The 130,702-nt window shown below is 55.9% G+C and overlaps 6 protein-coding genes across 11 annotated transcripts; 4 read left to right on the forward strand and 2 right to left on the reverse strand.

Annotated features, from left to right (window-relative positions):
- Positions 1 to 15,822: 15,822 nt before the first annotated feature.
- On the reverse strand, positions 15,823 to 19,728 carry LOC129784283 (translation initiation factor IF-2-like). Its single transcript, XM_055801421.1, has 2 exons — positions 19,002 to 19,728; positions 15,823 to 18,073 (listed from the first exon to the last, which is right to left on the reverse strand). The coding sequence occupies exons 1-2, from the start codon at positions 19,610 to 19,612 to the stop codon at positions 17,851 to 17,853; spliced, it is 834 nt and encodes a 277-aa protein (XP_055657396.1). The 5' UTR covers positions 19,613 to 19,728; the 3' UTR covers positions 15,823 to 17,850.
- On the forward strand, positions 19,333 to 75,063 carry DCHS1 (dachsous cadherin-related 1). Its single transcript, XM_055801420.1, has 21 exons — positions 19,333 to 19,468; positions 23,784 to 25,594; positions 45,368 to 45,556; positions 45,670 to 45,901; positions 46,968 to 47,204; positions 47,576 to 48,595; positions 48,802 to 48,989; positions 53,902 to 53,998; positions 54,175 to 54,332; positions 56,365 to 57,199; positions 57,514 to 57,753; positions 58,236 to 58,361; positions 58,653 to 58,862; positions 59,430 to 60,293; positions 60,786 to 60,899; positions 65,836 to 66,047; positions 66,214 to 66,368; positions 67,637 to 67,767; positions 68,284 to 68,570; positions 69,430 to 69,568; positions 69,818 to 75,063. The coding sequence occupies exons 2-21, from the start codon at positions 23,843 to 23,845 to the stop codon at positions 72,430 to 72,432; spliced, it is 9,801 nt and encodes a 3,266-aa protein (XP_055657395.1). The 5' UTR covers positions 19,333 to 19,468; positions 23,784 to 23,842; the 3' UTR covers positions 72,433 to 75,063.
- A 5,198-nt stretch (positions 75,064 to 80,261) lies between these two features.
- Positions 80,262 to 86,500, forward strand: TPP1 (tripeptidyl peptidase 1). The gene is made up of 13 exons (XM_055801832.1): positions 80,262 to 80,381; positions 80,569 to 80,658; positions 80,728 to 80,867; positions 80,948 to 81,098; positions 81,680 to 81,801; positions 82,606 to 82,805; positions 83,024 to 83,222; positions 84,498 to 84,686; positions 84,911 to 84,983; positions 85,294 to 85,414; positions 85,603 to 85,761; positions 85,835 to 85,972; positions 86,317 to 86,500. Exons 1-13 carry the CDS (start codon positions 80,371 to 80,373, stop codon positions 86,458 to 86,460), a joined length of 1,737 nt encoding a protein of 578 aa, XP_055657807.1. The 5' UTR covers positions 80,262 to 80,370; the 3' UTR covers positions 86,461 to 86,500.
- Positions 86,501 to 86,572: 72 nt separating this feature from the next.
- Positions 86,573 to 88,483, forward strand: TAF10 (TATA-box binding protein associated factor 10). Its single transcript, XM_055801838.1, has 5 exons — positions 86,573 to 86,870; positions 87,110 to 87,267; positions 87,335 to 87,399; positions 87,535 to 87,649; positions 88,312 to 88,483. Exons 1-5 carry the CDS (start codon positions 86,588 to 86,590, stop codon positions 88,399 to 88,401), a joined length of 711 nt encoding a protein of 236 aa, XP_055657813.1. The 5' UTR covers positions 86,573 to 86,587; the 3' UTR covers positions 88,402 to 88,483.
- Positions 88,484 to 89,019: 536 nt separating this feature from the next.
- On the reverse strand, positions 89,020 to 95,979 carry ILK (integrin linked kinase). 4 transcript variants are annotated; one of them, XM_055801833.1, is made up of 13 exons: positions 95,721 to 95,945; positions 94,068 to 94,167; positions 92,645 to 92,810; positions 92,196 to 92,291; positions 91,942 to 92,038; positions 91,757 to 91,840; positions 91,504 to 91,589; positions 91,062 to 91,171; positions 90,693 to 90,820; positions 90,296 to 90,417; positions 90,117 to 90,216; positions 89,897 to 90,027; positions 89,020 to 89,707 (listed from the first exon to the last, which is right to left on the reverse strand). In XM_055801833.1, the coding sequence occupies exons 2-13, from the start codon at positions 94,154 to 94,156 to the stop codon at positions 89,558 to 89,560; spliced, it is 1,359 nt and encodes a 452-aa protein (XP_055657808.1). In that variant the 5' UTR covers positions 94,157 to 94,167; positions 95,721 to 95,945; the 3' UTR covers positions 89,020 to 89,557. The 4 variants fall into 4 exon arrangements, with proteins under 4 accessions (XP_055657808.1, XP_005230838.3, XP_055657812.1 ...); XM_005230781.4 differs by lacking the exon at positions 95,721 to 95,945 and adding an exon at positions 94,410 to 94,852; XM_055801837.1 differs by lacking the exon at positions 94,068 to 94,167 and having other exon boundaries at positions 95,721 to 95,979.
- An 83-nt stretch (positions 95,980 to 96,062) lies between these two features.
- Positions 96,063 to 112,785, forward strand: RRP8 (ribosomal RNA processing 8). Of its 3 annotated transcripts, none has more exons than XM_055801830.1 (18): positions 96,063 to 96,285; positions 96,388 to 96,592; positions 96,709 to 97,165; positions 97,279 to 97,408; positions 97,722 to 97,828; positions 97,964 to 98,060; positions 101,592 to 101,717; positions 104,857 to 105,159; positions 106,422 to 106,504; positions 106,915 to 107,053; positions 107,545 to 107,679; positions 107,778 to 107,901; positions 108,058 to 108,194; positions 110,023 to 110,136; positions 110,858 to 111,039; positions 111,303 to 111,528; positions 111,890 to 112,100; positions 112,280 to 112,785. In XM_055801830.1, the coding sequence occupies exons 1-18, from the start codon at positions 96,235 to 96,237 to the stop codon at positions 112,546 to 112,548; spliced, it is 3,096 nt and encodes a 1,031-aa protein (XP_055657805.1). In that variant the 5' UTR covers positions 96,063 to 96,234; the 3' UTR covers positions 112,549 to 112,785. The 3 variants fall into 3 exon arrangements, with proteins under 3 accessions (XP_055657805.1, XP_055657804.1, XP_055657806.1); XM_055801829.1 differs by having other exon boundaries at positions 96,064 to 96,285; positions 101,592 to 101,762; XM_055801831.1 differs by lacking the exons at positions 96,063 to 96,285; positions 96,388 to 96,592; positions 96,709 to 97,165; ... (1 more) ...; positions 97,722 to 97,828; positions 97,964 to 98,060 and adding an exon at positions 99,428 to 99,690 and having other exon boundaries at positions 101,592 to 101,762.
- The last annotated feature ends 17,917 nt before the right edge of the window (positions 112,786 to 130,702 follow it).

Here is a 130,702-nt window from a genome sequence, read left to right on the forward strand (position 1 = left end):
GAGCTGCAGTCAACAGCTCGATGTCCAAGTGGAGACCAGTGACGAGTGGCATTCCTCAGGGGTCAGTGTTGGGACTGGCACTGTTTAACATCTTCGTTGGAGATATGGTCACTGGGATCGAGCGCACCCTCAGCAAGTTTGCTGACAACACCAAGCTGAGTGGTGCGGTTCACACACTGGAGGGAAGGGATGCCATCCAGAGGGATCTTGACAGGCTGGAGTGATGGGCCCGAGTGAACCTCATGAAGTTCACCAAGGCCAAGTGCGAGGTCCTGCACATGGGTTGGGGCAATCCCAAGCACAAACACAGGCTGGATGGAGAATGGATTGAGAGCAGCCCTGAGGAGAAGGACATCAGGGTGCTGGTGGATGAAAGGATGACATAGGGTCAACATGAACTGGCAATGTGCATTTGCAGCCCAGAAAGCCAACCATATCCTGGAATTATGTCACTTAAAAATTACCTATTTCCCCTTCCCAATTGCCTCATTTTCTATTTGCAGGATACAGATTTGACTTATGCCAGAAGCAGACCCCATAATCAAAGCTTTTTTTTGCAGGGGGGAACCCATGGTAACATAACACTGAATATTCTTATCCTTGAAAACCTCCAACCTTGTTGACCCTTCTGTTTAATTGTGTCTTGCAATTGTAAGATCTACAGTCTAATTGCATGTGTAACTGTGGGTTTTATCTTCAGAACAGTAGGATTCAAATTAATCTGGGATACAGCTACTAGCATTCATAAATCATAAAACCACAAAAAGAGTACTGTCAATCAGTCTGTCATCTTGTAAAACACATGCCATAGAACTTTCCTGAATTACCTTTTCCTTCACTTACTGACATACATTTCAGGGTGAAACCAAAAAAAGGAAAGCAAAACCACACACAAACATGCTTTGATTCAGCAGTCACTGATCAGCAGAAATTCACAACGTCATTAGTTAAGTTGTTCATATTGTTAATTACTTCGGGTGTTAAAAGTTTGTATCTTGCTTTTGAGCTGAATTGGCCTGTTTTATAAGATTGCATCCAGGACAGTGCATTCTGTTACAATCAAACTAACAGACCTGTAATTGTTCAAACTAATTTTTAAGAAATCTCTTCCTAAATAGAGGCATTGCATCAGATATTTACTAAATATTTCATCTCCAATGTGGTAGAATTGCTTAAAAGTTGCTTACATTATCAATCGCTGCACTATGAATGCCCATTCTTTCCATTCTGGGATGCAGAGGCAATGTAAGAACCAAATTAAAATTGAATTCTAATTGATTCCATCAGAGAAATTAACACTTCCATATCTTTATTACTACTAGCACCTGTGCTTTTGACATCATGCTTCTCAGGTGTAGAAATCAGCTGCTTTTCCACTTTCATAGATTCTAAGTTTATCTCTATTACCTTTTAAAAGTAGTTATTCGTACAGGGAAGTCTGGTGCCTTAGCCAATGAAAGCATGATATTGGGCCTCAGTTCAACAACAGCAACAACAAAACAAACAAAAAAACTGATTGAAATTTTAGACTGTTAAAACATTGAATGGGATTCAGAGTGCTGAAGTACTCTAACACCACATTAAAGAGTGCTGTAGCTTCAAAGGGAATACCAAGAGACACCTTAGCCAATGTGCCAAAATCCACCAAGAATGTGAAAACTTGCAGTGTTTGAGAGGGCAGTACTGCCTGTAAGATGGCTGTTGTAAGTGTTGCAGTGATCTTTCAGTTATTCTGTATGTGATATGAGGAGGAAGCTGGAAATCAAGAACACGTTGTATAGATAATGGGAATAATGGGATTTATGTGGGATGATGTTGTCTGCTAATGGTCCCAAGTAGAAACAGTTAGTGATTCCTGAGAGCACTCTTCATGCACAAGTAGCAGTTCAAGCTAGTATTACCAATTTGCATTGCTGCAGGGTGAAATGCAAAGGCTGCATATATTTGGAGTTTCAGATCAATCCAGATTGTGTATATCCTCTACTTTATATTGGGCCATCAGTTCAGGAAAACCATTTCTGTTTTGTTTGGTCAGTTGTCAGGGTCTGATACTCTCTGTCGAGGTTCTTTTAGAAATTCTGCATGAGGAGGGTTTAATGTTTGGTAGCAGATTTACTTATTTGAAGAAACATGGCATTACATGGGATTTAATTTAGTGTAGTGTTACAGCATTATACTGAAGTCACAACACAAGCATAATATAGGAATTGCAATATACAGTTGAATCTCAATACAAACATGATTTCCATTACCAGTCTCTATATGCTTACTGTCAAGATGCTGGTCATCCCCAGTTGGGGAAGGGATACATGGGTTGAAGCTAGCTCAAGCCCATTGCTCTCTTCAAAGTTCACTTTGTTGGGCTAAGCCATGCATATATTTAGCCCATGCTGGTCTGGCTAGCTCAGGAAGACGTTCACACCTGTGGATGGGAGCCACCTGAGGGTACCGAGGGAGCTGGTGGATGAGCTTGCCAAGCCAGCCTCCATCATTTATGAACAGTCCTGGCTAACTGGGGAGGTCCCAGCTGACTGGAGGTTAGCCAGTGTGACACCCATCTACAAGAAGGGCAGGAAAGAAGATGGGGGAAGCTACAGGCTTGTCAGCCTGACCTGGGTGCTGGGCCCTGGTGCGGCCGCCCCTCGAGCCCTGGGCTCAGCGTTGGGCCCCTCACCCCCAGACAGACCCGGAGGGGCTGGAGCGTGTCCAGAGCCAGGCAGGGGCTGGGGAAGGGGCTGGGGCACAGCTCTGGGGGGGGCGGGGGGAGCTGGGGGGGCTCAGCCCAGAGAGGAAGAGGCTGAGGAGAGGCCTTGCCACTCCCTACGACTACCAGACAGGAGGCTGTAGGCAGGTGGGGGTCGATCTCTTTTCCCAGGTAACAAGTGATAGAAGGAAAGGAAAGGGCCTCAGGTTGCACCAGGGGAGGTTTAGGTTGGATATTAGGAAAAATTTCTTCCCTGAAAGAGTTGTCAAGTATTGGAACTTGATAAATGACTGGCCTGGCAGATGAAGTCAAGCAGTGGATATTGTCTATGAGGACTTCAGTAAGGCCTTGACACTGTCTCCCATAAGATCTCAGTGATCTAGCTGTCAGTGAATGGGCTGGATGAGCAGACAGTGAGGTTGACTGAAACAACATCTACTGTTCTCCCCTTGTCTACCCAGCCAGTCATTCCACCATCGAAAACTATCATATTGGTCAGGCGTGATTTCCCATCGGTGAATCCATGTTGACTACTCCTGATAACATTCTTTTCCTCCACATGCTTAGAAATGACACCCAGGATGAGCTGTTCCATCATCTTTCCAGGCTTGGAACCAGTCTGTAGTTCCCTGGGTCCCCCTTCTTGCCCTTTTTGAAGACTGGAGTGACACTGGCTTTCCTCCAGTCCTCAGGCACTTATCCTGTCCTCCATGACCTTTCAGAGATTATGGAGCATGGCTTAGCAATACCTGCCAGCAACCTTTGCACTCGGGGGTACATCCCATCAGGGCACATGTATTTGTGGGTGTCAAGTTTGCCTAAATGATCTCTAACCCAATCCTCCTCAATCAAGGGAAAGTCTTCCTTTCTTCAGGCTTTCTCTCTTGCCTCCAGGGTCTGGGATTCCTGAGGGGTGGCCTTAGCAATAGACTGAAGGAAAAGCAGCAGTCAGTAACTCCACCCTCTCTGTATCCTTCATGCCTACCTCATCCAGCAGCAGTCCCACTTTTTCCCTAGTCATCCTTTTCCTGCTGATGTGCTTGAAAGGTTTGGGTTGGAAGGGTCCAATTCCCCTTTCCATGGGGAGGGACATCTTTCACTAGAATAGGTTGCTCAAAGCCCCATCCAACCTGACCTTGAACACTCTCGGTAACAGGACAGGTTAAACACTTCTCACATCACTTTAAAGAACACCTTCACGGGATGTTTTTTCCTCCTTCCATTTAACTTGCATGATACTTTCTGTAACTGCAGAGAATGTTAGTCCCACAGCTATTGCATGGAGTCACAGATTTTAGAGCCAGAGTGTTAGTTTCCCCTTCAAAGTTTTTATTATTTATTTTTATGAGCTCCAGTGTGATTTTAAATTTAACTTTTCAAAGTTTATTATCCTTTTCTCCTCTATGATATTTCCTTTGATGAATATGAACAGGGAAGGATGCTATCTGTGATTAATGATGGAAGACTTCGGCAGCCACTAAATTGCCTTCAGGTCACAGGCACACAAAGCAGAAAAGGTACAATTTCCAGTTCATAGTGTTTATAATTGTATTCCTTACAAAAATCTAAACACCTTCCAGAGGTTTATTAGGCAATATTACAAAACCTCTCAGATGTGCTCTGCTGATAGTGTCCACAACGTGGGGGATGCAATAAGGAAAGGCGGAAAAAATGGGCTATGTCTATGTAATAGACAGATAATACATAGTAGTAGCAGAAGGCAAAGAGGACTACAAGAACAAAGAACCACACACTGTAGGAGACGATCAGATTTGAGACCACCTATGGAACCTGAAGGTGCACAAGTCCATTGGGACGTGATGAGACGCATCTGCAGGCCCTCAGGGAACTGGTGGATGAAGTGGCTAAGCCACTATCCATCATATTTGAGAACTCATGGCAGTCTGGTCAACTTTACACAGGCTGGAAAAGGGGGGAAAGTAACCCCGATTTGTAAAAAAGGAAAAAAGGAAGACCTGGGAAACTACAGGCCGGTCAATCTCACCTCAGTGCCTGGCAAGATCACAGAGCAGATCCTCCTGGAAACTATGTTAAAGCACACAGAAAATAAGGAGGTGACTAGTGACAGCCAACGTTGCTTCACTAAGGGCAAATGTTGCCTGACAAATGTCATGGTCTGTCACAGCACTCTCAAAACCTAGCCAGCTGCAACAAGGTCTTTTACCATCTCATACCAACATACTCTTCGTGCCAGTCCCTCTGCTGTCTTCTCCTGATCTCTCCTCACCCAGGGCACTCATTCTCTCTGCTTCTTCCTCCTCTCTCTTCCTTGGCTGCCCAAACTCTTAACAGAACCAGCCACAGCTGCACCTTATCTACATCAGCCAACCCGCTGACCCTGAAGCCAACCCACAGCTGTATATTATCAATGATAATTAACTCAGCTTCATTCTTCTACAGTGGCCTTCTATGATGAGGTTACAGTGCTGACAGATGAGGGAAAAGCAACTGACATCATCTAGCTGGACTTGTGCAAAGCATTTGACACTGTCCTGCACAACATCCTTGTCTCTAATTAGAGAGACATGGATTTGACAGATGGACCACTCAGTGGATAAGGAATTGGCTGGATGGTCGCACTCAAAGAGCTGCAGTCAACAGCTCGATGTCCAAGTGGAGACCAGTGACGAGTGGCATTCCTCAGGGGTCAGTGTTGGGACTGGCACTGTTTAACATCTTCGTTGGAGATATGGTCACTGGGATCGAGCGCACCCTCAGCAAGTTTGCCGACAACACCAAGCTGAGTGGTGCGGTTCACACACTGGAGGGAAGGGATGCCATCCAGAGGGATCTTGACAGGCTGGAGTGATGGGCCTGAGTGAACCTCACGAAGTTCAACAAGGCCAAGTGCAAGGTCCTGCACATGGGTTGGGGCAATCCCAAGCACAAATACAGGCTGGATGGAGAATGGATTGAGAGCAGCCCTGAGGAGAAGGACTTTGGGGTGTTGGTTGGTGAGAAGTTCAACACGGCCTAACAATGTGTGTTTGCAACCTAGAAAGCCAACCATGTCCTGGGCTGCACCACCAGCAGTGTGGCCAGCAGGTTGAGGCGGGTGATTCTCCCCCTCAGCTCTGCTCTGGTGAGGTGTCCCCACGGCACTGCATCCAGCTCTGGGGCCCCCAACATGAGAAGGACATGCACTTGTTGGACCAGGTCTAGCAGAGGGCCACAAAGACGGTCAGAGGGCTGAGGCCCCTCTGCTATGGAGACAGGCTGAGAGAGTTGGGATTGGGGGAGAAGGCGGCTCCGGGGAGACCTTAGAGCAACTCCCAGTACCTAAAGAGGGACTGCAAGAAAGCTGGGGATGAACTTTGGACAAGGGCATGTAGTGATAGGACAAGAGGGAGTGGCTTTATACCTAAAGAGGGTAGGTTTAGGTTAGATATTAGGAAGAATTTTTTTTCTGTGGGGGTGGTGAGACATGGGAACAGGCTGCCCAGAGCAGCTGTGGGTGCCCTGTCCCTGGCAGGGCTCAAGGCCAGGCGGGATGGGGCTGGGAGCACCCTGGGCTGGTGGAAGGTGTCCCTGCCAATGGCAAATGGGGTTGGAACTAGATGGTCTTCAAGGTCCCTTCCAATCCAAACCATTCTGATTCTATGATATTTCTCTCTCTTTCATAAAATGAGGTGAGACTGACTGGCCTGTAGTTCCCTGGATACTCCTTTTTTGAAGATCGGAGTGATATTTGCTTTCTTCCAGTCCTCAGGAGCCTCCCCGAGTCACCAGACCTTTCAAAGATAATCAAGAGTGTCCTCACAGTGATGCCATCCAGCTCCCTCACTACTTGTGAGGTCCCAGGGACTTCTGTAAGCCCAGTCCACTAAAAGCGGTCCCTAACCTTACCCTCCTCCACTGAGGGTAAGTCTTCCTTGCTCCGGAGTTTCCCTTTGGTCTTAGGGGCCTGGGATTCCTGAAGGCTGCTTTTCCATGTCCTTTGTCACCAAGGTGCTTGCCCCAGTGGGCCCACATTTTCCTTAGTCTTCCTGTTGCTGCAGATATACCTGCAGAAGCCTCTCTTGTTGCACTTCACATCTCTTGCCAGATTTGACTCCAGCAGGGCTTTGGTTTTCCCTAACCCATATCTGCTTGCTTGGATAACATCTCTGTATTCCTCCTGGGTTACCTGTCTTTTCTTCCATCTCACAGTGGCCCGAGTTATTTTTAGATATTTAAGAATCATTAAGTTGACTCTGAAACCAAACTTACTTTCTTCCTTCTGCAAGGTCAGTTATGGCCATTAAGGGTTATGCAAGGCAGAATCACCCAAGTGGCTGTTTATAGCCTGGCTCTGCTATTGGAGGAGCTACACAGCTGTGATATAACCTGGAGGTCTGAGTAACTTTTTCAAATGTGTGATAGGCTTGTATGTGTGTTTTATCCCATGGGATATTTTTGGATTGTGACTTGGACTAGAGCATTTGATGTTACCTAAAGGCAGCATCTTTGTCAAGTTATGTGCATCACAGCAACTCAAACTGCAAGTTATTTTATTTATTTTTTTCGTTTTTTCAAATAAGGTAAACACCGTAAGTGTAGCACAGCTACTGATCTGTACCTGGGACCCAAGCAGTGCTCCAGCACGGATAACTCATCCCCACGGCGCCGCTTGTGCAATACGCAAGCGCCCGCTAGATGGCGCTGTGCCCCGCCAGTTCGGGGGCGGGGAGGCAGCGGGGTGCGCCTGTGGCTGCGTGTCGCCCTCCAGTTTAAGAGCCACAGCTTCCTGCGTCTATTTATGGCAGGTATATTTAGTGCATTTCAGCCCTCATAGATGCATGCAGCATATTTAGCACGGACTGTTTGGTCACAGGGCACACGCAGCATAGTGTATTGGGGAATAACGCTGCATGCCGGGGTGCATTGGTTGTGGATGATAAACTTAATTTGTCGAAGGCAAAAAAGAAGGTCAGGCCATCTCGGGTTTTCTTTTTCCTGGAGGAATCATCTGATCTTACTTCAGAACCTGCCCCTCTGTGACAGACTAGAGCTTGAACCCAAGCTCTTTGGGTGAGGAGACCACAGGTAGCCAGATGGGTGTTCCCGGGCAGCCACACTGCCCCTCCAGCCTCCTCCCAGTTCCCTGCTGCTAGGCAGAAGAGTCCACTGGAGTCGACAGCATGTGGGTGAGACTTGACTGCTGATCTCAGAGCCTTTCCTTCCTGAACAAACATTTTCCATTCTGAAATAATCACTTCACTATATATAGAAAGCTCCTCCAAAGCAAAAGCCGTGTTCTTTGGGAAGGGATAGACCTCAAAATGCTTTCTGCCTTTTACAAAACAGCCGCAGGCCCTTTGCCTTCAGGCTTGTATCTGTCTGTGAACACTGTCAATCAAAGGCACGTGTTCACCTCACGAAAATAATCTGGATTCCCCATGCAGCTCCTGTGCTCCCCACCCCCACCCCACGGATTCAGAGACTATGTCTGTAATCACAATCCACAGTGTTTCGGAAACCACCTCCCCATCTCACTTCCTCCCAGCTGATTTTCAGGGGAACAGAAGGAGACTTGTTTGCTACCAGGGAGGAAGTCCAGACCTTAGTGAGCAGCTTTCTAAGAGGCACCTATGAGAATGGTGCACTTCAGTCAGCGTACGCTTGCAGAGGCTGCTGCCAAATGAGGTCACCCTGCTGCAGAAACGTGGATGAAGAGATTCCAGAAGAGGAGGATGGAGGAAGCCAGGACAGGAAGTAGAGCAGTCAGTAGCACCGGGCTCAGCTCCGTCAACTCCCCTCTCTGGAAATGTTGATTTCAGTTTTGTCTCGGCTCACAGACAAGAAAGTATTAGATGGTTTCCTTCTCATTGTTCTCTCATTCCCTTTTCTCATCATAAAAATCATTCCTTGGTTTGACACAGTTCAGCCATCTCTTTGGGAAGAGATTAATGGGGCGAGCAGCGCACAGATTCAGAGGACAGTTCAGGCACGAGGACTGGGTGACACTGTCTGTGACTTTTGAAAATCACAAAGCTCACAGAACTCGAAGGAGAGGCTCCTCTTTCAAGCCCTGTAACTTCTGCTGAGCTAGCACATCTCTTGCAAAAGATCATAGAATACCACATCGGAAGGGACCTCAAGGATCATCTGGTCCAACCTTTCTTGGCAAAAGCACGGTCTAGTCAAGATGACCCAGCCCCCTGTCCAGCCAGAGATGGACAACCTTGACCAGGAATCTGTTACACATTTTTCTTAGTTTATTCTAGTAATTGATTCCTCCTTCCATTGAACTATTGCTCTTTGTTTTCAGTTTGTATAACTGCAGTTCCACCCCATTGCTCCTGTTCTGCCTTCATTCACTAGACTGAAACATTATACACAATTTAAAAAGTTTTTTCTTGCAGATCCTTAGAAATCACTTATTTTTTTAATCTTTCTGACGGTCTCCATGCAGAAACTTGTTCTACAGATGTTGACTTACTGTCACAACTCTGACCGCTGTGAGTTTTCTACAGTCTTTATAAATATTGACCATTAAATTTACATTCCTAAAGCTGCAGTAATATAATTATCTTACCAATGTACACAAATATCTTGAGAGCAGCTGTCCAGAGGACCAGGCCAAGCTCTTTTCAGTGGTGCCCAGTGACAAGACAAGGGGCAGTGGCCACAAACTGCAACATAGGAAACTCCATCTGAGCATGAGGAAAAGCTTCTTTACCTTGAGGGTGGCAGAGCGCTGGGACAGGCTGCCCAGAGAGGCTGTGGGGTCTCCTGCCCTGGAGACATTCAAACCCGCCTGGACACGGCTCTGTGCAACCTGCTCTGGGAGAGCTGCTTCAGCAGGGGGGTGGGCTGGGTGGGCTCCTTAGGTCCCTTCTGACCCTGACCACGCTGTGATTCTGCGATTCCCTATTGTTCTGTGTGTTCCTGTTTAGTCAGTCCATACTTCCTTGCAGATTATTAGTCAAGATACTAAACAAAATTGATAGAAATATTAAAATTATTGTTATTATTCCTTGGTAGGAGGATTATCTGCTTGATAGATAATAATAAGCTGTGCAGATAGGGACTAGGAAACAACAATCTGTACAGTAGTTCTGTGTGTTTATAGTCACCTGTAGGCTGAATGTGAATCAGCTGAGGGTATGTTGTTGCAAAACCAAAACAACATCATATGAGACGGTATAAACAGGAATATGACTTGCAGGGCTATGATAAGGCCCTTAGCTGCAGTACCATGCCTAGTCTCAGTCTGTGCACTTCAGACAAATCTGACACAGTCCAGAGGACATGATTAGAGGTTAGGAAAATACAATATGGAAAGATTAAATGCTCTTGGGCAGTTTAGTTTAAAGAAGAGTGAGAAGATACGATAACCACCTTGATTTGTAAAAGACAGTTGCAAAGCAAACAATTTCCAGTATTCGTGACAGATAGTACAAGAACTAATGTGTTTAAATAATAGCAAAGAAAATTTAACACTGAATAGATTGAGTGGCAGGTTTATGAAGTCTTCATTATGGGAAGACTTTAAGAACTAGTTAAGCGCTCATCCGCTGAGCATGACAGGGGCTTCTGGGTTCAATTGAACCCTCTCTGAGGAATGGGAATGAAGCAGCTGACAGCCCTAGATTTTTTCCTACTGTTTATAATCTGCCTATGCTATGCTGTTTAGAAAGTACCAGCAAAGAATATAGTTGCTATTTATCTTACTTGTAGCCTTATCCTTCCATGATCTTTGTGGTATCTACCTACTTGTTTTGACTTTAAATTATTTTGCCTTCTGCACATGAATTGTCTTATTGCTGCACTTGAAGTCTTAACCTTTAGATGCTGCTATAACTTAAAATAATATCAAAAGAGCGGCCTGAGAAGTCCCAAGCTGAATTACAAGAGAACCGATAATTGGGAGTACAAGGAACTGGCATAATTAAGAGCAAGTCCAGGTAAAACAATGAGCAGGGGGACTCCCAGCCTGCAAGATGCATGGTATAATGTAAGTTCAAAACAAGGAGGTAGCAAGGAGCAACATTTTAAGACCATCTATTTCACAGGTCTTGCTGTGCTAAAAGATTTGTCTAAAAAAGTAGGCAAGGTTGAAAATGAAGCATTCAGGGCATTTAGGGCTGTGCTAGATAGACCCCTAGAAAACAGACTGTAGGAGTCCTTACCAGGTTACCATGAGAAACACAGGAAGCAAGAGGAAGTGATGGCTGGGTATCCTTACTTCAAACATGATGGAGTGTCACAGCACTCTCCAACCTATCAAGCTGCAACAAGGTCTTTTACCATCTCATACCAGCACACTCTTCACACCTGTCCCTCTGCTGCCTTCTCCTCATCCTAGGCACGCATTCTCTCTGCTTCTTCCTCAGCAGCTCTCTCTTCATTGGCTCTCAACCACTTAACTTAACCAGCCACACCTGCACCTTATCTACATTGGCCAAACAACAGCCCCTGAAGCCAACCCACAGTTGTATATTGTCAGTGCTAATTAACCCAGCTTCATTCCTCTATAATGGAGCATAAGTGTGATGATAAGACCACTGCTAAATCCAGCTGCTCCCAACACTGACAGAGCTTCCCCAAATTTCCAAGATTGTAAATGTGCATATAAACAAATTAACACAAGCCATGAACTTTGCCTGCTCTACCCTAAAACCATGCATCACATGCAGCCCAGGGAGAGCAGCTTACATTCAGGGCTCCAGGCTGCTCATGAACAAACCCTATGGCACAGAAATATGCCTGTTGCAAGAACTTTATGTGATTTGTGGCCATCTAGACAAGCAGGAGATGCAGAAGAACTCTTCCACTGCAAGGTTCAAAGCTACCTAGTCAAGTTACATCCAGCAGCAGTGCACTAGCAGCATTTCCCTTTGACCAGGATGTGAATATAGAGCCGCAAAGCCGAGGTACCAGCTCCATTTGCTGGGTGAAATGATCTTGCAACTCTTTCTTGGATCTCAAGGGCATTCCAAATGACAGAGGCAAACTTCAGATCTCAGCCAAAAAAACTTACTCCTGTCTTGGGGAGAGTTATCCACTCACTTCTGTCCCCATCCCTGCCCTGGCTATGTATGTTTCTAGCAGGTGCCTGGCTTCTTTTATTTTTAACCTTCACTCTGAATGCAGGAAGTCTTTTTTTTTTGCTGTGAACATCCGGGAATCAGAGCCTAAGCACATCCTAGAAGGATTTCCTGTTTGGGACTTTTGAGCCAGACTCCAGCTTGCAAGAATGGAAGCCTCTGAGCAATTTGCTCAGTCCTGCTGGGCTACCTGCCAGATTGCTCCCATCCGGTTCAGGAGCAAGTTGCCATCTAGCAGGAAGGTGCTAAACTGCCAGACTACTTCCCACCTGCTATGGATGAGGGTGAGAGCATGCAAAGTCCAGTCTGGGTGGGGACATGCATGGCTCCAGGATCAGGGTCATTGTGGTGGCAGAACAGCAACATAAGAGATAGCACGACTTCCCATTACATTGCAGTATTTGCCTGTAGGTCTAGGGAAACACAAAGCATGCAGAAAGCACATTTTCTGTGCTGCCTACCAGCTATGCTTTGGTCAGCACTGACTCCAGTTTGCCATGTTTCACTAGCTCTTGCATTATTTCAATTTCAGAAGTTCAGCAAAGCACTGATTCACTCATCTTCAAATTTTGCTCCCTTCTCCATAGTCTGATCTCTATATCATTAATAATTCTACCCAAAGGCATGACACAGCTGGGAGCCTTGCAGTCCTGTCTCAACCTTTACTACTAGCAGTAACCTTCTGCCCTGAATAGCTGAATAACATATTTCTGCTCATTTCTGTGTCTTAGTTGCTCTTACAAGGCATACCTTGACTTAAATTTTTCTACCAGTCTACATACAGCTCCAAAGATGCTTGCTTATCAGAAAGACTGTCCAAGATCTCTCTGAATGTGCAAGCACATCATATGGATCTGTTCTTCCCTCTCTTGCCATGGGGCTCCAAGAATATATAGTAAATTATAATTTACTAGGAGACCAAAAGGAATCCACTAATTTCCATCTCTAAGTAGAGGCAGCACTCGTGTACAAATTGCAAGTCTGACAGAAGGGTTGTTTAATGATCTGGGGTAATGCCATGGGGCTGAAGAATAACAAACATTACAGAGACTGAAGAAAGGAGGACTGAAGTGAGTGACCTAGGGAAATTCAGATTGCTTGCAATAGTATAAAGATTTCAAAGCAGATTTTAAAGGGAAATGATTATTTGAAAACATGACAATAAATGGCAAATGTGATCAAATGCACCAAGTCTGCCAAATCATGCCAGACGAGCACATTAAACAACTCACTTTATAAGTGTTTTTTGGGGGGACCAAGAAAAAAAGTTGGTCAGACTACAGTAACACATGAGAAATTATTTATTCAAATGGAGAAGACAGAAATTAATACAAAAATTGTAAGATGGGGAAGACGGAAAAAAAAAAATTACCAGTAAATCAAGATTTTTATGCTTGAAGAAATGCACCGTCTTTTCAAGGATCAGTTTTGGAGCTCATCTATTTAATTTTTTTCAGTAAAGATCTCAGAAAAAAAAAAAAAGAAGTATACTGATAAGGTTGATCAGTGACACAAATTAAAGAGGCATTGTGAGTATAGAGGATGACCAAAACATCATAAAAGTGAAAAGCTACTATTAAGGAGCAGCATAACAGAAATGGAATGAAATTCATAGATTCATAGTAGACAGTCCTTCATGGTTAAAAAAGGATGTCCAGAGACGCATATTCCAACCTCTTATTTGAAGATAGACTGTCGATAGGTCAGATCAGCCTTGAAAACTTGCAAGGAGCCAAGATTCACAGCTCAAAAGCAGCTTTTTCCAGTGCTACACTACTCTCCGGGTGAAAAGAAGTTTTCCTAATGCTCACTCTGAATCTCTCAAGCTGTAATTGTGGCCATTGTTACTGTTCTGTTGTCTGCTGCTATGAAGACACATTTAGTACCATCATCTCTTTAACCTGTCCTTTAAGTAGCAGTAGGATGCCATTAAAAAGCCTCTTAGCCTACTCATCACCAGACTGAGCAAGCCCAGCTTCTTCAGTGTCTCTTTATAAATCAGCCCCCTACCTATCTCCTACAGTTTTCCATATCCCTCACAAACAGGGGGAGCCAAACGTACACAGGATTCCAAGTGTGGCTTCACCACCTCCCAAGTCAAGGGGGATACCTATTTCCCTTGATCTGCTGCTCACCCTTCTCCTTATGTAGTGCAGTAAAGGTGTTTGCTTTATTTGCAATGCAAGCATATGCAACGAGAGCATATTATTGCCTCTTAATTCAGTGTCCACCCCTGCCTTCACATTCATTTCAGCAGGACTGCAACTCAGCCAGTTGGTTCCCAACCTTGTACCAACTACGGCATTATTCCGCCTCAGGTGCGGAACTTTATACTTCTCTTTATTGAGCTTCATGAGGTTTCTGCTAATCCAATTCTTGGAGTTTCTAGATCTCTCTGGACCAAAGTTCTGCCATGCAACATATTGGCCACCCCTCCTAATGCCATCTGCAAACTTACACTGTGTCATCTTGGAATATTACTGAATAATGTCTCCCAAATCAATGCTTGGTGTACTTTGTTGGCTGCCAGGCACCAACCTCATATTGAGTCATTGATCACTACCCTTCAAGCCCAGAGGGGCAGCCATTTTTCAGCCCACCTAATGCTCCATTCATTCAGCCCATATTTCCTCAGGTTAAAAATGAAAATTCACTGTCAAGGCACTTTGCATCCACTGCTTTCCCTTCATCCATATAGCCAGTCATTTTTCAGAGAAGTTAACCGGGCTGCTCAAGCACAATTTGTGCTTGCTAAATCTATGCTGACTGTTCCTGATTGCCTCCTTGTTCTCCATATGTTCAAAAATGGATTCCAAGAGAATGGGGTCAATGAGTCTTCTGGGAATGGAGATGACCCTGACAAACTGATGGTACTCTGAGTTCCTCCTTGCCTTTCTTAAAGGCGAGTGTAATGTTAAATTCACACAATCACAGAACAGTTTGCGTCAGAAGGGACCTTTAAATGCCATTTAGTCCAACCCGCTTGCAATGATCGGGGGGACATCTTCAACTAGATAAGATTTCTCAGAGCCCCATCCAACCTGGCCTTGAATACTTCCAGGGATGGGGTACCTACCACCTCTCTGGGCAACCTGTGCCAGTGTGTCACCACCCTTACAGTAAAAAATTTCCTCCTTATATCTAGCCTGAAACTACTCTCCTTTAGTTTCAAAGCACCCCCCTTGTCCTACCACTACAGGCCCTACTAAAAAATCTGTCCCCATCTTTCTTACAAGCCCCATTTAAGTACTGAAAGGCTGCTCTAAGGTCTCCCCGGAGCCTTCTCTTCTCCAGGCTGAACAGCCCCAACTTTCTCAGCCTGTCCTCACAGGAGAGGTGTTCCAAGCCTCTGATCATCTTTGTGACCTCCTCTGGACTTGCTCCAACAGGTCCATGCCTGTCCTGTGCTGAGGACTCCAGAGCTGGACACCGTATACCAGGTGGCATCTCTCCAGAGTGGGGCAGAGGGGCAGAATTACTTTCCTCAACCTGCTGGCCACACTGCTGGGGATGCAGTCCAGCATTCTGTTGGCTTTCTGGGCTGTGAGCGCACATTGCTGGGCCATGTTGAGCTTCTCACCTACCAGTACCCCCAGGTCCTTCTCTGCAGGGCTGCTTTCAACCCCTTCGTCCCCCAGCCTGTATTGATACCAGGACTGGCCCTTACCCAGGCGCAGAACGTTGCACTTGGCACTGTTGAACCTCACAAGGTTCACAGGGCCCCACTTCTCAAGCTTGTCAAGGTCCCTCTGAACAGCATCCTGTCCCTCAGGCATGTCAACCACACCATTCAGCTTGGTGTCATCTGAAGACTTGCTGAGGGTGCACTTGATCCCACTGGCTGTGTCACGTCCTAATACAGACCCCTCAGGGACACCACTGGTCACTGATCTCAATCCAAACATTGAGCTGTTGACTGCTGCCCTCTGGATGCAACCATCCAACCAATTCCTCATCCACTGAACAGTCCACCCATCAAATCTGTCTCTCTCCAGTTTAGAGAGAAGGATGTTGGGGGAGGGGGGGGGGGGGCGGTGCGGTGTCAAAGGCTTTACAGAAGTCTGGGTAGATGACATCTGTAGCTCTTCCCTTGTCCACTGATGCAGTCACTCCATCATAGAAGGCCACTAGGTTGGTCAGGCAGGACTTGCCCTTGGTGGAGCCATGCTGGGTGTGTTGAATCACCTCCCTGTCCTCCATGTGCCTTAACATAGCTTCTAGGACAATCTGTTCCATGACTTTCCCAGGCACAGAGGTGAGGCTGCCAGGTCGGTAGTTCCTTTCTACCCTTTTTAGAACTGGGTGCAATGTTTCCCTTTTTCCAGTCACTGGAGACTTTACCTGACTGCCATGACTTTTCAGTTATCATGGAAAGTGGCTTCGCAACTGCATCAGCCAACTCCCTCAGGCCTCTGGGATGCATCTCATCAGGTCCCACAGACTCATGTATGTTCAGGTTGCTCAGGTGGTTTCAAACCTGACCTTCTCTTATAGTGGGAGGGACTTTGCTCCCCCAGTCCCTGCCCTGACATCCATCCACTTGGGAGGTGTGGGAAGAGAGGCCGTCAGTGAAGACTGAGGCAAAAAAGTTGTTGAGTACCTCAGCCTTCTCATCCCTTGTTACCAATTTGCCAGTTGTGTGCATCGAGGGGGTACGCTTTCTTCGACCTTCCTTTTCTGGCTGGCATACCTGTAGAAGACCTTCTTGTTCTTTGCATCCCTTGCCAAGTTCAGCTCCAGCTCCACCTTAGCCTTCCTGACCCCATCCCTACACACCGGGCAAGGTCCCTATACTCTTCCCAGGACACCTGCCCCACTTCCACTGCCTGTGCATTTCCTTCTTGCCCTTTAGTTTGACCAGCAGGTCTGTACTCAGCCATGTCAGTCTCTTGCCTTCCTTTCCTGATTTCTTACACATAGGATTCAAGAGCTGTTGCCCTCTATGTGAAGTGTCATTAAAGATCTGCCAGCTTTATTAACTTGTTTCTAATCAGCAAGGACCTCTCCAAAGGCACAAATGTTTATATAGACAGCAGCCTTGTGATCACATCAACATCTTTCAGCACCGTCAGCCCCATATATTTGATTAATGTATCAAAAAGTAAAAGTTAATGCATTTGAACCCGTATCTATAAAGGTGTTGCCACCAAGGTATTAGAAACCATAGAGAGTATATGCCTAAATCACGTTGTGGATCTTGGTCTTAGCAATGTATTGGAAAATATTTGGCCAGAAGATGGAAATGACCCTAGTTAGAAACCACAGAAGGGGAAGAATACCTGCATGTGTCACATGTAAGATAGTAAGATGACGCAACCATGAAAAAGCAAATGTCATCCTGAAGTACAGTAAACAAGACATTTCCAGTAAAGAAGCCTTCCCTTAAATACTTTTCTGTAAGGTGCAGATGATATTTTTTCAGAACACAGTGGGAACTCTGATCTGCTATACTAAAGATACACTAATTTAAACTAGAAGACATACATATGGAAGAGCAACTAGGATAACACCAATGGATAGCTGATCGTAAAATAAGAGCACAAAGTTTGTTCCATTTAGAAGAAGAGATGCTGAATGATAAGCTTACTGCTGTTTCTGAAAATATCTGGGAGGGAATAAGGTAATGTAAGGAAAAAAAATTGTAGACAAAAATAAAGAGAGATAAAGACAGAATAGCTAAATCAAGGCTGAAATGTTGTTGTTAAAACTGGGACAGACACAAGATTATAGGGACCATCTCATTGGGAGTCAGCTCAAGACTCCCTCTAGCCCAGGCTCCAACAGTGTCTACGAGTGGATGCACAGGAAGGTGTGGGAAGAGCAGGAGAAGCATACACAATATGTCACCTCGAGTACACCTCCAGACCCAACTCTTCGTGACTCACACGACGTTATGAGCTGGAGGTGGTTTCCTCTATTCAGGACCCATCAAAGAATTTCTCTTCTGTGAACTAATTCAGACACCACCTGGGCCAATGTGAATTTTGAGCATCCACAGCATGTTATGGCAAGAAGTTCCCTGGGTCCACAGCCACTCACATGAAGTATCACCTTCTTTTGTTTGTTTCGATCTTGGCTTCTGTTGGCCTCATTTCATGCCGCTTTTATATTGGAAGATGCAGTGAACAAAATCAGCTCCACAGAGCTGAACAAAATCAACCCCCAGAGACCATTCATAATTTCATTGTCCTCTTCCTCATTCCCCTTGTTTGCCTCCTTTCCAAAATGGAAACTAAATTGTTCCATGCATCGAAGATGATGGACCTTTATCATCCTTGCTCCCTTCTTCTGAACTTCTTTCCTGTCTTCCTGTGACCTGCAGAAGATAGATGTAGGAGGAAATAAACTGAATATATTATAGCTTGGTGAATTTATGTTAAGAATTGTAAGATGTGCTGTTCAGGGTCCAGAGTATTTGGTTTCTCCAAGGTACCTTTAGATCAGTAAAAGTAATCCAGAGTTAGTTACTTCTTGTTTCTAAATCCAGCTGAGCCTATAAGGTATTTGGGAAGGGGTGCAGACACGCAAATTTTGAAGGGTTCTTTCTCTATGAAACTAGTCTGAAGGTCCACATTCTCTGTTTGAATTGATCGTCACTGATGGAAGACCCTAGACAGTTTCCTGATGAAGCAGACTGAGCTGTGGCCTTTATAGCACACGATCTTAGCAATGGACTGTCACAGCCCTCAGTCGATGGCAATTTCTCTGCTAAGAAATAAAAGAAGGCCCAGTAGTGATGATTGTCCTGAAAGCTGAGTGGCCCCCAACAGACGCACCAACACTGCTGTGGCCTGGCCCGTCTGGAGCAGTGAAAACCAGTCTGAGGGGTCAAGACAAGCCAGAGAGCCAGCCACTGGTGGAGCAGCCTAGACAGTCACGCAGCAGATTCTTGGTTTGTCGCTTTATGAAGACTTGGTGGGGCCCCAGTCGCTCACAGCGCAGGCACTACAGGTGAGACCTTCCAGCCTGGACACTGGAAGCCCTGATGTGAGTCAAGGTGTTGGCAGGTTACACGTGCTCAGGCTCTGGGCTCTGTGCTGAGGACGGGACTGCGGTAGAGAGCAGAGAACAGGCTGTGCCTCCTCGATCGTGCCCCCACAGGCCCCCGGTGTCACCCACTGCCTCCCTGCATCTCCTGCCCAGCCCTGTCCCGGCCCACCACAGCCCTGCCTCTCGCTCCTGCCGACCCCTTCCCATTTGCCCGGGCTCCCGTCACCCGTTGCTTTCCCCTCAGCCCTCCTTACCCCGGGGCTCCAGCCCTTCCTCCCGCTCCGCACCGACCACCTTCTCCCCGCCGCTGCTCCCTGGCCCCTCCGTACCCGGGGCTGCTGCGGGGCCGCGCTCTGCCGCGCGCTCCGGTGGCGGGGCGGGGATGGGGGCGGCGGGGGGAGCGGGGGGCTGAGGGCGGCGCTGGGTCGGGTTTCAGCAGGAGCCGCCGCGCCGAGCCAGCGCCGACCCGCCGCCTGCCGCCGAGCGCTCCGCGGGGCGACCGCGGCACCGGGGCGGCCGCCGCACCGGGAAGGCCGGCACGCCGGAACACCGGGGCGGCCGCGGCACGGCAGGGCACCGGAGAGCTGCGGGTACCGGAGAGGCCAGCGGTGGCGAAGCGACCGCGGTATCGGAGCGCACCGGGGTACCGGCGCGGCTGCGGGGCGTCTCGGCGGGGCCGGGTCCTGCGGGATGTGAGCGCCGCCGGCGCGGGACGCACGGTGTAAGTGCCAGCAGCGCCGGGCACCGGCCCGCTCCGGCTGCCCCGCCGCCCGCGCCCGGTCCGCCGCACGTCGGCAGCGCCGCACGGCGGGCCGGTCCGCACACGAACCGGGACCGGGACCGGGACCGGGACCAGAACCGGCATCGGAACGGGGACTGAGACCGGGACCGGGCGCTTTGTTCTGCCTCCGCTGCGCAGACAATGGGGCGGGGGGGGGGCGGGCGGGGGGGGGGCGCGCCCACGGCGGCGCAGCACCACGGATCCGCGGCCGGACCGGCCTCGCCCCTGGCGCGACGGCAGCGGGGCCGCTGGCAGCGGGCGAGCGGGACGGGGCGGGCGCGGGACCGGACCGGCGCCGCCGGTGCCGCCGCAGGGGCAGCGCCGCCGAGGGGCGGGCGCGCAGTGGTCGCCGCGGAGGCGCCGGGCGGGGGCTGGGGGGGCCGAGCGTAGCGGGGGCCCGGGGCTGGCAGGGCTCCGGCACGGCGGCCGCACCGTGCCGGAGCTCCCCCCGGGGCCGGGCTGTGCGGGGGGACGGGGAGCAGCAGCAGGCGGTGGGCCCGGCGGCTGGGGAGCCCGAGGCGGGGCGGGGAACCCCGTGAGCCTGGGGGGCCGGGCTGCCTGGGAGCTCTGGGGCAGAGAAAACCCCGACAGCCTGGGGGCACCGGTGGACAGGGAGCAGAGAGAGCCTTGAGGCACCTCAGCGATGGGCATGCGGGATGGCAGGGGCCAGGTCAGCGCTGAGATGCATGTAGGCTGGGATTGTGGGAACTGGCTGATGCATGAGGAAATTTTATTAGAGCTTCCTTTGTGGGGGAAGCGTTTTCAGAGACATGACAGCCTGCGGGAAGCTCCAGTGTGGCACAGAAATGGGATGCACAGGGATGCAGTGGAGCTTGACTGCATCCTCATGAGAGGATGGTCACCGCCGTTGGCCACCACTCAGACCTGTTGTCAGAGGGAGCTGAGGCTGTGTGGCAGGGCTAGGAGTGAGCAATAGAGTGCTGGTCCTGAAGGCCTGGGTGGGAGGTGGTAGGAGGGCTAGGCGGCATGGAGATTGACTGTAGATAGCAGGGGTTGAAAGTGAGTCGTTAGCCTGAGGCTGCACTGGAGGCAAGCCTGGGCTGTGTCTGGTTCTGAGGGCAGATAATCTGAAACTCCAGAGACAGACATCTGTGTGGATGTAGGAGAGAAAAGCATAGTCCAGGTCAGTGACTGGTGCTCAGCAAAGATTAAAAAGGCTTCTGAATCCTTCCTCATCTGGACTGAAGTCTCAAAAAGATCATTATGTGAGTCATGGCCTCTCATGTGAGACTTTGGGTATGGCACCAGCAGCATCTGCAGCTTTGATGGAGCTTTTGCACAGCAAGCACTCTGACATCTGTTTGTGGCATGCACAGTGGGTGCCGTCTTTCCAGCTTCTCTGCTGGGGCCGCTGTGGGCCTGCTTCCCCTTCCTCATGGCTGACATGAGATGTGAGGTGCCCACTGGCAGGCAGGCAGGGATGCATGCAGTGGTCCCTCTCTAAATCTGTGTCTTTTTTGCTAAATGTGACTTATCTGCTAAGTGTAGGTTGGGATTTCCTGGTGCCGTTGGTCTGTCAGCCCTGGGCTTGAAGATGCTTGTGTATATTGCAGCTCACTCCGTTTTAGCTAACCATCCTGTCAACCTCCTTACTATGGCTCTGGACCCCAAACGCCTCTCTGGACAGATTCTCATGCTAGCCGTTTCCTTCAGAGGATTCTGCTGCCATTTTTTACTAGGGAACTCAGTGCCCGATGGTGGGAGGGACAGAGAGGGAGTAGGGCAGTCTGGCTCACATTACACAGGCTGGGCCTGGACCAGTCAAGCCAGCCCCTAGCGCTGGGCTATCTGCTAATTAGAAGCAGCTGTTCAGATATGGTGACTCTGCATCCACTGAGGTCACTGCAGTCTTCCTCTGTGACCCAAGCCTGCAAGCTTCACAGGAACAGAGGGCTGCTAGTACCATGGATGGCCGTCTGCCCATCCTGCACTAGTGCCATTTGGCAACCTGGCTGCTGCATCTCTGGCTGAAGAGGTAACTAGGCTCTGGAACTACCCACTTATATCCAGGGAGGATGGAAATGAAGTTTACACAGACCTTCATCACCAGCTCCCCACCCCAAGGACCATAACTTGTGTTCCCTGGTTGTGCCAGTGCTCTCAGCTGCTCTTCACACTCCGCAGATTCTTTTTCCAAGTTTCTCTCCTCCCTACCAGCAGCCCACAAAGCCTTGCTGCACTCCCTTCTGTTTCTCAAGAGCCACATCACTAATCAAACCAGGTGGGTTTTTTCACTGTATCTGTCCCCTGATCTGTTCCAGGCACCACCTAAGACCTTTCAGCTTCATCCTGTCCTCAGCTACTGAGATTGCCCAACGGAGCCTTGTCCCTCTGTCTGTTTTTCTACTCAACTTTTTATTTAGTTTTTGTCTAACCTCCTGCCAAGGCTTTAAACCCGCTGCCCCATACCTCCCCATGACCTGAGTGGCAGGGGCACAGTTAGGATAGTGCAGCTTCATCACAGAAGCAAATTGGGACCCCCGTTCCCCAGCTCTGCACGTTCTGGATGTATGCAGTTACCCCTCCAGCTGGGTAGCTCCACCTCGCTCCAACAGAGAGGTACACAGACCTGTCTAGGACCACTGAGTGCAGATCCCCAGCTAGCAGCCCACAGTGATAAAAGTACCTTCTTTTGACTTCTGCTCCTGAGACATAATGAGGATTCATATTTGCAAGGTGGAAGAAGAAGTGTAGGTGGATTTATTTGCCATGGATCTCAGACACTGGATGCCCACTGAAATAAACAAACATTTATATGTAGAAAACACTTTTAAATGTTTTTCTTTCTGTCACTAACCCAGGATTTCCACAGGGAAAACCAATCTGAACAGCTGACCTGAGGTGAGAAAGAGGACTCGATTATTCCTGAGTCCTGTGTCGCCCAGAAAGAGTTAACACTGCTGTAGGGTTCTTTAGATCAAGGGCTGACATTCTTAGTCCCCAAACTAGGCAATGTCAGCCACCTCCATCCCCCAAGACAGGGAGGTTCCTGCTGTCCTGCGCCTGACATGAGCGGCTCCTGAGTGTGGTTATGGGACCAGCAGCAAATGCTTTCAAGAGAGTCCAAGTGTGAGCTCATGCTGCCGCCATCCCTGCAGACCACTAAGCCTCGTTTACCGGGGGCCGAAAGCAGCACTGGGACTGGTGTTCTTCATGTCCTCCTTGACTGCTGTGTTTCTCTGGCTGTTCGCAGGGAGGGTGGGCAGAGCCCTGGAGGGCTGACAGCCTTTGGGCACTGGGAGCGTGTCCAGCAGTGGTGTTGCTGCAGGGAGCCGCTCCTCCCTGCTCGTCCCTCCCCCACTGCTGCAGTGAAATGAAGCTACGGCAGGGGGAAATGGAGTGAAGGAGCCAGAATGAGCAAGGAGCAGTGAGAAGGAGACAAAGGAGGAGAGTAAGCAGTGGAGGGTGTGGGACCGGGAAGGAGCCAGAGCAGCTGGCAGTGAGAGGGAGTTGCTGCGTTCCTACTGTACTGCCACCACCCTCCATGGTACCAGCTTGGGGCATCCACAGATCTCTGTGCCAGGCCAAACAATGGGGCCTGTCTGATTTTATCCTGGGCATTCCCAGCTGTGGGTACATCCTCTGCAATACAGCCATTCTGATTTACTGTTCACTGGATGTAAGCCCGCTCCAGTTCTGCTGCTCCCTCCCGGGGACACCAGATTTGCACTTCACGGGGTTTTTGGCACCTATTTCCCTGTGGTCCTTAAAGGCACGCTGCCAGGGCCAGGGGCTGGAGGGGTCTCAGAACGGTCACTTGTTCAGCTCTCTCCCAATTTGAGACCAGCTTTTTTCAGGGTGGAGAGGTGCTAGGCTGTTGTTTGTCCAAAAATCTCTGTGGTCTTGCAGACAGCCTCTCAGCCTCCCAGGAAGCATTCAGCTGTTAAAGGCACAGGAACACTGCTCTAGGGCAGCTGGATCCAGTGTTGCCTGGAGGGTGGGTGGGTGGAAGAGTGCTTGGCTGTGCAGGAGAGAGCCTCTGTGATATAAGGTACTAGCTGCTAACCTCAGTGCACTGTCAGGTGTGACCTGCTTGGCTGACTTTAGGTACTTCCCTTCTGGGCACACTCTGCTCTGATGCATTTTCACCTTCGCTCTTTGTGAGGTATAGGTGATACAGGGCAATCAGGCAGCAGGTACGTAGCAGATCTTCCCTCTCCAGGATTTTTTTTTTCCTTGTGCTTCCTTTGCTGCTCCCTCCTAACCAGCATCCTCTGGTCTGCATTCCATGCAGGATTAAAGCGCACACTGCAAAGGAGATCTAGCCACGCTCTGCTCTGCAAGTCACTAGCAATGGAGCAGATGAAGGGGTCAGCCGTGCTTCTGCTGGAGCTGCTAATTCTTGGGGGTCTGAGAGCAGGGAAGGGTTCTGCTGTCCTGGGCACCTTGGATCTACAAATAGATGAGGAGCAGCCAGCTGGCACCATCATTGGGGATATCAGTGCTGGCCTGCCCCCTGGAACTAGTGCCTACATGTATTTCATCTCAGCACAGGAGGGCAGCGGTGTCACCACTGACTTGGGGATAGATGAAAACACCGGTATCATCAAAACAGCTCGTGTCCTGGACCGAGAGACTCGGGACCGCTACAGCTTCATTGCTGTTACCCCGGAGGGCATTACAGTAGAAGTGAACATTCAAGTGAATGACATCAATGACCATGCTCCAGCCTTTCCCAAACCACACAGCACCTTCCAGATCCCAGAGCACACACCCATTGGCAGCAGATTTCCTTTGGACCCTGCCTTTGATGCTGACAGTGGTCTACTCAATACACAAGGCTATGTGATTAAGGGGGAGAATGTGGGACAGGCCTTCCGCCTGGAAACACGTCGAGGACCCAATGGGGTCCTGTATTTGGACCTGGTGGTCAGCAATGTCTTGGATCGGGAGAACCGCTCATCGTACTTGCTGCTGTTGGAAGCCTATGATGGTGGCTCTCCTCCCCGGACTACCCAGATGACACTGAATGTGTCCATCCAGGACATCAATGACAATGCTCCTAGCTTCAATCAGAGCCGTTATCATACTCTCATCTCAGAGAACTTGAAACCTGGCAGTAGCATCCTGCAGGTCTTTGCCTCTGATGCAGACGAAGGTGACAATGGGGATGTGATTTATGAAATCAACCGGCGGCAGAGCGATCCTGACCAGTACTTCACCATTGACTCTCGGACTGGAGTCATCAAGCTCAACAAGGGTCTGGACTATGAAGTAAGGAAGGTGCATGAGCTGGTGGTGCAGGCAAGGGATAAAGCTGTCCATCCTGAGGTCACCACAGCCTTTGTGACTATTCATGTCCGTGACTACAATGACAACCAGCCCACTATGACTATCATCTTCCTGAGCGAAGATGGCTCCCCTCAGATCTCTGAGGGAGCCCAGCCTGGCCAGTATGTGGCACGCATCTCTGTTTCTGACCCAGACTATGGCGAGTACTCCAACGTCAATGTCACACTGGAGGGAGGGGATGGCAAGTTTGCCCTCACTACGAAGGACAACATCATCTACCTCATCTGTGTGGACCAGCTGCTGGATCGGGAAGAAAGAGACTCCTATGATTTGCGGGTGACGGCTACCGACTCAGGAACACCCCCACTCCGGGCAGAATCAGCCTTTGTGCTGCAAGTGATGGATATCAATGACAACCCTCCACTCTTTGACCAGCAGGAGTACAAACAAAGCATCCCTGAGGTTGTGTACCCGGGGAGTTTTGTACTGCAGGTGACAGCTCGTGACAAGGACCAGGGTCCCAATGGGGAAGTGCGGTACAGTATCGTGCATGACCGTGACACCCACTCTAGCTGGTTTGCCATTGATCCTGCCACAGGTATCATCACCACCGCTGCCCCACTGGATTATGAGAAGGATCCTCAGCCTCAGCTGACTGTGCTGGCCACAGACAGGGGAACGCCTGCCCTCTCTTCTTCAGCTGTGGTGCATGTGGCCCTGCAGGATGTCAATGACAATGAGCCAGTGTTCAGGAGTAATTTCTACAATGTGTCCCTGAAGGAGAACACCCCTGTTGGGACCTGCTTCTTACAGGTAGGTACAACTGTCGGGAGCTGAGCTTGAGGAGGGCATGGCCAGGGTGGTGGAAGGCTTGGGATGGGAGACCTGCCACTGAAGGCTGTTCGGTGCAGTTGTCATGGCTTAGATGGGCACTGGTTGCAGCAGGAATGGTAGGACAGAGGTCCCTGTGCTCGGTGTGAGGCGGAAATGAGGCAGAGCCTGTTACACCCTTTCTGCAGGCCACTGCTGGGTTATGAGCACACCTCGAGGTGTAAAGCACAGTGTTGACCTCAGCTGAGATTGGAGCCTGCTGTGCCAGGCCTTGCTTGCAGAAATGTGGAGCTGCCTCACAAGCCAGAACACTCAAAGTGGGTAGGACCTCAAGGAAGCTGCTTGTAGCCAAGCTGCTAACTTCTCTCTCCCCCTGTGAGATCATTAGCCTACGTTATTAGCATTTGTAAGGCTGGTTGTGAACATTAGCAATAATTATGAACAGTTGGTATTGTTACATCCTTGGAAACAGCATCAGCCTTCATGTAGGGAGAGGTCCCAGGTCTGGATGCCTGGAGAAGTGCTGCCCTGCTGACAGGTTCTGCAGACCCCAAGACACTCCAGGGATGCCTTTTGTGTTTTGTGTTTTTTGTGTCTCCTGTGTTTGTTGTTTCAATCACAGCTCAGGCCCTGGAGCCCTGGTTGCTGAAGGCAGGTGATGCAGCCCATCTGAGCCAGGATGGAGGGACACGGGGCTTGGGGCTGACAGGGGGGAGCTGGTGTGGTAGTGCAGCAAGACGCTGCCAACCAAAGCAGCATCCAGACTGTCCGTCAGGACAAGCATCTGTGAAGTTTGGGGTACTTCTTTGCTGGAGTCGTGGGGTACTGGGATGTCTGGCTGGGGCTGGGAGGAGCTGTGGAGCCAGGTGGTGAGCAGTGCCCCTGGGGCCAGGAGGAAGGGGCAAGAGGAAGCAGGAATTCTGGAGTCCATGAGACAAGGCAGGAGGAGGCCAGGGAAAAGGGCTTCCAGGTGGGTCTGGAGGAGGCAGTGGAGCTTGCGAGAAAAACCCACCTGTGGGTATGCTGTGAGTGCACCACGGGGGCATGGTCGGGTGAGTGTGGGCCATCTAGGGTGTGTGAATGCAGGAGACTGGGATGGGAGTGCTGGAAAGAGGATCGTGGGGTGGGTGAGTGCTGGGGACAGGGGGTAGGAGCTGGGGGTAAGGAGGAGTTGTGTGGGAGCAAGGGACAGGTGTAGAACAGAGAAAGGACATGGGGAAGGTTTAGGATGGGGCAGAACTGGGGGGCTAGGAAGTGGGTCAGGGTTGGACTGGGGGGAAAGTCTGAGCAGAAGAAGTGGGTGAGGGATGATGAGGAAGGTTTAGGTGGGGAAAGATTTGAATCTGGTCTGTGCAGGGCAACACTCCACACTGTCCCAGCTGGGTGGGGATGGGGACAGGGACAAGACCAGGCCCGGGGACAGAGATGGGGAAGGGGTCAAGGGTGGGGGTGGGCTTGGGGACAGAGTCGGAGTGGAGGAGCCATGTGTCCCTGAGTGAGCATGGAGGCCCCAGGCGTGTGCAGGGATGTCTTGGCTGCAGCAGCCCCCGAAGGGAGGCCCCTTCTCTCTCCTTCTCCGTGCCTTCCTGCTCAGTGCCGCTTGCCGTGTGGGAAGGCGCTCTGGAAATGCAATCGGAGATGGCGGCTGGGCTCCTGACTGCGAGTGCAGGGACAGGCGGGACGGCGCATGGGACTTCTGGAGGAGCTGAGGCGGTGCAGGGCCATGGGGATGGCACAGAGAAGCTGGTCCAGCACCCGGCTGCCTGGCCACGGTGAGGCCAATGTAGCGCAGGGGCCAGCCCAGCTCCGCACTGCACAGGGAAAGGTGCTGGCCCGGCGGCCGGCAGCAACTGAGGGTTTGGCCAGATTTCGATGGTCTTGGCTCAGCCTTCATGTTTCGTTTGGAAACGGCGCGTCTGGGCTGAGCACAGGTAACTCCCGCGTGGCCTCGGCACAAAGCAAACAGCTCACACATCTGCTGCTGCTTCCTCTGAGCCGGGAAATGTGAGAGGATGGGAAAGGAGGCTGGCCAGGCTGCCGGCTCGGCACTGGGCCGCAGCAGGAGTAAGCCAGGTCGAGGAGCCTGGTAGAGCCAGGGCAGAGAGTCCAGGTCTCAGAGCACAGCTGCCTGGTGTGGCCACCCCTCAGCCACGGCACCCCTGCTGCCCCAAACAGAAGGGCTTCAGAGGCGCTGTTAGGGGTCACACGGTAGCCAGCAGCTGGCACGGGGTTGCCCATGTCAGATGTGCTGCCCCACAGCCCCCGTGTGCAATTGTTCCCTCTTGACTCCATCTGTATGTGGCTTCTGGGCATCAGAGCTCACCCTGCCTTTGGAGGTTAAAGGGTCTCTGTCAAGGTCTGGATTTGGTCCAGACCCACATAATGGTCATGAGAGCTTAGGCCATGGGCAGGCCCTGCCAGTGTGATATGCAGGACACAGGACAGCCTCCAAGGTCAGCACAGAACTGAATGTGTTCGATTCACCATCAGACTGCCATGTTTCTTGAGCAAAACACCCTGGGAGGACCAGGTCTATTTGCAGACAGTGATGTCTGCTCTCCATGGGCAGGACAGAATGATGGAGAAATGGGGAGTCCATGCGCATGACCCAGAGAGACCTGAAGAATGGCTGCAGGTCTCCTGGTCCCTTGCACACCCCATCCGCTCTGCCAGGTCTGTCTTTGTCTTTGCTGTCTGAACAGAGACGAGCAGAGCAGGTTGCTGGCCTGCTCTTCCAAGAAAGAAAAAGGATCTCATAACATCTTCTTTATTTATTACTCATGTTTATCATGGGCCAGGTCCCACAGTAGCAGACTCTGCAGGAGCACTAAGCAAAGGAAATAGCAAACTGACAGTTCAAGTCTGAGATGAGAGAGAAACACCAGCAGAGAAGGAGCCCAGAGGATCGGTCAACATGACTAGAGCAGAAAGTAGAGCAAGGGACAGTCAATGACTGGTTGTCTTCGTTGCCCTCTATGGCCGTGGGTCGAAAATATAGAAGCTTTAGGGCTCATCAGGCTACATTCAAAGACTATGGTTGCATGATGTGCAGCACTGTTCTGGTGTAAATTCACCCTGATGGCTTAAATTTGTTTTAAACATTTGACTTTGTACCAGCAAGCTGCATGCATGGTCAGATATTGTCTTTCTGGGCCTTGCTAACTTCTCATGATAAATCAAGTATTGTCTGTCCTCTGGCAGCCAGCATAAAGCACAGAGAGCTGTGCAAGCCCAATGTTGTGAGCACAGGCAGATTTGACTGAAATGCGATTGAGATGAGATAGTGGATTATCGATTCTTGCACAGATCCAATATTAATGATTTTGGAACCAGGGTTTACATATTTCCTTTGCATCCATACACACAATTGTCGGGGAACAAGAACATCAGAAATCAAAAGCTGACCAGCAACACACCTGACCTACAGTCTTATCTTCCAGTTTTGAGGACAAGTGTGATAAGTTTTAAGCTTGAGTACTGATTTGTGATTCTGTGGGACCAACTATGCTGCATGCACAGCACCAGGACTGCCTCTTGGACTGTGCCTCAAGGTGGGAAGACCTGCATAGAATCAGAGAATCGTTTAGGTTGGAAAAGACCTTTAAGATCATCGAGTCCAACCGTCAACCCAGCACTGCCAAGTCCACCACTTAACCCTGTGTGATCCATGATTAAGGCTCAGACAGAGCTGTTCCTGTGGGATTAAATAGGGGCCATCACTGCATGAAGTGCTGTAGGCTAGACCAGGCCACATATACTGTATTTCTGAGAGTCTTGGCAGATAATCCTGATGCATCGGTTATGCTGTGAGAGGGCACAGGGAGTAGCCATACATGGGGACTAGAACAGCAAGAGGACTAACGCTCAGTGACTGCTGCCAAAGAGAGTGGCGGGAGGTGGGGAGGACATTACTACATGTATTCATTTTCCTGGGACAAGGGATTCAGCATTAACCTATTTTCAGATCTTTGCATGACATAGAGCAGGCCTCCCCCTCCTCGGAAATGAGGCGGCAATCTTCCTGAAGCAAGATGGGGAGACGCCTGTGAGCTTGCTGGGGAGCAGTGTGAGGAGAGGGAGTGCATCATGCTTCTGGGAGAGCAGGCTGTGATGTGGAAGGGTCTGGGGGTACACAAGGAGTGGGGACATGAGGAAGATGCTGGTACATGGGGAGCTTGTGGGGGAGGTGAGTGCTGTTGTTACCGCCAGAAGAGCTGCATTTGTTCCAAATTCCTGTGAAAGTTATTTCCTTGCACTGCCAGCAGCCTCCTCCTGGGCTTGGCACAGCAGCCAGCGCCATGATTAATTCAAGTAGCATTTCCCCTGGAGCTGCAGCAGCTTTTCCACTGCAGCCGAGAGGCCCCAGCCCCTCGCTCTCCTCTCCCCCCATGCTCTGCTCCTCCCCCCAGCCCCCTCACACAGCTCCCTCCTTCCTCTATGCTGATCCCCAGCCCCCTTGCTGCTGCCCCTTTTCCCTCACCTCTGCTTTAGCTCCAGGCCCCTTTCGACTCCTCTTCCTCCCACAGTCCTTGCTCACACCCTTCCTCCTCCATGTCCACCCACAGCCCCACACCTGTGCACGCTGCCCTCCAAAGTGCCAGTCCCTGTGCCTCCCCTCCCAGAGCCCCAGCCCCCCAGTGTGCCCCCCCACCCTGCCCCAGTACCTCAGTCACTACTCCCTCTTGTTCTCTCCACACACCTTGGTTGATGCCAGCTGCTGTTGCGGGCTCGCCCCCGGGACCCTCACTGTTTTGCCCCCAGGTAGCTGGCACTGGCACTGCTCTCCCTCACCTGCGTGACCTTTATGACACTCCAGCCTCTTCCTGCTCCCCATCACTGCCTCGTTCCCCAAGGTCACCCTGCTCGGCACGTTCCATCTGCTGCTGCACTGAGCCCAGTCCGACCTGCATGTCTTGCCCAGCTATGTCCCATCTCGCTGTGCAGAGCTGCTCCATGAGCACTCCCTGCCTGAGCTCTGCACAGACGAAACCCAGCCCAGCAGCCTGGTTTGGAGCCCTTCAGCGCCGTTCAGGAGGCTGTGGCCAGACCCTGTCTGCCCACACTGCACTGTTGCTGCCCCACTTGAGGTCCCCACCTTGAGCACTCTTCCTCTGCAGAGCCCCAGCTTCCCTGCCCTGCTGCTCAGGCCCCAAACAACACACTCTGTGGGGCTCCCACTCCAGCGCCCTGCTGCCCCCCCAGAGAGGTTACCTATCTGCCCATGTGTGAGCCTTGCTCCTCGTCTTTCTGTGCTTTACTCTGCCCCTGCACTCAGAGGCACTGGGACTCCCAGAAGGGCAGTGTTCACCTCCAGGCTCCTGCAGCCTGTTGCCCAGCCTCATCCTCCACAGTCAGACCTCCCTGCCAGTGTCTGTGATTTAACTGCTGCCCCTGCTCCCCAAAACTGAGGGCTTGACGCCGTCTCAGAGCAGTGCTGGAGGCCATAGGTTCTCTGTAGCCTGCCATGTATGGCTGTGGCAGCCCTGCGCCTGTCCGTGTCTAGGCTGTGGCTGTGAGGCCGCCAGCCAGAGCCCTTGCCCGTGCCCTGGGGCTGCAGGGAGCCAGCGGTGCAAGCAGGCAGTGCCTGCAGCTGTGCAGATGCAGAAGACTCCCCCCAGATGTGATGCTCCCTGCAGCCTCAGGGTCTGACCCTCGCCTTGGCCACGTGTGCTGGACAATCACTGCAGCCGAACCCTGACCCTGCTTACTCCCCTGAGGCCTGAGCATGCTGGAGGCTGAGATGCAGCCTGGGAGCCAGAGGCAGCTCCTGAAATAGCAGCCATGGCTGCTCCCTGGCTGCTTCTAGCTGGTCAGCAGCTGTGCCAGGGCTGGGGAGGGCAGGATGCCTGGCACACACTCAGGCAGAGTGAGCTGTGCGTGGGATCGTTGACCACACTGGCGCCAGCCTCCCCTCCTCTCCCACCAAGAGCCGTCACTCTGAGGGGCGGGAGCCCAAAGCCAGATGTTTGCCAAAGCCACAGCGTAACATGTGCGTAGCAGAGATCCAGCCAGGGCAGGGCTCCAGATGAGCTCCCTGCCTGCTGACTGCGCTTGCTGGAGGTGGGGAGGACAGCCAGAGAATGGAGGCTCAAGCTGCTGAGGAGCACTCCATCCCTTCCCAGCACTGTGGACTTTGTAGGGGAGTACGTGGGTCAGTGGTAAGGGTGCGAGAGCATGGGATGGCTGTGTTTGAGGGGCTCTGGTACTGCACTCTCGATGGGTCTGTTGGAAGGAGAAGCCTTGACTCCTACAGGCAACCGTAGAATCATAGAACACTTTTGGTTGCAAGGGACCTTAAGGACCATCTAGTTCCAACCCCATGGCAGGCCATGAGCAGGGACACCTTCCACTAGACCAGGCTTCTCAAAGCCCCATCCAACCTGGCCTTGGAACACTTTCAGGGATGGGGCAGCCACAGCTTCTCTGGGCAACCTGTTCCTGTGTCTCACCACCCTCACAGAAAAAAATTCTTCCTAACTTCTAATGTAAATCTGTCCTCTTTCCATTTAAAGCCCTTGTCCTGTATCTACAGGCCCTTGTGAAAAGCCCCTCCCCAGCCTTCTTGTCAGCCCCTTTAGGTACCAGAAGCTGCTCTAAGGTCTCCCCGGAGCCTTCTCTTCTCCAGGCTGAACAATCCCAACCTGTCTTGATAGGAGAAGTGCCCCAGGCCCTCTGATCATCTCCATGGCCCTCCTCTGGACTCACTCCAACAGGTCCATGTCCTTCTTACGTTGGGGGCCCCAGAGCTGGACGCAGCACTGCAGGAGGCATCTCACCAGAGCAGAGTTGAGGGGGAGAATCACCCGCCTCGACCTGCTGGCCATGCTGCTCTTGATGCAGCCCAGGATATGGTTCGGTTTCTGGCCACGTTGAGCTTTTCATGTACCAGCACCCTCAAGTCCTTCACTGCACTGCTCTCAGTCCATTCTCTGCCCAGCCTGTATTTGTGCTTGGGATTGCCCCTACCCAGGTGTAGGACCTTGCACTTGGCCTTGGTGAACTTCATGAGGTTCACACTGGTCCACCTCTCCAGCCTGTCAAGGTCCCTCTGGATGGCATCCCATCCCTCCAGCATGTCAATCGCACCACTCAGCTTGGTGTTGTCAGCAAACTTGCTGAGGGTGCGCTCGATCCCAGTGTCTGTGTTGCTGACAAAGGTATTGAACAGATGTGATGCAGCTGAGGACCCCAGTGTGGGGCTGTGCTTCTCCATCCATCCGCAGCTCTGAGGAATGTAAGAGCATTGTGTTGCCTTGGCTGCACTCATCCCTCCTGTCTTGCTGGGGAGCTAGGAGGAGGGTGTGACATAACAAGGTCTTAGTGCCCATCTTTGCCCTCCCAATTCTCCATGCAGAGGGAGAGGCATACTTGCCCAGCGCCTGCCCTCCTTCCCTAACAGCAGTCATAGTTCCCTAAGACTGGTGCTCTGGGTTCTTTCTGTCTAACTCTGAGCCATCTTGCTGCTCCTCTTTGTCATCCACTTTTGCTCTGTTTTGGCCACAGCACCCCCATGAAGTGCTTTTCTGCCCAGCTGCAGTAGCTGAAGGGTACACAAACAAAGTCTGCTCACCAAACTCTCAGGGAAGAAGGGGCAGGAAGCAAATGCTGCTGCACAGTGCTGTCAGGGCAGGGGCTGTGTGTGCAGATCAGCTCTCTCAGAAGGACTGGAGATCACAGAACAGTTAAATTTGGAAGGGACCTAGCACAAACCCCGCTGCTCAAGGAGGGCCATCCAGAGTTGGTTGCCCAGGACCATGTCCAGATGGGTTTCCAGTACCTCCAAACATGGAGGCTTTACCACCTACCTGGGCAACCTGTGCCACAGCTTGGTCACCCTCACAGTGAAAAAGTGCTTCCTGATGTTTGGAGAGAACCTTCTGTGTTTCAGTTTATACCCAGTGCCCCTTGAGCCTTCTTTTCTCCAGGCTGAACAGTCCCAGCTCTCAGCCATTCCTCATAGGAGAGATGCTCCAGTCCCTTCATCGTCTTCATGGCCCTTCACCGGACTCTCTCCAGTATGTCCTTCTCTCTCCTGCAGTGGGGTGAGCAGCACTGGACCCAGCACTCCAGCTGTGGCCTCACCAGTGCTAAGTAGAGGGGAAAGATCATCTCCCTCGACCTGGTGGCATCACTCCTCCGGATGCATCCCGGGATACCGTTCGCTGCCTTGGCAGCAAGGGCACGTTGTTGGCTCATCTTCAACTTGGTGTCCACCAGGGCCCGCAGGTCCTTTTCTGCCAAGCTGCTTTCCAGCTGGGTGGCCTCCAGCACATAGTCTTGCACGGGGTTGTTCCTCCCCAGGGGCAGGACTTTGCACTCCCCCTTGCTGAACTTCATGAAGTTCCTGTCAGTCCATGTCACCAGCCTGTCGAGGTCCCTCTGGATGGCAGCGTGACCCTCTGGTGTATGAGCTGCTCCTTCCCATTTAGTCTCATCAGCTAACGTGCTGAGGGTACACCCTGCCCCATCATCCAGACCATTAATGAAGATATTCAACAGCACTGTACCCAGGATTGACTGCTGGGGTACACTGCTAGCTACTGGCCTCCCAGTAGATTTCGTGCTGCTGATCGTCACTCTCTGGGCTGAGCCAATCAGCCAGTTTTCAGACAACCTCACAGTCTGCTCATCCAGCCCATTCACTGAGAGCTAGTCTATGAGATCTCATGGGAGACAGTGTCAAAGGCCTTATTGAAGTCCTCATAGACAATATCCACTGCTTTACTTCATCTGCCAGGCCAGTCTTTTATCAAGTTTGTCAAGCGTGACTTACCCTTGGTGAAGCTATGCTGACTACTTGATCACAGAATCACAGAATCACAGCATGGTCAGGGTGGGAAGGGACCCCTGGAGCCCACCCAGCCCAACCCCCTGCTGAAGCAGCTCTCCCAGAGCAGGTTGCACAGAGCCGTGTCCAGGCGGGTTTGAATGTCTCCAGGGCAGGAGACCCCACAGCCTCTCTGGGCAGCCTGTCCCAGCGCTCTGTCATCCTCAGACTTCTTCCTTACATTCAGATGGAAGTTCCTGTGTTGCAGTTTGTGCCCGTTGTCCCTTGTCTTGTTGCTGAGCACCACTAAAAGAGCCTGGCCCCGTCCTCTTGACACTCACGCCTAAGATATCTGTAGACACTGATAAGATCCCCTCTCAGTCTTCTCTCCAGGCTGAACAGCCCCACCTTTCTCAGCCTTTCCTTCTAAGGGAGATGCTCGAGGCCCCTCATCATCTTTGTAACGATTTTTTTTGTTTTGCATGTGCGCGGAAATCGTTCCTAGGATTAGCTGCTCCATCAGCTTCCCAGGGATCAAGGTGAGGATGACTGGTCTGTAGTTCCCTGGATCTTACTTTTTGACATTATGGAAGATAGGAGTGACATTTACTTTCCTGCAGTCTCCAGGTACTTGTCCTAAACACTGTGCTTGAGCAAAGTTTATTGAGAGTGGTCTTGCAATGACGTTCGCCAGCTCCCATCACAGTCATGGGTGCATCCCATCAGGGCTCATGGACTTATGTGTGTCGAGTTTGCTTAAGAATTCACTGATGTGATCCACTTCAATCAAGGGTACATCTTCTTTGTTCCTTCAGCCCAGCCTCTGGGTCCTGGGATTCCTGGAAAACTGGTCTCACTAGTAAAGACTGAGGGAAAGAAGGCATGAAGTTCCCCAGTCTTTCACATGTCCTGTGTCACCAGGTCCCCTGTCTCCTTCAGCTTTGAGCCTGCATCTTCCCTAGCCTTCCTTTTGTTACCTGTGTAATTACAGAAGCCCTTCTTCTTGACTTAGATATCCCTTGCCAGATTCAAATCCACTTGGGAATTGAATGCAAACAGCTACATTTCCATGTAATTACAATGATCAGTTAGTGATGTCAGCAGAAAATGTCTAAGATGTATTCCCTGAGCCCCTCCGTGGTAGCAGGCTTTTCTATACCTATCAAAGAAAAGTCTTGAAAACACAGCATCAGGTTCATCCCCTGGGTTCCTTAACACAAAATTAGGTCCCAAGGGCCACATGCCATTTCATTTGCATCCATTATTTGAAAGGAATAATAATTAAATAATTTAATATTATTTTATACTTTTATTATCTTATTAGTAATTAAATAAATAAATAAAATCTGCCTCTTTCATCAGGTTTCTCTTCCTGACTTTACTTCAGCAACCTGATCTAGTGGAAGATGTCCCTGCTCATTGCAGAGGCGTTGGATGAGGTGACCTATAAAGGTCCCCTCCTACCCAAACTATTCCATGATTCTGTGATTTTTAATGCAAAACCAACGGTAGTATATCCCATGCTTCTGCTACCACTACACTGTGCTGTTCCTTTTACATTTACCATCCTACCCCTTGTCCTCCTGCCTCTTTAGGCCTTTCCCAGTTCTCCCTGGCACATAGATGGTGACTGTGCCAAACTGTAGCTATTTTATTTTAAGGTTTTGCATTTCTGTGTGGTTTTCAGTTAGCACATTTCTCCTGCTGGCATGCCTTTTACATACTAGCAGTCACATGACTTTCACGATATTCCTAACTCTGAGTTTACAGTATGTGGCTAATCACATCTCTAATTATTCACTGTTTGTCATGCATATAGACTTGAGAATGTCCCTCAGCCTTTTTATAGTGGTCACAAACAACTTCTGTAGACATGGAGAGGCCGCCTAATGTACAAAACATCCTGCTGGGGTTGTCTGCAAGGGCTCGCTGCCCACTCAGCAGCTGTCACCATTTGAGTGCCTCAGTCCTCTCTCCGCCATCCTGCTCTGGGGCATGGCTGCAGCACTGAGTAACAACTGCCCATACTAAACACCTATTCTCCAAAGTCTGCAGTGAAATGCAGCTTTTTCCCTAAGGCTGCTGATGCTTTCTGGCCCTGCAATCAGTCTCCATCCCCTGATCTCTGGCTGGACCTCCAGGTTGTCTACTTCCTTCTGCAGCACCAGGATGCTGGCCTCTGCTTCAGGCTGTCCCCTCATATTGAAGTGGCCTATCTTTCCTGGCTTCCACCTGCCTCTCCCTTCTCTTGCTTAATTTGTTTGTTTAGTAAGCACAATTCTGATTCCTCTCCATCGGGTTTTCCTTTGCAGCCCAGCTCTTGATTTGTGCTGCTGCAGAGCATGCCACTTGTTCTCCCTGGTATTTCCTTCTTACTTCCCTTGTCCAGTGTAAGGAGGAAACAACAAAAACCGTGCACACAACCCGTTTGCAAATAACTAAAATTGCCAGCCTGTCTTGTTAGGACTCAAGCATGAACTAGGACTGAAACATTAACTAATGAAGGGCACAGGATCATGCTGACCACTGCTGTCTTTTGCCATGCATAAACTTGTTCCAAGCCAAATACAGTGGCTGTCTCATGGCCCTTGGGGAAGGGGTTGGTTCATGCTTCTTTCTCCTTTCCCCAGTGATTATTTTCTCTCTTTGGCTACATATCACCTGGAAGTTCTCAGCCTGTGCCAGCACAAGGTGGCTTTACCCTTGCTATGACCCAGGAGTGTGAAGAGTTGTATGAAAGATGGGCCCTGCACATGCTGGAACTGTGAAAACACCCAAGGCAAAAGTTCTGAAGGTGCTAGAGGTGGGCCTAGGCTTAGTGCAGGGCATCAGTGAAGCCAAGGCAGTCCTGCAGGAGAGAAGCAGCCTGCAGGTGAGGTTAAGGAAACAGAGGATGAACCTATAAGCATGTGTACATTCTGCTATGTGGCACTGGTGAGTAGAGGCTTGGTGGGATGTGATATATTGAGTCACCGCTGTTTGCAGTGTCTGAGAGTGTCACTGCATGTTTATGTGTCTGGGAGATGTAGATTCTGTTGGAAAGATCTGGGAATCTGTACCTGTTGTTTTCCACTGGACCTCAGCATGCTGTAACCCCTGCTGTGGGTTGTGGATGGATTCAGGGGCAGCTGCAGAGCCACATGGTGTAAATGCACGTGGAGGGACGCTAGGGTGCTGTATGCCTTTGGCTTGGTGCAAAGCTTCTGCCCTCTTGTAGGGGACACGTCTGTGGAAAACCCAACTAGTCCTGCAGCCCTCTGCCTGTAAGATTAACAGGGACTGGAGGACTGTGTTGCTGGAGGCCTCCCAAATGTCTTGCATTTGCCCAGCCTCATGGGCACAGGAGGGGTGTGCATGGATTCAGAGGAAGAATTGTGAACTAGCCCGTGTGCATGTGGGAGAAGAGGAGGGGGGGCATCCGTTGCTGGGACTGTCTGGATGTGCTGCAGCAAACTGGGCTGCTGCTGAGCGTGCAGCAGTTGTGACTCCTGAGACAGGGATCCCACAGTGTTCAAGATAAAGGGCTGTATAGCACAGGGCTACACTGAGTGCTGGGTGAGAAGCCAAAGAGCAGCTATAGTACAGCAGAGCAAAGCTCTCTATAGCAAAGTGAGCTACTTTACTGGTGTCCCATAGCCTGTGCTGGGGAAAGGGCGCAGCAGCTAGATCACTGAGCCACACAGTAATTCAGATTGGAGAGATCTTGGGAGGTCTCTGGTGCAACCTGCTGCCCGAAGCAGGGGCAGCTGTGGGGTCAGACCGGGCTGCTCACAGCCTCATCCAGTAACGCCTTGGAAAGCCCCAAGGATGGAGGCTGCACAGCCTCTCTCGGCAACCTGCTGCAGTACCGGACGGTCCTCACAGGGCACAGGCTTCCCACCGTGCCCGCCCAAAGTTCTCATTTCAGACGGTGCCTGTGGTGTCTTGTTCTCCTGCTGTGCACCCCTGTGAAGAGCCTGGCTCCGTGTCCTTGGTAAGCTCACTGTCGGCGCTGGCAGCTCACTGCGAGGTCTGCAGCCTTCTCCCCTGAAGGCTGAGCGAGCCCCGGTTCCTCGGCAGCTCCTCACAGGGCAGGTGCTCCAACTCAGCGGCCGGCCCCGAACTCGCTGCAGTTTGTCAAGGTCTTTCCAGAGCTGGACATGGTGTCTGGATGCGGTTTAGCAAGGGCTGAGGAGAGGGGAGGAGAAGCCCCGGCCCCGGCCTCCCGGCAGTGCCCCCGTTGGCACCGGCCGGGGTTCTGCCGGGCTCTCCTGGCTGCCGGGGTGCCCTGTGGCTCGTGCCCGGCTCACTGCCCACCCAGACCCCCAGGACATTTTCCCTGGAGCTGCTTCCCCGACCCGTGCTGTCGCAGGGGTGCTCTGCTTCCCGGCCCTGGCGTTTGTCCTCGCTGCATTTCACGGGGTTCCCTGCGGCTGCCCTTGGGGTGCAGTCCTGCCCTCGAGCGTGTCAGCTGCTCATCCCCCCCACACCCCCGGCTGGTGTTACTTGTGACCATGAGGAGCGTGTGACCATGAGGAGCGTGCACTCTGGTCCTGCACGGGCCGTTGCTGAGGCTGCTAAGCAGGAGAGGTGCCCGGGCTGGCCCCTGCGGTGCTGGTGCTCCGCTTGTCACCAGCCTCCAGGCAGAGCACAGCTCCCGAGCCACAGCCCTCTGAGCCCGACTCTCCAGCCTGGCTGTGACCCACCCCCTGTCCAGCCCCCCAGACCGTAACACCCTGCCTCGGGTGAGACGATTGTGGGAGAAGGTGCCAAAAGCCTTCTTAAAGTCAGGGCAGTTGTCATCCACAGCTGCCATCCCTTCAGCCACAGATCCCATCATTGCATCGTGGAAAGCAAACAGGACAGTCAATCTGTGCCTGCTGTTCCCCTCCCAGGCTCCTCCATGTGGCCAAAAACATGCTCCAAGAGGACTTGCTCCATGAATCTCCCAGAGACTGAAGCGTAGGTGACAAGAGTGTAGATCCTCAGCTGATCCTTTTGGCCTCTTTTGAAGGCGGGTTGCAATAGTTGCTTTCCTCCAGTTGTCAGGGATCTCCCTCGATCACCACCATGTTTGAAAGAGCGTCCCTGCAAGTCCATTTCTGCCAGCATCCATTGATGCAGCCTCTTGGTTCCCGTGAATTCATAGGGATCAAGTTTGCTGAAGAAATCCTGACTCAGTGTTCATCCCTGTCTGGTAGCTCTGTGAACCATTTCAAAAAGCATGGAGGCCTGGGAGACCTTTTTGGTGAAGACTGAGCTAAAGGAGGCACTGAGTGTCTCAGTCTCATCTGTGTCTGCTGTCACTAATCACACACTGCATTCGGAAATGGGTCCTTATTCAGCCTTTTACTACCAATGCAGTGCTAGAGGCTATTCTTAGCACCCTCAGTTTTCCTTGCAAGGCTCAGCCCCACTTGAACTTTGACTTTCCTGACACCATCGCTACATGCCTGGGCAATATTTATAAATTCCTCCTTTGTAACTTGCCTCTGTGTCCACCTCCCATATGCTGCCTTTTTGCATTGCAGCTAAGGTCCATGATTAGTCAAGGCCATCTGCTGATACGTCTGCTTGTTTTCCTGAATACTGGGGTGGACTGTTCTTGTGCCTGGAGTATGCTGTCCTGAAGGCTTGCCAGCTTTCCCGAGCTCCCTTGGCCTTCAGAGCTGCCTCCCATAGGACCCCTCCCACCTACCAGTTCCCTGTATAATCTGAAGTCTGGCTTGAAGTCCAGAGCCCGTACTCTGCTACTCCTCTTCCTCCCTCTTTTTAGGATCCTGAACACTACCACTTCATGGTCAGTAAAGCCAAGGCTACACATCCTGAGCCAGTTCTCCCTTTCTAGTGAACGGCAGACCCAGCTGTGCATCACCCTTGGTTAGCCTGAGAAATTGATACTGAGAAATTGGTGCTGATACTATGATCCAGAGGCTTCCCTCAGGTTCTTCTGCCTCCTTGGCAGCTTCAGCTCAGGGATTTCCTGGCCCAGCATTGAAGTCCTTGTGTTTAAAGCCTTTAGTGGATTTTTCTCTGTGAACGTGGGCAGTTGCTTTCTGAATATATATAATTCGATATTGCAGTGCCCTGAAGCAAGGAATTCTACATTTTTGCATTTTTGTTGAACCCTGCACTGCTGGAGAGCAACCAGCTCCGTCTGGCCCCAAACCCAAGCACTGCCAGCACACCCTTTGCTCAACACAGTTTATGGCCATGCTGCACTGCCTGCTTGCTGCCCTGCAGGGAGGCAGGCAAACATGCAGGAAGACCCAGCACCTCAAGGCCAGGTGATGCTCTCCAGTCCATGGCCAGGTGCCAGCTCTGCACAGCCTCAGCAGAACTGTGGGGCACCACTGCGTGGCCCGGGGGATATCCTGGACAGGGGGTGTTGGAGGAAGATGGCAATACAGGGAGGCGATGGAGGTGTTGCTGGGGGTGACAAGAGAAAGGCGCCAGTCCTAGTGCCCATGGGGGAGCATCTGTATGGGGCCTGGGGCATGGTAGAGCTGTGTGGGTAGGAGGCAGCTAGGGACGGGATGTGCTGTGGGACATGGGAGAGGTGTAGTAGCCTGTTGCAGGCTTGGCTTGTCTATCTCTAGCACATTGTGCCGTGCTGGGGACCCCGGTGCTGCCCTAGGCTTGTGTGGGCTCTATGCGAGGCTATGTGAAGGCTGGGCTCTCCTGGGAGCATGCTGTAGGCAGAATGAGAGGACAAGGCATGGAGAGAGAGTAATGCTCCATGTGCTGTGCGCAGCTGCAGCAGGTTCCAGAGAAATACCATGCTTGCAGCCAAGCAGATCTTAGCAAGGCTGAAAGGCGGGAGCACTGGCCCTGTGCTGCTCAGAAACCCTGGCCTGATTCTGGACTTGAGCAGGGTGGTCTGCAGGACCCTGAATCTGTCTCCCTCTCTCTTCCAGACCAAGGAGCTGATTACACACCCCATATGCATTCATGCAGCCATTATCTCCTGATCGCAAAGGATTTTCCTTTGGAGGATGGGGTCCTGCAGGATACAGCAGGAAAAGCTGCAGGCCAGAAAACACTCTGACCGTGCAGCTGGTTTATCCAGAAAGCGGATGGGTTGCCTGGTTCACCCACCAATACCAATACTGAGAGGGTTTCTGAGAACAACCACCCCTTAGTGGTTGAATCACCCCTTAGAATCAGACACGGGGGTAGCAGCAGTGATTAGAAGTAGGTCTTCAACAGAGACATAATGAACCATAGAAACGGTTCACCATAGCTTCCTTCTCACTGCTGGGTCTGTGAATGGGAACACGTGGATTTGATATCAGAGTTCCAGGGTCACTACACTCCCTGCCTCACAGGGCATCCTCTGGAGTCCCAATATAGGGAGAGAGTGCCAGGCTGTGGCATCACTGCTGTCTCACGACACAGCACAGAACATTTTCACCCAGTGCGAGGAGTCTCCCTGCACTTGCACTTTGTGAACCCTCCTGTGCTTGGCATCTGGAACTGCAGCTGGACAGCCTGTAGTCTTGGGCAGAAACACAGCATGTGCTTCACCTCTGCACATTGTGCCTGGTATATCCGTGGTGATCCTGCGAGCTTGCACAGGTGTCCTGTGCAGATGAGGTAACCCCACAGCTTTGTCCACATCTTGTATTTGCATGCTGACCCTGCAAGATCTTGCAGGGGTCTTGTTCCCATCCACAGCCTTCTCCTTCTCTCTCCACTCACGTAGCTCCTCCTGGGAACAGTCAGTCTTGGCCCTACAGGATGTTCAAAGAAGTAAGAGGTGAGGGTGCTGTAGGGGCTCCATTCAGGCTCAGAGCTCTGACTCCTGCTCCCATATATTCAAGCAGCAGGCCTTGCACAACCCTAAATGGAGTGTTTCCTGGGCTGTCCCATAGACAGCTTGGCCCCATTTCCCTCTTATTTCTCAGGCAAACATCAGGACGCTCATAAGTAAGCTACAGTAAAACCAGCTGTTGATCCAAGATTTGGGATGGGTGCTAAATGCAGAGCCCAGGGCTGCCCTGGATTAGCTTCTAGCAAAGTTCCTAGAAAAATATCCAGACTTGGTTTAAAAATTTCCAGGAATGGCGAATTCACCACAGGCCTTGATGAGCCCTTTTGGTGGTTAATTATCCCCACAGCTAAAAATGTGCACCATGTCCCAGACTGTGTGTGCTCTGCAGTCTGCAGCAGTGGGTCCCAGCTACGCATGCCAGCTAGGCTGAGGTGACAGCTGTACCTAGTGGCTGATCAAACCCTGTGCTGCCTTTCAGAGCCCGTCCCACAGAACGCACACACAGGACATCAGTGGTCTGCAGGCACTGCCTGCCTGCGGGCAGAAGAGCTCGGGCTGGGGGGTACACCAGCCACAGCCCCACTCTCCCCACACAGTGGCAGAGATGCAAAGCAAACTGTCCAGCCACCCCATGCTGAGCTAATGCTGTTAGTTGCTCCTTCAGGTGTTTTCTTGTTCCTGTGGCTTTTCTCTGGGCACTAGCTTAGCATCACCCCTCCAAGTGAGACTAGGACCAGGCACAAGGCTCCCATAGTGGTTCTCCCAGTGCTGGTGTAGCAGTGGGACACGTCCAGGAAGGATGACCTCCCTTGGACACTGTGTGGGCTCATACAGGCAGGGTTTGTGTTAGACTGTTGGTCCACAGACCGTCCCAGAGCAGGGTGGGGAGGCAGAGGACCAGGCACATGTGAGCAGGGAGCTTTTCTGAGGCTGCCTTGCCCTGGCGCTGCAGCTAGGTTTGGCTCTGATGCCAGACTGCTGGCTCCGTGAGACAGTCTTGCAGGGAGATGGCTCTGGATACCAGGGAGCAGCCAGGGAGATGGTGCTGTACTGCAAAACAGTGAGACCTCATCTGTTTTTCCTGTTATCTGACCCAGCTCCTATGGCAGAAACTGGATTTCCAGATAGCTTCCCCTGTGCGTATCTTAGGATGGCGACCATCAGAGGATGGTTAAGGTGGGGAAGTGAGGCTGTTACGGCAGCATCAGAAGCCTTGGCCCAAGGAGCCCAAGGAAAGTATTTTACTCTGCTGCAGAGCTTGTTGCTGTACAAGCAGTGTGTAAAAGCAGCTGACATGCATTTTAGAGTGCTTTCAGAGTGATAAGCAGTTCATTTTGAAAGAAAAAAGTTATTAATCTGCCCCATAATGCTTATTCCAGTCACTGCAGCAGCTCACCAGTTTCAGGTGCTTTTCCAACCACAGTGGTAGAGAATGCTACCAGCTGAAACCCAGGCGTGACACACAAGTCCAGTGTATCGGTACAGGGCTGTTACCCCAGTAATAACATCCCACATGGAGCCAGAGTACAGGCAACCTGAATACAGGTTTCAGCAATGTCAGCGAGGTCAGACTTACACTCAGATGAGCAGCTCCACAGCAAAGGGAGCTGGGGCAGGAGGGACGGATGATGTTGAACTCAGGGGGGAGGCAGGTGGGTCCAGTTTCCCAAAGTGGCCGGGCTGCTGTCATGGCACCTGTGGCTCTGAGTGCTCTGCAGCCGGAGCAGGGAGGGGGGATCCTGTTGCATGGCAGTTCTGGCAGCTGCTGCAGGGCTGGGGAGCAAATACTCTGTACAGGGAGCATGGTGCTCCTTGTAGGTGTGCTTTCAGCTTCTCCCCTCAGGCATCCCCTTAGACCACGGGCAGTGGGGCAGGAGAGCTGGTGAGGATGTGCCGCAGGTGCTGCCTCCCCTCCCTGGGGTGCAGAGCAAGAGTGTATGGTCTAGGGCGGGAGAGAGGCCCCCCCTCTGCCTGATTTGGTTTTGCTTCCCTGTCCCAGCTGTTCTTTGTACTCTTGTTGTCCTTGCATCTCTGATGGTTGGGCGAGTGGTTCAGGTTAGGGGCCCTGCCCGAAGGAAAGAGCTGTTTGCAGCCCCCAGCTGGGCCCTTTCCTTGGCGTGCATGCAACGTTCCTGTGCTTCTCGCTCACGGGAGCCGAGGCCCCAGCGCTGCTGCTGGGAGGAGCTGTGGCTGACGAGGACTGAACTCCACTTCACCCGGGCCTGGCCCAGCTGCCTCCCTCCTGGCTCCGTCCTCCAGCTTTGTTCTCTGTGCAGAGCTCCCAGCTGGTGGATGAGCCATGGGCAGTGATGCTGGGGTCAAGGGGAAGGAGCCATTTTCTGCTGACCCGAGCTCTGCAAGAAGCCCAAGGAGGAACTGGAGCCTTGCAAGCAGGCAGCAGTTTTAATACTCCTGCTGCATCTGTAACTGCTAATGCAATTCATGTGCCCTGGCTAGCCCAGGGCTGCTGGGCACAGAGCTCTAGGGGCAGGGTCATGGTGACAAGGGAGCTGTTTTTCTTCCTGGCTTGTCTTAAGTGTCTTTGAAGAAAAGAGGGAGCAGAGAGCCAGCTCTGCAAAGGTGCAGGTTGTCCCTGGCTGGCCAATCAAGCTGGATGCACGGGGGATGCTTGGCTGCTAGATCCTTGGCATCTGTGTAAGGCTTGGCCTTTCTGCACCCCCTTTGCTGAGGGTTCCTTTTGCACCTTTTCCTTTGCTGAGGCAAGTCTGTTGACCTGGGCCATGGATGTTGCCTCAGGGGTGCAAGAAGGGAGGTATCACCTGAAACAAGGCACCTCTGATGATGCAGGGACCCATGGCAGCACTGTAGATAGAAAAGCAGGGTGCAGCTCTTACAAGTCTCAGCTCTGTGCTCCCCCACCTCTGTGACCCTTCACGGGGACCAGGCCAGCATGGGCTGATCCTGGGATGCCCCACAGCTGCCTGCAGCAGGGCCCAGGACACTGTCTGCAGTCATTGAAGCCCTGGGACACCCTGTCCTCTTGCAGGGAGGGCTGCAGAGGGAGTGTTGGCTTGTCTGGGACAGGGGATCGCAGGGTTGAGGCAGTAACTGTCTGTCTGCTTGACTATGGACAGCTTTGAGGACTGTGCAGTGGTTGTGGGCCACGGAGCAGATGGCGGCCCTGGACTGCGGAGGTGGTGGTGATGGGCTGGGTCTGGCTCGTGGTCTTCTCTGTGATGCCAGCCCTGTTCATGTAGTGCCTTCCCTCATCCAGGTAACAGCCACAGATGCAGACAGCGGCACATTTGGCTCCCTTTCCTACTCCATTGGTTCTGGCATCGGCAGTGTTGTCCCCACACAGTTCAGCATCGACAAGCACACGGGGCAGCTGTGCACTGTGCAGCCTCTGGATCGTGATGAGGGCACATCTGCCTATGATTTCACCATCACTGCTGTTGATGGGGTGAGTGCTGGAGTGGCCGCGGGGATGCGATGCTGCTGTCTCGGCACTGTGCAGGGGACACTGTTGTTCTTGCCCCTGCTCTTTGCACCGTCTCTGATCAGGTCCTTCCACAGGGTGGCCTGAACTCCATGGTTTATGTGAAAGTTTTTCTGGAGGACATAAATGATAACCAGCCAGTGTTTTACCCCCTGGAGTATGCTGCCAGCATCAGCACGCAGAGCATGCCAGGTACAGCTGTGCTGCGTGTTACTGCCCACGACAAGGATGAGGGGCTCAACGGGAGAGTGACCTACCACATTGTCCTGGGAAACTCACCCCCTCTCTTTGCCCTCAACAAGGACACAGGTGAGAGAGAGCTCAAGGGCAGCCAGAGTAGGCAGCACTCAGAGCAATGGGATGCGGGCAGGTGTAAGAACCAGCCTGAGGGACAGTGCTTGGTCATCTCAGCAGTGCAATCTGCCACCAGGATACATCTGTTCCTCTCCCTGCCACATCTTCCCTGCCTCGGCTTCTTGAGCCTCTGGCAGCCCTTTCCCAGACTCAGTCTCTGACCTTTTGTTTCTGCCCCCTGCTCTGTTCCTCACTTGTCCTGTCTTCCCTCCTCTCTTTCATTCCCCATCCGTGACTCACTGCGCCTTTCCTCCTGCATGCTGCTTGCTTTGCCCCATCAGGCTGTATCCTGCTTAGTTCCTTGTCCCTGCCCTGTTCCCTCCCCTCCCCTGCTCAGTTTTACTCTTCATCCCTGTGACGCTCTGTTGTGCTCAGTCCCACCTTTCCCGCTGGCTGCATTTGCTCTGCCTTGCTTTGGCCACCAAAGCCAGAGCAGTTTCTGCTAGGGAGGTGAGTGCATGGGTGTGTGGTGCCAGGGTCTCTCAGCAGAACAAGAAGGAGCCCTGTGCTCAACACAGGCATCAGGGTCCCTCCACACTGGTCCCCAGGTTCCCAGAATGTGACTGGGATGAGACAGGCCAACCAGCCATCCTAATGCAGGGCGACCTCCTTTGTAGGGCCTGTTGCGGATGGTCCTTCAGTTCTGTGTCTCCTCCAAGAGCCTCCTCACAGCCCAGATCCCACCTGCTGTGTCGTGACCCTGCACCCCGCAGGGGAAGCCCTGTTCACTCCTTCCCCTGTCCCAAGACCTGCCCTCTGGCTTATTGCCCCCAGCCCTTACCCCTGCTTAGCTCAGGGCTGGGCTTAAGACTGAGAAGGGGGGATTTGGGGAGGCTTTCCCAGGCGGGCTCCTCTTCTTTACTCCGGTTCTTCCATGGTGACCTCCCCCCTGCAACACACACGCATTGTTGACTGTCCCCTTAGGTCTTCCTTTTCAAGCTTATGGTTCGGCCTGTTCCCTTGGTGCCAGACACAGGCAGGGGTGCGGGCATAGTGCCCTCTGAGCTGCTTTCTTCCCTAGGTGTCATCTCCCTCTCATGGTCGCTGAGTGGTAAAGCCAACACCCTGGTGCAGCTGGTGATCTCTGCACAAGATGGTGGGGGCCTACAGGCACAGCCCAATGCCCAGGTGAACATCAGCATCGTGGAGGGCACAGTCTCACCCCCTGTCTTTGAGCAAGCTCAGTACTTCTTCACAGTGCCTGAGGACATGCTGCAGGGTGCCAGTGTGGGAGCTGTCCGGGCCCAGAACCCTCCAGGTATGAGCTTGTCCCTTTCATACACAGTCACTTTTCCTGTCCCCACGTCATCTTGAAGCAGGTGCTCCTCACAGAGCAACCCTGTTCTGGGAGCTCTGCGCACACACAGGGGCACACATACCCGAATGTGCAGCCATGCGATTGTCAGTCAGCTCAGTGCATGCTCTCACATGTGTGCTTACACGTGTGTGTACACACACTTCCACACGTGTATCTGTGCATACATGTACATGTACACAGTGCCACTGTACGCCTCCCAAGCAGAGTCTGCCGCAGGCAGCGCTGCCCAATGCTGCTGCTGTCTGCAGGGGGCTGAGGAGGTGAGCTGGGTACACAAATAGTTCTTCCTGTCTTTGTTTCCTTGTCCACAGGTCATGCTGATGACATCTTTTATTCCATCTCCTCGGGGGATCCTCATGGCTACTTTTCTATTGACTCTGCCTCCGGGCAGCTCCGCACCAGCCTGCCTCTTGATCATGAGTCCCAGGCAGTCCTCGTTCTGGATGTCCAAGCCCGAAGTGGTTCACCTCCCGCCTATAGCAACACACGCGTGAAGATCTCTGTGTCAGATGTGAATGACAATGTGCCAGTGTTCCCAGCCCCCTCTGACTCCATTCTGCTGCCAGAAGCCACAGAACCTGGGACTACAGTGTACACTTTGCAGGCCGAGGACCGTGACAGTGGTGCCAACGGTCAGGTGTATTTTGAGCTGGTGTCAGGAGGTGATGGCACCTTCAGCGTGGAGCGCTCTTCAGGGGCGGTGCGACTGATCGGGGCCCTGCAGTATGAAGCCAGTGCAGCCTACAGGCTGGCCATCATGGCCCGCGATGGCGGTGTTCCCCAGCTCAGCTCCACGTTCACACTGCTGGTGCACGTGCAAGCCGAGCACGACAATGGGCCCATCTTCGACACACTCACCTACCGCGTGGAGGTGCAGGAAGGTGTGCCCGTCTCCACCCGCTTCCTGCAGGTGCGGGCCCTGGCACGCGATGCAGAATCCGTGACCCTTACCTACCACTTGCGTGCAGATGGGGATGCTGCCAGCTTTGGCATCATGCCTGAGAGTGGTTGGCTGTATGTCAAAAGCGCACTGGACCGGGAGACACGGGACCTGTATGTGCTCACGGTGCTGGCCTCAGCAGGAGGCAGTGGTGCAGGGGGGGAAGCCCGGAAAACAGGCACCAGCACTGTACGGATCAGCATCACTGATGAGAACGACAACAGCCCCCGGCTGAGTGAGGAGCGTTACTTCTTCACTGTTCCTGAGAATCAGGCTCCTGGTAGCAGTGTGGGAAGGGTGATGGCAAGTGACCGGGATGCTGGGCAGAACAGCCGGCTCACCTACCGCCTGCTCCAGCACGATCCCAACTTCCTTATCCACACACAGACAGGTGAGAGACTTTTGGCTTCCTAGGCTGGGGCTGGCTGGGGAGAAAGTCCAGGGCAGGTCAAAAGTGATGCGGGCCAGGCCAGCGCCACAAAAGAATACTCCTTTTCCTCCCTCTGTGGTGCTGGGCTCCCCAGCAACATACCTGAGCACTGGCTCTTCTCTAAAGCATTTTTTGGGCTGAGCTGTGTCCCCACTTCTCCCTCGCAGGGGAGCTCAGCACCAAGCATAGCCTGGACCGGGAGCAGCAGTCCAGCTACCAGCTCTTGGTGATCGTGCAGGATGGGGGAGCGCCACCCCGCAGTGCCACAGGAACCATCTATGTCACTGTGCTGGATGAGAATGACAATGCTCCTGCTTTTCTTCACGTGGCCAGTGGTCAGGAGCTACCCGTGCAGGTAGGGGCAGCAGGCTGAAGCCCTGGTGAGGCCGGGGTGTGATAGCCTCTGGGTTTGGGGACAGGCAGTTCTGCAGGGGCAAATGGAGTGGGCAGGGGCACCCAGCCGAGTTTCAGGGTGGGAGATAAGCAGGCACAAGTTGCATCTATGCAGCAGCCAGGGCAGTCTGGTAAATCTGATTGAGATGTGGTACGACTGGTCATGTCCTTGGGAAATGCAGACAACCCTGTGCACAGAGCAGGTGAGGACTGCACAGGGCTCTGAGATCAATAGAACTGACCAGCAGGCAGAAGCTCTTGGCTCACACGTCTGCAAGCAGGGAAAGCGAAAGGGAGCCCAAAACCTGGTCCAGCAGAGCCAGGGGTGAAAGACATTGGCAAGCAGAGAAGCATGGGCTGCCATTAACATCTAGGTCTCAGGAATTTTGGTATAGCCACTTGGCTTTCTAGGAGGTCAAGAAAGCACTGCCCAGCTGGATTTTGCACTCACAAGGGTTTTCTGAGAATCTGCTATGGGTCCCAGGCCAGCCTTCCCCCTCAGTGCTGTGTGGTGGCAGCAGTCACGCGGGCACTGAGTGTGCTGCAACCCGATTTATGTCTGTGCTGCTCAACAGAAGTGGGTGAGGACCAACCTTCCACCCCCAGCCCCAGCTGGCTGCATCTGCTCGGCTGTAGCCCCTGTGGTGAGGGCTCGCGGGAGCTGGGCGAGTGGTGCTGGCCACAGTGGAGCAGGATGGGCAGCACAAGAAGCCCTGTCCTCATCTCCTCTGCACAGAGTGAGGAGAACCTGCAGCCAAAAGGATGTGCTTGCTCTGCACGTTGCTGCGCTTCAGGCAGTGCTCTCAAAGCCACTTGTGCTGTGCTGGGTTTAAAACCATCACAGTGATGGCAGCCTTTGTCTGTCACAGGTCCTGCCTGAGCCGCACACCAGAGGCAGGTCAGAGCAGGCAGGACTGTATTGGCAGGTCACTGCCGTGCCTGGATGACCATCAGCACAGGACCCTGGGGACACTGCACCTCCAGTCACACCTTCCCTGTTCATTGCTTTTTCCCTTCCTGTTACAGGTTGCAGCCATCCCTTGCCCAGCTGCCTTCTTGCATGTCCAGCTGGCAGTCTCGGCTTGCAGTACTGTCAAGGCTTGGCCTGGATGAAGGCGTCTCTCAGGGCCTGGTGGAGGCAGAGGAAGGCAAAGTTAGTCTTGTCCTCTGTCTGAGCAGGGCTCTGGCCTTTGGGTCTCTCCTGCAGGCCAGGGGCCAGCCGTGGCATTGCCGAGGCTGTGACTGAACAGGCTCTGCAAAATGGCATTGCTCACACTACGTGTCTGCAGCCTGCTGAGTGTCCTCTCTCTGGGGCAGGGATACCCACCGCACACTTGCACAGCAGGTTCTGCAGTTGATTCCAGTGTTTGGGGGCATGAAATGCTGGGAGTGTCCTGCTAGAGCTTGGGAGGTGTCTTCTCATACAAAGGTACCACAAAAGCATACACATCCTGCGGGAAAGAGTGAGGTCGGGACAGATTTAGAGTCCTGAAGGCAGGTAAATGCTATGACAGTTCTGAACGAAACAAGTATTGGAGCACTGTGGTTTGAAGCCCTCCTGCTAGAAACACAGGTAGGGAAGGGTGAAGCAGAGGAAGAGGCCGCTGTTAATCATGATTTAGGTGTAGAAGAAAAGCTTGGAGGGGAAAGTAAGACCTGAATGATAAAAGCTCAAGTGATTTATTGCAGATTTGCTCACTGGAGTGTCCATATCAATGTTCATTAGGCAAAGCAGAGGGAGGTTTCTGTATGGGCACCTTGCTTTAAGCATCAGCTAGAGGGGTATCTCCCAGTGCCGGGTTGCAAGATGTGCTTGTCAAGCACATTGGTAGCACACTGGCAGGACCAGGTGGTTGCAGTAGTACTACCAGGAACTGCAGTTGTAATAGATCCTCCCAGGGAATGATCCCTGGGAAATGGGAGAGGGAGCAAAGAGGGGGGAGAAGCGGTCTGTATTCACAGAGCAGGGATATCACTGGTGGGTGCCTAGGACTGGTGCTGGTGCCCTTGCTATTTAGTGCTTACATATGTCCTCCAGAAGAGGTGGTTGGTTGTTGATGTTACTGATCTGTTCATAGTGTTCATAGTAATAAAGGTGAGGGCTCCCTGAGAAGAACTGTAGAAAGATCTTGTTTGACTGTCCAATTAGAAAAGAAGACGGGGAATGAAAGTCACGGTTGCTAACTGGAAAGTGATACAGATGGCAAACAGCAATATGAATTTCACTTACACAGTGGTGGGCTCTGAACTGGTTATGGAAGTTTAAGGAGTAGATTGGGGCGTCACCATGAATGCTTTGTGAAAATGTCAGCTCAGGGCTCAGCCGCATTCAAAAAGGCAAGTCAAATGCTGAGTTTTATTAGAAAAGGAACAGAGAATTAAAGAAAACATCATTACCCTACCTCTCAAATTCCGCACACACGCTCTGCCCAGCCTCCATTCTACTAAATAAGCAGTAGTGCTAGAAAAGGTTCAGAAAAGGATGTTAATGTGATCTTCAGCAGATAATGGTTTCCATGCAGAAAGAAAGTAATTTAACATTCTTTGGCATGGAAGAAACTGTAGGAATATAACAGAGGTGTGCAGTAAATGGCACAGAGAAAGTCATGGGGACATTAGAAGTTGCTTTTTTCACAACACAAGACCTATGCAGGCAGCTTCATAAGAAATGACCAGGCAGCAGGTTTCAAATAAACAAAGGCAGTACTTTTTTATGCAGAACATAATTAAATTGTGAAATCATTGCCAAAAGTTACATGGGTTCAAAACTAGATGAATTTATGGAAAGAAAAAAATCCATCAAAGGCTGTTGAACAAAAATACGATCTGTGGCTCAGGAAGTGACTTTAGCCACAGACTGCTGGAAGCTGGGAAGGTTTCACAGAAGGATTATTCCATACATACCCTATTTCTTGCATCTTCTCTATACATCCACTGCCAGCCACTGTCAGAGCTAGGCCAGTGGCTGAGGTGGCTCTCTGATCTTCGGACCAAACTGGTATTTGCAGCAGCCTTCTTGGAGGGTGGACACCTGACCTGGACAAGTCTGCCTGGTAGCAGTTTTACTAAGGCTGAGGTTTTTGCAGAGGCAAGACTATTTTGATTGCTGTTTATTCGTCTGGTTGTACATCTGAGATGGCATTTGTACATGGAGCCTGTGTAGATCCAACTCCTCTGCTGAGTCACTACTTTCCCCAGATGGAGTTTGAGTCCTTGTGGAAGAGAAGCGCGGCCATGCACATGAAGCAGGAGCCCCTTGTATCCTGATGGGGGGCGATTAGGGACAGGATGGGGGGCAGGCTCTGCCCCAGCCTGTTACAGAGGAGGGGCTGGAAGGGGCCTCCTAAGCATGGCCCCAATCAGAGGTGTCCACGCAGACACTCCTTTTCATAAACAGCTGAGCTATATTTAGAAGGTCCTCTGCCTCCATCGCTGCTGTGAAACGCTGTTCCAGATTCCTTGATCTGGTAGTTAAAAACCGTCTCTTAATTTCCAGCCTAAACTAATTTCTGACCACTTTATACTCATTTGTTCTTGTGCCAATATTGTGTTTTTGCTTAAAGAGCTCTTCTCTCTCCTTGGAATTTCCCTCCCCTCTCCCCAGTGTTTACAGAGTGCAGTCACATCACTGCTTGGCCTGGCTAAACAAGGCCAGCTCCTCTGGTCTCCCCTCCCTGAGCGCTACCAGTGTGATGCCAGCAGCTTGTGCAACAGCATTAACACTTGCCTCCTCTCAGGAGCTTGCAGCTTCTTTCCTGGGATTCTTTCCTTGCATTCTTGCTCTGATTCCACTTGTCTTTTTCATGAATGCATTAAAGTGGTACCACACAGAGGTCACCTAGCACAGCTAGATCTGTGAGGATGATTTGTGCTGTGGGATGTGCTGATAGGATGTGCATTTGAGGTCTGTAGCTTCAGGATGTGAATTTGATGTCTTCTGGTGTGGAAGGGACCACAGAATTTGTGCCAAGTGGAGAACCTGCCCTACCCGTCAGGTGTGGGTGGCTGCAAGGAGTCTGTGCTGGAGGAGAGACAGGTCAGCCAGCAGGCATGGGTTGTTTGCTGAGGGTAATCCCAAAAACTGACAGGTGGTGAGGGACAGTAATGGGGATGGGTCCATTTCCATAACTATCTGGGAAAGGTGTTTGCATGCAATGCTGTTACATGTGGTCTCTGTCAGGAGGCTGGTAACTCACCTGAGAATATGGGATTAGTGGAGCATGTGCGTAATTAATGCCTTGATGGTACTGTGATGCACTGGCACAAAATGGTGTTCTTAAGTGCCTACCGACAGGCAGTCAGCAGTGCTAGCTAGGAACAAGAGAGAGAAGGGAAAAGCCCTAAGAGTCCAGGTGTCCAAGCGCAGGAAGAGCTGCCAGCTGCATTTCCAGAGATTGCAGACCTCCCTGGGCTGGCTGGTGGGGACTGAGAAAGTCATCTTCCATTCCCAGAGTGACTGGCCTCTGAGCCCGTCAGTGCTCACACCTTTGCATGTTGCTGAAGGGGTCTGTTGGGGGGCAGAAAGAACCAGGACGGTGGTGGAGCCCTGGTTTACCTAGCTGCAGAGGCTTTAGGCATAACAGGAGTGAAATGGTGTCCCACCATCACACTGCAGCTCACTGCTGCAGCATGCCCCAGCGCCGCTAAGCTGGTTGCTAAACAGGGCGGTATGGGAGGAGGGCTGGCATGGCAGAAACTCCCTTTGCCAGCTTCGCTACGGGCACAGCCTGTGGGTGTTGCTGCAGGATCTGTGCCTTGGGTGAGGTGTGCAGCTGCTGTAGGGAGGTGCAGATCCTGTGCCATGCTCGGGGTTTTGTGGGGGTAGTCTGAAGGGTGCCCTGTGCCACTCAGCTGCTCCCTGGGCTGTGCTACAGGTGCTGGAAGAGAAGCCATCGGGACTTCTAGTCGCCTCCCTGCAGGCCAAGGACCCCGACGAGGGTGAGAATGGGACCATCATCTACTCACTGATAGGTATGAGCTGCAGAACTGACTGATGGTGCTCTCAGCCTTGCAGCCATCACCCCTGTGGGCAAATGGGTGCCCACTGCCCAAGCTCTGCCATACCGTGCTCCCTCCTCCATCCCAACCTGCTCCCTGCCCTCCCTCCTCTCTGCTTTTTCCTGCAGCATTTCACCTTCTTTCTGCAGGAGCCTGGGCAGAGCGTTTCACACTGCACATGGCTACTGGAGAGTTGCGGACTGCCACAGTTCTACGCCGATCTGATCGTGCCGAGTACATCTTCACTGTGACAGCCAGTGACAGGGGCACGGTACCTCGCAGTACGTCAGCCATCATTCGCATTCAGGTATCCAGCACCCCTGCTCCTCTTCTCCTGCACCATCTATCCCTTGCTCGCGTCCTGGAGAACACCATCTAGCTACTTGGCAGCCCTCCTCCCTGCCTTCCCACCCTCCACTGCCTTCATCCCAGTGCACCCTCTGCCCTTGCTCAGCTATTGATCCAGCCCTAAAATCTGTGTGGAGAACCTGGGATGGGAAGGGGTGGGTCTGTCTGCCATTGTGTGTGTTCTCATTTGTAAAGTGGTCAACAGCATTAATAGTAAGCAGTTCTGTCTTTTTCCTGGACAGCAAAGCCTGTCCTGGATATGCTGTTGCAGAGAAGACCTCAGAGGTCCCCTGCACAGACAAATTAATCCTTCCCAGCAGCTATTGAAAACAGCATTCCTGACATGCGGGGTGTTCTTCATGTCCATATAACTTTGGCACTTGCTGTCTGGTGTGTTGGCCCAGACAGCCAAGTCCTTTCTCTGTTGTTAGTAATGAGCTTCCTTTTACAGCAGAGACTTCGGTTTCCCCCTAGTTAAGGCACCTTCACAGCACACCATTCCACAGCTTTCTGTCCCTGCTCTTGCAGTTCCCAAAGCCATTTGACTCTCCTTGTTTGACATTCTGCTGCTTTCTGTGCTGGCAGTGCCCTCTAACATCGTCAACAAGTTAATAATGTGCTCAGCTTTCTTGTGCCCTTGCATCTGTCAAAAGCAAATACCAGCACCAAGAGCCATCTCTGCAAAGGCCAGCTAATGGCTTTCCTTGAGCCAGTCAGTCTTCTAGTCCTTTCTGTCACACAGCCACACTCAGACTGTGCCTTTTCTCAGTGTAATGAGTGATCTCCCATGTGCATCAGAGCCCAGCTAAAACCCAGGCAAGTTAGAATCACTGCATTTCCTTTGTCCTTGAGGAGAGCAGAGGTGTTAGCCTGACACATCTGCCTTTAGCCATTTCACAATGCATTTTATTCCACTTCCTTTTATGCCGTGTCTGTAACTGTTCTTGTCACTAAAGTTGTTCTACAGCCTTCAAAGTGTTCAGGCCAGGCTGGCAAGCAGGTTGTCCCTGAAGTGCATGTTGCCATCCCTATAATGTAGCAATTTGCTTGACAGTTGCGAGTTTTGATACCCCTTTGGGCTGACAGTTTTGCTGTATTCTCTCTTTCCCCAGCTCCTTGACATGAGTGCACTGAGCTTTTCAACATATTTTCCCTTCAGATAACACTGTGGCTTTTCATGCATCCTCTGTCCCATCTGCAGGTGCACTTCATCCCCAAATTAAATCCAGTATCTTTGGGTAATATTGGATAATCTTTCTTCTCTATATCTCTCATCTGGATGAGTGTTAACCTCTCATCTTTCCCACTCTTGCTTATGTTTTGCACAATTTTTTCTGCTGGTGTCTGTTGCCTTTGCAGTATCTAACACAATCACAGACTCACAGAATGGTTGAGGTGGGGAGGCACTTCTGGAGGTCATCTTTTCCAACCACCCTGCTCAAGGAGAGACATCCAGTCAGTTGCCCAGGACCATGTCCAGGTGACTTTTGACTGTCTCTGAGAATGGAGACTCCACCACCTCCCTGGGCTACCTGTGCCAGTGCTCAGTCACCCTTCCAGTGAAAAGTGTTTCCCAGTGTTCAGAGGGACACTCCTGTGTTTCAGCCTGTGCCCATTGCCTCTGGTCCTGGCACTGGGCACCATTGGGAAAAGCCTGGCTCTGTCCTCTTTGCATCCTCCCTTCAGGTTTTTGTATTTGGCAAGATCCCCCCTGAGCCTCCTCTGCCCAGTCAGCAGCTCTGTCTGTCTTTACCTACCCTAACTCTCCTGGTGAAGCTCGTCTTTCACCCTGTCAAAACCCGTGCTTGTTCTCAGTGTGTTTTTCAGGTTCTCAGGTTGCTGTTCATCTGTTAGGCCACAATAGATGAGACTTTGCTTCCCGACAGCTGCTGCCTGCAGGCCCCATGTCCCACTCTGCACTGGCTCCCCAGTAGGACCTCCTGGCACACAGCACCCTGGCATGTGTCCCTCACTGCTGCCTCTCCTTACAGGTCCTGCCATCCTCCCGGGTGCTTCCACGGCCTGATGCCACTGTGTTGACCCTGCAACCTCTTGAGGGGGTCAGGCCAGGGTCTGTGATTGGCTCGGTGGCACCTCCAGATGCTCCTGCGCGAGGACAGCTGACCTACACAGTGGTAGGAGGTGGTGGGGATGGCACCTTTGTGGTTGACAGTGTCACAGGGGAGATTTACGCTGCCCGGGAGCTGGACTATGAAGCTGGGGCACGGCATGTGCTTCAGGTGAGTGCTGAGGACACACAGCATGGCTATCCCTCCAGCCGACTAGTGCTGGTACAGATCCACGTGCAAGACTGCAATGACCAGGCACCCACCTTTCCTGAAGACCCCATCACCATCGTGGTGCCCGAGAATGCCCAGGCTGGCTCATCCATCTTCACCTTCCAGGCACTGGACGGGGACGGGGTGGGCCCCAACAGCCAGGTGCGCTATGCCCTGCTGCACCAGGAGCCCTCCGGGGCTCCCTTTCAGCTTGACAGCCGCTCGGGGCTGCTGACCCTCCGCCAGAGCCTTGACCGGGAGGCTGCTGCCTCCTTCCTCTTGGTGGTGGAGGCCACGGACCAGGCTCGCAACATCAGCCAGCGCCGCTCGGCGGCTGTCACGGCCCGTGTGTTTGTGACTGATGAGAATGACAATGCGCCCGTGTTCCTCTCACCTGCTGCTGTCAGCGTCATGGAGGACCAGCCAACGGGGTTTGTGGCGCTGCATGTGGTGGCCCAGGACAACGATTTGGGAGAGAATGGACGCGTGAGCTACTCGTTGCGAGCAGGCAACAGTGACGGCCGCTTCCACCTTAACCCTAGCACTGGTGAGGGCCCAGGGCGGTGCAGGGTGCACAGCAGGGATGCGGGGAACACGGGGACTGAGGAGGGTGCAGGGGCACAAGGGGATGTAGCAAGGTGCGCAGGAGGAGGGCATGGGCTGGGGAACCCAGAGGAGGAGACTTGCGGGGTGCATAGAGCCCCAAGCATAGCACCTGGCTGGCATGATACTGCTGTCTCTCTCGAGACCTGGCTGTCCCTGGCTCACTGCAGTGCCTGCAGCCTTGCAATAGCTCTGTCCTGGGAACAGTTTGCCCTGGTGCCATGTGGTCCCAGCTTGCCAGTCTCCCTGTGTCTGCAGGCGCGCTCTCCATTGTGCGGGCCCTGAACCGGGAGGAGGTGGTACAGCACAACCTGACCGTGGTAGCAACGGATCATGGTTTCCCACGCCGCTCCGCCACACAGCTACTGTCCGTGCTGGTGCTGGATGTCAACGATGAGGCTCCCACTTTTGAGAAACCTGAGTATGAAGCACACATCATGGAGAACTTGCCAGCTGGCAGCCCTGTGCTGCAGGTGCTGGCCACGGACCGGGACCTGGGTGAGGATGCAGGGCAAGGGTGAGCTGCCCAGTTTGTTCAGGGGTCCTTCTGGAGATGCAGCACCCAGAACTGGGTGCATTCTGCTTCCTTCCACCTGGTTTGGAGAGCCTGGATGACCATGGAAGGAAGGATCATCACCTGGCCTGGAGATAAGAGATGAAGGCTGAATCCTGGGAGGAGCTGAGAATGAGAACAGGGACTGTGATTCCCTCTGCTCCCTAAGCCTCTCTTCCAAGCTCCTCTGCTTCCTTGGAGGTTCACTGGCCCATCTTCCCTTCTATAAGCTGGGCTGGGCGAGGACCTCTTCCACCACACACCTCTGCCCCAGCTTTACTTGCCAGGGAGTGAGCTCATCCTCTCCCACAGCCTTCGTGGCCCCTGGGTGGGAAGCCTGGGAGGAGGGAGGTGCAGGGCTGTGAGCCAAATAAGAGGCTTCTGGGGTCACTGCTGGGCTGCCCTCAAACCACGTTCCTCCCTGCAGGTGCCAACGGGCAGGTGTCCTATGGGGGTCTCTCTGGGGGGCCATTCTCCATCCACCCACAGACGGGGCTTATTGTCACCACACGTGTCCTGGATCGCGAGGAGCAGGAGCAACACGTGCTGATGGGTAGGGCTGTGCTGATGCGCGAGAGGGGTGCAGCAGCGTAGGGGTAGGGAGCACAGGGGAGGCAGATGGGTGCTCCCTGCTGCTGGGGTAGGGCAGTATTGCAGGGAGGGGAGGCCATGCGATGTGATGGGGGTTTGTGGGGCAATAGGGTTGTTGGGTAGATTGAGCATGCAGGAGTGCCAGTGATCCCATGCCTGGCTGCCCCCGTGATTGGGCATTTGCATATGACAGCCTTGATAGCAGCTCGCAGTCAGGAGGGCAAGCTGCAGTGGTCTTGCTGTGTTCCTGCAGTCTATGCACGGGATGGTGGCCTGCCCCCCAACCTCTCCAAGGCAACTGTGCGGATAACAGTGGGGGATGAGAATGACCATGCACCACACCTAGAGAGCGAGTCCTGCTCTGTGGAGGTCCCTGAGAACCAAAGCTCTGTGGCACTTTACACCCTGCGGGCCACCGATCCTGATGGAGGCGAGAATGGGCGCTTGGAATACCATGTGGCAGGTGAGGAGCACAGGGAGCTCTGTAGCTTCTTTCTTTAGCAGTAGGTAAGGGCTGTTTACCCTGGGTTGCCCATGACTCTGCGAAGCATCAACCATGGCAGTTCATGTTCCGCTTCAGTTCTCTCCTGCTCCAAACCACATGTAGCTGCTGCCACCTCTCAGCCTTCTAGTTTTTCTGCCCTCAGTAAAGTGCACCCCAAGATCTAGACACCCTGCAGTTCCTCATTCCCCAGGCTCTTGCCTGGTTCCCTAGGCTTGGACTAGTTCCATACCTCTCTTGGCTAGTCTGACCTGTTGAATTTACAGGTTGCGAAGTGAGACGTCTTTGCTGTTATCATGCCATGCATTATCTGGGGGCTCCCTCTGGCAGCTGCACCGGCCTGTAAGCTGTTGGAGTCAATTCTTACATATACACACCCCTGGACCAACGAGATTCAATCTCACTGGGCCCTTACAGAGAACAGCTCACTCTGCCCTCCCTGCCAGGTCACAATGGGACGGACTTCATGCTGTCCTTCCTTGTACCAGTTATAGTCATGCAGTCTTGTTATTCCCTCTTCTTTTCCAGATGGAGACCCCAGGCAGGACTTCAGTCTAGATCCAGTCTCTGGTGTCCTCTCCACTGCACGTGCTCTTGACCGGGAGCAAGTTGCTTCCTACAGCCTCACTGTGGTGGTGCAGGACCATGGCACCCCCCCACGCAGTGCCACCATGTCAGTGAACGTGCGGGTGTTGGACCTAAATGACAATGCACCTGGTTTTGCTCAACCCACCTACGTGGTGGAGGTGCCAGAGGACTTGCCTGTTGGTGCCCTGGTGCTGCAGCTCGTGGCTGAGGACCCTGACGAGGGCACCAATGGGCAGGTCTCTTACTACCTGGGCAATGAGTCACTTGGCATGTTCCAGGTCGAGCCGCAGAGTGGGCACATCAGAAGTGCCCAGGTGCTGGACCGGGAACGCCAACCTAGTTACAGCTTCCTGGCCAAGGCTGTGGACTCAGCACCATGGGAGCCCAAGAGTGCAGCTGTGCGTGTCACGGTCACAGTGCGAGATGTCAATGACCATGCCCCTGCCTTCCTGCACAGCCCACTCACCGTCAACTTGTCCCGCCATACACCCCTCAAGCAGGTTGTGGCCACCATGAGGGCAGAGGACAGGGATGCAGGTGCCAATGCCTCCATCCTCTATCGCCTTGCCACCCCCAACTCTGCCTTCGCAATCAACTCCTACACAGGGGATATCCAACTGCTGCAGCCCCTGGGGTCACTCAGCCAGCGCCAGCGGACACTCTTCATCCTGGCCACAGACCTGGGGCAACCAGCACTCTCCTCTACTGGTGTGGTGGTGATCCATTTGCAGGAAGAGCCCTACTGGGGGCTGCGCTTTCCCCGGAGCACCAGTGATGTGGCCCTGCCAGAAAATGCTGCCCCAGGTATCAGCTGAGCAGAGTGACCAGCAAGTGCTGGGATGAACTGGGACAGAACAGGACGGGAGGTGGGTGCTGGGCTGGCAAAGCTGTGGAAAACTCAAACCAGGGAGCACTGCAGGGTCTTGGGAAGCCCCATTATGCTTTGGATAGAGCCAAGGGACTGCAGGCTGTGACTGGTGCCCAAGCTGTTCAGGGTGGTAATCCCTGTGCGTTTGCCTCAGGGTGTTTGGATCACTAGGCAATGACAGGTGCCCAGTTACTCCTGGAAGGTCTCCAGGGGTCACAGTGAGACTACAGAGGGGCCTTGGACAGGCCACAGGAATCCTGGTTCCCAGCCCAAAGTTACCATTAGATCTCGCTTCCTCTGGCAGCAGCGTCCTTGGGCAGAGCTGGGCTGCTGTGGTACAGCACGTGCTGCCCAAGCACCACCCTGACCCTCTCTGGGCCCTGCCCTGAGACTCTGCTGCCCCTTCACAGTGTTTCTCTCTCTTCCAGGCACTGCTGTGGCAAGCATCCAAGCTATGCACACCGGGGGATCTTCTGGACGCATCACATACAGCATCATCAGCGGCAACGAGAAGAATGCTTTCCTTATTCAGCCCACTTCAGGTACAGCACCGAGACCACCTGGGGAAGTAGTACGTGGGAGGCCACCTGTGCTCTGCCAGTGCCTGCACAGCTATCACAAGGCTCAGAGCCCCCTCAAAGGCACAGGAGCACAGTCTACACCTGTATACCAGTGAATTAAATAGTCTTAGCATTTAGACATGGACACTAACCTGTCATTGTCCAGAGGTTGTTAGCACAGCTCCCAGCGCAATTTTGGTCCCCCCTAACTGGACCTTTCCCCAAAAACCTCCTAGGCCCGGTTCAGGAGTTAGCAGAGGCCAGGACCATCACTAAGATGCAATCTGGTTGCAGTCCCTGCCTCAAATGGCAAGTTCAGCCAAGTGACACATGCTGTGTTGGGGCCTCAAGAGCCAGGGACCTGTAGTGCCATGCTTTGTTCTCTGATATGCATGTAGCTGTTGTGACTGCAGCACTGGTGTGGATTCATGACTGTCTCCGTGCGGTCCCACAGGTGACAATAAACAGGGAACCGCACACTGTCCAGTGGGCATTCTAACGGAGTCTTCCCTCTGCACCAGACTGTTCTTGAGCAGCCAGCAGGTGCTGAACACATCAGTGGTGCTTGTGGGTGGCTGGTAGCACAGGCACAGGCAGAGCAGCGATGCAGGTTGCAGGGTGCTGCCCAGTGACACTGGGCCAGCTGGCATTGTTTGCACCACATGCTTCAAAGGGCAGCCTTTGAAGGGCCGTACATTCCTCGGCTTCACGGAAAGCCTGGCTGAGAGCAGGGTGAGGGGTGCCTTGCTGTGAGTTTGGTGCTTGCCCTGTAGTTTGGAAGAGACGGGGATATCACAACGGCTGGTATCAATACAGGCTGGGGGACGAAGGGGTTGAAAGCAGCCCTGCAGAGAAGGACCTGGGGGTACTGGTAGGTGAGAAGCTCAACATGGCCCAGCAATGTGCGCTCACAGCCCAGAAAGCCAACAGAATGCTGGGCTGCATCCCCAGCAGTGTGGCCAGCAGGTTGAGGAAAGTAATTCTGCCCCTCTGCCCCACTCTGGAGAGATGCCACCTGGTATACGGTGTCCAGCTCTGGAGTCCTCAGCACAGGACAGACATGGACCTGTTGGAGCAAGTCCAGAGGAGGTCACAAAGATGATCAGAGGCTTGGAACACCTCTCCTGTGAGGACAGGCTGAGAAAGTTGGGGCTGTTCAGCCTGGAGAAGAGAAGGCTCCGGGGAGACCTTAGAGCAGCCTTTCAGTACTTAAATGGGGCTTGTAAGAAAGATGGGGACAGATTTTTTAGTAGGGCCTGTAGTGGTAGGACAAGGGGGGTGCTTTGAAACTAAAGGAGAGTAGTTTCAGGCTAGATATAAGGAGGAAATTTTTTACTGTAAGGGTGGTGACACACTGGCACAGGTTGCCCAGAGAGGTGGTCAGTGCCGCGTCCCTGGAAACTTGAGGTCAGGGTGGACAGGGCTCTGAGCAAGGCTCTGATCTAGCTGAAGATGTCCCTGCTCATGGCAGGGGGGTTGAACTAGGATGACTTTTGAAGGTCCCTTCCAACCCAAACTCTTACGTGATTCTGTGATTCTATGATATGAGAAAGTTGGTCTTCAGAGCCCAGACTTCAAGATGGACCTTCTTCTAAAACCCTTGTTCTCTTGTGCCTGCCAGATGGTTGGGCTTGGGACAGGATCCCAGGCTGACAGAGATCTTTCTGATACTGCTTGTGCCCTCTGCAGCCCATGGCCGCTCTGCAGGTCCTTGTGAGCCACCCATGGTACGGCACAGTGGGCCCTCCGTTGGCACCATGATAAAGTACTGGCCACTGCAGATTGCCCACAGGCATGGTGGGAAATGCTCAGCCATGCACAAGTACCCATTTGAAATCACAGCGCCCAGTGTTAGCACACATCCCCTCAGCCACCATGCAGGCTTCACAGCGCCCTGGTGTCACTGTGAGCCACTCACTGCACCGTGCTGCTGCTGCAAGCAAGCCACAGCATGGGCACTGAGAGCACTGTGGAGAGGCTGGACCAGCACACCGTATCTCATGAAGGAGGTCCCAACCCCGAGTGGGGCATGGCCCCACTGACTCCTGAGGAACCTGATCTACAGCTGCGGGTTTCCTGCTGCAGCCCTGCATGATGGCAGCTGGCCCAGCACCATGCTGAGCTGCCTCTGCAGAACCGCCTGCACCCTGGCTGTCCCAGAGGGCCCAATGCCACCTTGCAACAAAGCTATATGCACAGCCTGACCACAATTCTTCTGTCACCTTGTGCATGCCAGCACCCAGGCAGTGTAACCCCCAATCCCAAACTGAGCTCAAGCGTTGGTACTTTGCAGTTCCGGAAACCCAGAGTCAACAGGCAGGTGTACTAAAACACCAATCGAGCTCACAGAGGTCTTTGACTGTGGAGAGCTGCTGCACCCACAGCTCCCCGCGTGCTGCCAGTCCCAGGGGTTGCTGCCTCCAAACGAGCAGCCTTTGCACACTGCCAAAGGAGCGTGTCTGTCTGGAGCTGCCATTCAGAAGTAAGCGTGTGATAGCTATGGAGCTTGGCCAAAGCTGCTGTGTCCATGAAGGAAGGGCTGACAGGGTGGCACCCTGGCTAACTCTGTCTGGTCCCTAAGCCAGCACCCAGATCTCTGAGCCAGCAGTCACCCTGCTCCTATGTGTACCCAGGTCTCTCAGCCAAAGTCTACATCATAGCCTGGGGGTGAAAGCAACCCCAAGTGACTCCCAGGCTGCCCATGGGGCTGCCAGAGCCATGCCTTGTCCCAGCCATTCCTTTCAGAGCCAGGCTGTGTGAGAACGGGGGCTGCTCGGATCTGCCCCTGAGCAGACCTGGTGCAGCCCTGCACCACTGCAGCAGCTCACACCTGAAACCCAGTGCCAACAACACAGCTGGAACAGTCCTCACAGAGACTTCTCCTTCTCCTTGCTTTTCCACCCAGGTCTGCAGCCAGACCCTGCACGCAGGGACCATGCTCCCCACTGTGGGAGGCTGAGACCTCTGAGGTCAGTCGTGCAGTGAGGACTCCTCTCCCTGCTGTCCTAGGTACTGTGAGCAGGGCTGTGCTACACCGTGTGCGGCTGTGACACTGGCCTGCATGGCAAGCTGCCATGCTGTGCTGCAGCAAGGCCTTATGGGGTCACAGTATCACATCCCCCTGTGATCCCAGTCCCTTTGCATCCCTTTGTCTTGTCTCTGCGCGAGCTGTGTGTGCCAGTGATTATCAGAACCCTGGGCACACCCTGGCTGCACCTGCATTGCATCTTGGTTGCTGTGGCAGTACACTTCATCACAATGAGGAAACATTTTCCTTGGGCAGAGTCCCCAGAATACAGGATTTTTCCCTTAAAAACGTGTCCCTCCTTGAGTACCGTTTGCCTGTCTGAGATACTTCCCTGCTTTCTCCCAGGGCAAGAGACTGCATGCTGCAACTGGGTATGGGTTGCTGGAGCACCACAGTGAGGGAGGCCAAGGGCACTGGCACAGTGCTGCTCTCCTGCCCTCTGCCAGCTGCCAAAGAGTGCTGTACTGGGCCCCTGTCCTTCAGCTCTGTTGTGACACTGGACCAGTGCATGGCAGCAGTCCATGACCATCCTCAAGCCACCCACAGGATTATCTCCTCTCCAGAGAGGACCAGAGGTGATGTCCCCAGGAGCTGTGTGGGAGCTTTGCATTGGAGAGCTCCAATGTCTAAAGTGCCCACTGTGGACAAGACCAGAGCCGGGGAATGCCACAGGAGCATCCTCAGCCCCATACTGTGGCAAATGGTGCCAGAGGGGCAAGGGAGCACAGCCAGCTCCCAGCCCTCACCACCTTGCAGGAGGTGAGGATGCAGCCATTCTCCAAACCAGGCTGCCATGCTGGTAACTGTAATCTTGTGTTTTCCATTCCCAGATGTATGGCCTGGTTTCAGCTGTGTGCACTGGAACTCATATGGTCATCCAAAGCTGCCAGCAGAGCTCTTACACAGAAGCTGAGCTCGTCCAAGGCCACATAGCTGTTCTAGGTGTCTGATACCACAACCCTATCACCTGACCACTTCACCTGATAGTTGCATGTAGATGCTGAAACAGGCTGCAGAGAGAGTGAGGCTTGTGCAGGACTCCCCAAGGCAGGAACTCAGCCACAGGAGCACTGTTCTTCCTTATTAGATTTGAGTGTGTGCCTGTAGGAATGCTGCCAGCTGTTTTAGTGTATTTTTTGGGATGCCCTCCACCTTCTTGGGTGGGACAGCAATAGCTCGTCATTACGAAATTCCAGGTGCACAGTGGCTCAGGAGGACAATAATGGATGTCTGTCCTGAGACCCATAGCAGAAGAACTGCTGGCAGCTCCTGCAGTGTCTTTGTAAGGATTTGACCTAGACTAATAGCTGCAGCTACGTGACTTTTCAAGCACTGGAACAGGCTGCCCAAGGTGGTGGTTGGGTCACCATCCTTGGAGGTATTTAAAAGATGTGTAGATGTGGCCCTTAGGGACATGGTTTAGTGGTGGACTTGGCAGCGTTGGGTTTAAAGTTGGGCTCAATGATCTTAAAGGTCTTTTCCAACCTAAATGATTCTATGATTCTATGACTTTGGCTTGGAGTTTGATGAGCTTGTGTAGTCGTATGAGCTTGACATGGAGCAGTTCTTTTTTAAACCGGCCAGTACCTCAGATGGTGTCTCCATAGTGGGATGACTATTGCATGTTTTAATGTCAGCAGAAGCTGTCCGGCCCAAGCAAGGTGCAGGATTTATCACCCAGGGCAGCTGGCTGGAACTGATGAGAAGGCTGTCAGTTTGGAGAGGGCTCACAAGAGCTCAGTGAGTTTGTTCTGTCTATTTGAAAATGGATGGGTGAGCAGAAGGATGGACTGAGTGCAAGAGAGCAAAAGAGAAGATGAGGGGTGCATGTGCTGTTGCATCACTCAGCCCCTCTTCACTCACCCCATCCTGCTGTTTCCCTGCTCCCAGGTGCCATCTCTGTTCAGGACTCCAGCAGCCTGGATTTCGAGTCCAGCCCCCGGCTGCGCCTTGTTGTCCAGGCAGAGACAGCAGCTTCCTTTGGCTTCATGGCCATAAACCTTAACCTACAAGATGTGAATGACAACTTGCCACGCTTCCAGCTGCAGAACTATGTGGCATTCATCTGGGAGTCACAGAGCTATGACTCACCAGTCATCCAGGTATTGCTGGGGGCACAAACAGGGACATCCAGGCCGGTGGCCTGACTCTGTGCCAGGGGGAGGGGGGAGGGAGCTGTGCCGTGGGCCTGGGGCTGGCACCTACAGATAGGTCTAGCCTTGGAGGGCTCCACAACTGCACTGCTGCATCTCTCATGTCGCTTTTCAGGTCCTGGCAGATGATCTGGATCAGGGAGCGAATGGGCAGGTGACTTATGCCATCAACCAGTCCCTGCCAATGACAGGCTTGTACCACATCGATCCTCAGACTGGCACCATCACTACTGCCGCCATCCTGGACAGGGAGATCTGGTCCCAGACCCGGTGAGTGGAGCCAGCTAATTTGTGCCACAGATATGAGGGGGGTGTAGCTGCAGAGCAGCATCTCCAAGGCTGCGGAGGATACTCTGCTACTTGGTGCCACCCAAAGCTGTCTCAGCCCTGTCTGCAAAATGTTTTTGCCAAACAGCAGGAACTTAGTCTTAGTGTTAACACGGGAAGCAAATGGTATCAAAGGCATGTCAGATGGCCATGTTCAGCTTGGTCTCTTCACATCTGAGAAGAGTGTGAGAGGAGGCCGTGGACTTCTTTCAGAAGCTGCACCCATTCACTTTCCTGCCTGCTCAATCCAGACCACATATGCTCAGTCCCTTCCCACTCCCATGCATTGTACCCTCCTGACCTGACACACACGCTTCAGGCACTATGCACTGCCCTGAACCCTCTTGCAAGTCCTTCTGCATTCAGCCAAGGTCCTCTGGGCCCCTCACCATGTGCACATGTCTAGCCACATGTATATAAGATAACGGCAAACATGACACACAGTGAATTTAAGTCTTCCCCTACCCTTTTACGCATGCGTGGTTCAGATGCAAGGAACGACTTCTGCTACCCCACCCAGGCTATGTTCTGTCTGCTGTGTGCATGCTCTAGTGGCGACGTGTCTCCCTCCCCTCTTCCCAGGCATGGGGAGGCCTGGGGCATTCGTTCCATTCACACACCCATCACCATTCTGCACAGAGGCTCCATGCATTCCCTAACACCCAGATACGCTCCAAATGCCTGTCTCCCTGCACCACACAACATGCTCTGCTTGCATCATCTCTCACATACATTCCACCCCCTGCCCACTGTCAGACTGAAAATGCTGTGGGTGCACCCACTACCTCCCCTTGCAAAAGCCTCCAACTATGTGTGCATCTTTTGTCCCCATATGCCCATGCTAGGTCTGTGTGGGAATCCACTGCCCACATTTACTGCCTGCTCGCATGTTCCAGGTGCTGGACACAAACCCACTGCCCTCCGAACGTGCACCTCAGATATGCATCCATCTGCTGCCCTGCCCCACTGTACTCTTGATGTACACACATCCCCTGCCCCACACATGCAGTCCACGTGCTCTGCACATACCCATTGTCCCAGACATTCCAGATGCTGTGCACAGTTCCACTACCACATGTACACACTCCAACCTTGTGCACACATGCAGTACCCCCTGACAAGTTCCAGATGCTGTATATGCATGCATTGCTCCTCACACATACGGCCACATGTCTGTGAACTTTGTGCTGTGCCCTTGTGCTTGCCCACAGTTTGGTGGTAACAGCAATGGACAGAGGGACTCCGCCTCTTGTGGGCTCTGCCACGCTGACAGTTGTGGTGATGGACATCAATGACAATAGCCCCACCATCCCGTTTCCCTGGGAGGTGCGGGTCCCAGAGAGTAAGTGCAGCTCAGCCCCATGAGGTAATGCGTCACGGATGGCAAGCGCTGAGGCGCGATGGGCACCTGCGGGTCAGGGAGAAGCCCCCAGAGAGGCCTGTCCATTTCCTTGCCAAGGGCTGGCTTGTGCTGACCCACTGGCTGAGCTCCCCCTGAGCTCTTTGGCATTGCCCCATCTGCAGCAGCCTGGGACTGGGGGTTGTATGGCCCCTGTGCTGCAGCTGTGTCCTGAAGGAACCAGCTGAATTCCCAACTCATCCCTGGCCCCCTGCCCGCACTGTAGGGACTCCAGCTCCACGTACCTGCCCTGCCTGCTCTCTGTCCTCAGTCTGTGTGCCCTGTGCCTGTGTCAGCCTCAACCTGCCCTGCCTGGTGCCCCAGACCTTCCCCTTCGCCCCTAGCATCTCCCCCTTGTTCCCAGTGCTCATGCACTGGACTGAGCTGGGTTCCCACAACATGAGCCGGGTCTTGTCCGAGGAGATGGGGCTACTTTGTTCATGCCTTGCCTCTCCATAGACACGCTGCTGGGCACCCAGATAGCCCAGCTGACTGGGAACGACGTGGACTCAGGCCCCGCACTCTCCTACACGCTTATGCTGGATGGTGATGCCGTGGGCACATTCAGCGTGCTGCGATATGGGGGACACATTGCCCTGACAGAGCCACTGGACTATGAACAGCGCAGCCACTACACCCTTACCCTGCGTGCCTCTGACACCCGCCACGAGACCGAGGCCAACCTCACCGTCATTGTGGAGGATGTGAATGACAACGCACCTACTTTCAGCCAGGGCTTCTATCAGGTACTATATACGCAGGTGTGTCAGGCAGCGCAGGCCATCCTGGACAAGCCTCTGTCCTGCTCCTGCCTGACTCGCCTGGCCTCACGAGGCACAGAGATCCCCCTGAGGATGGGTCTGAGCCTGTTCCGGCCCCTCTCTTCCTGCACCCCCACCGGCATCCTGACACCCCTTGTGCTGTCACTGTGGCATGGACAGGAGGCTGAACCCAGGCACATAGCCCTGGCATCAGCAACTGCGGGCTTGCACAGCTGCATGCAGGTGGTACATGCTGGAGTAGGTGGGAACAGTTGGAGGGCCAGAACTGGTCTCAACCTGGACAAGTGTTTCTGGTGAGACCTGGCCTGGGGGCCCATAGGCAGATCAGTAGATGAAAGGTGACTTGTGCAATGTGCTGCATCTCTGGAGCAGAGATGCAAGAAGCTGGGAAGCCCCAGAAATGCTTGAAGGCTGTGAGACCATGGACCAGTGGAACTGTCTGTACATGCTGTTTGGCACACCGAAGAGGGAAGAAGAGGTGTTGTAAATTGTGTAAAATACCTTCTGTGCAGAAAATACCAGCTATGAAAGAGTTATTTGGAATAGCAGAGCAAAGTAGTGAAAAGGATCAGGAACTGGATGCTGAAGCTGGTTAGGACTCACCCTAACAAGGCTAGGTGCTGTGCATGTGGGACAGGCCCCATCAGTGTGCCAGCCATGGCCCTGGTGCGGAGGTGGGGGCAGTGATGAGCTGGGCCACCTTAGCTACCTCTGCCTTGGCAAGCCCCAGCCCTTCTCCCCATCCCTGCGGGCTGGCTCCAGGCCAGGGGGATCAGGCGCCTGCACAGGGGACCTGGCGTTGACAGGCTTCCTCCTCTTCCAGGTGGCAGTGCCGGAACACACGCCTGCAGGCAGCATCATTCTCACTGTGAGCGCAACTGACCCAGACTCAGGGAGCAACGGGGATGTCACCTTCCACCTGGCCGTGCCCAGCCCTGACATCGCCATCGACCCCAGCAATGGTGCGTGCGGCTGGCTGCTGTGTGGGGCCCATCTTGTGGGTTACTCTGACAGTGCCTGCAGTGGGAGGTGTCCCCATGCTGACCCAGGCCCATCCTCTCACCTGGTCACTCTCTGCGGTGGTCAGTGAGGCAGATGTGATGGGGTGGTGTTCCCACCACAGCGTCCCAGATGACTGGTTCCTCCAGCCAATAAACCTAACACCCTTCCCTGTTGTCCCCCATGCTGACTCTGGCTTTGTGCCCACACAGGGACCCTCTTCACCATCCGGCGGGTGGAATTCGATGCCAGCCAGCCCACCCTGGACCTGGTGGTGGAGGCGCGTGACCATGGCTCTCCCAGCCTCTCATCCTGGGCCACAGTGCAGCTCCAGGTGCTGGATGTGAATGATCACAGCCCCAGCTTCCAGGTGCCACGCTACAATGCCAGCGTCCCTGAGGACCTGCGCCCAGGAACCACCGTGCTGACACTAGAAGCAGGTGACGCCGACCTCTCCCGGGAGAATGCTGGTTTTGACTACACCATTGTCAGTGGCAATGGCGGCAATGCCTTCCAGGTGGAGAGCCGGGTGGCCTGGGCAGGGGGGCATCTCCGCACGCAGGGTGCCTTGGTGCTTGTGGAGCCCTTGGACTTTGAGACCATCCCTGTCTACAACCTCACTGTAGCAGCCTCAGACCGGGGCCTGCCGCAGCGCAGCACCACAGTGCCTGTGCTCATCACTGTGCGGGATGTCAATGACAATCCACCCATATTCACCCGAGCCGAGTACCGCACAGCAGTGAGTGAGAGTGCACCACCTGGCATGGAGCTGCTGCGTGTGGTGGCCCATGATGCCGACTCGGGGCCCCACGGCCACATTCACTACACCATCAGCTCAGGTGACCAGCATGGGCTCTTCCAGCTTCATGAGAGCACAGGGGCCCTGTGCCTGGCACGGCCCCTGGACCGAGAGGCCCAGGCGCTGCACACACTCGTGGTGCAGGCCGCAGACGTGCCGGGTGGGCACTTTGCACTGGTACCTGTAGCCATTGAGGTGAAGGATGTCAACGATAACAAGCCGTACTTTCCGGTGGAGGTGCTGAGTGCCAGCATGCGGGAGAACCTGCCTCCTGGCACACTCGTCACCACACTGCGTGCTGTTGATGCAGACACTGGTGTCTTTGGGGAACTGCGGTACACAGTGCTGGAGCAGCCAGTGGGGGAGCCCACCATGGTGGAGGGCTGGGATGCCTTTGCTGTCAACAGCAGCTCTGGGGAGCTGCGCTCCCGACTTACCTTTGACTATGAACGAGCCAAAGCCTTCCAGCTCTTAGTCAGGGCCACTGATGCTGGCAATGCCTCTGCCACAGTGACCGTGCGGGTGCTGGTGACAGGGGAGGATGAATATGATCCCATCTTCCTGAGCCCCTCCTTCAACTTTGAGGTCCCTGAGGGTGCCCGCAAAGGGCAGAGCATTGGGCGGGTGTTGGCAACAGATGAGGACGAGGGGGCTGACGGCGTCGTACTGTACTCCCTGGCAAAGCCCTCGCCGTACTTTGCCATCAACCAAACCACAGGCACCATCTACCTGCGTGTGGACAGCCAGCCCCAGGCTGGGGCTGGGCGCGCCAAGAGGGAGCCACGTGAGATGAGCCTGGAGGTGCAGGCGCGCAGCCCCCTGCCCGCCTCCCGCTCTGCCGCTGCCCAGGTCACTATTGATGTCACGCACACCTCCTTCGGCCTGGCTCCAGACCTCAACCTGCTGCTGGTGGCTGTGGCTGCCTCACTGGGGGTTGTGGTGGTGCTGGCTGCCGTGGCCATTGTGCTGGCACTGGTCCGCTCCCGGCACCGCCGGGGCCGTGAGAAGGCAGAGGGGGACAGGCCACTGGGCCGTGTACAGAGCGGCTCCCTGCAGAAGCTCGGCCACGAGGAGCCGCCACTTTCCGGGGGCGAGCACATCTACCACCAGGCCCTGCCGGGGTATGGGGGCGAGCCGGCAGGGCCCTACACGCGGGGTGGCTCGTTGGACCCCTCGCACTCCAGTGGCCGAGGCTCTGCTGAAGCCGCTGAAGACGATGAGATCCGAATGATCAACGAGTACCCACGAGTGGCCAGCATCACAGCCTCCATGCAGGAGCACATCTCTGCCCGTGGCCCTGACTCCGGCATCCAGCAAGATGCCGACCAGCTGTCCGACATCTCCTGTGAGCCGGCTGCCCTGGAGAGCGCCCAGTGGTTCAAGAGCAAGAAGGGCTCTGGGCTGCTGCTGCCAGGGCCACCCCCGCAGCTGTACCGCGAGGATGGAGGAGGCAGCGCCTTCCTCGGCGTGCGCTGCGGCCTCAGTGTCTCCTCCCAGCCTCAGGACTATGCCTTCCCAGAGGATGGCAAGCCCTCTGTGGAGGGCTCGCTCACCGCCATTGTGGCCAGTGATGAGGAGCTCCGCGGCAGCTACAACTGGGATTACCTGCTGAACTGGTGTCCCCAGTTCCAGCCGCTGGCCAGCGTCTTCACAGAGATTGCCCGCCTGAAGGATGAGAGCTCCCTGCGCAAGCCCTTCCCGACCAAGCCCAAGGCAGAGCCCAAGCCTCGCATTGACCCCCCACCCCTCATCACATCAGTGGCCCACCCAGGTGCCAAGTCTGTGCCCCCCAAGCCACCGCCAGGCAGGACCTTCCCACACCCGTCCTCCCTGCGCCGCTCGCCCATCAGCCATGAGGGCTCCATCTCATCCTCTGCCATGTCGCCCAGCTTCTCCCCCTCGCTGTCCCCGTTGGCTGCCCGCTCCCCTGTGGTCTCGCCTTTTGGCATCTCACAGGGGCCTTCTGCCTCCGCCATCAGTGCCGAGCACTCGCTGGAGCCCCCTGAGGAGGCCGAGCTCAGGATTTAGACCTGGGCCCGTGGACTCCTCTGCCCCCCACCCCGTAACTGTGGGGTCAGGAGCGGGGCCAAGGCCAGGGCTACTCTGCACAGGTGCTAATCCTGCTCTCCCAGCACCTTGTCTGGCCCGGGGCCCCCATGGGCTGTGGGTTCCTGTGTCCTTTGGGGCTGTTGGTTCCTGCCACTCCCTGTGGTCTGGCAGATTCAGTGCTGGTTTTGATGCTCAGTGGACTGCTGATCCTAGTGCCAGCACCCCTTGGCGATGGTTCCTTGTACTGCTCATGGTGTCTCCACCGGTGCCTGGCAGGACGGTGCTTCATGGTACTGTGCGCTCTGAGAGAAGCTGGGAGAAGATGGGTGCTCCCTGTCCTGCTGGGCTGGGGTTCTGCAGACTGCAGACCCTGCCCTTCCCCGGCCACTTGCCTGACCCACTCAGCAGCCTGGGTGCAGCAGGACGCTGAGCCATCCCCACTGGCCCTCTCCTCACGGGAGCTCACAGGGCTGAGAAGGAATCCCAGGGCAGGGATGCGCTGCGCAGCAGGCACAGCCACGGCAGCCTGCCAGTCTGCCCGTGCTGCCTGTGGGGCCGGGGGTGGCTGAACCTGCTTCCTGATAGTGAGGGGAAGCCCATCCCAGGCCAAGCTGGAGTGGAAGGAGAAGGCAGTGCCTGCTTTCTGCTTGCTTGCCCATATGGCTGGTGGGGAGAAAGGGGATCCTTTGGGGTCTTTCAAGCCCTTCCAGCTCCCACCACTGCATATGACCCCTTTAAGGAATCTCCTTCCCAGAGCTTCTGGAGAGCCCTGTTCCTTGGGGCCTGGGCTGGGAGGTGGGTGCCCTGCTCAGCACAGGAGCCCCATTCCCGGACAATCTACTCCTGGGGCCATGTACCTCTCTGGGCTGCGGGCTGGCTGGAGCATTGGACACGGACACTGCCGAGGCACCAGGCAGGCTGTGCAGCAGGGCTGGCAGGAGCTGCAGTGTGAGAGCTGTGGCAGAGCTGACCCCAGGAAAGGCAGTGATGTGGCCCCTTGGTGACACAAGCCAGTGACCTCCTCCCGCTCCATCTGCCCCAGGCCTGGTGGCCAGCCTGCAGGGCTGCAGCGGAGCAGGTGGGAGGGGGTACCCCAGAAAGCCACAGGGCCTGAAGCTGGCATGGTGGCAGCCAGCTCATTCTCTTACAGCCGCAGTGTAGGACACTGGGCAGCTGGCCTCCCCCAGGGGCCTGTAGTGCGACATGCTCACCAGGGCACCTCAATAATGTGGGCAGGTGCCAGAACCACCACCCCCTGGACCTCAGCGCTCTGTGCAGGGATGGCTCCACACCACTCCTTCATGCCATGTTGTGAGCATGGGATAGAGCCACTCTTCAGTGGGGCTGGTCCCCATCCTCACTCCAGCACCACTCACAGTCAGCCCACACCCAGTGCTCACCTCACAGCCCGTGGCTGCTCATGGTGGAGCAGGCACGTGTGGCGCAGCCCTGTGCCCAGGGAGTGCTGTCCTAGGGCCTGCCACTGCGGCCCTGGGCCCTCGGATGCTCACAGTCTCTGTGACCCACAGGCAAGGGTGCAGAGCGAGGGCTGGGAACAGGGCTTGTGGAGCACCACGGCAGCCCCACTTACACAGGCAGCCTGGGTGTGAGCATTTGTGGTGTCAGGGAGGAGACCCAGTCATCTGAGAAGGGGGTCTGGGGGACTTTCCTCCCTGTCACACTTTTCCTAGACCCACTCTGTAGCCTCAGCCCAAAGCATGTCAGCACCACGGCTGCAACTCCAGCCCAAAATGTTTTGTCACAGCAACCAAAACCCACCACTTTTTCCCAGTCCCTCCCCAATTCCCACTAAGAACCATCTGTGACTGCAGCCCCATCTGTCATTGTCTCAGCTTTAAGCCTCCTCCTTTCTGCCACAGGTCCCAGCCCAGCTTGCACTGTGAGTGTCCCTGCATCGTGGGCACAGTGCTGCACCCTGGTCCTCACAATGCACACATGAATGGGTCCCTGGTGCCTGGGACCTGTCCTGGGCACCAGGCAGCAACACAGGACAGGGATAGTGGCACCAGGGGGGCTGCAGGGCCATGCCTGCACTGCCTGGAAACATGGAGGACCCAAGGTGGCTCTGGGAGAAGAGGATGGGTTCTGCCTCATTCAGCACAGGGACAGCCCATGGAGGCTCTTGGGGCAGGCACCCCTCGTTTCTTCTCTCCTGGCTGGGCTACCCTGCTCAGGGGCACCGTGGGGAGCACGCTGAGGGTGCCGTGTGCTCCCTGAGCCCTGTGCTGGCCGGGGTCGCCATGCAGTCCTGCTCCGCCCTGCATGTTTGGGACAGGGAAATGTGGATGGGTCACTCCCCCTGCATGCCACATGGAAGGGTCAGACACACGGCAGCCCCACTTTGGTCTGGGGGGACACAGCCATGGGCTGCTGAGCCCAGCCAGGAGCCATGCCTCCAGTTATTTATTTTTACACATTGTACTATGATTCCTGTTTTCTACTTTGTTTGTACCTTTTGTATCGTGTCTCGCTGAGCTGCATGTATTGGGCGCTGCTCATCGGCCTGCACACTGGGCCATTCCAGCACAGCCTGGACCCAAGTGCCAACTTCTCAAAGAAATGCCTTAATAAACCACACTTGTTTGTACAGAGATGGACATCATCACTGCTGCTTTGGGCTGGCGGGCTGGCACCATGGCCCCACCAGGTGCTGGGAAGGAACACCAGGAATGCTGGCAGGTGGGAGAGAGATGTGAGGCACAGTGGGGCTCAGCACGTGGCTTGTCTGCTGTCGACATGCCGTGGGCCACAGGCACCCGGGTAGGACCCATACCCTGCACTTGGCTCTGGGCAGCTACTTAGCTGGGAGAGCTGGGACTGGCTGGGACACATGGGCTGTGCTGTGGCTGCCTCTGGCCCCTGGGGCAGACACCGCCAGCTCCAGGTAGCCCTGTTGCCTGGCCACGGCTGCCTGCCTCCTGGCCTCTGCAGCAGGTTGGGCCAGCACATGAGGTGCAGGTATTTCAGCCTGTAGCATAGCAGAGGAAATCAAGAGCCTGAGCACAGTGCTGTGGGCCTGGCCGAGGTGCCCCTGGCTGCTCTGGTGGTGCCTGTCACGGCATCACTGCACACGCGGCCCTGGCTTGGCTGTTGCCCTGGCCAGGCCACCGGCACCCACGTGTGTGACTACATCATGCAAGTCCTTCTGTGAGAGGCTGCTGAATCCAGCAGGTGAGGCTGCCGCAGTGCCATGGCCCCAGGTCTAACCAGTAGTAAGGTTGAGCATGTTTTCCTGACAGGTACACACACAAACACAGGTGTACAAGACACAACTACATGCACTCACACAGCTGGCCACACAGAACAACACGGACAGACACAAACAGCACCAACAGCCTCACCCTGCTCCCCTCACTGGCTGATGAAGGTCTGTTAGCACGAATACACCCCTAAAATGTGGAGCTCTCCAGCAACTGGGCTCGGGCACACAGTCTGCCCAGCAGGTGCCCCCCAGATTCCCAGTCTCCCCCGTTGCCGACACCTGGACATATGAGTTCCAGAGGCCACAGCCCCACTCCAGCTGCTACAGGCCCTCCCAGTACAGACACCATCACACACAGACACACACGCACTGTGGATTCCTGCAGCAAGAGAGCTTAGAAAATCGGTGTATGCAGTAGATTGCCTTTGGATCTCCTCACCCCCTGCTGCATAACACACAGACACAGGCATGCAGAGACACACAAGTGGTTCTCAGGCAATCTCCAAGCCCTGTGGTCTCTCTGGCATTTGGCTAGGACTCCCCGATCCCCCTGGCAGCCTTCTCCCCTGTGGTCCCACCACACACTCTCTATCTGACTCCTCTGCCTCCCAGGCCACTTCACCGACTCACTGTCTAGTCTGGCTTGCTGTTTGCTAGCAATGCCACACTCACACACCCCTGCTCACTCTCTCCAGTTGCTGGCACCATGGGCATGCTGGCCCTGTGACCTGTGATCTGACTCCACACACATCTGATGCACACACATGCATACAGAATAGAGGCCCCCTGGCCCAGGAAAATAGAAATTGAGTTTGAGAAGACAGGACAGGCTGTGCAGTCATTAGGCGTAGGACACAGCCAGACAAATGTACTGGCCATCAATCCTTTTACATGTGACCAGCCACTTTTATCCCTTTTTCCCCATTTTTTTCCCCTCCCCAAACCACCCTGATCCCTTGCTTTCCTCACCTTTTATTTCCTCTGCTAAATACCCCATAAGTCTTGTGCAACCCTAAAACGCTCTGCATTTTGCCTCTCCTAACATGTCCCGTACTCCTAAGCAGTGCCCCTTCAGTCTGTGGCACGACTGGGAGAGCAGCTCCCACTCACTTACTCTGATGAGTGCCACCTGCAGACCAGGGGCTTGATCATGAGCCAGTGACAGCCTGGGCAGAGCTGGGGAAGGGTGTCCCCTTCTCTGACTCGGTTATTGGGGTTCCTCTGCCTGCCACTCCTCTGTGCTACTTAACCTCATGCCTTCCAGCTCCCTGACTGGTAGCAACAGCAATGCAAGTGCATGCTGGGCATGCTCGCTGCTCTGTGGCTGAGACCAAGGAGGTCTTCGGCCAGCAGGAAGGACTTTGACGTTACTGTTTTCCCCTGGCACTGCTTGACCTCCCCGTAATCCCAGCTGCCCAGTGGAGGGGGCACATTGCTTCCATCTGCAGGATATGCACACAAGCATACCCTGGGGCGTGAGAAGAGCTCCACCAAGGACACCTTGGCAGCTTCACTGGATGGATGCTCAGGCTCCCTTGTCCTCTGACTGCTGCAGACCAGCTAGTCAAACTAGCAGCAGATGCTTGTTACAGTAATTAGCTCTGTCAGGGCAACCTAATCTTTGCTGGCCAGACAGATCCCGGAAATAATCTCCTACAAATCTCATCCCACTTAAACCTCTGCCCAAAGCTGTAACCAGCTGGATAGCTGGGTGGTCTGCAGCTCTCTGGCAGTGCACATTGTCCAGCACCCCAGGCCCCCAGCCAACATGCGTTAAGGCTGAGCAGTGAGTCCAGTCCCTCCAGGCTGCAGCTGTAGCTGCTGGGTTGGTGCCACACAGGCTAGGGTGGCTGGCTGGGTCTGGGGCAGCAAGGAACCAGGAATAGGAAGGTGGGCCACCTCGTACGTGGTGGGACAGGGTGAGGGTTGGGACATGGGAAGGTCTGTGTGCCCTGGCAGGATGAGGGAGCAGCAAGGGCTGCACAGCTGGGAGCACAGCGCAGCAGACGAGGAACAGCCAGATGCAGCCTGGGTGCAGGGACTGCACTCCACCCTGCAGCTGCTCATCCCAGTGCCGTCGGGGCCCCACACACCTCCCTGCACATCCCCAGTCTTTGTTTCCTCACAGGACCCTGGGAAGGGACAGGACCCAGAACCACCTCCAGCTGGGCAGACCCATGCTTCAGCAGGACACTCACACGCAGGACGGGTGACTCCCAGCCCTGGCAGGCAGCTACCTCTGCGTGGTTCAGGAGCCTTCCTGTGGCACAGCAGAAAGCTCTTCCCACTGATGAGGCTGGGGGGACAGGGCTTGGCTGGGTGTGAGGGATTCCTGGGCTGTTCCCTCTAAACCTTCTCTGCTGCACTGGGCCCCACATCCCATAACCCCCAATGCCAGCCCTGCACCCACCCATGCCTAGCCCTTTCCCCTGTGTTCCCCGGCCACTGTCTTCCCACACAGAGCCCCGCTGCTCACCCCTACGGCCCTGCACCATGCAACTTGACAGCTTCAGGCGGGCAACCAGCTCCTGCAAACCACACAGTGTTGCATGCGTGGAAACGCTACATATGCTTCCAATTGCAGGAACCAGAAGTGCCCTAGGGCTTTGGACAGACACTAATGCTATGGGCAGCACCCACAGAGGAGTGCCGGGACGTCCTGTAAGGAACAGGGATGGAGCACTGGGTTCCTAGAAGACACAAAAACTAGCCTCAAGGTGGCCATGGAAGTACCTTGGAGGCCAGGCAAGGGCTTGGGTGAGCCTGAGGAATGCGGGCTGAGACCTCAGTGTCAACGAGATGCTGGGTGGTGTCTGTGAACAGGAAAGATGCTGGGTCACCTGGCTGCCTCCCTTCACCCAAAAGGAGCAGGGCCAAAGGTCTGCAGCAGGCACTGCCCGCCTGGGCACACGGCATCTCCACCTCTCAGCCACACACATGGTGCAACTGGAAAAGCACCACCCACACAGCAGGGCTAAAAGCAGGAAGGAACAGTGGGACTACTACAGCCCTGGCCTTTCCTAGGAAAGGACCTTCACCTACCCTGCAACAATTTTAAGCATCAGCCCACTTCTTTGTTGATGCCTTATGCTGCTACTGAGGCAAGAGAGACTCCGGGCCTCTCTTCCCCCTGGCAGCTGCTGCTCTGGAGGGCCAGAGCGTAGCTCTGGCGTGGGAGACATGGCAGCCTGGGCCAGGCAGGTGGTTTTCCCATTGTCTCTTCCTGGCTTGGACTCTGCTCTTCAGAAGCAGGAAAGCAACTCGGAAATGCTGGAGCCATGCAGCTTGTCTGTGCATGTGACCAGGACTGGGACAAAGACTAGGCTAGCTGAGCCAAACTGGCCTGGGGCAGATAGGGTCACAGCACCCTCTGCCTTACCAGCCACCTCCAAAACACCCACTCCAGCACTGCCCTTCATCTTGCAGGCAGGGGGACAGCCTCCATGGTGTCTCAGGCACCGTTTCCAGAGCTCCCTTGCAAAAATGGCTTGAACCTTCCACAACCCCAAGATCTGCAAGTATCATAATACCACTTTTGTGATCCTAATTAGGTGAGCTCCTAGTGTGGGAACAAGTATCTGAAAGAACAAGCACAGGAAGCTGAGAGCTGCAGCTCAGCACTGTGGGAGCCAAGTGGCTGCCTGCGCTGGTGCCAGCTGGACAGCATGCTGCACTGGCCGCTCAGCAGCACCATGTGGCTTCTGCTGCGCGACCCATCCCCACCTCACAACCCACTCCCACAACCAAGCGGAGTCCCACGCTCATAGTCTCCTGAGCCTCCACCACAACCCCATGCTCCTGACTGACCGAGACACCCCGTGCCCACAGCTTCCCTATGTCCCTGCACGCAGTCCCAGGTGGCTGGGGAGTGAAGGCCGGCAGGGCCAGGAAGCGGCAGCCCTGGGCAGCAGGGTACACAGACCTGCGCTGCCACTGGCTCCACGCCTCCCGGCTCTTGCTGGGACTCAATGATGACGCCCAGCCTCTGCGCACAGAAGACAGCCAGGGCACTCGCCCTGGACTGCAGCCTGCTCGTGTGGGCTTGCTGCCCCAAGCCATGGGGTAGCCACAGAGGGACTGCCCCCAGAGGAGGTCAGAGCTGGCAGTCGCTCCCCTGCAGCTAGCCCCTGGGGCAGAGTGCCGGGAATAGCCCCTGGGGCAGTGCAGGAACGGGGAGCTCCAGCCTGACCCTCCCTGTGCGGGCCCTGCTGCTCCTGAGCATCCCTCCCCTGCCGGGGCCCGCTTCCCACAACAAACATCCCATCCCTAGTGGGAGCGCTGGGCAGGACCCCTGCCCCTCCCAGCTGGCCCCCAGCCACGGCTCCTCAGCCCCGTCCACGTGGGACCACTGCCCCCAACTCAGCACCCCCGCGGGGCCACCAGCCCTATACGGACGCTCGGCCCGGGGCAGCAGCCGAGGCTGCACCTCCCGTCCGGGCCGCCCCACCGGGCTGCCGCGGGAGCGGACCCAGAACGCCGGCGGGCGGCCGGGAGAAGGACGGGGCTGACCGGGCCGCGGCAGTGCAGGCCGCAGCGGGAGGCGAGCGGGGCAGCGCCCGGCGCCGCAGCCGCCCGGGCCTCCGGCGAGGGGCCCCGGCACCGAGGGGGCGGGGCGGGCCCGCCACGTGACCCGCGGCCTCCTCACGTGATCGCCCCTCATGCGCCCGCACACGTGACCGAGGCGCTGCGGCGGGATGGCGCGGGGGTAAGGGGGCTGCTCGGCCCGGGGGGCGGGCGGGGCGCCCTCGCCTGGGGGTGGCGGGGCTCGGGGGTCAGGCGGGGCTCCCCGGCCCGGGGGCGTCGGGGGCTCGGGCAGGTACCTGGCAGTCCCCGGTTTCCCCTGGTGCGGCAGGTGCCGCCGGTGCCCTGTCTCCGCTGACAGCCTGTTGCAGGTGCTGGGGGGTCCCCGCCGTGCTGGCGCTGTGTGCCGCTGCCTGGAGCTGTGCTGTGGGCCTGGCCCTGGAGCGGGACCAGCCGTTCCGGTAGGTGCCGGGGTCGGTGGGATGGGACTGGGCGCTGGTGCCCACCAGCCGCTCACAGCGTGCCCGCAGCATGCCCCCCGGCTGGACCCATACAGGCCGTGTGAACCCTGGCCATGAAGTGCAGCTGACCTTTGCTGTCCGGCAGCGAGGGATGGAGCGCCTTGCTCAGCTCGTCAATGCCGTCTCAGACCCTCACTCACCACGATATGGTAATGACTGCGCACCTGAACCCTGCCCGGCCCCATCAGGCCTGCAAACAGGGTGCTCTGACTCTCTCTGTGCTTCACAGGCCAGTACCTGTCCCTGGAGCAGGTACGGGACCTTGTCCAGCCATCCCCAGCCACACTCATGGCAGTGCTGAAGTGGCTGCAAGGCAGTGGTGTTGAGAACTGCAGGAGTGTGACCACCCTCGATTTCCTGGAGTGCCGCATGTCAGCAAGGTGAGCCCTGCATGGGGCTGGGCCCTGCTGTGGTGGCTGTGCTGCTCCCTTAAAGACAGAAGAAGCCAGACACTGACCCTGCCTGCTGCGACTTCCCCTTCCCCAGGGCTCTGCTGGGCAGTGCGGGCGATGGAGGGCTGAGCTGCATTTGTGCCTGGGCTCGAGGGTTCCACAGCCAAGAGCTGGCTGCCTGTGTGCTGGGTCCCAGTGCCGGAGGGAGTCACAGATCTAGAGTACTCGAAACAAGACACATGTACCCATTAGGTGCTTGGTCGAGCCCCACGCCTCCTCTTGCCTTCTGTGGGGCCACAGAGTCCCCACTGAAGGGCTGGGGGTAGAGTTGCAGGGGACCCTGCAAGCATCGGAGGTCTGGTTTGGTGATGGAAATTGGTTGGGCGTAGAAGGTGCTATTTGCCTTACAAGGCCAGCATTGCTGGTGGAAAGCAGAGCTCATACCTGACTTCCCAGTAGCAGGAGGGGTGGCAAGGGTGCGGGAGGCAGGGCAGAGGATGGGCGTGCTGCTGGACAAGCATGCTGATGGCAGCATGACTCCTCACACGATGGCCGTCCCTGTGTTGCAGCACGGCTGAGCATCTCCTGCCAGGGGCCGAGTTCCACCGCTATGTGAAGGGCCAACGCAGCATCGTGCGTTCCCCGCTGCCCTACACTGTTCCCGAGGAGCTGGCTGAACACATTGACTTCGGTACGTCCCACACAGGGGAGCTGAGGCTGCGCAGAGCTCTTGCTGCCTGGCATGCACATGCTGGTGGGAGGTTAAGCATTGAGCAGCCAGGCTGGCCATCTCCATGTCCCAGAGGACAGCGTGGCAGGCCCTCTGGCCATGGTCCCAGCTGCCCCTAGGTCCCCGTGAGGAGCTTTGCGGGTAGGATGTAGGTGCTCCATCTCTGGAAGCACTCAAGGATTCGGCTGGATGGGGCTCTGAGCAAGCTAGTCTAGTTGAAGATGTCCCTGCTGGCTGCAGGGGGTGTGGGCTGAATGGCCTTTAAAGGTCACTTTGACCCAAACTGTGCTGTCATGTTGACAGGCAGCATCCAAAGTTTTCCTTGTGTTTCTTGCTGGTGCTCTCAGGCCTGGATTCTCAGTGCAGAGAGTTCTGGTGCAGCCTGTCTCTGCAGACCATGCAGCTGCTTCCAAGGTGGAAAAAGCTCCCGTGAGTCCCTTTTGTGTGGGCATCCCCACCTGTTCCATGAGGAGAGCAGAGGGGTGCCAAGCTGCAGTAGTGGCCTGGTGGTGGGGAGACTGAGCTATGCAGCCTGGGAATACTTGTGAGGACTGGTGAGGAAGCTGAGGGAGCACTTCCCCACCTCCTGTGCAGTGCTTGGGGCAGGTGCTGCAGGGGATGGGCTCCCCTGAGCCCTGCTGCTGGCCAGCCCTCTTGGACACAAATCCTGAGGGTGGTGGAGAGGGAGCCAAGAGACTGGAATACTGTCCTCGTGGAGCTCTGGGCCCTAACAGCTGCTTCTTTTCCTGCTTGCTTGTGCACCAGTGGGTGGCCTGCACCGGTTCCCTGCAGAGAGAAAGGCGGTAAGCAGAGCCTGGGCCAAGAAGGGAATGGAGTCAAGGCAGCACTATGAAGGGAGAGCGGCTTTCCACCTGGGTGTGACGCCTTCCATCATTCGTAAGAGATACAACATGACAGGAGGAGACATTGGGCTACTGCCAAACAACAGCCAGGCTTGTGCCCAGGTAACTGGTAGGGCCGGTCCAGGTCAGAGGCCCACAGGCTGTGGGAATTCCACACATCGGTGCTTCTCCAGCACTTGGCTGCTCTGGTGGTCCCATGACAGCTGTGGGGATTCCTCAGTGGCCGGTGGGAGCACCTGGTGGGCTAGCATTTCACAGACGCGTGCTGAGCCAGTTTTCTAAGTCGGGAGAAGAAAATTGTCTGTTCCTTGTCCCCGCAGTTCTTGGAACAGTATTTCCACCAAGCTGACCTGGCTGAGTTTATGCAGCTCTTTGGCAGCAGCTTTGGCCACCGCTCTCAGGTTGACCAAGTGGTTGGACACCAGGGCAAGGGCAAGGCTGGGCTGGAGGCCAGTCTGGATGTGGAATACATCATGAGCACAGGTGCCAACATCTCCACCTGGGTCTTCAGCAATGCAGGTACTGATCCCCCTCCGGCGTCGCCTGCTTCCGTGCATCCCACTTGCTGTAGCACCAACACACCTGCTTGTAGTTTAGGGAAAGGCTTGCCGTCTGCAGAAAAATGGCCATACTGAGTCTATCTGGTGTCTGTTAAGGGGGGACACCTGGAGGGCATACAGGAATGGCACCCTGGCTGTGGTACATCCCCGGAATGCTTTCTCAGCTACCACAGGAGCATACCGCGTGGGCTTCCAGAGCTGGAGCTGATGCTGGTTGCTGATAGCTCCAAAGGTGATCATCTTCCATTGATTTGTGCGCAGTTGCTTTTGAGCCCGTGTGAACTTTCAGCACCTAGAGTATCCCGTAACCCGGCCTTCCATGCTTGACTACACAATGAAAAGCACTCAGCTGCCTTTCCATGGAGGGAGGGCACAGCAGCTGTATTTTACTGGAGTTTTTCCTGCTTCTTTGGGGTTGAAGCTGATCTCTTGCCCATGAATCAACCGGTAGAGTGGATAAAGGAGAGCAATGTGATTTGAGAAAACAAGGTTGCAAAATAGCCTGCACAAATATGGCTATGGTGTTGTAGGACAGTGTCATCTGTCCCAGATTAGAAACTGGCTGAGCAGGAGGCAGAGTGCCCTTAGGACTACCAGCTCTGCCTTCCTGATGGGGAAGGCAGGCACAGCTCTGCACTGACTTCCACCTCCCCCGCACAGCTGGTGACTTGGGGAGGGCGCAGAGACAGGCAGTTACTCAAGCAGCTGAGAGAGAGAAGGGGTGGCTGGGGCTTGGCTCTCCCTGCCTCATGGAGAGGGGTGAGGGGCAGGAAGGGACCTTGGCAGGTGGAAGTGGAATGTACAGCAAGCAGGTCTGGGACCCGCTGTTGCGGGTAGAGGGGCCAAGGCCTGGCTGGGTCTTAGGAGGGCTGCCTGGATGCTGAGGGTGGCTACAGCCCTGTGACAGATGCTGAGAGAGGGAGTGGATGAGTGTAGACCCCCTGCTCGGGTTCAAGGTGACCCTTTCACCAGACCTGCTGGCAGAGCTGGAGCCTGGTGCCTTCCGCTGTGACAATCCCCAAGATCAGCTGTGCTGCCAGCAAGAGCTCACAGAAGAGCTCCAAACCGGCTGTACTGTGCGTCTGTTCTCTGCAGGCAGGGCAGGAGCTGGAGGACCTTCAGCGCCCGGTGCTAGTGGTGCCGTTGAGGCATGGTCCCCCCTATGCTGTCCCCCTTTTTTCCTCAAGCTTGGTGTGCTAGGAGGAGCTGAACCCCCCACACACTGTCTCTGCAGGGAGACACGAGAGCCAGGAGCCCTTCCTGGCCTGGCTGCTGCTGCTCAGCAACATGTCATCGCTGCCTTGGGTGCACTCTGTCAGCTACGGGGATGACGAGGACAGCCTGTCCCAAGCCTACATGGAGCGTATAAATGTGGAGTTCATGAAGGCAGCTGCCCGGGGCTTGACCATCCTGTTTGCCTCAGGTTCGTGCCATTGCTGGCATGGTGCAGGTGTGTCTGGGGGTCCCAGCATGGCGGAGAACCTCTGTGCTGATCACCAAGTGAGGATGCTCTGCCTCTAGGCAGCGAGGGTCCCCTGCCTGGGAAACCAGCGTGGAAAGTGGAGGGAGACCTTCCTCTGGGTCACCCCGGGGAGCACTGGGTGGCTGGGATGCTGCCACGTTATCCCTGTCCATTTCTTTCGGCAGGTGATGACGGTGCTGGGTGCAGAAGGGTGCGCAGTGGGAACCACACTTTCCGGCCCAGCTTCCCAGCCTCAAGGTAGATGTGGAGAGGTTAACTGGGGTTTTGCAGAGACATGAGGCTCTGTGCAGAGCTGGCTGCTGCAGCTCACCCGCAGCCAGGGCCAGCTGAAAGCTGCTGCTGGCACGTCAAGCCCCAGCCTGTGGCCAGCTGTGGCCTCAAGCTGGTTTTGAGCCACTTTGGGGGATTCCTGAGGGTCAGCCCCACCGCTGTGCCTGGGGACACTCACAGACCTCGGAGGTGGGGGCATCTCTGCGGCTCCTTGGGAGGGGGCTGGCGTGTGGAGTGCCACTGCGTGCCCATCTGCAATGCCCACCTGTCCCCCCAGTCCCTACGTCACCACTGTGGGAGGAACATCCTTCAAGAACCCTTTCCTGGTGACCGCAGAGGTGACGGACTACATTAGTGGAGGGGGCTTCAGCAACATCTTCCCCATGCCAGATTACCAGGTGAGGAGGTGCCGGCTCTGCCAGACCCAGGGCAGTGGCTGGGGCCGGGGGGTGCTGTGTGGTGCTTGGCAGGGGTGACAACGGGCTGTGGTCGGAGGTGGTGGGCTGCAGGGCAGGGGAAGGAGGGGGGGAGGTGAACACAGGCAGGGTCTCACTGCCTGGCCTCCTGCTCCTTGTGCTGTCCACAGGCTGCGGCAGTCGGGCACTTCTTGCACTCGGCCTCAAAGCTGCCTCCCAGTTCCTACTACAACAGCAGCGGCCGTGCCTACCCTGACCTATCTGCCCTCTCTGACAACTACTGGGTGGTGACCAACCGCATCCCGCTGCCCTGGGTGTCGGGGACATCGGTAAGGAGTACAGCCCCATGCGGGCGTGTGGTGGCTGGGCTGCTGTGTGCTGAGCCGCCCTCATCTCTGGCAGGCATCGACGCCCGTGGTGGCCGGCATGGTGGCACTGATCAACGACCGGCGCCTGCAGCGGGGGCTTGCACCCCTGGGCTTCCTCAACCCCGCGCTCTACCAGCTGCAGGAGCAGGGCCATGGCGCTGCGCTCTACGACGTGAGCTGGGCAGGGGGCTGCGGGGGGGCTGGGGGGGCTATCCTGTGTGGCGCTGGGGGGAGGCCCGGACATCCCGCTCCCGAGGCTTGGGGCAGCGGCACGTTCCTGTTGGAGGGGTGTCGGGGCAGGGGCAGGGGAGGGGTGGCTTCTTGAGCTGCTGGGGTGTTTGGAGGGTACCAGTGCTGCACAGGGGTGTCCGCTGCCCCGTGGGCTGTCCCGGGTGTTCCCGTGCCCACCCACGGGTGTGTCCCAGGGGTTCCAGTCCCGCTGTGGGCTTCGGCGGTGGTGTCCCTCCCCTGCGGTGGGTCCCTGCCGGCCGCACAGAGGTCTCATCCCCCCCGCAGGTCACACAGGGCTGCCACCTCTCCTGCCTGGACGGCACCGTGCAGGGACAGGGCTTCTGCGCCGGCCCCGGCTGGGACCCGGTCACTGGCTGGGGCACCCCCAACTTCCCCCGCCTGCTGCGGGCGCTGCTGCCGACACCGTGATCCGCCCGGCCCCGGACAATAAAGCCACGGGGTCGCAGCCCTCCCGCCTCCGTCTGTGCTATGCCGCGCCACGCCGCTGGGGGGCGTGCGGGGCGTGGCCAAAGGGGCGAGGCGGGCGGCAGGGCCAATGGGGCGGGGCGGAGCGGGCGGCAGGGCCAATGGGGCGGGGCGGAGCGCGCAGGCGCCGGGGGAGGCGGCGACCGGTGTCGCGCGGCGGCGGGCGATGAGCGGCAACGCTGAGGCCGACCCCGCGCCCGCGGCCCCGGCCGCCCCCGCGCCGCCCGCCCCCGCCGCCGACAACAAACCCAGCCCGGCCGCCGTCGGCAGCGGTGTTCCCGGGGCGGCCCCGGGCGCGGTGGGCGGTGCGGCGCGGGGAGCGGAAGGCGGCGCGGCTGGCGGGAGGGGACCCGGTGAGCGCGGGCGGGCGGAGCCGGGGGGGTGGGGGGTGCGGGGTGCAGGGGGTCGAGCTGCGCCTGGGCTCCCGGGGGGAGGGAGCGCAGAGGACGGGGCCCGGGGTGAGCGGCCCGAGAGCCTGCCCTGGCACTGGCCGCGTAGGCCGCGGGGGGGGCGGCCCGCGGGTGCCCGTGGCGGGTGGGGGGCCGGCGCTGCTCCCGGTGGCTGCGGCCTACCGAGCGCCCTGTGCCCGCAGTGCCCGTCTCGGCAGCTGTGGCTGCGGCCCCCCCCGAAGGGGCCATGTCCAATGGGGTCTACGTGCCACCCAGCGCGGCCAACGGGGACGTGAAGCCGGTGGTCTCCACGACGCCGCTGGTCGACTTCCTCATGCAGCTGGAGGACTACACGCCTACGGTATGGGGGTGCCGGGGCGCGGGCAGCCGCGGCGGGGCAGAGCTCCTCCAGCTTCTCTCTTTCACAGATCCCAGATGCCGTCACGGGCTATTACCTCAACAGAGCAGGCTTCGAGGCCTCCGATCCGCGCATGTAAGTGGTAGAGCGTGGCCTCCGGGATCCTGCACAGGGTCCTGTAGCTGGGGGCCCCAGTAGGAATTCCTTAATCCTAGTGGTGCTCTGTGCTATCTGCCTGAAACTACCCCCTTCTCTTTCCCTGCTGGGTAGCATTCGTTTGATCTCTCTGGCCGCGCAGAAGTTTATTTCTGACATTGCCAACGATGCGCTGCAGCACTGCAAGATGAAGGGAACAGCCTCGGGCAGCTCCCGCAATAAAAGCAAGGTGAGAGAAGGACAGAATGGCTGCTGAGCTGAGGGGAAACATCCTCTCCTGGAGCTGTAGCAAGCTAATCTTGCCACCACTGAATGCGGGGAGGGGGATTGTAGAAAGTCTTAAATCCATTGTGCTCCTGAAGGGTCAACGTGTTTGCTCATAAGCTGGGGTTCTGCTGGTGGAAAAGGAACACTGGTAAGAAAAGGAGGGCGGTGGAATTTGCGGTGTACACTTTGGTGGCTTCACAGGAATGTGTGAGTAACTGCACCTCATCAGACCAAGGGCCATCTAGCCCTGCATCATCCCTCTGACAGCAGCCAAAACTGATGCTTGGGGAAGAACATAAATGGGTAGCAAGCGTGTAGTGATAGTTTCTGGGAATTCTCCCAGTCATCTGTTTGTGGTTCAGGGGCCTCATGAGGGTGATGTAATTTATGGCCTTGAGTAATGCTCAGCGTCTTTCTGTCCGCCGAGGGCACACAGCAAACTAAACACATGATATTTAGCATCTGGCTAGTGCCCCAAACACCAGTTTGCAGCTGCTTCTGGAAACTGCCTGTACAGGTCACCACAGCTTGTAGGGGGAAGACTGTAAACCCACAAGGTTTTGAAGGATACCTGGCAACAGAGGTTGTTCACACTGTGACTGACACTCCTCCTTGTCCCTTCAGGATAAGAAGTACACGCTGACCATGGAAGACCTGACACCAGCACTTGCGGAATATGGCATCAATGTGAAAAAGCCACATTACTTCACATAAAGACTGAGGGATTGTCACTGGGAATTTTTAAGGGTCGCTTCTGTGCCATTAAACAGCTGGGTAGTTTTTTTGTGGAAAGGCAGCTTGTCTCCTGCCCATACGTTAACACCCTGCCCACAGGTGAAACAGCACACAAGTGGCCTGCCAGGGCTTCTGTTCTCAGTGCACCAGAAGCTGGTGATGTGACTTTGAAAGGCCAGTGCTGAGAGGGGTTGGCTGTAGGGCTCGCAACTGGTGGGGTTCTAATTGCACCTTCCACTGTTCCCAGGAGGGCTTGGCCCTGCCCCAAGAAGCTGAAGGGGGAAGTGGGTGTAGTGCTAACAGGACTGCCCAGTGCTCTTCATTTTTTTTTCTTCCCAAGCACACCTGTTGTCTCTCGAGAGGAACACTCAGGGGCCTGCACCAACAGCGCTGCAGACAGAACCCAGGCCCTTCTCTTGAGAGAGGAGGGTGCTGTTAGCCCACCTGCTTTCTTTGCTGCAGTCGCCAGAGAAAATGTGGTAGCAGCTCAGATCCTGAGCCTAGGACTCCACAGACTGTTGGGCAGTGCCCATGTCAGTGTTGCCCCCTTTCTGCAAGGCAATGTCCTGTGCACATACGCACCCCTCCAATAGCAGCCAGTTTTAGTAACAAACGTTTATTTCAGATGCTGGCGGCTTTTCCACGTGGCCTGGATGGAAACGATAAAGAGTGAAGCGCAAAGCTGGGGTGGTGCTGGGCGCAACAGGCGAGCTTCACCCCACCGTCCTGAGCAGGGAAGGGCACCAGGACTGGCCGTTGCCTACTGTGAGATGGCTAAGTGGGCGAGCTGCTCTGGGCCTGGGGATGAGGAGGACAGGGTGGCTCGGCAGCCCTATCCCAGCCTTGCAGGAAGCAGAGCCCAGCCATGCTCAGTGTGGTGGGCCAGGCCTCCTGCTCAGTCTCTGCCCATAGCTGCCAGGGAGGATGGAGGTGCTGCCATAGATTTGGTGCCAGTGACTGAAGCCTGCAGAGCAGCTCCAGAGAAGGCAGCATTGTCTGTACCGTGTGTCCGTGGCTGGCTCAGGGTAAGGGGGCATTCCCTGCTCCCCCTTGGCTCTGGGGTTAAAGAAGGCACTTGGGGGTGGTGGGGAGGGGAAGCATGGCAGCGTCAGGTGGCTGGGAGGCACCTCCCTCTCTACTTCTCCTGCATCTTCTCCAAGATGGGCACGATCATGTCAAACTTGGGGCGCTTGGCTGGGTCCTCATTCATGCAGATCTTCATCAGCTTGCAGATGTGTGGGGATATGCCAGGTGGGATGGTTGGACGTAGCCCCTCCAGTGCCACCTGGGAGCATGGGAGAGCAGGGCCACATCAGCAATCTGGGCCCAGCCCTGCATTTGACAGGCAGAGCCCATACCTCCAGGAGTGTGGGTAGGTTCTCCTCAGGTAGTGGGCCTTGCCCCTGCTGCCTGCTTGGGCCCTGTTGTGCCCTGGCTGTCTGGATCGGGGCATTCTGCCCAGCCCTCTCCTCACCTTCATGCCTATCTCCATGTTGGACAAGTCTGCGAATGGCACCTCACGGGTCACCAGCTCCCACAGCAGCACTGCGAAGCTCCACATGTCAGCCGAGCGCCTGTTAATTTCCTCTGGCTTCTTCTGCAAGGCTGTAGGGAAGCCAGCATGGGGGGCTGAATGGGCCCAAGGGGTCGGAAGGGGCCAAGCAGCAGGAGGCAGCTGGCTACCGGGCACTCACCTTCTGGTGCCACCCAGGCTGGCGCGTACATCCTCCCTGGGCACTGGAAGGAGAACTTCACGTCGGCCATGCTGAGTCGTGCTGTCATGTCCTCATCGATCTGGGGAGAGGGGGATGGTCAGAGGGGAGCCTGCCCTGCCCCAGTCTGTGGGGCTGGGCAATGCAACACTGGCACTCACCATGATGCTGCGGCTGTTGAGGTGGTGGCGTGGAATGAGGGGCTCCAACGTGTGCAGAAAGGCCATGCCCCGTGCAATGTCAAAGGCGAATTTCACCGCCTGCATCTGGTCCACCACAAAGTCTGCAGGGAGTCAGGTGGCATGAGGGTAAGCAAGCGAGGCAGGGTGCCATGCCACTTGCAGTGTGTGTGGGAAGGGGGTGGTGTTGGCAGGCACACAGCACACGGGGTGTGGGGAAGGCATGCAGACTGGAGATAGAGCTCGCCTCAGGGCCCCCCCCCACCCCGTGTTGCAACTGGAGGGGTCCCTGCTACTCCCCCGAACACACGGAGAGGCAACTTCTCCAGGATGAAGAGACTAGCCTCCACCCTGTCTCTGTCACCCCATCAGCACTCACTTGTCCCCTCATGTAACACGTTGTAGAGGGAGCCATAGGGCATCCAGTGACTGATGACAATGGGGTGCGGTGCTGGGGGGGACTGGCAGGCGCCCAGCACCGGCAGCACATTGGGGTGAGAAAAGATCCTGCAAGAGAAGCAACAGCCCTGAGAACAGTGGGTGATGCCCACACACCCCCCCCCCATTGCCCCCCTGCCCTTTGCCGTCCTCCCAGGGCTTCCTCACAGCTGCTGGGCACCACTCTGGAGTGCTCCCACCCGACCCTGCAGACCTGGTTGCCCCTGACCTATTTTGTATCCCTCTGGAGAGAAGAGCATGCCTGCCCTTGAGAGCCACAGACACCTTGGGGAAGGATGTCAGCACTCACCGCAGCTTTGGGTATTCCTCATTGAAGTCTCGGCTCTTCCGAGTTGTCCAGTCCCGGATTTTCAGCATTTTGATGACAATGTCGTTGCCTTGCCAGCGCCCTTTCCACAACTGCAGATGGAGACAGTTGCTGTGGGAGGGCCACACAGTCCCTGAGCCCCTCCTGGCCCCTTGCGCAGGGCTGTGGGGCCTACAGAGCCCACAGAACTGATGGGTCCACAGCGATGTGGAGCAACCACGACAAAGCACGACAGTGAACCCTGCCCTTTCAATCCCAGGCTGGTGCCTTTCCTCTGCGTGGGCCAGCCTCACACTTGGAGGTGGAAACCCACCAAGCTGTCATGCCCCCACTCTGTGCTCTGCAGCCAGCCAGAGGCTGGGGGGAGAGCAGTGGTCTGCATGGGTGCAGCTACCCTGTCCCAGGGGACAACAGCCCTGTGTACCTCTCCTGACTGGTTCTCGTTGAGTTTTTGGCTCAAGCTCAGCTGTTTGAAGTCTATTCCAGCAAGTTTGTTAAGAGTTCCGTTTCCTGCAAGAAAAAGATGAGATGCAGCCTGTGGCTGCACGGACCTTCCTCTTGATGTCCACCTGGGACTGCAGAGGGTGGCAGTACCAGTGGGGTGCCCACCCTACCGCGCAGGAGAGCTCTGCTCTCCCCTCAACAGTGTGCCCCATTAAGGAAGGCTCTGCCCTTACTGGGACGCGTGCGGGTTGTGCCCTTCCAGAAGGTATCCTTGTAGGGGATCTTGGTAAGGCTCTGGCCCAGCTTCTCAGCACGCTCTGGAGAGGGACAAGGAGTTTGGTAGCCCAAGCAGAGAGCTCAGTGATGCCGAGTGCGGGAGCTGCAGGCAGGTTCTGGGGTCAGGATGAGAACCTACTACCTTTCAAGACCTCTCGCAGTGGCATCTTGGCTTTGTCAATGGGTGTCTCACCGTATTTGTTTGCAATGCTGACCAAGGCCCCGTTGCCCACCAGGTCCTGAGGGAGAAGAAAGTAAGCATCTGCAGAGTTTGTATCCTCAGCCTCTTCAACTGCACCCAGCCTCCTGCCTCATCCTTCCTTGCCCTCCCCGTGCCTCCCTCAGCCACCTCCCTTGCCCTGGGCTCCTGCTTGTGTCCCAGGTGCTTCCATTCACCTCTGCCACTTGGTCATGTCCCCAGAAGCAGGCATAGTGTAGAGGTGTGTTCCCGTGCTCGTTCACCGCATTGATGTCTGCTTTGAACTGGATCAGCTGGGGGCAGAAGGACAAACTCATAAATATGTTCCCTTCCACCCAGCACCTTGCCCTGGGAATGGGCAGAAGCACCAACAGCAACACCTTTGCTGCCTTGGTGCTGGCAAGGTCTGCTGTTGGGAGGGGGCTGAGACTGGAGGCTGGGCTTTTGTGGGGAGGGTGCAGGTGCTCCAAGGTGCCGAGGTGGGGATGCAGTAAGCTTGTGGCAAGGAAGCTGGCAGGTGACAGCGGGGAGTGTGTCCTGGGTGGAAAGGGCAGAGGGCTGCAGAGTCCTTGCTCAAGGCCGCACAAGGCATGAGGTGGGTGCCTGGAAGGTGGTGGGGAAGGGGCAGGGTGTGGGAGGCAGGTACCTTCTGCACGATGTCACGGTGGCCGTGGCTGGCAGCCAGGTGCAGCGGGGTGTCGTCACCGCGGTTCATGACATTGATTCGTGCTCCCCGCATGATAAGCATGTCGACCACGTTGGAGCGGCCCTCGCGGCAGGCCCAGTGCAAGGGGCTGAAACCATGGTCATCCCTGCGGAGGCGGCGAGGACAGCTCTGCTGAGTGGCTGCAGCCTGCCCACTGCGTCCTCCCCTGGCCCAAGAGAAGGGCCGAGCACCGCCAGGGTGCTGCTGTGGCACCACAGCCAGGCAGGTATCGCCCTGCGTGCCCACACACAGGCCACGGAGGTGAAGGGGACAGGCTGAGTGATTCTCCCCGTCTCTCCCATCCCCATGAGGGCCCCAGAGGCCCTGGCCAAATCTCATCTTCTCCAGGGCTGGATCACAGAGATGCTGGCAGGAGCTGGATCCCCTCCCCGGCCCCCCCCTCGCTCTGGCAGTGCCTGGCCAAGTAAGGGAGGAGGAGACCAGCCAGGCCTTAAAAGGAGCTTAGGGCCTGGCAGGGGGGAGCGGCTGCAGCCCCAGCTGCCCCCCAGCTCCCCGGCATGGCAGATCCCATCTACTCCCCTGACACCACCCCCACAGTCACGGGGTACCCCAGCACAGGCACCTGGGACCAAAATGCCCCAGCAAGTGCTAGCTGGCCTCCAATCCTTCAGGCAGGACCCATGGGACCGGGACGCCCAGGAGGGACTGACAGACGTGCCCAAGGGAAGGCCCCTCATCCAGAACAAGTTCAGGAATGATGCTGCCATGGTCCAACAAAGGATCTTCAGTGTGCGGGCAGAAGGCTGCACCTGCCCACAGGCAATGGAGATGTCTGCTCTAAACTTTGTGGCTGGCCTGAACGCCACTCCTGAAAGGCAGGCAGGCAGCATGTTGGACCGCATGGTCCCGGCAGGAGCTCCTGGAGCAGGGTATGTGCTGTGAGGAGCAGAGATCTGGGGCAGGTTGGCCGGGGATGAGTGCCCTGCGCAGCAACTGGCCCTGGGGTCATTCCCAGCCCTCCTGCTAGACCCCGACCGTGCTTCCACATGTCAGCTGCAGTGCTCCCAAGAGAGGGGACACGAGAAGCGGTCACCCAGACATGCCAACCACCCTGGGGACAGGGCGATTCTCCCCAGCACCCCCAGCCTGACCGCTGGATGAGACGCGTTCCATCCCACGACCGCGCAGCGAGGAAGCGGCTGGAGGATGTGCAGCCCTCATGCCTCAGCGATGCGGTAACTTCCTCCCGGCGGGGAGGAGCCGAATCCCACTCCCTCCCCAGGACACGGAGCGGAGCGGAAACAAGCCCCAGCCCTGGTCCAGCATCCTCAGCCAGTGGCGCAGCTGAGTGGGCGACAGCACCCTGGCAGGTCCAGCCCAGGCCAGGTCCTCGCCTGCTCACCCCTGGTTGAGGTCGTTCTCGGTGTTGTCCAGCCAGAGGCGCACAGCCACCGCGTTGCCCTCTCGGCACTGCGTGAAGATGTCGTCCATCGCGGCTCTCGCTGTGGGGAGGGGTGCGTAAAGACACGGGGCCCAGCTGTGGGGCTGGGCTCCCTGTCCCCCTTTCCCACAGGCAGCCCGGGGACCTGGACATCGCTTCCCACAGCCCCTCTGCTCCTGGCAGCCCCCTCAGCTGGGGTGTCTCCCTGGGGAGCAAGGACAGGAGCCTCATGTTCCCCCTCCTTGGCAACCCTGCAGAAAACCGTGAGGACTGCTGGAAGGCTGGGGACAGAGCTGGACTCACAGCTGAACGGGAAGTTCACAGCTGACTTCAGCATCACGAGCGCCTGCAGCAGCTCGCAGGAAGCAGATTGGGCATCCACAGGCTTATCGCCAGGACCAGCCAGAGCTGGGTGTCCGCATCTCCCAGAAAGGCCATGGTCCCCAGCTCCGACCCAGGCTCGGCTGAACTTGTCACAGCATCACGCTCAAGAAACTGAGACCCCAAAGGTCCACAAGCTTCCCCTTTCTCCACTCTAATCAACCGACACCCCAGGCCACAGCCAGGCAGAGAGCGCGTCCTGGTTCCATTTTAGACCCCCTCAACAACAGCAGCCTCACTGAGACCCAGGGCCACGCTGCCCCAGGCTCCCAGCAGCGCAGGGATGTGCCATCCGTGCCCGGCAGGTACTTTCCTGCTGGAGGCTCTGCAGCACCCAGTGGGGGTGCGGGGCTGCCCTCGGCAAGTCGCACAGTGCAGGCGGCCAGGACAGACCCGGCACGGTGCCCTCAGTGCACACTGGCACTGGGCCTGGCGCTGCCCCCGGCTGCAGCAGGACCCCCCACCCATCCTGCGCAGGCAGGACGGGCCCCAGCACGCTCTCTGCGCGTGGCAGCTTGCCCCCCGAGGGTGGCCGCCCTGCCCGTGGGGCCAGGGATGCAGCAGACCCCTCAAAGGGGCAAACTCTGGTGAACCGGGCGCCTCCCGGGCAGTACCGGCCCCGCTGCCCGATCAGCGGCTGCGGAGGACAGACAGCGTAGCTCCGCTCGGGGCCAGCGCCGTGCCCTGACGGCCTGCGGGTCCTGCCGCCCCCGGAGCCCCGCGCTGCCTTCACCCACCCACCCGGGACGGCACCAGGGAAAGGGCACCCCAGCGACACCCCGTCCCCGGCCAGCCCTGCGGCGCTCGCACCCGCTATCGCCAGCGCCTCCCGGGCACCGGCCGGCCCCCGGCTCCGCCCAGGGCTGCCGCGCTCCCGGCTGCCACCACCCCGGCTGCCGGGCCCCCCTGACCGAAACGAGCGGCCCCGCCGAGCCTCCGCCGCCCCTCTCCCCGCCGCTCGGGCCGTGGCCCCGTGATGCGGAGCCGCAGGCCGCCCCCCTGCCCCTCCCCGCAGCCCCCCGCAACCCCAGGGCTCGCCCCGGCCGCGGCATCCGTCCCGTCCGACGGCACCGATCCCTGGCCGGGCCGCGGGGCCCGGGGCAGCGCTGCGTGTCTCCGCCCGGCCCTACTCGGCCCACCGCGGCCACGGCTGCCGCCAGGTCCCCCAACCCCGTTTTGTCCGTTTCCCGCCCCGGCCCCAGGCCTGCTCCCTCCCGGCCCGGCCGCCCTTACCGGCTCCAGCGGCGGCGCAGGGCGGCGGCTCGGCGAGCGCGGGGCAGCGCGTGGGCTCCGCCCCGGACCGCCCGCCGCCAGCGCCCCCTGCCGGCCGCCCCCCGCACGGGCTGCACTCGCCGGGGCACCGGGCAGCGGCGGAGCGCAGCGAGGGCGGCGGCGCAGCGAAACGAGGGCGGCACCGGGCGCGGCGAGGTCGGGGGCGCGGCCTGGGCAGGGGGCGCGGGGCGTCGGCCCAGGAGCACCGGGATGGGGCGGCGCTAACCGGGGCAGGGCGGGACTAACCGGGGCGGGGCGGGGCGCCCGCGGCATTGCCCCGCACAGCCGGGCCGCTTGGCCTCCTGGCCGCGGGGGGGCGGGGCTTCTGCGCGTGCTGCCGGGGCCGCTCTGGCCGCGCGGCGCGGATGGCACGTGGGTAACGGCGGCGGGGCCGGGCCGGCCTGGGGGTTCACAGCGGAGCCGCCCGCGCCAGCGCCGCTGTTCCCGGCGCAGGCGGGCGCCGCGCCACCGGGCCATGCTCGCGGAAGGGGACAGGAAGGATGGGGCGGGTGTCCCTGGCCGGCCGGTAAGGGGTGCGTGCACGGCGCCGCGGCGGGCCGGGCCGGTTCCTGGGCGCGCGGGAGGTGACCAGTCCCCCGGGAGGTGACCAGTCCCCCGGCCTCCTCAGAGTCCCGGGGCAGCTGCGGGGAAGCGGCGCCGGCGGAGGGACAGCGTGGCCGAACCCGGCCGGGACGGCGAGCCAGCGCGGAAGCGGCCCGGGCCGCGGAGGAAAGCCAGCGGGCAGCGGGCTGCGGCCGAGGGGCGCCGGGACGGCTCCGGGGAGCCCCAGACGGAGCGGGAGCCGCGACAGGGCGGGCAACGCCCGGACAGAGGTACCGCCGCCCGCCGAGGGCAGCTCCCGAGGCGCTGGGGGGGCCCCGGTAGGGAGCCGGGCTGGGAGCCCCCCCACACCCCGTCGCCGCCCTGACTTCGCTCCTGGTCCCCGCAGGCGCGTCGGCTGAGCTGTCGGGGGGGCGGCCCCGGCCGGGCGCGGAGCCCGGGGCGCGGGGGCCGGGGGCTGCGGCTGGGGAGCCAGCGCGGAGGCTGAGCAGGCGGCAGCGGAGGCACAAGCAGAGCAAACGGCGCCAGCAGCAGGAACGGGCGGGGACGGGGCGGGAGCAGGGCGCGGGCAGTCGGGCGACACCGGGAGCCCCGGAGGCGTCCGGCCGGGGAGCAGTTCCCTCGGGACGGTCGGCGGCACTGCGCGCACGGATGGAGGAGCGGCTCCTCGCCGCCCGGTTCCGGTACATCAACCAGCAGCTCTACACGTCCACCAGCCGGGAAGCGGCGCAGCTCTTCCAGAGCGACCCCGAAGCATTCGAGATCTACCACCGCGGCTTCACCCAGCAAGTGGGGCGCTGGCCAGAGAACCCCGTGCATCGCATCGTGCGCTACCTGCGGCAGCGGTGAGTGGGCAGAACTGGGGAGTTGGGGCCAGGGCCCTCTCTGAGCTGCAGCGACCCGAAGCGCTGGGACAAGGGGGAAGGGATGTTCTGAGTTCTTGCTCACCATCCCCCAGGCCAGCCTCGCTGGTGGTGGCAGATTTTGGGTGCGGTGACTGCAAGATTGCGAGCAGTGTCAAGAACAAGGTTCACTCCTTTGACCTGGTACCTCTCAGCCCGCTGGTCACTGTCTGTGACATGGCCAAGGTAGGGGGGCTGGGCAGCACGTGGAGGGGATGGTGAGGGATGGCAGCTCAGCGGGGTGAGGACTGTGGCACGGTGGCAGTGCATGCATTGCACCCACCAGGGTGTGGGTGGGGGTAGGCCAGGCTGTGTGCTGCAGGGGCATGACAGAGAGCATGTATCAGTTCAGAAAACTGGGGTGCTTCTGTCTGTGGGCTCTCCAGACAAGATGCTCAGTTGAAGCCAAGAACCCAGGGAGTAGCAAAGCATGGAAGGGCTGCCCGGGCCCCGTCACCATCCTCCTCCTGCGGTGGGTGTCCTGCTTGGTGTCTGGTAGGTGCCTTTGGCAGCTGAGTCCGTGGACATTGCAGTGTTCTGCCTGGCGCTGATGGGCACCAACCTGCAGGAGATCCTGGAAGAGGCCAACCGTGTGCTGAAGCAGGGGTAGGCAGAGACACGGGTGCTGCCCTGGTGCTGGGTGGTGGGGCACAGGGGCATCAGGGTGAGCTGGGAGGCATTGGGCTGTGCCCTGGAAGACACCTTTGCCACCACTGCCACTCAGGCCTGGGTGTTCCACAGGGGTACCTTGATGGTGGCCGAGGTGGCCAGCCGCTTTGAGGACATCCGAGCCTTCGTGAACGCCATGGCTCAGCTGGGCTTCAAAAGCATTTCTAAGGTGTGTCCTCATGTGTGCCCTGTGCTGCTGGGTGCAGGGTGCACTGTGCCCCTGGCAGCCAGAGACCACCCTTCCTGCTCTGGCAGCAGGGCAGGGCAGCACAGCTTGGCCTGGTGCTGGTAGGGAGTGGACCTGGGGGTGGTGACAGCAGCATGTGGTGGGGGGATGGGGACAGGACACAGAACACATAGGGGCTATGGTGCTGAGGTCTGGGAGGAGGTTTGAGGGACCTGGGTCCTGTGGGCATTGCGGTGTGGGTCTTGAATGGAGGTATGCAGGCCTGGGGCATGCTGGGGTCATGGTGCTGGGATCTGGCGTGGGATAGGGGGGACTTGGGGCACCCTGGAGATGTGGTGCTGGGGTCTGGGCCAGGATCTGGGGGACTTGGGGCACCCTGGGGACGTGGTGCTGGGGTCTGGGCCAGGATCTGGGGGACTTGGGGCACCCCGGGGACGTGGTGCTGGGGTCTGGGCCAGGATCTGGGGGACTTGGGGCACCCTGGGGACGTGGTGCTGGGGTCTGGGCCAGGATCTGGGGGACTTGGGGCACCCCGGGGACGTGGTGCTGGGGTCTGGGCCAGGATCTGGGGGACTTGGGGCACCCCGGGGACGTGGTGCTGGGGTCTGGGCCAGGATTTGGGGGACTTGGGGCACCCCGGGAATGTGGTGCTGGGGTCTGGGCCAGGATCTGGGGGACTTGGGGCACCCCGGGGACGTGGTGCTGGGGTCTGGGCCAGGATTTGGGGGACTTGGGGCACCCCGGGAATGTGGTGCTGGGGTCTGGGCCAGGATCTGGGGGACTTGGGGCACCCTGGGGACGTGGTGCTGGGGTCTGGGCCAGGATCTGGGGGACTTGGGGCACCCCGGGGACGTGGTGCTGGGGTCTGGGCCAGGATCTGGGGGACTTGGGGCACCCTGGGGACGTGGTGCTGGGGTCTGGGCCAGGATCTGGGGGACTTGGGGCACCCCGGGGACGTGGTGCTGGGGTCTGGGCCAGGATCTGGGGGACTTGGGGCACCCCGGGGACGTGGTGCTGGAGTCCAAGCCAAGGTCTGGGGGTAGGAGGGCCCGGGGCATGGCGGGGGGGGGGGGGGGGGGGGGTGTCTGTGAGGAGGTTTGGGTGACCTGGGGCCCGAAGGGGATGAGGTGCAGGGCTCAGGATGGGGTAGCGGGGACCCCGGGCACACTGGGGACGAGACAGTGATGGGGTCCGGGGGCCTGCGCTGAGGCGGCGCTTCCCCAGGACCTCTCCAGCGCCTTTTTCCACCTCCTGGAGTTCGCCAAGACGGGCCCCCCCCGCCGGCGCCCGGTGCCCGGCCTGCGCCTGCGGCCCTGCCTGTACAAGCGCCGCTGAGTGGCGCAGGCGCAGTTCCCAATAAAGCGGCTGTACCCGCACGGCGCCGGTGTCCGGGGCGGGGCGGCGCGGCGCCTGCGCGGGGCGTGCGGGGCCTGCGCGGCGGCGGCGGCGGCAGCAGCAGCGGTGTTTCCTGCCGGGGATGTCGGGGCCGGGCGGGCCGGGCCCCGGCGGCGGGGGGAAGCTGGACATCAACCGTGCCGGCGTGGCCGAGCTAGAGGGAGCGCTCAGCGGCATCGGCCGCCGCCGCGCCCGCGGCATCGTGAGGAAGAGAGAGGTGCGGGCGAGGGGCGGCTGCTGGGCCCGGGCGGCGGTGGCGGGCAGCCGCGGGCAGGGGGCGGCGGGACGTGCCGGTGCCCGGTGGCAGGCGGAGCCCGGGGAGGGCCTGGGCTGCGCGGCCCTGCCTTGGGGCAACCGACCGCCGCCTCCGGCCTGCCGGCCTCGGGAGGCCGGGCTGGGTGCGAGCGGCCCCGGGCCGTGTGGCAGGCGGCGGGGACCGCGGCGCCGCCGGGGGGCTTGCTGGCGCCGCTCCGGGCGAGGGGAGCGGGCCGAGGGGCTTTCTGTTCGCGTGCGGCGGCGGGGCCGTGGCGGCCGGCGTCCTCTTCCCGGTGCCTCCCGGCGCAGGCCGGGGCGGGCTCCCGCGGCGGCAGGGCCTCCCTGGGGCGGGCGCGCCGGCCCCGCTCCACAGTTTCCTTGTTGCTGGGGTTCGGGGCAGAGCCCCGGGGGCTGGTGGCAGGTGACGTTGCTTGCTAAGAGCAGAAAAAAAACGAGTTCCTGGGTGGAACGGGCAGGAGCAGGAAGGGGTAGAAGCCCGGCTGGTGTGGTGAGGATGGGCTGCAAGTCCTGCCGCTCCCCCTTGATTGACTGTTGAGCTCTGTCAAATGACAGAGTAGGAGAAAAGCCTGTGTGTGGTAGTCACTCATAGGATGACTGGGCTGCCAGCGTGACACAGCCACCAAAAAGGTAAGCGTGATCTTAGGCTCCATCGGCCGTGACGCTTTTAGCAGAGACAAGGAGACTAATGCCATCTTTTTGCCACTAATGCCATGAAGAACTGGTAGGATCATGGCTGGAATACGGCATCCGTGTTGAAGCAGTCAGAGGAGTGAGGCAGGAGGAATCGGGGGAAGGGGAGGCTGGCTTGACAAGGCAGGACTAGAAGAGCTTGACTTTTTTTGGCCTGGAAAAGAGGAGGCTGAGAGAGGGGCAGAGCCACTAGCTATAAATACAACAGGAATGTAAACACTGGAGGCAGAAGAGCAAAAGGCATTTAAACAAGAGGACTTCTGGTATGAGAGCACGTGAGGACAGATTGACAGAAATGGGGTTTATTGCTAGAGCTGAGCTTTTGGGTAAAACCATTTATAGGGGAGAAGCAGCACAAGCGCCTTAAAATGACGCATGGTGGATTTGAAATGAGGATCAGAACCGTCTTGGCCCTGATGTCTATGTTAGCTGGACAGGGTGGATGCTTTCCACGCTGGGATCCTGCCCTCCTGGTAACAGCCAGGCCATCCCTGCTGCGTGTGGGCCCTTCAGGCTCATGGCAGAAGCTGCTTGGAGTCCAGGGCTGTAGGTGTGGTTGGTGGCAATGCGTGGTTCTGAGCGCAGGGCCGGGCAGTACTTGACCTGCCCTTTTGCAGGGTGGTGGGTGCCACGCAGGAGGCAGGGGCTGTTGCCATTCCCTCGGGCTGCTGGTAAGGGAGATTGACTGTGTGGACTGGGGAATGCTCCCAGGCTTGGTACTAGCCAGCAGGAAGGCACAATTCTCCTTTCTGAGCTTTTAGCCTTTGCTTTTGGGCCACTGCTCCCCTTGTTGGTAGCAGCTCTGGTGCTGTTGCCTGATCTTACAGGCATTGTGGTTGTCGCTCAGGCAGGGAAGGTTTGTGGAAACCCTAGGGGTTGTATGGGAGTGGCTGTTCTGGGCAGAAGGCATCCTGTACAGTGAGTGGGAGCAGCAGCAAGGACTTGCAGTACAAAGGTACCACCCTGCTGTGGCACCCGACCTGCGTTCCCTGAAGGCCTAAAGGGAGATAGCAATTGTAAGCAAGATGCAGGCTGGTAGGTCTGAACCAGCCAGGAAAGAGAGCCTGTCTGAGGAGGGTGTGAGTACACTTGGTCCAGCTTTGATGCTGGGGTTTCTCCACTCCATATCGAATCTTACTTGTCTTCTCACAGGAGCTGAAGGGTTTCAACTCACTTGATGATCTTCTCCATGTCAAAGGCATCACCACCCGCATCTTGGAGCTGAACAGTCAGCGGATGACTTGCAGGAGGAGGCCAAGCAGTGAAGAAGCTGCGAGGGTGAGCCCTGGTCTGCAGGGGGAGAGTAAAGCTCCTGTGCCTCAGGTAGGAAAAGAAAGCTAGGGTTCCCCCACCTACCTGGCAGGGAGGTGGTCCTCGTGGTGTAGGAGTTAAGGAGGGTGTCTTATGCTGGGAGAGCTGGTAGCTGGGAGAGGGTCAGAGGAGGTTTACAAGGGAGGAGACGCTGGAACGAGGAGGCCAAACGAATGCTGCGCCCTTTCAAACAGCCAAGTGATCTGTCTGCAGTTTTCCTGTAAGGTGGCAGCTTGGTTTGGGGAGCATCCTGGTGGGAAGGCTGAGATATTCCAGGCCTAGCTGGCTTTGTGGTATCTTGCCAGAGGCTGCAGCAACCCCTGAGCACAGAGCCTGGCTGGGAGCTGCTCTGGCCACTGTGATGCGCCCACCCCATCATCCCTGATAGAAACTGCTCTGACCCCAGAGGGCACTCATGGCTTCCTGCAGCCTCCACAGCCCCAGAGCAGCTAGCCATCCATAGATCTCCTGCAGATAGTTGTTAAGTTCCACTGTTGTTCATCGCTGGAGGCCAGAATTGGGTGTGGAGAGAGATTCTTCCTCTGGACCAACAGCTGAGGAGGCCAGAGTCTGTGTCTCTTGCCAAGCCTTCTAGCCTGTCGTCTGCCTCATCTGCGGAGAGCAGCAGCCAGCATGCTGTCCACTTGGGCTGGCACACACCCAACTGAGCTCTGGGGACTTCTTCAGGAGTGTTATCTTCCGGCAGTGCTGTGGGGCAGAGGAAATTCACTCACCTAAGAGCAACCCTGCCCTGTCAAGCTCTGGAGCACACTGTGCGGCCGGGAGAGGATGACTGTTAGAAGGTGTTTTACTGCCTGGGAGGTGTCAGTGACTGTTCTGCCCCAGGAGCATTGTCCTGGAGTTTGTTACCATCCGACACCTAGGTGCGACCCTCGATTCTAGATGCCAGAGGATGTGCTTGAGAAGCCTGGGTTCAGTGCTCCCTCTCAAAAAGGTGTGTCCAGATGGGCTGTTGTGCTGTGCCTTCTCATCTGGCCACTGCCCCTGCTTGAGAGTCCAGCCCTGTTCCAAACCCACCTGCCAGACAGGGTCCAGTCTAACTGGGCAGTGTGAAGAGATCACCAGTCTGCCTCTGATCTGGCGTGTCTGTCCAGGGCTAGGCACATGAGCACTAAAGCCTAATTTTCACATGTGAATAAACCTGGCCCTAACTGTGGTCAACGTTGCAGTGCCTGGTAGGAGGATTTCTCCTTCCCCAGCTATATTGCCTCTCCATTTCTTTTCTTATTTTCTCCAGATTTTGAATCATTTAGGGGAGGAGATCAAGCAATAGCTTTGAGGTTTAAGCATTGTGTTTAAAAGTGGGCTGGGCCTTGCATGACTCATCTGTGTAGGGCAGCACAGGGGATAGTACTGCTTTCCTGCTCGTGCTTCCCTGTTCACGTTTTTGAGCCTGAAGCTTGTGCCGAGTGCAACCCCTCAATCCTTTTCAGTTACTGCTTTACAGGACGCACAGTGCCTGGTGCCCAGCTGGCCCTGCTCTCCCTGTCTTTAAATGGAGAACATTGCTTCTGGATGTATTGAAATGCATTTAATTTGGGTGAGCCCAGCTTACAAAGTGATGCAGCTCACACCATGTAACTGCTCTGTCCTTGCTACCTACCCAAGTGTCAATCTTAAAATGTAATCAGAAAAGATTTTATCTACTTCCATATTGTGAATAAAACAAATTATAACTGCTGTGGTTTTCCACACACACAACCCACTCCTACAGGTCTGTGCTAGGCCCATCAGCAGAAAATGCACAGTTTCCCATTAACAGGTACATTTTGAGAGCTGCTCACTAGCTCTTTCTTGATCCAAGCCATCTCATCCAGCAACCCTTCAGAGGATATGGTGTGCCAGTGTCTCTGTCAGAGGCCTGTGCCTTGCTCAAATGCTTAGAAGTGTATGAGTGTGTCTCATCGATGTGATTTATGTAATTGGTTTTTTTGACCAAATGTAACACTGCAAGGAATAAACTCAACTGTATTTGAAAAGATGTGTTTTCGTAAAGACTCATCAGCTGGTGCAACGCATGTCCCTGTCATTGATCTTTTACTCGTTGAATGCTGCACCGGCTGTTTTATTGTCAGATGTCAGGCTATGTGAAGACTCGTTTTTCTCCCGCCTTCCTCACTTCTGGCACAACACTTTCCTGTCTTTGCATTTTCTCCTGTATTCCAAGATTTAACAAAAAATAATTGCTGTGGGCCAGTAATCTCCTGTACTACTCCCTAGGACTCTTATGTGCAAATTATCCTGGGCTGCTGATTAAGTAATTTTCTTGGTGTACTGGAAAACAGTTCCTCATTCCCACATGATACAGGAGCATTGCTCTGCTTCCTCCAAGTAATTGCTGGATACTTCTGCTTTTTCTGCTTTTTTTTTTTTTGCTTTTTTTTTTTTTTTTGCTTTTTTTTTTTTTTTTTTTTCCCTGTGATGTTACAACAGCGCTGGTTTCTTTGGGGAGGAAGGGTGCAGGCAGCGTTAGGTGGGCACATGCTATTTGCAACCTTTCAAGTAATCCTGGTCAGGTTGACTGGAGGGCGAAGGGGCCTCTGCACGGTGCTGAGGGCTGAAACACCCGGCATGCACCTCCTTGCTGGTGCTGGGATCCTGTCTGGGCATGGCAGCTCTGCTCCTTGCTTTGATCAGCGAAGGGTAGAGGGCTGTTCCCAGCTGCAGGCAGGGAGATGGCTCGCTGCAGAGGTGGAGCTGGCAAGTTTGGTATTGTTCAGCACCACTGATGCTCCTGCAGGGTTTGTGTTTTCTGCTCAGTTGCAGAGTTGCTGGCTGCCACGTAACACGGTCATGTTGTGGCTGTGCTTCCCTGTGGGGCTGGGAAGTGACCTGCCCCCAGACTGCTTGGCTGTAGCTGCCCTGTGACCCTAGAGAGTACCTTAGATCAGTAGTCTGCTCCCCTCTTCCCATCTTTGCCTCTGCTTAGCTCATCACTCCCTTTTCCATGCTGCCGAGGGAAGCCTTGGTGTTCCCTGGGCTGCTGCTCTGACTGGCAGCCCCCTCAGCTCCCTGGGCCCCGGGGCATGCTGCACAGAGCTGCAGCAGACAGACCTTGACCCTGCCTCCTCTCCCTGTGTTGTAGGTGGTGGCTGAGGAGGAGGATGTTTCGGGCCCCTGGGAGCCAGAACGCTCTGGGAAAGGGAGCCCAGGGTCAGGACCAGAGGCTGATGGCTCCAGTGGGCGAGGGGCGCAGGAGCCTGTCAGCTCCAATGTCTGCGGGGAGCAGGAGGAGGAGGAGGAGGAGGAAGAAGAGGAAGAGGGGAGCTGCTACAGTGAGGAAGGGGAGGATGGCAGCAACATCTACTTCTATTACACCATTGGAGAGCGCTGGATAGACTACCTGCAGCGGACAGAGGATGGTGGCCTCCGTCACGTGCGGCCCAAGGTAATGCTGCTGGGAGGGCAGCCCCAGACGAGGGCTCTGCAAAGAGCAGGGCTGCCTGTGCGGCAGGTGGCTCTCAGGCAGGAGCTGACAGTGGCACGCTGACAATGGTCCCGTCCTGGTGGCTGGTGGCCTCGGAGCCGTTGCTTGCCGGAGTGGTGGTGCCAGAGTGGGCCATGGACTGCCGTAACACTTCAAGCTCCTGCTGCGTGGGGCGTATGCCTGGCTGGCATTTCTGCTGCAGACCCCCAGGATGCAGCAGCCAGGGAGCTCGGGCTGCCTGCTGGGTGCTGGCTAGGCTGGAAGGCCTGTGGTGCAGGTTGTGCCTGGCTGTTAGGGCTGAGGGAAGGAGGGACAGTCCCAGTCTGTCCAAGCCCTGCTGGCAGTCCCCAGCCATGCCCGTTCCCAGCAGGGCCACCCTGCTCTGCGCTGGGGCCCCTATGTCATAGTGCAGAGCCTGGATTGGGGCAGCAGGAATCTGCTGGGGGGCAGACAAAGGCCTCGGGGAGGTTTCTGCAGGATGAAGGGGTTGTGTTGAGAAGCCCCAGCCAGCCCTGAACACAGGGCCCCGCAGCTGGTGCCCAGGTCAGTTACTGGAGGGGAAGAGCCCCCAACTTCCTACCTGGGTTGGGGGAGCTCCCTGCTCACCTTCTGGTGGCTGCCAGCACTGTCCAGTAGCCACCCTGCTCTCCTCATGTTTCCTGTTAACCCAGTTCCTCTTGTATGGAGCTAGAAGGATGTAGATTCCTTTTGATGTGGCCACGCTGGGGTATGGTCTGCCACAGGTCCCAGCATAGCTCTCCCAGTAGCTGCCCAGTGTAGCAGGGCATGCTGAACAGCACTGGGGCCTGGCTGTAGGACTGGTTTGCTGGGAGGCTTCGGTCTGCCGAGGTCCCTGCTCAGGCTGCAGGTCTGCCTGCTCCGTGTTGAACTGCACCTAGAGAGGGGCCAAGTGGACATACTGACAGGTGTTCTCAGCCACTGCTTTTGTCCCTGTGCAGCTGTTTTGCTGATTTTTTCCCCATCAGGTTTGATATGCCCTTCAGAAGGACCAAGTTCTATCCCTCCCACAGAAATTAACTCTTCTGCCAGCTGTATAGCTCAGGTGGCCATCAGCTTCCCTCTGCAGGTCCCCAGCATGAGTGTGGGCTCAGAAGACTTGCTAGGCTGGGCCTCCTACTCTGTCACTTTGGGCTGAAAAATGAGTGACCCAGAATGTGTGCAGAAGGCTCTGCTCCAGCCTTGAACTTGCCTTCTCCTTGCAGATGAAGCGGAAGTCAGAGAACGGCCTGGATGGCAGAGCCCTTTCCCCTGGTAAAAAGCTGTGCAAGGGCTCTGAGTACAGCAGGTGAGTGCTCTGTCTGCTGAGCAGCAAGTGTACCTGGGAGGTGGGAAGATCTCCTTCTACCAGTCTCCTCCCTCAGGCGTCTAGGTGTCCTGCTGAGTTGTGGAGTCTCCATCCTTGGGGAGACCAAAAGCCATCTGGGTTGTCCTGCTTGAGCAGGGCATTGGACCAGAGGACCTCTGGAGTTGCCTCCAGCCCCAGCCTGTGATTTTGTCGTCCTGTAGGGCGGGCCAGGCTAAGGGGACTGCATGTATAGCTGTGGTCCCAGTGGAAGTGATGGGGACAGGGGTTGGTTATCTTGGCAGGAGGTTCACAGCTGGTGGTTTATGGAGACTGTTCTGAGGACTGCAGAGCGTGGCCCAGCATAGCACTGACGTGTCTCACTGTTGCTTTGGTCTCTCCCCATGGTCCAGGACGCTGGGTCCCTGCATGCCCAGTCCTACCACCACCTTCGGGGACCTGCGCAATGCCAAGGCAGGCCAGGCACGGCGGCGCCGCATCCCCTCGGTTGCCCCCCCTCCCGAGCTGCAGGACTGGCTCCGCACCTTCCAGGTAGGCTTAGGAGCCTGGCCAAAGAGCTCGCCTTGGAGGGCCCTGAGAAGCTGTGGGTTTGACAGGCAGGCAGGAGGGGAGCCAAGCCCTCGGGAGTCTGTCTGTCTGCGTGAAACCTGCCACAGTCAGGGGCTTGGGTCTCACAGTGCTTTTCCAGTGAGTTTTTGCCTCGAGTAAAGGAGCACAGAAGTGGCATTAGCCACCATCTTGCTCCCCTTTGTCCTAGAGTTGTGTTGCCTTCACTGCCATCATACAGCACCTGTGTTCTGTCTTGTGTGATGCACTGAGCTCCCAGCCCCGTCTCTGTGGTTCCTTCATCTGTGTAGCAGAGCCCTGGCCTGCTGCAGAGGGCTGGCTAGCCTGTCTTGTCTGTGCTGGTTGGTGTCCCTGCTGGGGTTGGGCTTTGGGCATAGGCATTGCAGAGAGCCACAGGGGAGCCTGTGAGGGCCTGTTGTCTGCACAGGCATTGAGACTGATGTCCCTCTCCTCAGCGGTGGAGCGGCCCAGAGAAGCTGCTTGCTCTGGATGAGCTCATCGATCGCTGTGAGCCCTCCCAAATCAAGTACATGATGCAGGTCATTGAACCCCAGTTCCAGAGAGACTTCATTTCCCTGCTGCCCAAGGAGGTGAGTTGAGGCAGGGACAGGCTGGCCTCAGTGCTCGCCACCCGTTACCGGCCGTGGGATCCCTCTGTACCCTTGTGACTTGGCTTCCTCTCCTGCAGCTGGCACTCTATGTCCTCTCATTCCTGGAGCCTCGGGACCTGCTCCGTGCTGCCCAGACCTGTCGCTACTGGAGGGTCTTGGCTGAAGATAACCTGCTTTGGAGAGAGAAATGCCGTGAAGAAGGTAAGGAAAACTACTCCACATGGCACATAGTGGCTGGGATCTGCAGCGGAGCAGCCCACAGCTCCCACAGATGTGCATCATCTTAGCTCCCCAGTAGGGTGAGGGCATGTGCTGCCTGTGTGCCATGAGGCACGCTACTGTATTTTCCCCCTGCAGGAATTGAGGAGCCCTTGAACCTGCGGAAGCGGCGCCTGCTGAGCCCTGGATTCATGTACAGCCCCTGGAAATTTGCCTTCATGAGGCAGCACAAAATCGACATGAATTGGCGCAGCGGGGAGCTTAAAGCCCCCAAGGTAGGTGCCTTCAGGAGTCCTTGCTGAGAACCAGACTCTAGAGCTTTGATGTGTAGCAAACTGGTAGAGGAAGGAAGTAGCAGTGAAATATCCATGAGCAACAGGATGCAAACAACACTGAGAATTTTAAAAGTGCCTTGGGCAAAGATCACAAGTTGCCTATCTTCAGGAGGCACAGGCCAGAGGCATTCACCTGGACATACTTGAATTTAAAGGTCCTTGAAGCTGTACAGCCTGCCAGCTTCCTGCAGCTCCTGTCCCTGACTGTGGGGAGCAGATCCACAGCACAGCTTGCTTGCAGCTGATCTCAGCGATTGCCACAATGGGCAGTGCAGGGCTGCAGTTCTGCCAGCAGAAGGGTCACCCCGGACCCCAGAGAAGGGGGTTTCCATCCTGCACCCCTCCTCTGAGCGCCTGCGGCAGGGCTGTAGCCTGCCTTGGAAGCACACTGTTGTTTAGGGTGCCAAAGACCTTTAAGGTCATTGAGCCCAATTGTTAACCCAGGACCGCCAAGCCCACCACTAAACCACGTCCCTGAGCACCACATCGACATGGTTTTTAAACACCCGTGGGGATGGTGACTCCACCACCTGCCTGGGCAGCCTGTTCCAGTGCTTGACCACCTCTTCAGCAAAGACGTCTTTTGCAACATCCAATCTAAACCTCCCGTGGCACAGCTTGGGGCTGTTTCCTCTTGCCTTACAGACCCGTTGGCATCCAGGGAGGGACACAGCCCTCCTGGGCTCAGCCAAGCCTTGTCCCTGGTGTAAGGGTCCAGAACGCTTGAGTGTTCCCTCCCTGCCAAGGTCCCTGCCTGCCCTCACCCTGTCTGGGAGGCAGGGAGAGCAGAGCCCCAGCCACCCCTTCTCGCAGCCTCTCCAGTCCAGGTGCACGCTCTCCACCTCCAGAGACTTTTTCCAGGCCCCTGGTGTTCCCAGCCCCTTCCCCAAGCCCCTGCCTCGGTGGCACCTGGGTTAGCAGCAGTGCTGTGCACAGTGCCAGCACTGCAGGGGCTGCACCCGCAGCAGCAAACTGGCACAGGCAGCCCTTTCCCGAGCCCCGCAACACCGTGGTCTCTGCGCCCACTACCAGCAGAGCTGACAGGTGCTGCTCACGGGGACGTCTGCCCTCAGGGATGTCTGCCCTGTACCTTCCCCTGGCTGAGGGCAAGTTCAATATGTTCCCTGCAAAGGGCAGCTCTGGTCTTGTTTTCACACTGAACTGCTGCTCACCTTTGTGCTGCCCTTCCCCATGGCTCGGCCAGGTCTGATGTGCCAACTTGTCCCCTGGGGTCCTGCCTAACCTGCCTGGTCCCTGCCGACCTGCAGATGTTACTCAATCATTACCTGCCTTTGCTGCCCTTTTCGCACGTCACTGTGTTGGGGAGGTGGCAGCTGGTGCGCAGCTGTTTGTGTGCTGCCTGCCTTCTGCTGTGTGGCCAGTGGAGCTGGTGGTCCTAAATGTACTGTGGGTAACGGCTGCCAGGTTTTGGTCTAGGACAGAATGCAGCTCTGAGCGGGGGCAGCTTGTGCAGCCTTAATACCCACAAAGGTCCATCCATGGTTTGGAGTCCCCAGATAGCCCACTGTCCCACAGCAGTAGCCACCAAATGCCACCCCCTTCCCCTGACTCTTACTGTAGCTGCTGCTTTGTAGAGAAGCAATAGGGAAGTGGCTGGTGTTAGAAGGACTCTCCTGTTCTTCCTACCCTCAGCGCTTTCTGCTTACCCACCATGCCCAAAGGCTGCTTTTGAGGCCCGAGGTTCTGCAGGGTCCAGGGCTCTGAGCTGCCCTCGCCTCCTTCCTGACTCGTGTTATTCTCCATGCAGGTGCTGAAGGGACATGATGACCATGTCATTACCTGCCTGCAGTTCTGTGGCAACCGGATAGTCAGTGGCTCAGATGACAATACGCTCAAAGTGTGGTCAGCTGTCACTGGGGAGGTGAGCTGCTGTGCACAGTCACACCACAGAGCTGCTCCACTGGCACGCTGGGAGGCATGCTGATCCTCAGCACTGCTGCAGGAAAGGGTGGAGATGTGAGAGGCATAGTGGCCTTTTCGGTGGGTTTATCTTGTCTCTGGCAAAGTGCAGCTGGGGAGAGGATTTGATAGATCCTGTGGCTGCAGAAGCAGTGGGAAGAGCTGCCTTAAGCACAGGTTTGTTGGTACAGTAACGAATCACAGCATGGTCAGGGTTGGAAGGGGCCTCTGGAGGCCATCTAGCCCAACCCCCTGCTAAGGCAGGTTCACCTGGGACAGATTGCGCAGAGCCACCTCCAGGCTGTCTCCAGAGCAGGAGACCGCACAGCCTCTCTGGGCAGCCTGTCCCAGCGCTCTGCCACCCTCACAGTAAAGAGGTTTTTCCTCCTACTCAGATGGAATGAGCAAGAGTTGGCCACACGCATGTTTTAACTGGCAGTCAGCAAGTGTGGACCACCCTTCTGGAGATCCAGGAAGGGCAAGAAACTTGACTGGGTTTGGAATAGCAGCTGATCATTGTCAGGGAGAGGCTGGGAACCTGAGTGTGTCTGCAGGGAGGTGGATCGCTGGCCTGAAGAGCCTGATTGATCCCTTGCCTGGAGGAAGTCCTACACTTTGCTTTTCCTTTTTGCTGTGGTGTTCAGCCTTTCCCCAACCAGTGTCTCGCATCTTGTTCTTTGCAGTGTGTGCAGACACTGGTTGGCCACACAGGCGGTGTGTGGTCTTCTCAGATGAGGGACAGCATTGTCATCAGTGGCTCCACGGACCGGACACTGAAGGTGTGGAATGCAGACACAGGTGAATGTGTGCACACACTGTATGGGCACACATCCACCGTGCGCTGCATGCACTTGCATGGGAACAGGTAAGGGCGTGACGGTGTTGAAGGCCTGGTCTGGTCTCTGGAATGGGGCAGGTGGAAGTGTGGAAGCACTGGGGCAAGTGAGAGTGCAGAGGTGGTCAGGGCTTGGTCTGATCTGTAGCTGGCAGATGCTGTGTGGGAAGAGGTATCCCTAGGGAGGAGAAGCTGGACCTTCTGCTTGGGGAAGCTCGGGTATCCAGGGTTGACTCAGCTGGGTGAGGTCCAGAGTCAACACAACCAGGCTCCAAGTCCACCCTTGCCCACAGGGTTGTGAGTGGCTCACGGGACGCCACTCTGCGCCTCTGGGACATCGAGACTGGGCAATGTCTGCATGTGTTGATGGGGCACGTGGCTGCTGTACGCTGTGTGCAGTATGATGGGCACAAGGTGGTGAGCGGTGCGTACGACTACACAGTGAAAGTGTGGGACCCCGAGAGCGAAAGCTGCACTCACACACTGCAGGGACACACGAACCGCGTCTACTCCTTGCAGGTAATACCCTGGCTTCCCCTTCCCTCCCGCGCGCATGCTGCAGGGACATGAGCCATGCCTGTTCTGGCAAGTGAGAGGCTGTCTCCCCACCCCATACACATGCTGCAGGGATGCACAGGCCATGTCTGTTCCCTGCAGGTGAGGCACACTCACCCTGACCCACACTCATGCACGCACTGTGGGAACAGAACACACACACTGTCCCTTTCCTGGAAGGAAGATGCTGCCAAACACATGTGCATCCTGATTAGCCAAAGGGGATGTGAGCACATCACTTAGCACCGAGTCTCTGGCATCAGACTGCGAAGAACACTCCTCCCCTCTCTGGGCAGGCCATGCTGATCTGTGTCTCTCTGGGCAGTTTGATGGGACGCACATCGTGAGTGGCTCTCTGGACACATCGATTCGAGTGTGGGACGTAGAGAGTGGAAACTGCCTGCACACCCTCATGGGGCACCAGTCGCTCACGAGTGGCATGGAGTTACGTGACAATATCCTTGTATCTGGCAACGCTGACTCAACAGTCAAGATCTGGGACATCAAGACGGGCCAGTGCCTGCAAACACTGCAGGGTGGGTAAAGGAGGATGGAGCAGCTCCCCTTGGTAGGGCTGTTGGAGAGGGGTCGTGTTGCTCCTAGCTGCCAGATGTGGCAGGAGCAGGGCAGATGATGCCCAGCAACGGGTGCTCCTGAAGAGCCTGGGGTTGGAGGTGGGAGCCCAGGAGAACTAACAAGTACCCTCTGCTTCCAGGCCCCAGCAAGCACCAGAGTGCCGTGACCTGCCTGCAGTTCAGCTCCAAGTTTGTGGTAACCAGCTCCGATGATGGTACCGTCAAGCTCTGGGACCTCAAGACGGGCGAGTTTGTGCGCAACCTGGTTGCACTGGAGAGTGGGGGCAGTGGGGGCGTAGTGTGGCGCATCCGCGCCTCCAACACCAAGCTCGTGTGTGCGGTGGGCAGCCGCAATGGCACGGAGGAGACCAAGCTGCTGGTGCTGGACTTTGATGTGGACCTGAAATGAACCTGGCCAGTCCAGGGTGGGATGGAGGATCCCGCGGGTTGGGCATAGCAGCTGGTCTTGGTGGGGCTGGCCCCAGAGCAGGCACTAGCCCCCCGCGGGCTGTAAATACTGTTTGCAGCTGTCTGGGCCTTATTTATATATGTGTGAACTCCCTGTGGGGAGCCTGCGCCCGGCTAGGGCACTGTACAGAGGAAGCAGCATGTTTTGTACACACTAATATATCGATTTATTTCTGTACCTGGGGCCTTCTTCTCCACCCCTGCCATTCCCTGAGCCCTTCCTTCCTGGAGCTTGTCTCTTCTGGGGGAGCAGTTGGTGGCTGCAGCCCATCCCATTTGATTCCAGCCAGAAGCAGGAAGGGTACAGACTTTCCTTAGTTACTGACCTCGGAGACCAGCTGTCTCTTCGAGCACACAGATGACGTCTGGTGGAGTGCCCTCTGCCTGGAGTCCCATAGTTTGTGGATTCCAGGTTCTGTATTTTGGGCATGGCAGTGGGCTGGCAGTGGGCATGAGGCGCTGAGCACACAGTGCTGGGGGGATCTTGCAGAGCAGCACCACAGGTAGCACAGCCTGATGGCCAGCCAGGCAGGGAGGCTCATGAAGCTGTCCTGAGAAGATGAAGCCCCGATACTGCACCTGGGAAGGGAGCAGCGCCGTGAGCAAACACGGTTTTTTTGCTTCTGCATAGCTCTGATCCAGCCAGAGGGAGGCGGACAGGGCTGAGTGGATTGATAGACGGTGCAGCAGGCAGCAACTGACCGGGCAGCACCTGGACGTGGACCACAGGGAGATGAGATGGGGCCTGAGCTCTGCTGTAGCTAGGGGTGTGTGCATGGAGGGGAGGGCAGCGCTACCTTTAGTGTTGTCCCAGCTCTTGTGGCCTGCTGGGGCAGCCCTCAGAGCAGGGCCAGCAGGAGGTGGCATGGGTACTGGAAGGCAGCACAGGCAGCCCTGCCATTGCACCCAGGCAGACGTGTACCAGCTGGCAGCAGCTGTAGCGATTGCGGCTGCTTCCCTGGGACCCCTGGCCCTACAGGGTGCGGCGCAGCCACCACCGTGGCAGGCATCCTTGCTCCTTGCTGCAGTGCTCACGGGACGGCAGAGCAGCAGGGTGACTGGCAGCCCCCCTCCTCTCTTCAAGCTGTCCTGCAGGCAGCTGAGGATCTTGCCCACTTGGTGCAGTGGAGCGGGGAATCTTCCATGCCTCCTGTGGGGTCAGGGCTTCAGCCAATGTTGTCCACGTGGAAGATGGCTTCTGCCTCCTGTCCTTGCATCTCTAGGTCCTGCTGCAGCCCTGATGCCAGTGCAAGGGCCTGTTCTGCTAGAAGCCTTGGGGCTGCTCGCTGGCTGAGCGGGAGCTGCCAGGCGTGCTGGGAGCAGAGGAGGTGGGAGAGCAGGGTGCAGCTCGGCTGCCAGCAGCTCCTCCTGCAAGCCCTGGACTGCCCTGGAGGGGGGTGGCTCTGCTGGGCTGCTGAGCTGCTGGATGTGCATCTGGTTCTCTGAAGTCACCTCATCCTCGGGCAGACGTGGCGGCAGGCAGTGCAGGCCTGTGGCCCTGTGTCTGCCCTCCAGCCTGCAGAGGATGGCTCACCCTCACTCTGCCGTGAGGGGCCGTTGGCACTAGGGGACCGTGTGCTTTCCCAGCCATCTCTTGCCCCAGATGCATGCACGGCCCAGCTTCCCTAGGTCAGTGCTCGTTCCTACCTGTGTTGAGGCATCCTCGGAGAGGAGCAAGGAGGCTCTGGGATTCAGAGGGGAGCTGGGCTGTAGTGTCCAGGCACTGCTGAGTCAGGCTCTGCGCAGCTGCTGTGTCTCCATCCAGAATACGGCCTCCATAAAGAATTGACCCAGAAAGAAGGGACTGTCATCAGCCCAACCGGTGTGTAACATGCTGGGCCCAGTCTCCCCCGCCCCTGAAGGCACAGTTTGTGCTGTGTGCTGCTGCATGATGGCGAGGCTGGGAGAGCAGCCGTGTGATTTCGTGGGGGCAGCCAGCGTGGGCTGGGGCCAGGGGAGCAGCGCCACTGCGCTGGCAGCACGTGGCAGCCCGACATGTGGCAGCAGGAGTGCTGTGCCGTGCTGCACATGCTGGCTCAGCGCCTGCCTGCGGGTGTGGGACAGGAGGGGCAGCGAGGCCGGGGTGTCTCGCAGAAGGTGGGGATGGTGCGTGGGCACTGCAGCATGCAGGCTGTTGGTCCTGCCCTCTCTGGCAGGCAGGGGCAGTGTGCAGGGCTGGGTTGTGCCATGGCCCCGGCTGGCTGTACCACCAGAGGCCCGTGACAGACACACACTCGCACCTGCTGCAGTGCAGTAGCGCACGCGACACATCATGGCGCAGAGTGAAAGCCCTTGCTAGCGTGCCATCCCTCAGACATTGCCACACCACCCCATAGCTTATCACCAGTAAGCCTGATTTTATCCATTCCCCTGCTTTGAACCTAGTTTGAAGCTCTTCCAAGTCATGAGCAAAATACTTCCCCACCTTGAGACAGGTGAATCCCTCAGGCCCCAGCAGTCCTGGTATCACGTAGACCATCCTGTGAGACCACCCCCTGAGTGCTCTGAGGGGTAGCCTGCGGGAGCATGTGCTGGGTCAACCTCGCTGCAGACCATGATGGTAGGCTTGCTTCACCCGCCAGCTCTCCAAGAATCTGTCACAGCAGCTGCTGCTGAAGAATGGACTGAGCCACGTCTGACCGTCTGCTGTGGCAAGCAAGCCTACCTGGACCTGCTGCTGTTCCAGCTGTGTCTGTTAAGCCACTCATCCATACCCATCTGCAAAGCACTGCTGCCCAGAACATTCACCCATCAGACTATGTCACATACACACTGTGCACCAACCAGAAAAAGCCACTTTGCCCTTTCTCCTCGGTTCCTTCCAGCCTACAATCCCTGGGCCAAAGGGCCAAAGATGGAGACAGGAGAAAAGTTTTACCTTGCCAGCATGCCCAAAGGCATTTCATCATTTCATACAAACCCCAGCCCCATGCCTATGCAATGCAGAAAGCCCCAGGGCCCGCTCTTGGCTAGTGTAAACCAGCAAACTGACTCAAAGAAAGCAGGAGTGGAATGGCACACCATGGGCACAAGAGGGTGAGGGGTACTTGGGGCCGGGGACCAGTAAAACAGCTTGTTGACACATCTGGAAATGCAGCGATGTGGGGTATGGCCAGGGCTTTGCCTGTATCACGGTGCTGGCAGTAAAAGGGAGCACATGTGGGCACGTGCACACACACAGACACATGTAAACCTATGTGTGCACACTTCCACAGGCTCACAGAGCCCCTGGGGACATTGCAGGAGCTAACTTGTGCCTTCCAGGTTCCAGCTTCGAGCTCTCCACAGGAATCACCAAGACCAGAGCTGCAAAAAGGCTGCATCTCATTTTCCTGGAAGTAGTCCATCCTGCGGGGGATGCTGACATTGCAGAAGAGACTAAAGAAACTCTGCTGCCAGAATCTCTGATTTTTTGCAGGTGACATAAAATGGGAAGGAGCAGCTCATACACCAGAGGGTCATGCTGCCATCCAGAGGGACCTCGACAGGCTGGTGACATGGACTGACAGGAACTTCATGAAGTTCAGCAAGGGGGAGTGCAAAGTCCTGCCCCTGGGGAGGAACAACCCCGTGCAAGACTATGTGCTGGAGGCCACCCAGCTGGAAAGCAGCTTGGCAGAAAAGGACCTGTGGGCCCTGGTGGACACCAAGTTGAAGATGAGCCAACAACGTGCCCTTGCTGCCAAGGCAGCGAACGGTATCCCGGGATGCATCTGGAGGAGTGATGCCACCAGGTCGAGGGAGATGATCTTTCCCCTCTACTTAGCACTGGTGAGGCCACAGCTGGAGTGCTGGGTCCAGTGCTGCTCACCCCACTGCAGGAGAGAGAAGGACATACTGGAGAGAGTCCGGTGAAGGGCCATGAAGACAATGAAGGGACTGGAGCATCTCTCCTATGAGGAATGGCTGAGAGCTGGGACTGTTCAGCCTGGAGAAAAGAAGGCTCAATGTGTTCACATCTATTTGTACAAATACCTGAAGGGAAAGTGTAGAGAGAATCAGTGAAAGCACAACAGGCAAAGGGTGCATACACGCACACACATATATTTTTTTATGGTCAAGTGAGGGTGGTCAAGCACTGGCACAGGTTTCACAGGGGGGTTGTGAAGCCCCCCGCCATGGAGATTTTCAAAACCCGACTGGACATGGTCCTGGACAACCAGGTCTTGCTGAACCTGCCCAAGCAGGGGCTTGGACCAGGTGACCACGAGAGTTCCCCCCTACTGCAGCCATTCTGGGGTTCTGTGCTTATGGTACAGCAGTGAGCTGGCAAGTTGTTGAGCAGACTGGACAATAAAGGTGATGAGTGTCTCTCAGGAGTGCAGAGCTGTCTGTAAAAACACAGAGAAGCCTGTAAATGTATGTGTCCGTGTCTGTGCGCATTATGTACAGGCCTCAACAATATAAAAAGAGGCCTTTCATGAGGCATGGGGGGTGAGAGAAGGTGGCTATAAAAAGCATTTAGTACAGCAACAAGTGCTTTGGTGGAAAGAGTATGTTCCACTTGTTTACAGACAATATAAATGCAAAGGGAACAGAGTTTAGAGCATGACGTGCTGGGCGGTGGTACAGTAAAACACTGCTGTCAGTGGCGCTTGTCTGCAGACATGCAGTGAAGATGCACGTACATAGTTAAAACTCCACCCAGAGAAGGTCCATACCCTCTAGCCGATGCCAAGCGGGTGATGGCAGCACCGCAGCCCACACCACAGGCGTGCAGTCTCAGACACGAGCGGTGCCACAGGTAGGGCTGTGGCAAAGGAGGGCTGGAGTGAGCCAGGCGCTTCAGCAGGCAGGCTTTGACTTGGCTTTGCCTTTCTCAGGTTCACACATGTATGCAATATGGCAGTTTGCTCTCAGACAAGCAAACTGCACTGCTGGGGTGGTGGATAGCATCTCGCCAAGTGAGGCACGCTCGCTTTCTCCCAGGTTTGGGAGTGGGATAAGCTGCGCACGCTGTACGACGGGGGCTTTGCAGTCTGGTCTGTGTGCGGGAAGTAGCCTCCAGGTGAAATCCAGTGCAAAAGGGGTGACTAGCTTTTGTAAGATATGCTGAGCCAGAAACCTGGGGAGATGAGACATGCTGTGATCTGGAAGGCAGCAAAGAAACAGAGCAGAAAGACTCACTGGGAAACTCACCGATCTGTGCAGCAGGATGAGATCCGGCATTGCTGGGTAGGTGACAAGTTCAGAATTGCCGTAATAAGCTGTCACCAGCTGTGCTGCAAGGGTCCACTCATGCTTGTGAGCTCCTGTTGCACTAACCAGCTGCACAAAACCTCAAGCAGTTGTGCAAGCTGCAGTGCACAACTGTGTGTCACCAGCTGCTGTACACTGCCCTCGCCCTGCTCGTGACAGTAAGCAATTTGGCAGCAGCTGGCCAAACAAATCTGCCCACTTGCCTTTAGGATAAATTATTTCCCCAAAATAATATAAATCCCCAGGGCCCCTATTTTAAACTGTTCTGGATCATTCTGCCTTTTCAAAGACAGCTGCAAAACGTCAGTGATGAAGGAATAGAGTTCAAGAAAAGAATCTTCCCTGTCATCCCACCCACATGCTATCTTTTCGGAAGACTGAAAGACTGGGCAGATGCCATTTGTTCTTGGTTGAATTTTCTGCAACACTGTTCATGGGTGAAATGCCTCTTTCACAGTGGAGACGGCTCCTCCCAGTGGAGTCTGTCAGAGACCTCTGTGATGGCTCCGACTCCTCTTTTCCATAGGATAACAGAATCACAGAATCCTAGAACACCAGGTCAGAAGGGACCTCAAGGGTCATCTGGTCCAACCTTTCAGGGAAAAAGCACAGTCTAGACAAGACGGCCCATCACCCTGTCCAGCCGAATCTTAAAATGGTCCAGTGTTGGGGGGTCTGCCACTTCCCTGGAGAGTTTATTCCAATGGCCGATTGTTCTCATGGCGAAAAATTTTCCTCCTGTGTCCAGTCGGAATCTCGTGTGCTGGTTTTGGCTGGGATGCAGCTGCTTTACTTATTAAACTGTCTTTATTGTCTTTATCTCAACCCACAAGTTTTCTCACTGCTACCCTTCTGATCCTCCCCCCCATCCCACCAGGGGGGTAGCGAGCGAGCAGCTGCGTAGTTCTGAGCTGCTGGCTGGGGTTAAACCATGACATCTCCCCAGGAGTAACTTGCACCCATTACCCCTCATCTTTTCCATGTGACTCCTTGTAAAAAATACTGGAACGTGGTGATAAGGTATCCCATAAGCCTTCTTTTCTCAAGGCTGAACAGACCCAGTTATCTCAGCCTTTCCTCACACAGCAGGCTTCCCAGTCCTTTGATCATCTTTGTGGCCCTTCCCTGGACCCTCTCCAGCATGCCTGTATCTTTTTTTGTACAGCAGGGACCAAAACTGAACACAATATTCCAGGTCTGGCCTGACAAATGCTGAGTAGAGTGGACAATGACTTCTTTATCTCTGCAGGTGATGCCCTTGCTGACACAGGCCAGCATCCTGTTGGCCTTCCTTGCTGCAGCAGCAGCACACTGGTCACTCATACTGAGCCTGTGGTCCCACAGGACCCCCAGGCCCTTTTCCACAGAGGTGCTCCCCAGTCAGGTAGATCCCAGCCTGTGCTGCACTCAGGGATCATGTTTTTCCAGGTGCAGGATCTTACACTTTCCTTTGTTCCATTTCATAAGATTCTTGTCAGCCCACTCTTCCAGCCATCCAGGTCTTTCTGCAGGGTGGCTCTCCCTTCTGAAGTGTCCACTTGCCTGCTCAGTTTGGTATCATTGGAAAACTTCATCATGGTACACTTGATCCCATCTTCCAGATCACTTATTTTGGTATATATGGAAGCAATTAGGAGCCCTCTTCAGCACCCCCTGGAAGACCACCTGGTTATCCACATAACGAATGATCCATAAAACCGGTGAGGTACACTCTTTGCATAAGAGTCCTGGTCTACACACATCTATCCTGACAAAGTCTTCAGTAACACAACAACCAATAAATGAGGCTCTAAAAGTTTTTACTCTCAGGCAAAAGTGGCATGAGATCTGTAGCACCAGGCAGAGCAACAAGCAGGGACAAGAAGACCTGTGCTGACAGCTTTGCAGGTCTCTGACTGCGTCATCACGTGTCAGCTGATTCCGCACTGAGAACCAGATCCCACACCACCGAGATCCTCATACTGTGTCCTGGCAGTGGGGCCCAAAGCTGCCCCGCACAATGCCGGGCCATGGGCAGCATCCGTGACATGGGCTGTGCTGCAGGTGGGGACAGCGGGGGGGTTGCAGCTTGGCTTTGATGGGAACCACTGCGGTCTGGGGAGGCTCAGGCTGTGGGCACTGGGGCTGCCAAGGAGAAAAGCAACCAGGAGAGAAGTAACCCCAAAGCAGGACTGACAGCAGTTCTGCTGCATGATGGCTAGCCTGGGGATGCAAGTGAGCAGCCCTCTGGAAGAGGAATTTCTGGTGCCTGGAGCTGCTCCATGCAACCCTGGAACCTGTGAAGATGACAGGTACGCCAAGGGTCTCGTCCTCTGTTGCTGCCAACCTTTGAGCTGCCAGATTACAGCAACGTTTCACAGTGCACAGCTTCACATTCACCTGCTTACGCACACAGGCAGGCCTGCCGAGGCTTTCTGTCTATAATCTGATCAGGAGCAGTAACATGGATTGAAATAAGTCCATGGGTGTGAGGAAAATGACATAACTGCTATTAAAGATGCCAGCATTTCTTTTACAGCCAACAGCTTGGCTCTGCACTTCTGTCAGAGGTGTCTTGGGACCGCAGGCTCCCAGAGCGAGAACCGGGTGTTTGCTGCACGCGTCAGCTTGCAGCACGTGGGAGAAAAGCTGTCTCTCAATGGGAGGACTTGGTTTGGGACACAGATGCTGAAGCCACTAGCTAGTCCAGAACAAATCATCACTGCAGTACCTGAAACATTTTAATCCATATTTTTTAGCATGAGAGGTGCTGCAAATACATCTCTGAGAAGACGACCTGACTGCTGGGCGGCTGTCAGCGCCTGTGCTCCTCTGCATCCTACACCAGTGAGCAGAGGACAGTTGTAGCCAGCAGCAGCTGTAACTGATACTGCAAAGAGGTTCAATTCCCACAACGAGGAATGCCAACATTAAACTTAATCAGGAGGAGTCTTTTCAGACTGAAGAAACTTGTGAGATTTTTTTCAATTTCTTCAGCTGTGAAGCTGTTGGTTCTTGGCAAGCAAGGAAGGACAAGAAATCTAGAAGGATGTTAAGTATTTGCTAGAACATAACGCTCCTTTGAAATCAACAGCCCTAAATTACTTGCACTGCGCAAAGCAGTTTTTGCTAAAGCCATATTCTGAGACAGACTGAAGGAGCAACTGCTGCCCCACTTGGCAGCTGGTCTTGGTCCAACCAGGATCCAGTGCAGGAATGGAGCGAGCATCTTTCCCCACCAAAGATGCACAGCCTGCTCGCTTGCTCCAGCCCTTTGACCTCCCTTGCTGCCACTCTCTGGACCTTTTCCACTTTGAGAAGGAGACCGTAAGGATGTTCTGTTCTGTCCTCCACGATTGCCTTTGTTCCACTTCCTAGCACATAGCTCCTCTTTCCTTTTTGACCACCTCTATGCACTGAATGGCCGTTTACATAGAAATAGCTATCATCCCCTGGAGACCTAACTCCTGAGGGGCGGTGGTAAGCTCAGAACTCATTGTTTTACCTGCAAAACATGAAATGGGTGTCCCTTTCCATTTATTTACACTGAGTTGATCCTGCCCTTATATCACACAGCACTGCAATGTTCTACCGCAGCTTCTCAGAGCCTAATTAGCTGCATTATTTAACCCACTGCCGTGAACAGACTTTCTCACCTCGCTCTGCCACCATGCCAGATCATTCATGCACAAACTGAGCAGCGGCAGCCACCGTGGGGGGTCTCTGTGGGACTCCCCAGTGAACTCCTTCCACAGGGATCAGCGACCCTTCTCCCCTGCCCCTGTTCTTTGCTTGGTCACTTCCTAGCAGAGGACCTGCTCGCCTCTTCAGGGCACCTGTGGCTCCTCGGCAGCCTTTGCGGAGGGACCTTGCCAAGGGCGGGCAGACAGTGTGCTGAGCGTGCCATACATCTGCTGCGCAGCTGCTGCTGGGACCTCTCCCAGCCTCTGCACCAGCAGCAAGAGTGACCCTCACCGATTGCACTGCTCACAGCTGGCCACTGCCACAGCACAGCTGGATTTGCCATCTCAGGGTGGCCTTGCCAGGTGTCCCACGCACCAAAAAAGGTCAACCTGGGGAGCCTGTGCAATTCCCCCTGGGCACATGACAGCCAGCTTTGCCCTTGGATGGCAGACCTCCTGCCTGCTGGGACCAGCCACACCAGGCAGCCTGGCCCAGGCATTTCTGCAAGCAGAGAGCAGCTGTGGCAGTCACCCCTGCACAGACCCCGCACTCTGCAGCAGCTTTTTAATGTCTGAGCACCGGTGTATGCACGGGGCAGCCTGCAAATGGCATCGCCACCTGCCTGCTCGAGCTGCATGCCAGGGGAACCTGCCTCTGAGTCCGGAGAGGGAGCAAGTGTCGGATGGATTTTGGACAGCGTTTGTGTTCCTGCCCTGTCCACTGCCAGCAGCAGGCAGGAGCTTCTGCTCCAGGCTGGGGTCTGTACCTGGGTGGCACCTGAAACTTTATTTCAGGTGCCACCGTGTGACTTGTTGGGTCCTGATCACTGAGGAGAAGGTCTGGGCTGATGGAGGGAAAAAGGAGACTGTCTCTACCCAGAGCCCTCTTCCTTAGGGCTTCTGAAAACTCCAGGGAGAAGCAGAAAGAAGAATGTCATCTGTTCATATTTACCTTTCCCAGAGCCCTGTGCGGTAAAGGAGCTTTTCAAGGAAACACCACAGTCCAAACTGCAGCGTTTGGAAGACAATATGATCACGGGAGACTGCCAGGACTCTGTTTGGGGACATCATCCCTGTGGTCCGCAGCAGGCTGGGCTCTCCTCACCCTCCCTTTGGGGCACTAGGCTCCTTGTGCAGCCCCGTCCCTACCTGCCTCGCCAGACACATCGCCCTGCCTGCTGCCTGCCCTCTGGGAGCCGGGTAAGGGGCTGCTGGGTCAAGGGACCAAGGCCAGACAGAAAAGCAATGACATGCATGTGCATGGAGCAGGGGCTGTTTGGTGCCAACCAGTGCCCTGTGGCTCCTGTGGGCTCCCAGGCACAGGCAGGAGATCAGAGCTGTGTCATGCAAGCAGCAAAACTGGATTTCAGGAGCTTAACCAGGGCACAACAGCACCATTCTGAGCTGCTGTTGCATGTCCCTGGGCTCCAGGAGACCGTGGCAGCCAGCACACAGTCCTGCCATCTCTCCAGCAGCTCTTGGTGCCACACTGGGGGAAGGCTCCGGGCAGGAGAATGCAGCCTCATCTCCCTGAACTGTACTAAATCTCTGCTCCAGGAGCTGCTAAGAGACAAGAGGCAGTCAGGAGGCAGCTGTCCCTTCTCATGCCCATGGTGGCACCCATCAGGAGACCGCTCTCCCCACCCAATGCAGGAGACCTCGCACCAGCCAAGCAGAAAGGCCAGAGGGAGAGAAGGGAGGGGGAACAGGACACACAGATGGGAAAACAATGTCTTCCCGGGGAGCCACCTGTGGGGTCTACTGAGGGGTGGGCAGTGGGGTTGCCATGAGCCCTATCTCAGCACCCCCTGTCTGGCTAGACCCCTGCTCCACTATGGAGGTCTCCTTGTCCTCCCTATCCCTCCCCAGCTCCACACTCCATCTGCTGGCGAGTGCTCTGAGCCTCCCACCCACAGGTACAGGATGGGGGCTGCTGGATGCAGGGAGATGGGCAGCAGTGGGTGAGGGGGGGGGACACAGTGGGCTGACAGGGTGCTGAGGGGGTGCAGACCAGGAGGCAAACAGAGCTGCCATCCTAAGCAAAGCATCACCCTGGCTACTGGGGGACGGTGAAAACAATGGAAAGATATGAAGGCATGCCCAGGGATTTACATCTGATATGGAGAAAAGTCTGTGGAGCAGGTCACAGCATGGCCTGGCCCTGGATGGAGAGCAGTAGCCAGAGGTGCGGTCTGGGAGACGAGGCTTGGCCGGCACTGGGGCAGATGGGGCAGGGTCCTGCCAGGGAGAGAGGCAATGCCCGGAGGAAGGGTCTGAGGGGTAGGGCATGAGTCCAGCTGCAGTGCCAGATGTTAGTCTGGGCTGTGAGGTGGCAGCAGGACGTATGGCAAGAAAGGCCCTGGAAAAATATCAGAGGGGCTGCTGCTGTGTGACGAGGCTTCAATGGGCTTCAGCTTTCAGCATCTGCAATGGCTCAGTCCCTTAAGCGTGGCAGATCAGAGATCCACAGTAACTACATGCCAAAGCAGAACTGCGCTGCAGCAGTCCCTTTCCCTTTCCCTTCCCTTCCCTTCCCTTCCCTTCCCTTCCCTTCCCTTCCCTTCCCTTCCCTTCCCTTCCCTTCCCTTCCCTTCCCTTCCCTTCCCTTCCCTTCCCTTCCCTTCCCTTCCCTTCCCTTCCCTTCCCTTCCCCTTCCCCTTCCCTTTCCCCTTCCCCTTCCCCTTCCCTTTCCCCTTCCCCTTCCCCTTCCCCTTCCCCTTCCCCTTCCCCTCTCCCCACCTCCCCTCAAGAAGGGAAGGGCAGATGATGCACCATGCCAAGAACAGCATCTGGTGACTGGACTTGTAGTATTGGAAAGGGACAATAAACAAAATGAGACAAATGGCCTGAGTTCCCTCTTTATTTCTCAAAGCCTTCTATTCTCACACAAAGTCATCCCCGCGGCTTCTCCCAACCCTGACTGACTCAGAGCAGTGCTACAGCATGAAGCAGCTGTGGGCTGTGCCGGCACAGGGTGCAGGGGCTGACATGGGGTGCAGCAGCTGCAGTGGCCAGCATGGAGTGCAGCAGCCAGCGTGGGGTGCAGCAGCCGGCACGGGGTGCAGGGGCTGGCAGGAGCAGCTGTCAGCACACAGGATCAGCAGGAAACAGGCACCAGCATGGGTTTTGTCAGCATGCTGAGAAATAAGATAAACCAACGCTGGGTCACCGAGAATTCAGAAAATTCACCAAAGTTTACTTAATTGTGGCCAGAACTAGAGACTGATATCACGTGCCTCTTAAGTTTATGCTCTTTTATTTTTATGTTGTATAAATGTTTCCAGTCTCTGCAATACAAAACCTGAACCCTTGCTGCACCAGAAGCAAGCGTGCTGCTTTCAGGTGAGCTCATCTCTTGCCCACAACCGCTTTGAGCCATGCCGTGCCGTGCCGTGCTGTGCCATGCCCTGTGCTGCCCAGCAGTGCCCAGAGAGGCTGCCCGGTGGTGGGGACCCTGCGACAGCACTGCAACCCAGCAGCGACGGCTGCTCCATGCTGGCCCTGCTCCTGCACCTGGCAGGAATGCTGGTGAGGCCATGTCTGGGCTGCGCGCCGGGCTGCGGTCCCTGGTCTGTGGGGCTGTGGCAGGTGGTCCTGGCACGTGGTGAGCAGGGTCATCAGCCTCCCCGGCTGGGCTGCTAGCCCCAGGAGAGATCCTGGTCCTGGGGACAGGAAGGCAAAGGTGTCTCAGCAGTGCCGGGTCGGCCAAGAGGACACCATTCCCACTGCCAGGAACGGTGCTGACTCTGGTCCCGGCTCACCCATGATGACAGCGTACCCACCAGCCAGCCAGCTCCTGGGGTGGTTTGGTGAGGGCCGCTGGCCCAGCAGCACCTCAGAACCACCCGTCTGGACACCCGTGAGTGAATAACTGCAAGCATGCACTTGCTTTACCACCAGTAATTGTTAACAAGGATATTCAAGGAACCCCTCACCATGTCCTGGTGCACGTGGGAGTCCTGTGGCCCTGCCATGGTGACCCTGGCCCAGTGCTGGGTGGTGGCACTGGTCACGAATGCCAGTGGCTTTAACCCAAGCACATCCCAACCCCCAATGGCAGCACTGTCTCCTTGACATCCTGTGGATCTCATCCTGCTGTCCCAGGGCTGCAGGGTGGAAATCCCTCACCGCCATCAGCCCAGGGCATGGTGTGAACCCTGGGGTGGCACAGTGGCAGGGTCAGGCAGGAGATGGGGGGACATCAGGTGCTGAGGGTCCATGGATGGGAGCCCAGCGCAGCCCACAGATAGTGTAGATGGAGCCCATGTTTGGGGTATTCAGGAACTCCTGACCTGCGCAGCCCCCCCTGCTTTCAGGGACCGAGTGACTCTGCAAGAGGGAGCTGCTCCAAGGCCTAGCTGCTGTAGTGTCCATCAGGGTCTGCGCAGCTGGAGAGCGGCCGGAGTCCTGACACAAACACTTTGAGGAACGACCTGTGGGCAGCAGCTTGCAAAGCCGGGGAGCTGCAGAGTGAGCTGCTTGCCCAGAGACTGGTGGCGATACTGGTTCAGCCCAAGGGTGACCTGACCACATGGCATCAGCCTCTTCTGCCCAAAGAGACAAGGAGCACAGCAGATGCTCCCAGGTTGAGCATCTCCCTGCTCAGCTCGAGAGGCCACACACTTGAAGCTGTCGCACCTCTTGCAGCACAGGGAGTGCTGGGGCCCTGGGCAGTCCCCAGGGACCTTCAATTCAGCTCTGGCTTCTGTGGCTTTCTCCTTGCTTGCCCAACAGCAGTGCCCAAGCAGGAACAGAAAGCCAGGTGTGCCAGGCTGACCACCAAGTTCAGCCAGGCTGTGACGAAGAGTGGGGACCCCCGAAAAACACCATAAAGGTGATCACACATTATAGCAGGGTCAGAGTAAGGGGAATCTACATCCTTTGAGATATTTAACATCCGTCTGGACACTGCCTTGGGCAACCTGCTCTACCTAGACCTGCCTTGAATTGAGGTGGAGCACTAGCAATCCCTCCCTGCATACACAGCCCTGAAACATCCAGGTCTCCTGGTGACAAGTGATCCACCACTGTCCTGCATAAGTTGTTTGCACAGTTCATCCTCTTTCCTGCTGAAAATATCTGCTACATTTCTGTTTGACATGTCTGCCCTCAGTTCCCAAACACTGCGTTTCACCAGACCCCAAATCATTTCGGTACTCCTCTGGTCTGTGAACTTGGACAGCCGCAGTGTCACTGGTGCGGAGCACTGCAGCATTCACCCCTTCAGTGCTGGTAGCTATGATGCTGTTTAGCCCAGAACTTGGCTTCCTGGCAGTTCCCACAGTCACCCCCACAACCCTCTTCAGCAGAGCTGTTCATCAGGACACCACCTGCCCGATCACAACCTTGACTTGCATTCTTTGTAGCTGAGGGTACGCTCTTGTGCAGATAGCTCTGCAAACACAGGTCATCTCTTGTAAGATGGTAAAACAACTCCAGAAGCAGATTGTGCACCAGGCGCTGGGCAGAGGAAAAAGGTGGCAAACATCGACTAATCTCCACAGGCAGATGACAAACACACTGAAAAGCACGATCTGCCCAACAGCAGCCATGTCTCTGCCAGGAGCTAAAATCTCTACATGATGCTTCACTCTCATAATTACATTTTCAGACCTGTCAGTAAGCCAGCTTTTACCCAGCTGGTGAAGCATTTTTCATAGACCCACAGAATGGCTGCGGTTAGGGGGAGGGGCTCTGGAGGTCACCCGGTCCAACTCCCTGCTCAAGCAGCATCAGCCAGCGCCAGTTGCACAGGACCACATCCAGTTGGTGCTGACCAAGGATGGAGACCCCACAGGCTGTGCCAATGTATTTGGAAGAAAAGGGACATGTGGCCTATCAAAACGCACTCTTGCCTTAGCAGCTTGATACGATTAAAAGCTTTGCCTGCTCAGCAAGGCCGCAAGGTTGTGAGAAAGACACTGAGAACAAAGAAAACGGGATCTTTGGCAGTTAAGCAGGCAGAAAAACAGGAGCTGAGCTGGGAGCTGATAACTGCAGGAATGTCAACAATTTTAAAGATGGGACTAACTGCTCGTGTGCTTTTAACCAATTAGTTAATTTTAACCAATTAGTATAGCAGTGTCTGAACAGGGTATGTAACCAACAGAATTAAGGTGTGATGTGTGTACAAATATGAAAATTGTATATAAGCTTGCAGAAACTTAAGTAAAGCGTCTTCAACTAGGATCATATTGATATGTCATTGAGTCCGTTATTTCACTCCTGCACCAGGCAACCTGCGCCACTGCTAGACCAGCCTCACAGTGGAAAAGTTTTTCTTATGTTTAAGTCGAATTTCAGTTCATGCCCATGGATTCTCACCCTTGGGACACCCTTTCCTCCTCATAGACAAGCCAATGAAGCATGGGTTAGTGGCCGGCGAGGTGGGTTGGCAACTGGCTGGACGCAGAGGGTTGTGATCAGTGGCGCAGAGTCCATCTGGAGACCAGACACCAGCAGAGTCTCCCAGGCTCAGCACTGGGGCCAGTGCTGCTTAATGCTGGATGATGTTGTTTATTAATGACCTGGATGATGGTCATTAATGACCACCCTCTACAAGTCTGCAAGGAGGAATGGCTGATAGGCCACAGGGCTGTGCTGCCATCCAGAGGGGCCTCGGGAGGCTGGAGAAATGAGCAGAGAGGAACCTCATGAAGTTCAGCATGGAGAAATGCCAGACAAGGCAAAGGACAGAAATTAACACACATGGAATTTGAACACCAGGAAACTTTTTCATATGAGGGTGGTCAAACCCTGGCACAGGGTGCCCAGAGAGCTGGTGGAGTCTGCATCCTTGGAGACAGTCAAAAGCCATCTGGGTACGGTGCTGGGCAGCCAGCCCTGGGTGGCCCTGCTTGAGCAGGGGTTGGAGACAGTGACCCCCAAAGGTCTCTGCCAGCCCCGACTGTTCTGTGATTCTGTTCTGTTACTGGGAACCACCGTGAAGAGTGTGGCCCTATCATCTCTCCCCTCTTTCATCGGCTGTTCATACATGCTGATGAGATCCCCAGCACAGCCTCCTCCCCATGCTGCAAGTGCTGCACTGAAACTGGCAGATTCAGCTGCCCCTCCACCAGGACACGACCTCCCAGCAGGCTGGGAGTGCTGCTGTAAGTCCTCCTGCTCCATCAGGGGTTGTCCTGCACCGAGCAGCCCCAGCGCGAGAGCCACATGCCACAGAGGTGGACTCCATGGCATGCTGTCTCCTCGCTTGGGCATCTGCCTTCCATCTCGGGCACTGTTCAGACTGCAGCTCACCCATGAAGATCTCCTTCCAGCTGCTGCTTTTTAGCAGTGGGGTGCTCAGCCCCATGGAGAAGAGGCACGGGCCTCTGGAAGCTGGCTGTTACACCCATGCAGCTCTGTGGGATGGGGTGATCAGCTGCCAGAGACTCTGCTGTGAGCAACAGTTCCCTTTGCCACGCGGCCACCATCCCACTGCCAGGGAGTAACCGAACTGTTGGGAGAGAAAGACAGAGCAGAGGCAATTCACGTAGGAAGAGACCCAGGCTGTTCTAAAGACGGGCTCTGCCAGGTCAGACGAAGGGCTTGCTTACAGTAATGTTCTGAGAGCTACAAGCAAGAGATGCTTAGGGAAAAGCATCAAAGTAGCTTTTGCCAGTCCCTGCCCAGTCCTCACAGCCCAAAGCCAGACAGCTTCATGGGTCAGAGTGCATTTACACCTGTCTCTAGAAAATTATCTTTGAACTGTGAAAAGAGAAGAACTATAATCTGGGAAGCCTGGAGCCACACAACAACTCTAGAAATAGCTGCGTGCTGCCAGGCTCAATGTTTGCTGATACACCAGTGAAATCGTGATTAATGTATCACAACCCCGGCCTCTGCCTGGCCAGGGCTGATGCAGACCCCGCGGCCCCGGGGAGCAGACGGTGCTGCCGCGCAGAAGGGACAGTGGCGTATCCGAGCACCACCAGCAGGGCGACAGGGGCCACCTCCCAGCGCCGATGCTGAAGAGGGCAGCGGAGACAGACATCCCCCACGGGCAGACATCCCTGAGGGCAGACGTCCCCGTGAGCAGCACCTGTCAGCTCTGCTGGTAGTGGGCGCAGAGACCACGGTGTTGCGGGGCTCGGGAAAGGGCTGCCTGTGCCAGTTTGCTGCTGCGGGTGCAGCCCCTGCAGTGCTGGCACTGTGCACAGCACTGCTGCTAACCCAGGTGCCACCGAGGCAGGGGCTTGGGGAAGGGGCTGGGAACACCAGGGGCCTGGAAAAAGTCTCTGGAGGTGGAGAGCGTGCACCTGGACTGGAGAGGCTGCGAGAAGGGGTGGCTGGGGCTCTGCTCTCCCTGCCTCCCAGACAGGGTGAGGGCAGGCAGGGACCTTGGCAGGGAGGGAACACTCAAGCGTTCTGGACCCTTACACCAGGGACAAGGCTTGGCTGAGCCCAGGAGGGCTGTGTCCCTCCCTGGATGCCAACGGGTCTGTAAGGCAAGAGGAAACAGCCCCAAGCTGTGCCACGGGAGGTTTAGATTGGATGTTGCAAAAGACGTTTTTGCTGAAGAGGTAGTCAAGCACTGGAACAGGCTGCCCAGGCAGGTGGTGGAGTTGCCATCCCCACGGGTGTTTAAAAACCATGTCGATGTGGTGCTCAGGGACGTGGTTTAGTGGTGGGCTTGGCGGTCCTGGGTTAACAATTGGGCTCAATGACCTTAAAGGTCTTTGGCACCCTAAACAACAGTGTGCTTCCAAGGCAGGCTACAGCCCTGCCGCAGGCGCTCAGAGGAGGGGTGCAGGATGGAAACCCCCTTCTCTGGGGTCCGGGGTGACCCTTCTGCTGGCAGAACTGCAGCCCTGCACTGCCCATTGTGGCAATCGCTGAGATCAGCTGCAAGCAAGCTGTGCTGTGGATCTGCTCCCCACAGTCAGGGACAGGAGCTGCAGGAAGCTGGCAGGCTGTACAGCTTCAAGGACCTTTAAATTCAAGTATGTCCAGGTGAACAGTCCCCCCAAGCCCTTTCCCAACCACCCAGCACGGGTGGCTGTCCCTTGTGGGGCTGGCAGTCCTGGCTGCCTTCCAGCCTGAGTAGCCTACAAGCCTCAGCGGCTGGGCCTGGCAAGCCCAGAACCACTGCAGCCGTGCACCCATCACATCACCAGGAGAAACTGACCCCTCTCTGAATCCCCACCGGGTTCGGCCACATCCAGCACCTCCTTGCTCTGCCCAGGGCCAGAGTTGGCTGCACTCCACGAGGATGCTTCTGCTACCTCCTCG

This window comes from Falco peregrinus, chromosome 4 (assembly GCF_023634155.1).
Source record: "Falco peregrinus isolate bFalPer1 chromosome 4, bFalPer1.pri, whole genome shotgun sequence".
Classification (NCBI taxonomy): Eukaryota; Metazoa; Chordata; class Aves; order Falconiformes; family Falconidae; genus Falco; species Falco peregrinus.

Coding starts and splice junctions, on each gene's coding strand:
- TAF10 (XM_055801838.1), top strand. CDS start 86,588: ATGGGGCGGGGCGGAGCGGGCGGCAGGGCCAATGGGGCGGGGCGGAGC. Junction 86,871..87,109: donor GGCTGGCGGGAGGGGACCCG/GTGAGCGCGGGC, acceptor CTGTGCCCGCAG/TGCCCGTCTCGGCAGCTGTG. Junction 87,268..87,334: donor TGGAGGACTACACGCCTACG/GTATGGGGGTGC, acceptor TCTCTTTCACAG/ATCCCAGATGCCGTCACGGG.
- LOC129784283 (XM_055801421.1), bottom strand. CDS start 19,612: ATGCCGGTTCTGGTCCCGGTCCCGGTCCCGGTCCCGGTTCGTGTGCGG. Junction 18,074..19,001: donor GGAAGGGCTGGAGCCCCGGG/GTAAGGAGGGCT, acceptor TATCTTCTGCAG/GTCACAGGAAGACAGGAAAG.
- DCHS1 (XM_055801420.1), top strand. CDS start 23,843: ATGGAGCAGATGAAGGGGTCAGCCGTGCTTCTGCTGGAGCTGCTAATT. Junction 48,990..53,901: donor GTCAGGAGCTACCCGTGCAG/GTAGGGGCAGCA, acceptor GCTGTGCTACAG/GTGCTGGAAGAGAAGCCATC. Junction 58,362..58,652: donor GGAGCAACACGTGCTGATGG/GTAGGGCTGTGC, acceptor GTGTTCCTGCAG/TCTATGCACGGGATGGTGGC.
- TPP1 (XM_055801832.1), top strand. Junction 84,687..84,910: donor GACCATCCTGTTTGCCTCAG/GTTCGTGCCATT, acceptor TTCTTTCGGCAG/GTGATGACGGTGCTGGGTGC. Junction 85,973..86,316: donor ATGGCGCTGCGCTCTACGAC/GTGAGCTGGGCA, acceptor TCCCCCCCGCAG/GTCACACAGGGCTGCCACCT.
- ILK (XM_005230781.4), bottom strand. CDS start 94,443: ATGCTGAAGTCAGCTGTGAACTTCCCGTTCAGCT. Junction 94,168..94,409: donor TGTGAACTTCCCGTTCAGCT/GTGAGTCCAGCT, acceptor CCCTCCCCACAG/CGAGAGCCGCGATGGACGAC. Junction 91,172..91,503: donor ACGAGAACCAGTCAGGAGAG/GTACACAGGGCT, acceptor CTCCATCTGCAG/TTGTGGAAAGGGCGCTGGCA.
- RRP8 (XM_055801829.1), top strand. CDS start 96,235: ATGCTCGCGGAAGGGGACAGGAAGGATGGGGCGGGTGTCCCTGGCCGG. Junction 97,409..97,721: donor CTGTCTGTGACATGGCCAAG/GTAGGGGGGCTG, acceptor GGTGTCTGGTAG/GTGCCTTTGGCAGCTGAGTC. Junction 111,529..111,889: donor ACCGCGTCTACTCCTTGCAG/GTAATACCCTGG, acceptor CTCTCTGGGCAG/TTTGATGGGACGCACATCGT.